General features: G+C 40.5%; 6 protein-coding genes across 11 annotated transcripts in view; 4 read left to right on the forward strand and 2 right to left on the reverse strand.

The window, feature by feature from the left end:
• The window catches only part of bmf1 (BCL2 modifying factor 1), a 68,666-nt gene extending 68,553 nt beyond the window's left edge, over positions 1-113 (reverse strand). Inside the window, exon 1 of one of the 3 annotated variants that reach the window (XM_055006142.1) lies at positions 1-113. This exon is cut by the window's left edge and continues 75 nt beyond it. The gene's annotated coding sequence lies outside the window, so the exon portion shown is untranslated. The other 2 variants (XM_055006143.1, XM_023273339.3) reach the window with 2 other exon arrangements.
• Positions 114-49,750: 49,637 nt separating this feature from the next.
• On the reverse strand, positions 49,751-120,094 carry dnajc17 (DnaJ (Hsp40) homolog, subfamily C, member 17). Of its 3 annotated transcripts, XR_008599974.1 has the most exons (13): positions 119,863-120,094; positions 113,901-113,970; positions 112,287-112,345; positions 112,105-112,192; positions 111,690-111,766; positions 110,937-111,054; positions 110,178-110,227; positions 108,080-108,157; positions 106,059-106,139; positions 105,324-105,443; positions 89,817-89,961; positions 89,576-89,653; positions 49,751-49,766 (listed from the first exon to the last, which is right to left on the reverse strand). XR_008599974.1 is itself a non-coding variant. In XM_035949569.2 (12 exons), exons 1-11 carry the CDS (start codon positions 119,941-119,943, stop codon positions 89,836-89,838), a joined length of 948 nt encoding a protein of 315 aa, XP_035805462.1. In that variant the 5' UTR covers positions 119,944-120,094; the 3' UTR covers positions 87,347-89,653; positions 89,817-89,835. The 3 variants fall into 3 exon arrangements, 2 of the variants coding, with proteins under 2 accessions (XP_035805462.1, XP_023129092.1); XM_035949569.2 differs by lacking the exon at positions 49,751-49,766 and having other exon boundaries at positions 87,347-89,653; XM_023273324.3 differs by lacking the exons at positions 49,751-49,766; positions 89,576-89,653 and having other exon boundaries at positions 89,683-89,961.
• Positions 52,593-55,552, forward strand: LOC111570521 (cytochrome P450 1B1). Its single transcript, XM_023273334.3, has one exon. The coding sequence runs from the start codon at positions 52,815-52,817 to the stop codon at positions 54,393-54,395; it is 1,581 nt and encodes a 526-aa protein (XP_023129102.1). The 5' UTR covers positions 52,593-52,814; the 3' UTR covers positions 54,396-55,552.
• LOC129347269 (cytochrome P450 1B1-like) lies at positions 56,601-59,279 on the forward strand. The gene has a single exon (XM_035949568.2). It carries the CDS (start codon positions 56,867-56,869, stop codon positions 58,439-58,441), a length of 1,575 nt encoding a protein of 524 aa, XP_035805461.2. The 5' UTR covers positions 56,601-56,866; the 3' UTR covers positions 58,442-59,279.
• Positions 83,892-85,926, forward strand: gchfr (GTP cyclohydrolase I feedback regulator). Its single transcript, XM_023273327.3, has 3 exons — positions 83,892-84,051; positions 84,561-84,655; positions 85,337-85,926. The coding sequence occupies exons 1-3, from the start codon at positions 84,016-84,018 to the stop codon at positions 85,464-85,466; spliced, it is 261 nt and encodes an 86-aa protein (XP_023129095.1). The 5' UTR covers positions 83,892-84,015; the 3' UTR covers positions 85,467-85,926.
• Positions 96,904-101,141, forward strand: LOC111570515 (cdc42 effector protein 3). Of its 2 annotated transcripts, none has more exons than XM_023273325.3 (2): positions 96,904-97,272; positions 98,962-101,141. In XM_023273325.3, exon 2 carries the CDS (start codon positions 99,087-99,089, stop codon positions 99,702-99,704), a length of 618 nt encoding a protein of 205 aa, XP_023129093.1. In that variant the 5' UTR covers positions 96,904-97,272; positions 98,962-99,086; the 3' UTR covers positions 99,705-101,141. The 2 variants fall into 2 exon arrangements, with proteins under 2 accessions (XP_023129093.1, XP_035805464.1); XM_035949571.2 differs by lacking the exon at positions 96,904-97,272 and adding an exon at positions 97,370-97,526.
• Positions 120,095-122,704: the final 2,610 nt, after the last annotated feature.

Raw genomic sequence — 122,704 nt, forward strand, 5'->3', positions numbered from 1 at the left:
TCAAGCGAGTTTAGTCCTCTTCACCTCCACGGCTGCTTCCATTCTGGGAGGAAAACTGTTACAAGCCGATTTCATTTCGCCGACGTCAGCTCCACACTGACTCCGCCACCGGGGCGTGGTGCGAGAAATTAGTAAATAAAGCTGCCTTTTAAAGACGTAGCGAGACGTAGAGAGCAGCGTGGACTGTATGGAAAAGAGGCACAGCCAATCGCTTCAAGGCTCATTTGCATCCGGCGGCTGCCGCCAATCAGCGGCTTTGTTGTTGTCCCGCCTTCTCTGTCGTGTATTCAGACACGTGGACGGGAAATTCCCCGGAGCACGGGACCGCTTTACTACTACTGCTCATCTGGAGAGAAGCCTGAGAGCTGCTGTCAGCTGGAGGCTCTGTTCAGCCAGGCTTTACACTCACTCTGTGTTTATATGTTACCAACATGTACAAACACGCATTTGTGTAGTAATTTATATCTTTTGTAATGTTGTTCATACTGTCATTCATCCCTTGCTTTATATTTACACTCCCATACATTGTTGTTTATCTAGTATCTTTCATCATCTACAGTTTCTTCTGTTTACATACTTGTCTAAATACTACATGACTATATAGATTACTGCACATCTTAGATATTCATACATCTTGCATACTTACATGGACTGTTTATACAGTTAAAACTCATACTGTATATATCTTAGCACATTCATCTGACATCGTACTGTACTTTTACTACTTCTGCAATTTTGGTTAGATGCTAAACAAATCCATTCCTTCCTTAAGTACTTGCCCCCTGTGCAATGACAGTAAAGTCGAGTCTAATCTAATCTAATGTTTTATTATTGCCCTTTTGTAATGTTTTACCATCTTTACTGGTGTTTTATTGTTGCTTTTTATTGTTTTGTAAAGCACCTTGTAACTCCAGTTTTGAAAGGAGCTCCAGAAATAGTCTTTTTAAGTATCTTTGCATGCACATCTTTTTTACAACCTTGTCATCCAAGCAGGCCTAATTTAATAATTGAGTCTTAAAAGGGCACTAATAGAGTTACAAATGTGGACCATGTTATCTATGTTATTCAGTCAATGTTTATATGTGAAAGACTGTTTCTATCTATCTATAAACTGATAAACTACTGGTTTTGTTTTAACATTCGCCAAAATATATGCTATTTCATTGTATTTTTCCCATTTAATTGAAAAAAATCATTTTTAAAAAAAACAATCTTATATGTACTGCTATGTGCACTGTTTAAACTGAAACTATTATTAGAGAAACTTTTAGGAGTTTTTGTTGACCTAGATTCAACTAAAGGAGGTGTAGATCTTGATCAGTCTCATTTGGCACCTGTGGCAGATAATACACGTGTTTGTGTCACAAAAACAACACAGGCTTTTGACATCGATCTGGATTGATAAAATAGCTTAGAGCTTTAAAAATGTCAGACTATCAGAGGCTTTATGTCAAACCATTAGAGAAAAAGCACTTGAATGTGTTCCAGACAAATTGCAAAGACAATTATATAAATACTGTGGTGTGTAGATATTAAGATTCAAAAAAAGGTCTGATAAAGCAACCAAATGTTGATGATTACAAATACACAACACATTATCTGTTATGTGCATAGAATGATCAGCATCTAGACACTTTCAATTACGTCAATGGCAGGCAATTTCCAATATACCCACAAGCCTTTTTATGTTTATATATATTAGCATTCATGTTATTTTCTTAATAATTTATTAGAAATTAGTTAGTTCATGGCTGTTGACTGTTGACCGAGCCCATGCTGAGCTGATTGGAGCAGGCATGTTGTTATGGAGGGCAGGGCATGTGCTGCTGATCTGCCCCCTTCTGTCAGGGTTATCACTGATCAATAAAACGTGGGTCAGCTGGAACTGAGGCCGACCCTCTGCATTCTCTCACAGATCATCACCCCGCCCCCAACTCCTTATTCTCTCCCAGTGTCCTTCAGCTGTGAACGTGTCCCACCACTGAGCTGTGTGAGAAGTCACGGGTCCCTGCCTCCTCTGTCCTGCATTAATTAGATGGACCAAAGGTTTGTCCCACCTGCTGCCTCTCAGAAGAGGTTTGGGAAGAGGGGGATTGATTTCCTCACACACCGTGATATCAGAAACTTGATCACGTTTGCATGAGTGGCCACTGTAAACAACAAAAGGCTCAAAGATGTAGGAGCATTAGTTGTAGCTTCCTTTTGTGCTCTCGCCAAACAAAGACGACCCCAAGAGACTTTCAAGAAAACACCTGTGATTACAACAGAGTCCCGCTAAGTACAGGTCATTGTCATGGATACAATATGAAACTTAAAGTCTTACAATGGGCTGTCAGATCAGCTGTGAAAAGAGATTTATATGCATCTAAATATCAGATAACCCTTTCGCTGTTTGTTAAGCATTCAACTTGTTTGTTATTCGAAGGAATCCTGACATAAAATATTAATGAAAAACCTAAGTATACAGTATTGATGGCAGTATATAAATCTTAAGACAACAAACCCAAGTTATTCATTAACATGCATTAGTGTGTAATGTATGAGCTGCAGAGATCATTGAGGCCATAAGGCAACTCTCAGTGGGACACAAAGGCCTCTAAAGCATAAATAATGAATATGGATATATTCACTATAGCTCATACTACTATTTAGGAACATAAATTTTAAACTGAGCAAATTGTTGACAACTAAGCGAGCAGTATCTGTCAGTATGTGGATTATGGCTTTGTGTTGATGAAAGACATTTCTCAAGGTCTTTGAAGTGCACTCCCATGAGTTCTCTCACTGAAATGCCAATATGTTAACAGAATACTGTCAAAATATAATGTTTTATGCCTCTGTTCTTTCTCTAAGTGCTAAAAAATATTCTTATTGACTCGTGTTTTCTTTGTGGAAGCAAATGCTCATAAACAAGTTCCCATAGACGTATGAGAACCCTGAGACAGGAGGCAGGCATCAGTTTATGTTACATCAGAAAGCTGTTTCTGAAGAGCGATGCATGCACACACACACACACACACACACACACACACACACACACACACACTTACAGATGCATGCCTGCACCTTCACGCACACACCAGCGTGCACATACGCACATGGCTGCACAATCACATGCCCTACTTCCTCTGTAACCTCAAAAGCCCATTCTCTATCTTGTTCTCTATATGATTGTGCACACGCATCTATCAGAAACACACACACTGTGACTCCCACCAAAACATTCTCAGCATATGAATCCTGCCTGGAAACTAGAAAGGAGGGATTTCATTTGCTCCAACTGGACATGTTCCATGGCAACTGCATCCTGACTGCAAGCCAGTTAGATGAGACATGTGGGGCACCCTGACCCAATGACAGAGATCACACTGGAGCAGTGACCTGATAGCAAAGGAGGCTTTGCTTCTCTGCCCTCTTCGACACTAAGTAACCTCATATTTAATTTAATTTCAATAATATTTTGAGGGTATTCTGGATGACACGGTCGGATCAGGACCAAAGGACCATTTGTAGCGCCTGAGTTTAGACACGCACACACGCACGCACGCACGCACGCACGCACACAAACACACACACACACACACACATCCATGCATGTGTGTATGAATAGCCTCAGTGTTTTTCTCACCATCAAAGTCATGAGTTGTTTTTTTCTTTTTTGCAGTAAACACTGTACAGTATATTGTACATAGTAGTACCACCAAGATAAAGAAAAAGGATCCCTTTACACAAGTATTAAAGGGTTCATCAATCTATGTAAGTAACACCACAGTCAGAAATGACACCTGAATGAAGAGAAGACAAATAGTAAAAGTAAAGTCTACAGCCCCTCACAGGTCCTCTCAGGTGTAGACACATTGAATAATGTAGCAGACGAGGAGAGGTGGAGTGGGGTAATTTTGTGCTTGAACCCAGCCTCTTTTAGAAATTGTGAAGGTGAGGCTAGTTATGAAGCAATGACACCTGATCTGAGCGCCGTAACTGAGAACGCTGATACAAATGGCCACCTTTTGTAAGGGCTGTCTGGTAATCATACATCCTCGTCTGGGCCACAGACTGCTGGCCAAACCTCACACTGTCAAAGTGACACAGATACAAATGCCTCTGTTATTGTACGCGATTGTTGCACACACATCAAGAAAAAAAAATACGTGTACTAATGAGAAACACAGAAATCTGTAGACCATTCCGACCCCATGACTAGCGTTTAAAAATGCAACATGTTTTAGGTCAGTGAATGAGGTCATCACATCAAAGTAACTAACTGTAAGGAACATCCCACTTCTTCATGTTTCTGGAGTCTGGATGATGGCACCATCATTCCGACATTTCCCATAAACCTTTCAGCAAGTTTCTCTGTATTGGTTTCATTAATGTCAACAAATAAAGATAAAACAAACAACAAAGCCAACAAAAATGTATCCTACTAATCAATATTACTTGCACTGTAAAAAAAAAAAAAAAAATATTGTTTTCACCAGTTTTGAACTGCAATGCCTTGAACAATTTACTATTATTTTACAGATTTTTCCTGTCTTGTTAAATCAAAGATCGTGTCTAGTAAAATTATCTGTGATTTAACAGATCATTTATAAATATTAAAAAAATATTCATTTGCATGTTAACTGTTAAAAAAATGGGCCAAAACCATAAAAAATGTCCACATAAATAATTGAAAGTACAATCTTTTATAAGATTTGATTGTGAAATTACACATAAAATAAATATACATATATACACACTACCAGTCAAAGGTTTGGGATACCTTCTCATTCAATGTTTTTATTTAATTATTTCATACATTGGACATTAATACTGAAGACATCAAAACTATATAAAAAGTACATATGCAATTATGTTAACAAAAAAACAATCTTCAGTATTCATCTACAATGTAGAAAATCATACAAATAAATAAAAAGCATTGAATGAGAAGGTGTGTCCACACTTTTAACTGGTAATATATATATATATATATATATATATATATATATATATATATATATATATATATATATATATATATATATATATATATATATATATATATGAAAAATTTATGAAAAATGGTTAATATCCTTTTAACTGTCATGTAAAAATTTCTGTATTTAAACCAGCTAAAAATAGATTCATTTTAAAGCATCACCATTTTTTACAGTTTTTGAATGTCACAGTATCTGGCTCCCCCATTACCAGATATTTGCAGTCTTTTTTTTTCTTTTTTTTAACAGATTTTTTAAAACATATGTGTAGCCAACACCTGAGCTTATTCTTATCAGCCAATGAATTCATAGCTACAAAAACAAATATATACACATTAATAAACACATAAATAAGGCACACTGTTGCACTGGGTGACATGGTTGTTAATTTTCATGTTTTCATATACTTTTTTATAACAAGAAAAATGTAGACTATCGTCAGTCTGATCTTAAATCCACCAATGTTGATAAAAAAGAGTGTAATTTAACTTTAAGTTAGCTCATGTCACTAAATGTGATCATAACAAATATAACAAATCTTGTTTTTTAAAAGCCCTATTATGAAATTATTCATTGATGATGGATTGACTTTTTAATATTTCAAACCACATCATCTGACCCCTTTAATGACAAATCTCACCACAGAACTATGGCCACCGTATAACTGCACATTCCACCGCCTGCAAATGCTTATTTCAACCCATCTCTGTGGGGGGTAAAAAAAAATGAGACATTATAACATGTGGAACATCTCTACATACTCTGACCCTTTGTTGAACCAGCCACTGTTTGATCTTCACTGCAGGAAACTGTTCGCACATTGCGTATCCCTGCATGACACATAGCAGTTTATATCATAGCTGAAACACACTGAAGTCCAGTAATTCACAGACTGCCGGTGATGCTTTCATGTCAAACCAGAAAAATCAATTGAAACACAGAAACCTGTCTTCACGTTTCTCTCAATATTTTGCCTGTCGGCTACACACAGGCACAAGTGGTCTCAAAAACTCTGGGCTTCAATTAGCGAGACTGACTGGTGTGTCAAGCTGTTCTGTTCACTCTTCAGAGAATATGAGTGTGTGCCTGTGTGTGTGTGTGTGTGTGTGTGTGTGTGTGTGTGTGTGTGTGTGGCAGCAGCAGCAGCCCAACACTCGTGCACAAACACGCACACAGCAGATAAGATTGGATAAGTGTGTGGGAGAGCTGACCAGTTATCCAGCCTTCACAAAGGCACCGAGTTTAATCTGCTCCACACATTAAAGCCACGGCACCTCAAAGCAGACATGTCCTTACAGCTGTGGATATGACTCCGTCTCTGCCTCTGAAGGGAGGCAGCACAGTGGTGTCCACAGCCACGCAGCACAGAAGCCGAGGATGAAGACTTGGAGACGGCTCAGTGCGAATGAGTCAATCTCACACCAGGGATATGACAATCCAAAGAGCCTTCAAAAACCCAACGCAGCCCTTCAAGCGTGCACAAAGGGCTTTTCTCCACCATTAAAGGCGTCACACTGGCCCTTCAACACTTTGAAATGCTGATATTGTTTTCCACAGGATTTTCGTCATGCTTTCAACATAAAATCCCCAGAGGTAATAACACCAAAAAAAAAGATCAAATAAAAGTAACAAATGGCTTAATATTTAATCACCGCTGATTATTAAACAACTTAAATAAAGATGATTACAATCAGTGCTCTGGCTTTTGCAGCAGCACAGTCGCCACAGCTGTATCACCATTTATTTATTTGCGACTTAATTAAGTGTGGATGGCTGAGAGGCAGCGTGCTGCTACGTGGAGGTCCAGCTTAGAGGCCTGCAAGCAGCGTGTGCAAAAGACAACATTAATGGCATCTATCATCAGCTACTAATTATGCTGCCTGTGGGCCCGACTGGATCCGGTTTCAGCTTTGGGCTTCAGCCACCAAACACTTAGCATTCATATTTAATCACACCTCATTATCCACCAACAATGTAGGAAGGAGACAGAGACCTTACCTGATATGCCAGACAGACACGGTCAACATACAGACAGAAAAAAAAAAATCTCTCACACACACACGCACACACACACATTGACACCTGCAAAGACAAAAAAGCAGCAAAACATTAGCACCCCCCAGTCAATGGGCGCATGGAAAGAGGTCTCTGAGCTTGAAGTGACTCAACCTCTTTGATGAGAGGAGGTGCCCCAATTCTGTGCTTTCTCAGCAAGTTGGTCCTTTCATGTGAGATCCTTTTCTTTTCAGTGTTTTCTGGTTCAAAGAGCAGGAAAAGCAAACGGAGGCTAATCCTTTATCCTCACAACAACTGCTGGTTTGTTGCTGGGTTATCAGCTTAGAGTCATCATGATGTCACACTCTTCAGGTGTAAGTAGTCTGATGTTGGACATCAAATATGACTTTAGTCCGCTCAAGCCACCTGTCCTTGTTATTGTCATTCAGGTGAAACTGAATATAGTGAGTCATGATCTTCGGTTACCAAGCAGTTTCATGATAGTGTTTCTTTTGATATTTCTGCATGCGCATGTGGGTTCATGTGTGTTTCTATTATTTGTTTTTGAGGAAACGTTGCGAGAGCGAGTTAGCGGCCAGCAGGGGAGTTACTGTATCTGATGTGCTTCAGCAAGTCCTTTCAAGGGCGGGTCTGTGCAATTTGTACTTAACACTGGTGCGGATAATTATCCAGCACTTGTTCGTCAAGTTCTAGGACTCTAGCCAGCTGAAACGGGAGATGCTCCTGAAAGATGCAGGAGCTATTAAACAAAAAACACTGCAATATCTTCTTTCTTGAAGCTGTGAATCAACACACAAATCTATAGCCTTTAGTCGCTGTTTTCACACTTTGTGATTTGATGTTTCTGGGGGTGAAAAATGTGCTACTATGCAATTTCTATGAAATCAGCTCTGCACTGAGATGTAAACAGTCACTTCAGTTCACATTCTGGTTGATTAGCCCACATTTATTTGGAATTTGTAATGATTATTAGTAGGAATAGATAATATCCATGTATGTCTATGATGTATTTACATGTTTTTGCATCACATTTTCTTCTTTTACATTTTCCTCTTGCCACATTGCATAATAAATTTGCAGTGAAGCCTCACTAACTCTGGAAAATCCAGTGTTCACAGTTTTATGCACTCTTCAGAGTTCGCTGTGCTTGGTTGAAAGCCTTGGCGTGGTTGTAGAAGTGTAAACAAAACATTTAAGAGTCATTTGACCCCATGTGGGGACAAGTAATCAGTGTGTGACCTCAGACACAGCCGTCTCTCATTTCTCATCACAGACAGGAGGGCCAAGAGAGAAAGTCATCAACAGGCACGTAGGCTTGCCTCTCACATCCCCAAAGCATATTCAAATATATATGTACTGTAAATGTACAGTAGAGACGTACACATAAATAGTCATAGTAAAAAAAACGTAGCGAGCAGAGCCGTCAAATGATCTTTCATCAGATCAAAGTCTCGATTTTAGTTTTTTATTTTGCCATTTTCTAATATTATTTTTTTTAAATCAAACAAAACCTTGTGATGAAAAGCATGGAACATAATATGCTTAAGGTGTCACAAGCTATAACCTTGAATTATTCATTCAAGAAAAGCAGCCTGATAGAAAATCAATCATTCAATCCTGATCTGATACAGACTCTGCTGAAATATTAGCTGTGGGGAAACATCATGTATCAGCCCCACGAATGCTCCTTAATGTATATTCCATTAAAAATTTAACGCGCTGAGAGTGTGTCAAGTATGTGCACGTATGTGTGTGTGCAGAGGACAGCGCTTGCCTGTGTGTGTGTTGGAGTTGGGTGGGGTCACCACGTTCACAGTCTAGCCTCGGTCTGGAGAGCTGACGGCCTGTCATTGGGGCAGCCAGTAGACAGGAGGGGTCACATGGGTGGAGTGACCTCCAGGCAGCGTTACGTGAACCCCCTCATGGACTGTGATGAAGTCAGATTGCCTAATCCACGGAAAACAAAAGTGCTGTCAGTCAGGCTGGACATATCATCGACAACAGCCGAACCACCAGCCTGGGAGAATTTCACCAGGCCGGCCCTTATGTAGCGATTCACTTATGCGGATATTGATGATGGAGATGCTGGCTTTTTACACTATCGCTAATGGTCTCTAAGTGTTCACTGGCGAAAATGTATTTTCTGTTCGGTTAAATAGGATATGGTCATTATGGCTGCTCTCCGTATATTGTTGTAAGTGCTTTTGACAATTGGTCTCCGAGTGTCGAATAACAATCAATGCTCGGCCTTTAAAGCAGCTGCAGCTACATATGGGACTTACGTGTAAGAAATGTATTTCGATGGGAGAGTGTCTGATAGAATAAACAAAGGAGTTCTGTGTTTGCCAATATGGATGGATTATACAAATCTCCTGAAATTATAATCCGTCTCCTGTGTAATGGTGTTTATCATCCTCACAGAGCTACTGAGCACTTTCCCCACCGCTCACGTGTGACTAATACACTTTGTCTTCTGGTTATTGTTTGCCTAAGTTGCATGATAATAAGCCAATCCCAGAGCCTCCCAAACTAGCATCTGCTCTTCACTTTGCTTTCATTTAGCAAGAGAAATAGCATGTCTGTTTGATGCACTGCAGCCAGCTGCAATTTACAGTCTAGATACTGTCTGCAGTTGTTTGTTCCTCAGCTGACGATAAGCGTCTACAGTAAACCACAATGAGCATTATGAATGAGATCATCATCCGCTGTAATCTTCAGCCAGAACACGAGACCGAGCAGATAATGGAGAAAAGCCAGTCCACCCAACGCTAACTGTTTCTTTCGGTGGAACCCCCCTTTTTGGCAGCTTGCCCTCCAACTGAACATATCCTCTCCTACCACTTCAGATGATGTCATTTCAACAGCTTTGTTATTCTCTGTGAATATTTAACCCAGATAAGCAGCACACAGACAGACAGGACAAACCAAACGAGAAGCAAAGGGATGCTAAGAGGCGTGATAGTGAGAGTGAGTGAGCTGCACCAGTTCTTGACCACGTTCCAGGAGTATGAGGTGACCGGCTGTTGACTGCCCCACAAGGAATCCCTTTGATAGTGCTCCTATCAGCCCGGCAATCAATACGTAGTACTGTGCTGATAAAAGAACACGGCTCACATCAAAGAGCACAGCGCGATGAGGAGGATAAGTAATAAAATGTCAATTATTAATGGAGGGGAAGGGTCCCCTTTCAAGTGGGAGAGAATTTAGATAATGAAAATCAAACAAAATCCATCGTCCACAAATAACATCCTTGAGGCACTGAAATCCTTTAAAAACACGTTTTTAAAGTCACGTCCTGTGTTAGACAAGAGATTTCGTTTCACAGAGGCAACGCTGCTTGAATCCAGATTGTTTTGAAAGGATGCATTCATGCATCAACAGAAGATGTAACCTTTCTGCAACCTTCCCACTGCATCCTTCCACAGCTGCCATGAGTTTGAACCAACAACCTTCACCCCCACATAACCCCGACATCTGTGCCACCAAACTATAGATGCACAGATCCATATCCATGCACACCTGAACTCTCCACACCTCGCTGTGGATCTAGATCAATATTTTTGCCCCCAGTGTGGCTTTGTTCTTTCATGTTTTGATTCAGGTGGCCAGCAAAGTTTTTTTTTTTAGTTTGGCTTCAGCCCAGCTGACTTTGAAATTCATGTCTTTTGATGCGGCTTGTCAAGTGCGATGATTTATTGATCAGTATGCCTCTGATAATCAAGGGAAAATAGAGGTTGGCACTACACTTAGGACCTTTCTCCTGCGTTTCGACAATGCAAGGTTTCATGTTGTATCACTCTGTGTGGCTGCAATGTTAAATATTTATAGCAAAAGACTCAACATATGGATTAACATGCATATTTTATGTTGGCATTCCCATATGGAAAAGGAATCTACAGTATAGTGCCAATAGGCTTAACAGTAGAGAACATCTTTTGTCTTGTTGCCCTTTCACTTTGCCCCTGGGCATCTGCTTGCGGTCTCCTCCCTGCTGTAGTGGGAAAAAGCAGGCAAATTCACTAATGAACCCGATGTGAGTGTTTCTGGGTCGTTCTTTCCCGTGAAGTTCACATGAAAGCAGTTTTATTGATTTCTCAGACCAGACAAATGTGCTGTGAAGTTTTCTCTCTGCTCCCACCTCAAGCCTTATACCTCCTACCTCTGCTGGCACAGTTGGCGTGAGCTCGATGGAGGGTCATGCTTGTTTTGTTTGCATCCAGCTGGTCAGAGAAATTAGTCTCTGAATATGCCGCTGTTTCATTACTTTTTACTGAAGATTAGTTTCTGAACTGTTTCACCTTTTCCTTTGAATATTAATTAGATTTCAGGGGGATACAAAGTATATTGTAAAGCAGCATCTCTCTCTCTCTCTCTCTCTCTCTCTCTCTCTCTCTCTCTCTCTCTATATATATATATATATATATATATATACATATATATATATATATTATATATGCATACATATATGTGTGTCTATCTATCTATCTATTGATCTCTGTGTGTGTATGTATGTATGTATGTATAAGAAAATACATTAATTTAAAGCTAACGGCCTTTGACAAGTGCCAGAGCAAATAAGGCAATAAGGGAAAGCAAATCCCAGGAGCTTTGAAAAAATCCTATAGCTACCCATTAATGCATAAATGAATCCAGTGGAAATAATGCAGTACAGCACGTTTGAAAAGATATTAGCTGACAAAACAAGCATAAATGTTTGCAGTTGTAAGGCAGTGGAGGTTAGTGGGGGGCAGTAACTCAGGGGGTTTCTCCCTCCAGCTCCCCCTGGTTGCCTAATCTGCTCCTTTTGACAAGCTAATGTGCTGAGTCCGGGATTCTCCAGCACTCAGCAGGGAGCTCCTGACCACCTGCAGCTGAGGGTCAGCCCAGGAATGAACACATCATCTTCCACAAAGGGACCTCTTTAAGGTCAAGCTGGGATGCCTCTTTGTGTCCTCTCTTACATTGCAGCTGCTTGGGGAAGGCTCTTTACAGCAACCCCAGGGAGAGTGCATGGGGAGTGGTGAGGGTTTGTGTGTGAGTGTGTCCTTTCCATCAACACCTCTGGTAAATTTAAAGCGGAAACACTAACAGAAAACTCTTTGCAAAGAAAGAAAGTAGGGCTTATAAAATAAATGCATAATGGTTTGTATTTGCATTTCAAATGACAGCACGAAGTAGGAATTCTTTTGATATTTTAGAACTCTGAGAACAGTAAGTGCTGGTGGGCATAATTTGGCGAGTATGTTTGGACAAAGAGACACATTTTTTAAATCAATGAAGTGCTACATTGGTTTCAGATTTCATGCTGTGCACAGACGAACTGTCCTAAGTGTGTGACAATTTGCAAGTGCTCAAAAATATAATGAGATTTGTTGCTTTGTAGAAATGTGTGATTGCCTTTGTAACATCTTCATAATAATTACAGTGTAGCGACTAAGCCTGCTGTGTGGGGTGCAGCGCCTCAGTGGCCCAGGAGCTGCTAAATGCACAGATTCACTTTACTACTTTCACCTCAGCCACTGTCCTTGCTTTGTTTTGAATTTATGTCACCACTAATCACAGTTTCCGTCAGCTACCTCCTTTATTTCAAAGTGCAGGTTTATGTACAGTAAGTGGATGTTATGGAGCTGCAGCGAGTATATGACAATCTTCCCAGGATACTATCATGAAGAAATAGTTGTGACATTTCGGAAAACTGTCTTGCCATGAGTTACTACACTTAAAAAAATCCATAAAAATCTGTGAAAATATGGCAACAAGTGTGAGAGAAAAAAATCTGTGAAGTGCAACTGTGAAATAACAGCAAATATGTGTTTAAAAACATTTATATACAGTAAAACAGTGTAATTTTCTGGGCACACACAGTCAAAGAATAATTTACTATTTGCAAAAAAGTATTTTTTTGATGTGGACAGTATTTACAGTTTTCACCATCTTTTTTAGTCAACATATAAACTTTTTCTTCTGCGATTTTACTAGATATTATGCAATTTTACAAAACATTGAAAATCTGTAAAATGACTCTTTATGTAGCATTGTTTAATTCCTAAAATAAATACATTTTTCTTTTAAATAATGGCAAATATCTTTAAAACAATACTGTTTGCTGATTTAAAAACAGTAAGAAATAGTTTAATTTTACAGTCAAATGTTGTAAAACAATAAATTGCAAATACTCTGCAAAAATGACAGACTTTCGATTCGGACATAATGCAGAGTTTCCGTTTTGTCCTGTTATTTGTAAATTTGTATGTTTTTGTGTGATTTTAATAGGTATTATCTGTAATTTAACAAAACTACAAATAGATAGATAGATAAATCTATAAAATAAAAAAATATTTAAAAAAACAATTAAAAACTCTTTAAAAATGCTAATGAAGTGGAGATGAGAAGATCTCATATCTGTATAAAAATATGAAGTTAGAGTCGGTATTGCCTTAGTGTACAATCCATCCATCCATTATCTAGTGTAGTAGTGTACAGTGAAGTCTGTCATGTCTTCTTTTGTTAATTCTTACCAAAACAATATGGTGTTTCAGTATGCTAAATACAAAAAGTCAGTGTGTGCCTCTGCTTCCAGCCTTTATGCTAATTAAACCATCTGCCTGCTGTAATGGAGGTTAATATTTACTGTACAGACCTGAGAGTGCCATCAATCTCCTCATCTTACTTTCATCTAGACAACAAATATGCACTTCCAGAAACCCATAACTATTTATTTAACAGGGACTCCATATCCCGCTTAATGACAATCTATTGTGGTTTTTGTCCGCTGGCGCTGTGCCAGGCAGGGATTCCTGACAAACACCAGGCAGACAGACAACTCAGGCTGCTGGCAGCTTTTCAGACACATAGCAGACAGTCACCAAGCCGGTACCTCAACACAAAGAGAATGATGTCATGCCGTCTCCTGCCTGGCAGCGGTGGCACTTCACAGTCAATATTGGTTCTATTAACACAACAGTCTGGAAGAAGTCGGCCATTTGAAAGATGGCAACACACCACAAAGTACTCATAATAAAGGCTTTGTCAGGAAGCACTGGACCACAGAGAATCTATCTATTTCAATCAAATTGCTTTGAAGTATCCTATCAGCCACACATTTGTAACTCTACCCCTGTGTGATGAAACTTTCAATTCATAATGAAAGTGGATCCCTAGGCAGTTCCCAAAGTGAGATCATTCCTCTCTTTTTTGCCCCTGAGACTTACCTAAGGGGGTGTTTTAGAGACAGAGTGAAGGCATGTGGTCAAGTGTGCCTGAGCAAATTAAATTAAAAACTGAGATAAATAGAGTGACCCAGGACATCCATTCGTTTACATAATTTTTTATGCCCAAAGTAGACAATTTCACAAGACGGTGAAACTTCAAGGAACAAACAGTTAACCTCAGGACCCTTTAAATATCTAAATAAAGAGTTGTTTTTTTTACCTCACCCACAAGTTGTTCGTCTTTGTCACCTCCCTACAAATTCAGCAGACCACCCAATGACCCGTCATCAGCAGGTCATCACCTGTATTTCCACATTCCCTTCCTTTTATTCTCCACTTTTTCACACTCCTGTGAGACTCATCTCCTCGTTTACACCTCTATTGTGACACGAATCCAGGGTCTGTAATCTTTGTCCCCTCTGGCTCCCTCCCAGGCCTTTCACACCTCAGTGTGGCCTCCTCGCCCAAAACCCAAAAGCAGATTAGCCGACCGTCACCTCGCCTCCTCCCTCTACTTTAGTCCACACTTCTTTTCACTCCTCACTGTGCTTCAGTGTCTCCTCGCCGCTCCGCCTTACCCCCCTCTGACCAGCCTGCCTCTGTGGCAAAGCCTGAGATCCAGGATAAGGTTACTGTACCGGGGTCGCTGACCCGCAAGAAGAGGCGAGTTATTGGGTCATGAGGAGGAGAGAGACACCCCCCGGCTGGCTGCAGACGCTGATGTCATGGCGAAATGCCTCAGGGATGGGATGCAGACTGGTGATGTCATAGCATGCTTTAAAATCTGGTGTGTGATGGCAGAGAAGGGGGCATGAATGCATTTAAAATTAGGCAGATGATGGCAGCACAGTAATCTCATCTGATGCAATTCACAAAAACAGGAGGGGATTACTGACAGTTGCCCTATATGGCAGTAAATGTGTTTATCTTGTCTCATTTTTGTTGCTCTCATTGCCGTAACCGGTACTGCAACCAAAGGCAGTAAATTTCCTAAATCACAATAGTCTCTCAATGGGCCGAGGTGACCTTGAATGAGCCTACTGTAATTCTAGGATAGTGACAAATGCCTTTCTGTCAGCCACAAAGATGTTCCACGTCCGACAGTCGCAGTGTTGCTCCGTCCATGTTTGTGTTTGTTTATTTCGTTGGGTGTTGGAGGTCTGGAGAAGCACAGCGCTGGCCAGTATAGGTTGACACCTGTGACCTTGTAAAGGAGAAGTGATTAAAAATGAATGGGAGAAATCTGACCACCTGTTTTGTTTTTCTTTTGCTATTTGGAATGTCAGCAGTTCCTGAATTATGCTAAACTTTACATTCCGCCTTCATACTGTAAATGAAACAAACGCACAAAGAGCAAATGTGGGCGCTGAGGTTGGTAAGTAAGCAAAGAATGTGCCAAGCTGCATTAACATGAATTATAGCTGTAGTGTGAAATATTTCAGCCACACGTTGATCTGGTTTTACACTGAGGTCGAGAAGCAATTAGTGAGTTTAGCGCTGAACCACATCAGATATGGTTGTTTAGGGTGACAGACACACAACAAGGTGAATCAAAGGTCAGGCAAAATGACTGACACTACACTATACATTTAAAAATACCACAACAGGGATTAGCTTTGATGTGCTGCTGCCAAATATGTCTGTGAGCGTGTGATTTACTAGAGGAGAAAGTGCACTGTTGACCCCTCTACCCCCTCTCACCCCCTAATGCCTCTGACTGACTAAGCAGGTCAGAAATAACTGAGTAATGTGAGGGTCGTCAGTGATTGTGTGTGTGAGTATACAGGCTCACACATGCAAAAACAACATAAACAGGTGTCTTCAACAAGCGCACACACAACACGCAACCTCTGAAATCCCACAATTCCAGCACGAGGCCAAGCCAGCTCCTCCTTTTCCTCACACCCTTCATCTGAAACTCTTGGACTCCCAAACACTTTGATTACGAGATCCGCTTACACAACAGAGTCAACAGTGAAACATTAGTGGGAGTGACGTTCCTGTCAGATAGTTATGGATTGTGCTGTGTAGAGGATGAGGTCACCGAGCAAATGCATAGCTGCTCCGCCTCACTGTCACTTTTCTAATTGGAACGACAGGCAAGGTCATATCTCTACTAGGTTAAGATCTTAATCTCCTCATCAGGATCGACGCCGACAATGTTTTATACCCTGTGGACATAAATATTGACACACGTATCCAGATGTATGTGGGATGATGTGTAACACGAGACCGACTCTGTGTCATAGATTTCAGGTGATATGCTGACCTTGGCGACAAGTTCATTGACAAGGCATGGGGCTGCATGTGAGGGCTGCCTGGATACACGTGGATCTGGTACGTTGTGTTCCACCAAAGATCATCACTGCCAGTTGTCTGCTTGGCAGCCTTCATAGTGAGTCCGCTAACCGGTGTGACGAAATCAGTGCAGCTGTTGTGTGGCACTGCCAGACAGTCAACCAAATTCACCTGGGAAGTTTTCCAAAATGGATGCCAACCACACAGCTCCACCACAGTCCTTTAGAAGCGAGGGGTGGGAACAACAGAGCTACGGCATGAAGGCTCCATTAAGGGCCATCAAATATTCATCTGCCATACGGCACCGAGCCCTTGGCTCTATCCCCATAGCGTTGTGTAACAAACCACCAAGAAAGCTGCTCCTGAAAACAACAACAGCACAATGAAGAGCCTGCAGACCAGAACGAAGAAACTCCTTTAATTATCTTTGACCTCACACCAGGCAAACACTGACTTATTTATTGATGAAAAGAGGCAGAACTGAAGGCGATACAAGCTCCACTAACTTAATACTTTGCCATGATAAACAAGGCAGATGCCTGTTTAACGGACAGAGAAGCTTGTTTTCTCACCTGCCCACATTATGCAGCGTTAACAGCAACCTAATGGCCACAAAGCCATTAATGAGGATAACAATGACATCACCGGACTGACCACATGGTTCAATAACTTGAGTTAACTCCAAACTGTCAATAAAAACTCCATCAATGAATCCAACCAGGCCTATTCAGACTGTGATCAGGTCTTAAATGTGTTTAGTGCTGCTGGTGGGGCGGTAATTGGCTTAGCAGGCTAGCAGGCTGGCTGTAATGGCATTATCAACCTGTTAACAACCACAGAGGAGCCCGAGTCGTTCCTCTAAAGGCTCTGTCATCTATCAGTTTATGGGCTGTTGCAGTGCAGTTTATGTACATGCTATTCGGCTGGGTCTCTCATGTTTTAGGATGGCATTTTGCTTTATTAATTACATGTCGGTGCAAAATGTACAAAAGGCCAAAAACACTTGAAGCCAGAGATGGTCAAAACAAAAAAGGCCTGTGATACTTAAAACTGTGACCTTAAATGTTATGTTGGTATTTGTTTGCAAATTTTCACTAGGAGGCAGCATTAACATATTTTTACACTCACCTACAGTAATCCACCAGAGCCCTTGGCAGTCCTATGTTGTACTAAGCTTGAAAGGATGGAATAATAAATCATATAAGGACATACAGATGCTGTTCTTTCAATGTATCAAGTCATCAAAATGGTTGAAAGTCATCTTGTCAGAGATGTGCATATCTGCCAACTGTTTGGTGAACTGAATTAAGTGAAAGTTAAGATACACCATAGATTTATATCACCCACCCACAGCAGTTCTTCAGTTTATTCTGCCTCTCTACACCAGAACCACAACATTCCTATGCAGCATCATTTCCACAGTGGACAACAACACTAGGTTCAACTGAAAAGATGCAACGAGTGCAGTAAGAAGGCACGAGATGGACAGGAGGACTCATTTTAAAACAAACAGCAGATGAGATTAAATGCACTTCTTTATGGTTATCTTTATGTTTTCGCACTAGCAGTAGAATGTGGTCTGGTTTAATACAGAAAAAGTCCACAGTGACTTCTGGCACAACATGCTTATTTACAATTAATTAAACCGGAGTACTTTTGTCGGCTAAACCCAACCACAGAAAACAGTCTGAATGTGAAGGGGTATCATGGCTTCATTTTCTCTTGCTTAATTTGGTGATTTTGTATGTTTGATATTGACAGATGGTCTGCACTTAAATAGCACTTCTTTACCTTGGCGCTTTATAAATGTTTACCTCTCACTTCGACACAACAGTCGTGGCAGAACAATGTGCAATTTTGCCATCAACTGGGGTTCAGTGTCTTGCCCGAGGACATTTCAGCATATGGACAGAAAGAGCCTGGGATTGCACTGCCAGCCCCACAATTAGTGGACAACCTGCTTTACCACCTGAGCCACAGCCAGCATGGGACCCAAAAGAAAGTGTAATAATTTGAACACACATTGTGATAAACACCCATGATCTTCAACAATCTCAAACAAATTTTCCTGGTGAATACAATTGTGTGATGATCATCGCGTTGCTATCTGTTGTGTTAGATTACAAAAACTTATGATGACACCTTTTGTTGGCAGCAACTCACTGTTATACTACATTTCAAGGGTGAAACTGGATGGTTGGAACAAAAGCATCTGACACAAGTGATGTAGATATTCTGTTGCCTCTGATGAACTGAAGCACACAGTTATTACTGTTTTGACTGTGCTGCACACAATATACGGTACACAAATCATTTGTTGTAGCCCTTAGGACATAGGTCACTTTTCTGTTTCTCACAGCTTCATTTAAATATATCCAACAAAGCCACGATACGTCTCCATGTCAGGGTTTTTTTCCATGTGCGCAAATGCATGCAGCTTGTAGCTAGATCCGATCTAGTAAGATTGCCACAGATACTTTTGCAAAAAAACAACCAAAGTGTTCATTCAGATATGAAGCCAACATGTTCAGATGCTGTCAGATTATTGGAGAGGAGGGCATGTCTGAGGGGGGATTTAGTCTTGTTGTCACAATTGTGGTTAATCATACAGTCATCGTAATGTATTACACATTTCTCACTTTTATGATAATTTATTCCAATTTATAAAAATCCATAAGATGAGGTTGTAGTAATGCTTTAACATCAGGGTCGCTGTACTCATTTAATAATTCAAAAATTAAAAAGGACTACACTTAGTGTGGTCAATTATATGAAGCCTTTCTCTTCATATTAGCACCAAAATGCAAACACTGCATGGTATCAAAATACAGTGATTTGTTTAGCTGGTTTCAAGCCTTCAGGGCATTAGGCACACTGCATTCTTTCACTAAGTGAATAAACAGACAGGATTTGCATTAGGCTTCAGGGTAGCCACAAAGTTACTTTGTGCTACGACTACAAAAATTAGAACAACACGTGCTGTATAAAAAGAACGAGGGATAACATGTGTTGGGGGTAGACTGCAGAATCATATTGGACACGGATCAACCAACATTCAGACCCAAAGTTACAACGATATCCATAAAACCAAACCTCAGCTGTGTACGAGGATTTTTCTACACCTTTTTTGGCATTGTTACATATATACTGAAACTAAATTACACTTTATTTTTAGTGTATTCATTGAAAAATTCTAATCAAAGAAAAAAAACAGCTTCATTTAAATTAGGAGGTGCACTGGCTGTCTGTGAAAACCTGAGGATGTTGTGATAGTGAGCTACCAGAGTCACATTAATTATGAATTAATTATCTTTACACTAGGCGGATTTGCACCTGCGTTTATGATAAGCCCACTGCTGTGTGATGCCCCACAGACATGAGAGTGATATTGTTCCTATCACTTCAAACATGGGCAAGAAAGCAAATAAAAATATTTTCCACAATGTTGAACAGTTCTTGACTTTTACTGACATTTTGACAGCAGTTATAATCCTGAGATGAAACACTTAAGTCTAAAGAGAGTGAATAGGTGTCTTGCCTGTCTTCTTTCAAGGTGCACAACTTTGCTTTCCTTCTTCAGAAGTGTATTTGTAAGATAACCTATATATATAAATCAGTCAGGTAATTTATACGATAAACAATATCATAGTATCTCAAGCTTAAATGTATGTATTTTTACATATATACAATACAATATAATATTGTAGGGTCTTATCCTTAGAATTTAGTCAAGTAACTTTGTATTATATATGTAATGCTGTACGTTTTTAAATATTTAGACTTACATGACTACATGCCCAAAGCATTCACATAATGTCCAAGTGTGTTTAAAATAAGCCATACACTGTGTTTGGCACCTGTTTGTATCTAATGGCATTTGAGGAGAGGTACATTTAACATGACAAAATCAAATGCACAAGAACAACATGTTCTTCAGTTCTGAGTTCAGTACTGGGGGTAAAATACGACAGGAGCATTTGTGTTCAGTTGTTTACTAAGAAAGAAGTCACGACATGAACCGTGAGAACGGGCCACGCGATATTTGCAAGGTAAATCAAGTAGGAAGAACATTGCTGGTATATTAGTCAGTAATGACTGTAAGGTGGATGCAAGTTTCTGTGAAGACTAATAATGCAGAAAATCGTCTCACTCAGGGAACAGAAGGAAACAGAAAAAAAATGTACATATATTCACAGATTGTGGTCAGATAATTTACTCCAATAATCCACTGCAAGTTGCTATTTGTCCTTAGAATAATGTTGCCACCTGATGTAAATTAAAATTTAAAAAAAAATTAAAAATCAAGTTTAACGAAAAAATAAATTTAAAAAAATTCTTAACACATCTAACGGCTTTATTTGTCTTTTTGTATTTTGAATGAATGACACCTGCAGACTCAAAAATGTTAAAATGTATTCTCTGTCAGTGCCAAAGAATTCAATAGTTTCAACCTAGTTTTCCATCAGGTAAGCTTGAAAATACTACAGAAAAACAACCGTCTTCAACTGAAAATTTAAAGTGAAAAATCAATTATCTTGTTTTGTATCATTTTCCAGATGCTGTCAATCAAGAGGTCAGCGGCAGAAAATTCTCTTTTCACATGGAGCTGAACAAAGCACACAAAGGTTAATTAATAGTTAACCTGCTTTCAGTATGTTGAAAAAGGTGTACAATTATTTTTCTTGGCCATCTGATGAATTGATATTGTGGTTGTATTTCTTTGTACTGTTGTCATATTGAGGATTTCAATTGCAGCAATGCAATAAAGCAATTTAAAGACACTCAACAACAGCCTATTTCCTAACAAAGAGATTGTATAAAAACAAGATATTGTAGCAATGGTGTTGTCAGGTGATGTCTTTTCCCATCAAAAACGTATCACATCAAAGTTCTACAAGAAAACAGGTATCACTGACAACGCCTTTGTTGAAGAAAAGCAGTGAGAGAGTGCCCCCTATTGGTCAGTTCCATTTATTTCATCCACCATACACTAAAAGTTCCTCTTGACCTGGTTTCCCTCTGTTGCAGGCTCCCTTTAAATCAGGGGTCACCAACCTTTTTGAACCTGAGAGCAACTTCAAGGGGACTGAGTAGCACGAAGGGCACCTTGTTTGATACAAACTTCCTCAATAGCAAACTTGCGCCATCATCTTTAAACAATAATAATGAAAATAATATGTAAAAACACTGATCACATTTATGTTAATTATTCCTTACAATAATTAACAACGATTTCCACAACAATGACCATAGGAAACAAACACACACACACACACACACACACACACACACACACACACACACACACACACACACACACACACACACACACACACACACACACATATATGGGAATCTGTTCCAATATTTAAAAGTCAGAGGTATCCCATCTCTGAAACTTTGGTAAATATGTTTCTTGGCAGTTTTGTATGAATCAGCATAATTGCAGCATTTTGTTCAAAATCACACCAGTTACATTTCTGTGCAAATTGTCACTTCTAACATTTTTAGGAAATCATTAACGGTCATCAAATCATGCTTCATTTGTGCAAACCACGACCTTTGTAACATTTTTGAACAATTCATGAACTCTGTCCCATATTTGTACAAATTATCAGTTATTTAAGAAAAAAAATCTACTCTTTCACATTTTGAAATGAATCCTGTCACATTAGTACTAATCACCAGCATTTTTCACCAGCATTGCAACATTTTTAACAGATCATAACAAATCATTACATGTTTTCAACAAATTATTTTTCACATTTTTGTGTAATGGCACGGTGTTGTGAATGACAACATGTTACCTCTTTCTTTGTCTGTAAATGTGTGTTAGTGGGAAGCCTGGCATTGCAGAGCTTATCATGTCTTACCTTTACTTTGCAGCTCACAGTTCAGATGGTTCAGTTTCCCAGTGATGTCCGTTAAAAATGCAAGGGCAAGAATCCATTCAGTGTCCTCCAGCAGCAACGTGTCTTCCCCTTTGGATTGCATCAACTCTTTGATTTCGGACAACAGTGACAACAAACGCTGCAAAACTGGTCCCTTGCTGATCCATGGGGTTTCTGTGTGTAGTAACAGGTCACCATGATCAGCTGATAGCTCCTCCAGCAGCATCTTCAATGTCCTGGTTCTTTGGCTTTGGAGCCATTTATGATCTTTACGACACAAGTCATCACATGATCAAATCCGGCCACTTTTGTACATACATATGTCCTGCTGGTGAATGATGCAGTGGTAATGTAGGAATGTTGGGAAGTCTGGATCACCTCTGCATCCTACAATGAAGCCTGCATGGCGACCCGTCATGGAGGAGCTCCGTCTGTCGTCAGTGAAACGAGCTTTTCTAATGGTACATTTTTCTCCACGAAGACACTTTTCGCCACGTAGTAGATGCCAAAGCTGCCTTTCAGTCCCGTGTTTTTCCTGTCCGTAATGCGCATACAGTCTATGTGCTACCAGGTGGCTAGTTAGCATGGAAGCTTTGTAGCGGCTAAAGTAGCATCTCTCCACATTGTGCCGCTTTGCCGACGCAATAGTCGCCCCGCAAATAGGACACATACATTTATCTTTCACTGTCGTGAAAGTCATCGTGAAAATAGGGTTTTTCTCTTTCACTTCTCTGTCATGTTTTGGGGGTAAAAACCACATCTAGCTTCCCAAAGCGTCTGCACCCGGACGCTTCAGCAGAGTGACGTAGTAGTTGGACATGCGCAGTGAACTTTGACTCGGACACTGTCAAAGTTCATTTACACCGAAGACATTTTTGTTTTTAAAAAAAATTATAATAAATATTGTAATTCAAAATCTGCACTAATGTAAGTATTTTTGATTTAAAAAGAACAGCAACTATAATTTTATATAAAGAATTTCATGGTGACTAGTGTTATTTTTAGAACATGTGTGGCGGGCAACTCACATGGTCTCTGAGGGCAACCAGGCGCCCACGGGCACCGTGTTGGCTACCCCTGCTTTTAAATATTCACAACTTTTGGAATAAATTCACAAATGTACCACAGATATTTAAATATATATATATATATATATATATATATATATATATATATATATATATATATATATATATATATATATATATATATATATATATATATATATATATATATATATATATATATATATATATATATATATATTACAGCACAAATGTGACAGCAATGATGACACCTTTTATAAGTCCAAGTGCTGATGACAGAAAATAATATTTAATTCATATACGTACATTTATATTCCATTGATTTATTTTCTGTTCCTTAATTTCTAACTTTAAATGTAAGTGTAGTTTCTTTTTTTTTTGTTCTGTAATTTTGCTGGTTTGGGTATATTTTGTTTGAAATTAATTTTCTGTGTTTGGACTGACTTATTACAGCATTATTACTACATTATTAGGCCATTGCCAAGCTTTATGTTCTTGCGTGTTTCTGTTTTAATCTGTTTATGTGCATGTAAAGAGAGAAAATTAAAAGTTAAAAACAAAGCGACAGCTAATAATGTAACATTTTGTACATTTAAGGTAACAGTAATATTAAACTGAGCCGAAACAACCTTTGTGAGAAAATTACAGTCAGTGATGAAGAGACATGAAAGTAATTATCATTAATTTAGAAGTCATTACAGAGTATATATAGAATATACATTGCTCGTCCAGAAAAAAAAAGTCACACACTCTAATATTTTGATGGACTCCCTTTAGCTTTGAGTACAGCACACATTCCCCGTGGCATTAGTTCAATAAGCTTCTGCAATGTCACAGAATTTATTTCTCTCCAGAGTTGCATTCATTTTTCCCCAAGATCCTATATTGATGGTGGGAGAGCTGCACCACTGCACAAGGTATTCTCCAGCACATCGTGCTCCCTGATCCACTCATTCTCAATATGAGCTCCATGAATCCTGGCATCATCATCTTGGAATATGCTTGTGTCATCAGAGAAGAAAAACTTCACTGATGGAAAGACCTGGTCATTCAGTGTATTCAGGTAGTCAGCTGACTTAATTCTTTGGGAACATAATGTTGCTGAACCTGACCAACCCCAGATCATAACCTGAACCCCCACAGGCTGGTAGACACTAGCAATGAGTGCAACAATTCATCCGCCTCTCTTCTTACCCTGATGCCCCATCACTTTGGAACAGGGTAAATCTGGACTCACCAGACCACATGATCTTTTTCCATTGCTCTAGAGTCCAATCTTTATGCTCCATAGAAAATTGAAGCCTTTTTTCCCCATTAAGCCTCACTGATGGTGATTTTCTTAGAGCTACACAGCTGTTTAGTTCCAAACCCTGGAGTTCCTTTCTCAGTGTCACTTCTAAACATAGCCATGAGTTCTACTGTTGATTTCCTACGATCATCTAAGAGTTTGTTCCAACCACATTTGTTTCTCGAAGATGATGGTTCACCACTATCCTTCCAGGTTTTAATAATGTGTTGGACGGTTCTTAACTTGATTTTAGTAGTTTCAGAAATCTCCTTGGTTGTTTTCTTTGCTTGATGCAGGCCAATAATTTGACCCTTCTGAGACAGATTAACATCCTTTTCATGACCACAGGATATGTCTTCCAACACGGTTGTTTAAGAAATGAGAAGCTCCTCACTACATCAGCTAGGATTAAATAAGTTGTTGCAGCTGAAACATATTCATCACTGCAGTAATTATCCAATGGAAGGTTCTTTATGATTTGCTTAGTTAAATCCAGGTGGCAACTTTGTTTTTGGACAGCCAGTGTATATAGAAGTTATTAAATTAGACTAAAACATGTCTTGGTAAAGATTCTAACAATAAAAGTGAAAATCTCATGTTCTGCTTGTGTCTGTCCTGGTGCTTTGATACACAAGTTTCACAGGAACAAACTCACAGTGCAAGTCAACTTTAGCCACCAGGAAAAAGGCCAGACACATCTACTACTGTCGTCCTTTGAAACAGGAATAATGCTACCATTTGTTTTTCCACAGCAGAGTTATCATGAAAAATCTCTCGTCCTTAGTGGACCAGATGGGCAGTTCTGGCAGAGCAGCCATCACAAAAGGCAATTATAAAAGAGTGATCACAAAACTCCCCCTCCAAAAATCAAACCAACATGTACTTTGGCACTGCAGCAAGTGGTAATATCATTGTACGCCAGGATACAAGAGTAAAGAACAGTAATAAAAGAGGATAAAACGCCCAAGCTTCTCTGATTGTCTTCTTTGTTTTACATAGATTCTTGAGGAAAACGGTGATTTGGTGACGGGCTTCTCTTGATCAGTGGAAATCCTTAAGGAAGCCAGTGCAAAAGCAGGAAAAATAAATGTCTCAATTGCTGGAATCTTGCTTTTATAAGGAATGCGTCAAGTTTGGATCTAACAATAACGGTGATTTTTTTTGGACAGCTTTAACATAAACAGAATGATTGAACAGAAACTGTATTCCACTGTCAGCAGGATGACCACTTCTCAGTTTCTTTCTGAGCAGTGAAGCTGTGGGATGTGAAGTTGGTGCAAAAACCATCAGTCTCTCACAAACTTCATTCAATACAGTAATTTGAACTTTGGAAAGAATAAGTATACTGATTTTTCTTGTTCATTCTGACATACAACGCGCCTTGTAGGTCATAGGAAAGCAAAAGCAACATAAAAATATAATCCTAATTCTTTAAAGCTTTAGTCAGTAACAAATTAAAAGTCCATTTTGTGTCAGCCGGACTTACTCTGCTCCATCTTTCTCAGCTTTTGAAAGTGTAGTGTCTTTGTATCGCTGCTGCCCACGAGGAGGCGAACTTATGAGGGGCCATCAGGGACTGCCAGAGCTCTCATCTAACATTTTTTGCCATTCTCTTGATAGTTTTAAGTGAATCCACATTTTCAGAGCCACAACTGATATTTCACACATGAACAACAAATGAACTAGAAAAGCTGTCAGAGAGTGCAGTACTCCACCAAGGCTGTTCATTCCCCCACATGGCATTGTCAGAAATGCAGCATTTGTTTTTTTTTTTTTTAGGAAGGCAGCATTTGCTTATTTATCAGTTATTGATGATTAGAAATCACGGCAACATAGAATGTGTTCACTTAATATAGATGTACCCGCAAACAAAATGACCTTGCGCTGAGCACAGGCGTGTGTTATGCATGTAAACATTATGCACAAATACAGAATCTCGTGACCTAAATATGTAGTGGGTGGCGGGAATTGATGGGACTCGGAAACACCCCCACAATTTAATTGTTCCTTGAATAATTTCTGCCGGATAACTCACGATAAGTCCGCAGCGGTTGAGTTGTAGTAGGATTGCAATCATGTGATTGTCAGCAAGTAGCTTGTTGTCATAGTTACAGTGACACCATGCCACTATTTTACAATGACAAAGAAATCTTTAACAAATTTGTATTTCCAGACTATAAGCAGCATCACTGCCAAATCTAATAAGGTGGTCCTTGTGTCAATTCTGACCTTGCCTGAAATTTTAAATGGGTGATGTTTTAGTCCACATTTACAGATGCTGTACTGCTAGTACTGCCATCCATCAGAAGGGTAATGTTGGTTTTTAGACTATAGTGTTCATCCTCACTTTTTGCATTTTAATTGCACAGCAAACTGCTCAGTTTAAGTCTGCAGCTCAAGAGAACAGCTCCACTAGGACAAACTCTTTCTCCATTCTGGGCCCATTTATTCTTCTGGGCTTTTGCCTTCTTCAGCCATAGACCTCTGCCCCTAGTCCTCTACTATATCTTCACTATTCACCAAACATTTCAAGGTAGAATTCAAACAGACATGCAGAATATAAACTTCACTCAACTCTTAGAATTGAAAAAGAAACATCTGTTTTTTTGAAGTGCCTTTCTGTTCATCTACTATTACCATTCCAATAAGATTGTGGAGGGCAGGTGGAAGCCTGGAAGGTGTTTGTGCCAGAATACGTCAGTGCCTCCGTTCTCTCAGATGACACGCTTTTTGGTGTCTGTAGAGAAATTATGTAGATTTTTTACTGTGCAACCATCGAGTCCATACTCAGGTACAGGGTCACCTGCTGGTTTGGGGCTCTCACAGTCTAGTCTAAAACTCAGATCATAACCTGGTGAAGATGGCGAGCAAGATCATGGGTACCTCTGTTCCACTCACGCCACAAGACTTTATACAGGGCACCATCAGGCAAGCAAATAATAGTCTCCCTGATGCATCACATGTCCTGTTCACAGGATACGAGCTGTCGAATTCAGGCACGAGATACAGAGTCCTGCCGTGCAGACTCAACTGTTTTAAAAACTATTTTATGCCTCTCTTAATCAAGCTCATTAATGAGCAGTTAGGTGCAGCTACCAAAGGGAGGCAATTGGGTGTTGTGTACATGGGGACGTGTGACATCTATGTATGGAGGTATGTGTGAATTTTAGTTTTTTCTTTGTATTATTTGAACTTATTTATTATATGTCATGTATTTTTATGTGTCTTTTAGTAGTATGTTTTCTGTTTTATGTGCTGAAGTGCAGCTTGATTTTACCTTTGTCCAAGACAAATTTCTCCCTCGTGAGACAGTAAACTTGACTTGACAGTAGCAGCACGGAGCCATTAACAACACAATATCTCTTTATAGTTAAGATTGTACATGCTTTTTGAAACAGGCACATAAACTATTGTGTTAAAGTATTTTGACACAAGAGGGCAGCATTTTATTTCCTATAGTTATGGGGTAGGCACAAAAAACGCTTCTCATTCTTCACGACTCTCCCTGAATGAAATGGCTTGTGTTTCTGGACTGAATGACTCCCCTGACCTGAAACAACTAATCTGGTTTACCGTCGCTGACACGGATAATCAAACGAGTTAAACTCTGACAGAGGAGATGGAGGGGTCTGCTGGAAGTCATTTAGGAGGATGACTCAGTGTTTTAACAGTAGCCCTTCCTCGTCACTGAGAAACTTGCCGAGAAGGTTCTGATTCACTCACAATCTATTACAGAGCTCCTAAATCAAGGCTGCAGTCATGCACTGGAATGCAGGCTGTACATGTTCAGGAAGACAAACATGATCCATCTATGACTTATGTGGTTGTCACATGGTGTGAAGATGGTAAAAATGCTGAAAAAAACGGTATGAATGGAAGTCTTGTCCCTCACACCCATCCCCTGCACAGTGCTGGGGGCCGAGCTCACCAGTTTAGCGCGTTGCGTGCCTGCAGATAATTACCTTGTGCCTACAGAGAGCAGTATCCACTGTGCAGGGAGCTTAACTGGCTAACAAGAAATGAGCTCATGGCTACCTATAGTGATAAGACGCCTGAGGGTATGCCACTGTGTTTAAACTACTCTCCAGCATTTATAGAGTTCAGTAACTTAAGTGTAACTTGGCACGCTGCGTTGTTTGTCATTGGGAATTGTGTATTCGTGTCTTGTTTTTCATTATTCTTATTTATTACTATTGTTATGTATTTTCTCCAAAGTTGCCATGATGAGTGTTCTGTTTTACACAAGACAAAATTCAAAGCAGATTAAATCTTGGATCATTTTGATGCTTTCTGGATTAAATATCTGCCCTTTTCCATTTTTTGTGTACTTCATTTTATTCTTTCGCCTTCTTATCTTTTACCTGATTGTAAAAGGCCCTATTTTAATAAAACATGGATTTTTTCCCGCCTGTTTTCTCAGGATGAGGTTCAGACAAACTGACTCGAATAAAGTCACGCATTAAAGTTTATGGTACGCTAAGTGGACACCAGAGCAGTCTTTCCTCATGCAGAACTCTGGGCCTGTTGGCTCGAGGAGTGACGTTCAGAGAGGAAGGTCTGTTTATTTATCTATGACTGATTAATCTTCTAAATGACCGCATCGTGCCAGCCAAAAGCTGGGGTAATTACTGCCATACACTTGGGATTTGTGTTGCCCCAAGAAAGGCCTTTCATGCAGAGCACAGCAGGCTTCTATGGTGTACCTGTGTGTGTCCGTACGTTGGAGCTCGCAAGATACGCCGCAGCAGAGACTTCATCTGTAGACTGAGGTTACTGTGCGAGCTGCGATTACAAATCACAGTTCTGTGGGAAATGATGGTGAAACACATACGTCAACAAATAGATAAATTTCAAAAGCTCCCAATTTGACAGGCTAGAAAATGGATTTATTTGAGCCAAACTCTACAACACTGTTTGTATTCGTTAATTTCCAGAATCAAAGATCATTAGAAGCTCCCACACAGATTTGAAGTGTGGTTTTACTGCTTTTCTAATAAGCATAAATCAAGGCATCTCTGAGAAATGTTTGACAGGGAGCCATGGTGTTGAGGCGTCAGGGAAGATTATGTGTCGATGCAGATGATTTCATAATGAGAATGGTGAGGAATGCTCAATTTTCACGCTAGGCCCATAAAAACTGTTACCAGAGTGAAAATGTGGCCACCAGAATAAAATTTTAACATGTGTAGATGTGTTTCCTTTAGAAGAGGGAAACTGAGAAAACACTGTTAATTGCTCTCAGTCTCAAACCACATGTACAGTAGTGGCTTGGAGAAACACACTGGCATGCACTTCCAGATTTTGTAAGACAGATTTCATTACACAACACACTGCTGCTCTAATACTGACATAAAGGTAGAGGAAAACAAAGCAAACAAATCATTTTTCAAAAGTACAAAATCTGCTCCACGGTCGTCCTCCTAACCTCGGTTTCCTTTCGGTGGGAGATGATCATTAATCTTAAGAAGAGTAATTATAAGGTTCCTAATTGCAGCACAGTGTGAAGTGTGAACATGTTTGGATTTATGATTGGCATATTTCATGTGCAGGAAAAGGAGACACTGGCGTTGCATGCCTTTTATTAAATGAAGTCTAGACTGAATCCTGCCTGGTAAAAGCTAAATTGTCCATCTCAAATGACCTATAAAGCCTGAGGTCTTGTTCCTGGAAATTTGTGTGTCAAGAGGAAATATGATTAGTCAAATACAACAAGCAAGTCTTTGGATGTGTCTTATATTTAGTTAATAATAATATTTAGCTACACTATACATACAGGCTAACTTAGAGCTAACATGAAGATCAGACTTTCCAAAGGTTTGACAGTGTAAAATAGCTCTAAATAGACTTAATTTAATGCTTTGCTGTTTCACTGCTTTCACCGGGTCAAGGCAGCACAATAGGACCCCTCTCTCCCTTCTCCTTTTTCATAAATCCTCGAAATGATTTATTTCCTAGTAACTTTGCTCGTGAAATTGATGTGGACCCGGGGCCTTTGTAGCGTCTGGTTTCCCCGCAGGCTGCAGTAAAATCAGGCTGAGGTCCAGGAGTGGGGCAGCGCTTGCGTGACTGCAGAGTGGGGGAGAGCTGGCCATAAGTCTCGGCGGAGGGGCACCTGCGAGCGCCCCCGCCTCCGTGCGTGACACAATGTGGCCCCCAGACAAAGCACTCAGGCTGATAGATTTGAGGGCCCATAGTTAAGTGTGCAGATTTATGACGGGCAGTTGCAGTATGTCAGAGAAACTGTGTTACTTTTGCAGTGAAATGAGGCCTCTTCCTACAGGAAAACATGGAGAGAGAACAGAGGAAGAAAAAAAAAATCCAAGGTGCTTTCAGGTTACTGACCATGATTTGCAAAACTCTCTAAGCAACACAACGCCTTGCTGTGTTTCGGGAGGGGCGGCCAGATGGCTGCAGACACACACACACACACACACACACACACACACACACACACACACACACACACACACACACACACACACACACACACACACACACACACACACACACAGAGAACTTGACTGAGATGAACTGTTGTGCTTGTCTGAGTCCTGGAAGTCGGCTCAAGCTCTGTCTTTGCTGTTCATCAACGTCTTTCATCAGCTGAGGAGATATAGAGAGTGCTGCAAATGGAGGGGTCATAAAAAAGGGAGAGCATAGAGGAAAGGTGGGAGGGAGACTGAGGGCGCAACCTCTTGGAACATTCAGAATGAAAACTTGACCTCTGGATTTGAAGCTTCTCCTCCCTACAGTTTCCTGTCTCCCCTTCTCACGTCATGTGCAGCAGCAGGAAAGATCATTCCCTTTCATGTCACGTAACGGAGTCTCCTCCTTGTCCCCTCATGACCTGAGCGGCTCCTCATCAGCCTCATCACTCACTCACTGCTCTGTGAAGCACATGGCATGATAAGTCACGAGAAGTGGGAAAGCCGAAGAACTCTCACACGTTCAGAGCTGTCCGTCAAACGTCGCCGATTATCACAATCACTCCATCACGCAGTTGACACTTGAAGCATGGGGTGCTGTTGCATATTTTGCAAACAAAAGTGCAAAAGGACTTTTGTGGTAAGGTTTCCTCAGCCATAGGAGCGCACGAAAAGTAATAGAAAACAGATGGGGATTTATTGTTTGTTACTATACACTGCTTGAATAAAACCACAAGAAAACGACCTTCAGGGGCAGCAAGGAAAGTCGTATTTCACAGTTCCCACAGAGCTTTTAGGGGAGGTTAAATAAGAGTTATCACCATTTAATATTACACTCGTCTAATACACCAATATCTGTACAATTTCCACACTGATTTATGTGTAATATTCAAGTATTCCTGTCATTATATTATCCTTCCTTTAAAACAGATGCTGCCGACATCTCACTGTGAAGAAGGATTTAAACAGACCTCATAACCACCAGTTGGGTAGCACACTTTGGGGACATGAAAGCTCATGGTTAACAATCTAAAGCCGTCTGGATTAACTCATAATGCGCCTAGTTTGCTTGCTATTGACTTGACTCCCGTTTGGGCTATTAAAATTCACACTTGGTGAAGCTGTGGTCTTTGCTTCACACAAATGGTTCAGGCTTTCCCACAATGATGAAGCGTTTGTACCAGGGACAGATTCACCCGCTGGTTTAATGCTGCAGAGTTATGAAATCTTCACAGGTGGAAAGCGAACACTTGGCTGGTTTGTTTAACAGTATCAACACTTTCAGGATATTATTTAGCAGTTTCCAGTCTGCCAGCAGCACTGAGAGGGAAATTGTCACTTTTCAATGCTAGGCCAGTCCTGATTCAGAATCTTATGTTGAATCTACAGTGGAATGCCACTTTTCTATCGACATATACCATTTTCCACCTTCATTAGTTGCTTGTTATTGGTTGGTCGCTCTTGCCTAGTGATCAGACTGTCACATCAGTAACACCCAATAAAATATGTACATTTTATGCCAATGACTTGATGACAACTATGAATATGTTATATTTAAACCTTCAAAAGTAGTTTCACGTAAATGAGCTTGAAATAAAAAACATGAAACTATTCTGTTGCTTTCTGTTGCTGATACATGATTTTCAAACATCTGATTGTAAAGTAATATGATATAAGCATCAGTAAACAGTTTACTGTGGGATCTAGAGCGCTATACAGTGGGGAAAACAAGCATTTGATACACTGCAGATTTTGCAAGTTTTCCCACTTACAAAGAATGGAGAGGTCTGTAATTTTTATCGTAGGTACACTTCAACTGTGAGAGACAGAATCTAAACAAAAAAATTCGGAAAATCACATTAATTTGCATTTTATTGTGTGAAATAAGTATATGATCACTTTCCAACCAGCAGATATTCTGTCTCTCACAGACCTGTTAATTTGTCTTTAAGAGCCCTCCTATTCTCAACTCATTACCTGTATTAATTGCTCTTTGAACTCATTACCTGTATAAAAGACACCTTTCCACACACTCAATCAATCAGACTCCAACCTCTCCACCATGTGCAAGACCAAAGAGCTGTCTAAGGACACCGGGGACAAAATTGTAGACCTGCACAAGGCTGGGATGGGCTACAGGACAATAGGAAAGCGGCTTGGTGAGAAGGCAACAACTGTTGGCACAGTTTTTCTAGAATGGAAGAAACTCAAGATGACTGTCAGTCTCCCTCGGTCTGGGGTTCCATGCAAGATCTCGCTTCGTGGAGTATCAATGGTCATGAGAAAGGTGAGGGATCAGGTCAGAACAACACGGGAGGACCTGGTCAATGACCTGAAGAGATTTGGGACCACAGTCTCTAAGGCTACCATTAGTAACACACTACACCGTCATGGATTAAGATCCTGCAACATGTGAAAGGTCCCCCTGCTAAAGCCATCACATGTCCAGGCCTGTCTGAAGTTTGTAAATGACCATCTGGATGATCCAGAGGAGGCATGGGAGAAGATCATGGGGTCAGATGAGACCAAGATAGAACTTTTGGGTTGAAACTCCAGTCACCGTGTTTGGAGGAAGAAGAAGAATGAGTACAATCCCAAGAACACCATCCCAACTCTGAAGCATGGGGTTAGAAACATCATGCTTTGGGGGTGCTATTCTGCAAAGGGGAAAGGATGACTGCACCATATTAAGGGGAGGATGGATGGATGGATGGATGGATGGATGGATGGATGGATGGATGGATGGATGGGGCCATGTATCATGAGATTTTTGGCAACAAACATTCTTCCCTCAGTAAGAGCATTGAAGATGGGTCGTAGCTGGGTTTTCCAGCATGACAATGACCCGAAACACACAGCCAGGGCAGCTAAGGAGTGGCTCCTTAAGAAGCATTTCAGGTCTGGAGTGTTATTAGTATATTTGTGGGTTTACCCTGCTTGAACTGAAAAAATGTGTTACCTGTCTAGCATCAAACAGCAGATGTACAGTACATTTAACCAGTGGCTAGACATATAATTCCAGATTAATGTGTGTCTCAGTTCTGTGCAACAAAGCAACATTTTGCTAAATTCATGGAGAAAATATGTTTACCGTTTGTTTTAACATAACTTAATGCAGACTTACAGTTATGTCTAAAGTTAGGTCAAACTTAAATTATGAGACAAATGTGGAGAAAAATAATCCAGGTTTCTTTTATTTGTCACCTCTCGTCTCAATCAAAAATAAAAAAGCTGTCAGAGATTGTGTTTTGTGTATCAGTGGTACATCTGAATACATGCATACTGTATGTTCAGCACCCTGAGCCCACAGAGATCTGATTTCAGTTAGGTCATATTGTTGCTCAAGCATGATAAATTCTGTCTGTCTGCTCAGTCTCACTCCATAGGGAGTCCTTAATCACCCCACAGTGCTTCTAATTACACATGCAAGTGTGAGAATATATTCTTCTGTGTAAATAAATGAACTGTGATCACATAAAGAGACAAATACGGAAAGCATCCACTCTCATGCCAGCGCTAATCAAATCTTGTTTGTATCTGTGTGTTTGCATTTGGGTTAGTGGCAGTTTAATGTGAAGGACCACCAGAAAAGTTTGTTTCCTGGAACAGCAGAAGACGGTTGTTTTTTCGTCTCCTCCATGGCTCATTTTTAATGTCTCTTGTTTGTCATTTATAGCAGTCCCAGAACATAAGGATGTGGCTCTTCTAAGTATTTCACGTATTGTCCCAATATGTGGTCCAGCTCTTTCACAAAACGCTATTGGACAAACCACACCATTTCGGCTTGATGAGTATTCATTTGGGACAAATAAATCTTTTTAACATGCTGCTTTGAATGTGTCCATTGAACACACGTAATAAAAGATGTGTTGTACCCCTGTGACGCAGCAGTTGGTGAGCAATAGTATGTTTAAAAGTTATCATGTGTAAATTTCACAACACTTTTGTGGGAATACAGACTCAGAGACCAAAGAGTTGTGTTACTCAGTGGGCTCCTTCCTGTTCCACAACTCCTCGTTAGGAGCTGGTGTCTGTGTTTACAGCCTAAGCATGACTTCTAGCGTCTAGAGCCAGACAGCTCCAAGCGATTCCATCCCAGCAGAGGTACTGACTGAAGCGATGGCAGAGGTTAATCGGGAACATACTTGTGACTATGTCGGGCTGTGTTATTCTGCTTTTCTGACATTCTGCTTGATTTATGGGCTTCATCTTGCTGCTGTTCACTGCGGCTCTTCCCTGAATTAAAGGATTAGTGGGAAGTGACGTCGGTTGAAGTTCCCTGCTTCTCCGTGCATGCTCATAATTTTCATAGGGGTGTGCGTGCTTTAACCTACAGTTGGTGGAATCGGATGCAATTACCCTGACGAATTACATCAGACACCCACTTCTAACTATCTTCTGGTGCAGTGTAATTACACTGTTGAGTTGAGCTAATGTTTGTCCACTAAACACTTTGTAGTGTAAAATCAGCACAACCAGTGAAAAGTCTGCATCCACGGAATTTGAACCACGTGTTCACTCTTGGTTTTTTAAGGCTTTCAGTGTCTTTTTAGAGTTACTGAAAAATTAAAATAGTCTATGGCATGTGCATGATGACTGCTCTTCGGCCTACCTGAGATTTGCCACTGAGGGCCAATAGGAGGCAAGTCAACATCATTTAGTCAGGGATGAGACTTTATTTGAGCAAGTCTAGTACCGAATCCACAATAATTACATCAAAAACGTGTTCATATTAATTAACAAAAGTTAATTAAAGTTATGCAGAATTAAAACTTGACTGAGTTGAGCCTGAGGTTTTCACGTTCCACTTCAGCTCCAATCATGCCCTACATCTTTGCTCATTTTTGGATTAGTTGGGCGTCAGAGGGAGGTGTGTCTAAGTTTATTTACACCTTTGTAGGACAGGATAATTAAGAAATTAGTTGTATTTTTTAACTGATGATAAAGGTACATAATTGTCCAACTGTCACAACTTAAAATGATTCACTTTTGTAAATATTTGTAAGGTGCAAAGTGACTTACAAGTAAAAAATCTTTTTCACATTTAGATGGGTCAATATATAATTGAGGGACTTTTGAAGTTCATAAGACATATCTTGCAAACATTTTTATTAAAAGTAAAAAAATGTTTTAATGTTCATTATGATCCTGTCTTTACAATAATTATTTATTATAGAAACAATCACTTATTAATATAAAATTACTAGCTACCACTAAAATGTCAACTAAATAACCACCCAAATTTAATAACCACCTTCTAATCAGCTAAACAATAATAAAATTTGCTTATTCAAAATTTGTTTTGATTGTGTTTTTTAATTAAGTTGAGTTAATCATGACAGATATTTCTTTTTTGGCAATATATCAAATTTTATATGAAAAATAAATTGTATCTCTGTGCGAGAAATCATTTTCAACTAAGTTACCCATTACAAAAACACCTCTCAAGGAAGTGTGTTGATTCCAGATCACATGACCTGCTCCACATGATGTCATTTCCTCCTGAAGAAAAGACTGGCAAGACTTCAAGGCTTTCTGAGTTATTTAATATAAAGTAGTGTGTGAGTCAAGTGTGGATTTATCACGTCAACAGGTTTACTACAATATCTTTATAAATAACTTTCAATTTCAATTTTATTCAATTGTATATATAATATGTAGAAGAATCTTTGTCTAAAAATACCATGTGTTTAGTTAGAAAAAAAGAATTGTTGATTTTAGGTCTGAAAACAGCAAAAATGTCAACTATGATACCTGTCAACTATGTTACAAAAAGTCCTGCAATTATATATTGACCCAGATAAGTTTTGCTTATCCTTGTATAATTATAGCATGCTCAGTATGGGTTTAGCAGCAAGTGCAGCAGAAAGCTCTGAATGCATTCACCTTGCGTGAACCCATTTTTTGCTGATTCGTGTTAGTCCCGGCCCCTGCTCCTATCTATATTTGTATACCCAAGCCGAGTACAATAGGGGAACTTTGGCAGGCGAGAGAATGTGCAGAGACATGAACGTTAGCGTGAGCATTTGCTGGATTACATCAGTGGGAACAAGTGAACTCTCAGCACACTGCCACGATCCTCATGCTCCCTTTTCTCCGGCACTCTCAGTGGACGGCAACTGGGACGGTAAACTCTGAATGACCCGCCTTTGCATGTCATTCCTCAAAAGCAGTTACAGTGGGGCATATTTCCCTTTGACCAAGCAGGGAGGTCACACACTCAGATATACCAGCCACACATCAACGCTCACATGCAAGGCACAGAGTTCTTTCAGTGGTTCATCCTAGCCCCCCAAGCCCTCTCCTAAATTGTCTCCACACACACCACCACCTCTACCAAACACCTCTTCCATTGCTCCACTCCAACATAACCCCTCCCTGAGTGTGGTCAGAATGTGCCTTTCACACGGGCGACTGGCCAAAGCAAATAAACCCGCCACATGCCAGCTAACGAGGGCATGAACGGGGTCAGTGGGGGGGCTTGCTGGGAGGGGCCAGGAGTGACAGAGGGAGGGACATGGTCACGCAAAGAAAACAAGCTCAGCAAGAGTGAGCCAGCCTTCTCACGCAGGGGCCCAAACATGTGTCTTGTCATGCAACAGCCACCCCATCAACCCAAATTAGGACTGACGGAGGTAATAAAGCGAAGGAGCAAAGAAGGAGAGTGTAAAAGTGAAAAGGGAGGATATATTGTTCACCTTTTAGAGAAGTCTTACCAAACAACTTGGATGACCTCATATACCCCAGAGTGGCGGGCTGTCTGCATGGTAAAGCCTCAGCAATCAGATTTGTCTTAGTCACACACACCATGTCCTCAGTTAACTCTCCATGAAAAGCATTTTCTTTTTAAGATCACAAGGGTCTATGACTTCAAATTTGCCAAAGACACTTCAGAAAGAAATAATTTAACATACTTTGGCATTAAGACGAACGCACACATTTTGGAGACATTCAATGTCAATTTTGTCTGGTGATAGGGACGCTTGAAACAATTAAATAATAGTTCGTACGACATGTCAGCCAACCATATGGCCAAGAAACAAGATACAAAAGTGCTTACAGCAGTTCCGAATTGGCTGTACACACGAAAAGTGACAGAAGTTGTTCCATGAAGAAGTCAAGAAGAATGCTTAAGAGAAGCATTCCAACCCTCGCTTTGCCTGGCCAATCGCTATCTGAAGTGGTTGTACTCATTGGCTTGTTGTTTATTAGAAAGTTCTGCTGTCATCAGCGAAGGGTGGGTGGTGCGGGTTTCAAATGCTGTTCAACAGTGTGACAAACACGTAAGCTGAAGTACACTGAAGACTAAGGCCAGTGTTAGGCCAAAACCTTGATTATACGTCCTGACAGATGTACACATGGACAGCTGAGGACACCATAGCTGTTGCTAGTTCTCTGGAAGTCCACAGGGAGGTCCCTGTTCCACACATGCACAACAGGTAGCGACTACTCATTTCACGTAAAAAGGTACATGATCTGCAAGTCTGCAAGGTTCCACTATGGTCTATGTGATGTAAATCTCGTCATCTTCCCAAGGCTAAATTTGTGTCCTCATAACTACACTACCAGGGCAACAGTGTGCAGTTTTGCAGTGGTGTGCCAGCATTGCATACGAAGATATGACCAACTGCACTTGTCTTAGCCAGTCTTTTCAGTGGACTCTAGGCAGACAAGGAAATAGTATGTTTCCAACAACAATGTCTGTATACACATCCCTATTGGAGTTTAATAACAGCTTAAAGAATAGATAAACACAGTGACACATTGACACAGGTGTGGAACTGTAGAGTAGCCTAGAAAGTTTACTCTTCAGCTCACTGTTCTGTGAAGACACCAGAAAAAAACTAAAGAAACTCATTCACACAAGAAGAAAAACCTGAAAAACACTCATAGTAATCATAAAACTACAGTTAATAGATACAAATCATTCTACAAGAGGTAAGAGTATAGTTCTGGTGACATAGTAATTGCGTCCATCTTGCCTGACTATAGATAAACTCATTGCCTCAGTATGTCCTTGGTTCAGAAGCAAGTACAAACATCAGAGCAGGAGGAGATCATTGATGAGGCCGGCCTCCTTCCACTGAGAGGCAGCTAGTCTGATGGTCTGAGGAGGAATATGTCAGCTAGTATAGGTGGTCTGTGCCAGATGTGAGATATTGGGTGCCTCTTGGCCTCAGAGAGAGCATATGGAATACATTGTGCATGGGGGACTCCTCTGACACTCTCTGAAGCTAGTTGGATTGTGAGGCAGCCCCTGCTTTTCCCTACAGAAGCTGGGCGACGTAGAAATGCAGCACATTCGCTGCAGGGTGCAACAAAGACGAGGGGGCAGCAAAACATGTAGGGTGAGAGGGTCAAACTTTAGGGTCTGTTTGTGTCTGGGTCTGCCTCCACGGGAAGCCTGGATATGACGGAACTCATGTCTCAAATGACACCATTCATGAAGTTATCTGAAGTCTGTTATCTGAAATGTCTGTTAAGTATGCAGTTTAGAATTATAAAATAGCTTTATTGCTTGAGGGTGATATGGAACCTTTATTTAGCCATCTTTTAACTTTTCACAAAACATGGCCTTCAGATGTGCTACAATGCTGCTTCACCCTGAGGCTCCTATAATAATGACAAGGAATCAACAAGGCGTATCAAATGATGAGAAAAAGGCATATCATCGTATATGAAACACTGAGACAGCATTGGTCTTCATTGCAGACATCTGTGAAACTGTTCCCAAACAATGACAAAGTGCTGCTCGCTCCAGCTTTGCCTGCAGGGCTCATTTAAAACACCATAAAAACAAAACCAGTGTTCCCCACCAAGTGAATTTATTCGGAGTCTGTTGTGCAAATTAACACAATTCTGACAATCTTTCTCACACTCTTTGCAGATAATTCACTGGCACCTCTTTTCACTCTGTTCATTTCTTTCAAGTAAAATATGAGTGAAATAAGGACATCTGTCCACCTGAAATCCACAGTTGAGAGATTAAAAAAGGTGTAAACCAAGTGATTCATAGTGTTGTACTGCTGGTGTGAAATCAGGACTAGCATGTCACACTAAATAACGGACATTTGATAATATTTGTCTATGTTTAGACATTCTCTCCTTGAACAATAGGACAGCTAATGGCTATTTGTCTGCTAACAGCTGTGTGTTTACATTCCCCGATAAATGACTGTAGCACAGAGAAGAACACGCCTTATATAGGAAAAGTCCAGAGTGTAAGGATTTGAACTTCCCTAAAGAGAGGAGTTAGCCAAAATGTAATCATTGTAAATGCATTTTTTGAGACTCTCGGGCTCACCATACATTAAAGAGACTGCACAATATAATATGAGCGCTTCAGTCATGTTGGCAGACCTTGTAACACAAACTGTATCTGTCTGTGTGCATGTGAGTGACAGCCTGAAAGCATCCTAATTTCTGCTTGCATTGCAAAACTACACATACATGTGTATGCACGCCTCTACAGCTTGACACAGGTAAGCAGGTCAATGGTCCCAGGTTATTTCCACATGGGCCAGAGAGGATAAGGTGGACTCCAGTGCAGCTGGGACTACTGAACCTGCCAGAGTGAAATAACGTCTGGAAACTGAGCAGTGATTTGCATGAAATGATGATACAGGATACATGTGTTACAGAAATTGCATTTAGTAAGTAAACAGTATTCTGTTTTCTATCTAAAACTGTTACTCACTCCAAGGCATTCATAGTCAGATGTCAGTCCTAATTTTTCTTAAAGAGCTGAGCTGAGTGGCAGAAGAATGTCTGTGTGGAGTCGTCCAATTTGAATCTATGAAGTTGACTTTGCTTATGGATTGAGTTTGTCATGCACGCAACAGAGTGTATAAACAACACTACACAAAGAGGGACATGAAAAATATCTGGGATTAATGTGTTATTTGTAAAGTAAAGGATGCTGTCAGTACAAATGGTCTGAAGGGCAGACGAATTTTGAAAAATTAACCGAGAGCCACACCGTGCTGTTCTCTGCAGAACAAACAGAAGGTCTAATCTCTGGAAATGTAAGGTGGTCGTGACTATTTGCTTGTGTGCAGATGCAAGCAGCAGAAATTACTTTCTTCCGAAGGATGGCTAAGCTCAGCCTTAGAGACAGGGTAAGGACTCGGACATGTGAAGGGATTTCAAAGTGCAGTCGCTGCTCTTTTGCATAGAAAGGAATCAGCTGAGGTGTTTCGGGTATCTGATTAGGATGCCTCCTGGGTGCCTTCCATTAAAGATTTGCCGGTTACGTAGAATAGAGAGGAGATCTCAGAGTAGACCCAGACTGGAAGGACTACATATCTTATTTGGCTTGGAAACGCCTGGGGATCACCTCAGGAGCTGCTGGAAAACATTGCTGGGTAGAGGGACATCTGGAATACCCTGCTTAGTCTGCTGCAACTGCAACCGACCATGGATAAGCAAAAGAAAATGGATGAATAGAGTTACTAGTTATTTTTAAGAGGAATATTTTCACAATGGATAACACAACATGCTTTTCAACCTGTGTTTTCCAAACATTGTGGCTTACAAAAAGCAGTGCAGTGTGTAGTCAGGGTCGCATTTCAGATGTCTATTACTTACTAACAGCTCCATCAAATAGTGATGTTTTTCTCTCTAAACCTCTTACATAGTTTAGTTTGACCAACAATCAAAGTTTAGAGGAAAAACCAAAACTTGTAAACAGATTGGTGAACCAGAACTTTGTTTTTTGGTTTTTCCTATTTCATTAATTAACTGACAGTCCCTCAGATTCATCTATTGTCCCTGTATATGAAGAAGTTCAAACTAGCTCCACTTGCAGCAGCTACAACAGTAACATGTTGATGTTTCTTTACTAATAATCTAATGATGTCTGAAGAAATATTGTATCAGTCAGAGGAACCAAACCACTACTTTTCCATTAATCCTTTACCTACTTTTTGTGCTTATTTACGTCCATTTGTGGATTTTTTACATAGGTGTTTTACTTGTAATGGAGTATTTTTACATCATTGTACTGGTACTTTTATCTAAGTAAAGGATCTGAAAACTTCTTTCACCACTAAATACTACAGGGCATGAGGCTGCTGGAGTTGGAGCTGAAATATGGTATAATCTTGTTCTAAAAGCTGTCGTCACTCTCTGTTCTTGTGGACATTAATATAAACATTTCAGCAGCATGCTTGAGAGATTTCTGCTCCTATCGAATGTTTGCATTTCATATGAAAGACTCAGTCTCCCCTTAATAAGTGGGAAGTAAAAAAAGCTACACAAAACTGAAAGGAAAACAGTGAAGCAGCCATCTATTAACAGAGTCGTGTAAAGTTCGAGGTAAAGACAGTTTCTGTCACTAAATCTATTCCAGTCTGAAATTAAAAAATAGATTGAAACACATATAAAGAGGCTTACTTGTTGCAGAAGGAGTTTTAAGCCTTGGGTCAATTGAAATGTTACTCCTGATAAAAAGGACGATACCCTGGAACTGCATTAACAGAAAATTTAAGTGAACTTGTCTTGACAAAGTTGGCCAAACTGGAACTCAGTCTTCAGCAGTCATAATTTAAAGGTAATCAAGTGAATTCACTGGTCTTGGTAACATTTCTGCTCCACAGTAATTGCTTAACAATTTACAATCCCAGACAGAGCCCACAGGGCTGTGGCGTGCAAATGGAGCGGAGTGGTACATAAAGCACAAAAGACTAATGTAAGCCCACCCACACACACTTACGTCACACTTTTGTCTAACAAAGCTATGCTTGCACCAACTTCAGCACAATAACAAACAGCTTTAGGTATTCACTCTAGCAATTATTTTGCACTACTATGTTTACATATTCCTTTCTAGCTTTGTAAATATCTGTATATATTGTGTTATATTTATTTTTATTTCTACTACTTTTTTCCTCTTCTTCTTTCTTTAGGTTTTATTATTCTTTTTCCTTATTCCTTGGGTGACACCAACAGCCGAAACGAAATTCCTTGTACGTTGTATACGTACTTGGCAATTAAAGCTGTATCTGATTCACCCATTTATATATCTCTGTTGTCATTGTAAAGACCATTCTTGGAGTTCTGTCATCACATATTCTATTCTTATCCCTCATACATGTTATAGTTTTAACTATAATTCTAGTATTTATGAATTAAAATGCAAATTATTTTCCTTTCTTAATATATGTGCATCAGTGAAACTACAGCAGGGCTCTTTGGGGTCCAGGACAATGGATGAACTCTGCCCTCTGAGGACTCTGTCCCATTAGGGTGGTGATACCATCAGCTTATCTGCAGAATTGGAGCAGTGGAGGGGGGTAACCTGACCGCTCGCTGACCCGGCTTCATTTTCAGGATACTAAAATGCACCGAACTGCTCAAGCGGAACATATGGAGGTGAAAAAGAGAGGGAATCACGGAACATTATCCGCCCAATTACACAATGAGAAGAGCAATCCGCTGGTAGTATCCAAACTGCACGTAATGTTCAGTGGCTCTGATCAAACCAGCTCAGCTGTCACTACTGCAGACATCCCAGCCAGGGACAGTGTGTCTGAAAGAGGGGCAGGGAATAGAACATTTTCAGAAATATGTGTCAATACAAAGTACAACAAATAAATAGAGAAATACTGTTTTATATCCAAAGATAAAAAGTCTGCTTCATGTCCTATCTCTGCAAACTCTGCAGATGATTTCTATGCAGAATTAAAATCACATTCTAGCTTCTATTTAACCTTTTGCATGGCAGCCTCTTATATTTCCCACCATGTAACATTTATTTTCAATCGATAGGGCTCTGAAGTGCAGTGATATAAGGAAATATGTTCCAAACTTTACACTAAAAAACCTTTACAGAGTATGTTCAGAAAGACCTGTAGAAATTGGAATGATTGTAATTTCTGTGTATTTCTTGATAGATGCTTTTGGAATATGGAATATTCTGGTGAATTACATCAGAATTAGAGTACACATTTGTAGCTACACACTCTATTTTGCCATTTAAAGTGCCTTTAGGATAAACACTACATGTGTTGCATTGAAAATACCTCGGGCAAAGACAGTATCTGAAATGTTCAAGTCCTGGTCGCATTATCAAATTTCCAGAGATGCTTTTAACAAACAAATGTTGATTACATGAACGTAAACTAATTACTTTGACTGCATGTTCTTCCTTGAACTTTTTTTTTCCAACTTCAATTAAAAAAAAAAAAAAAAAAATGTTTAGTACTACCGAAGATACAAATAATTTACATGACCAAGCCTGAAGTGCTGCTGTTGTTCCCAAAATGCTCAATTGTGTTGTCGATGTAGTGTTTCACTGCAGATACAGACATTCAACAACAAAGCTAACACTACATTATATTGCACTCAAAGGGGAAATGCAGGATCCACAAGACACAATACGGAAAAATTATGTAACTATGGATATAAGAGGTGACATAATGCATCATTGTGCTTTAAAAACCTCTGGATAATGACTAATGACAGCTAGAACAAAGTGAAAAGGAGTGTAAAGCCAGACCTTCAGGTAATCGTGCCTCTGGAAAATCACTTTGAGTACTTCTTCCCGGGAAGACTGTAAAAGATCCCAGTAGCTTCCAAATATGTAAGCTTGGCCTTACAAACTAGGAAAACATGATCACACTGCACACAAGATTAAGCTTACCTCAGCCTTACTGCTGCTAGTTTTCACAGGTCTCCCCATTTCAATGGGAAGTTTTGTTCTCTCAGACACTGATGCCCCATCTTCTTTACTCTCATCTCCCTTATTATACTTGATTTGCTCATCTACATATTTTTGAATTTACCACCAGCTATATATGTAGTATATTTAATGCCAGAGCCGTACACCATAGCAGTAAACTATAATTAGTTTCCATGTTAGTTGTACTTTGCATGTATCATCTGTCTTATCATGCATGTATTATACTGTGTGTTTTATGGTCCTTGTGTCCCCCCCTCTCTACCTCTACCCCTCTATCTCTACCTCTCTACCTCTTCTGTCCCTCTCAACCCGCCCGGCCAGCAGGCAGATGGGTCCCCCCACATTAGAGCCGGGTTCTGCTCGAGGTTTTTTTCCCTGTTAAAAGGGTGTTTTCCTTGCCACTGTCGCCTTTTGGCTTGCTCTGGGGGTCAGGCATATGGGTTCTGTAAAGCGTCTCGAGACAATTTGACTGTAATTGGCGCTATATAAATGAAATTGAAAATTGAATTGAAAAAATTCTACCTACTTTTAAGATTATCTTCTGTATTTGTATGCCTCTTTTTGGACTAGATATAAGAACACCAATTTTTGTTGCCTAAATGACAATGCTTTACTGGACTAGCTTTAGAAGACAATCAGCAAGTGTTGTCTAGTTTTTGGCTATGTAAGAATTTCTACATGTGTAGCTGATTATTCAAGGTGGATTTTCACTCCAGTTTTCTTGGTAGTGACGCAAAAGATGATTTTAAGTCATGAGTGCAGAAATGTGAGAAATCTCAAAAGGTAGAATTATTATTAGTATTGATTGTCAATAGGAATTATAATGAGAATTATTTATCTGAAGTTGTTGTGAATGCAGTTCTGCCATGTGTCACACTAAGACTAAACATTGTCTTAGCACTTTAAATCTGAAAAATATGGTGTATATTAAAAGTCTGGTTTACAGATTTGGGAAACTGAGTATTCATCAATGTCACACTCTGGCGATTCTCGGGGCAGACGTTTGCTGTCCATCTCCCCTATCTTTCTCCACAGTAAAGATTATAAAGCATACTATATTACAGGTTGAATTTCATGGTTGATGGGTGACAGATGTAACAATCTGACCTTTACATAAAGGAACAACCAAGAGCCAAATCTTACTATCAGTTTTAACAGCATGCAGGCTGCCAGGTAGACTCTGAACATATGTTGAGATCCATAATTTTATGTCAAAAAGAATCTTATAGCAACACTCGAAGTAAAAAGCTTAACTGATAAGGTCTCCGTACATGCTGTAACAATTTCAAGTCCACATTCTGAGGCTCTGACAGCAACGATGCCACATTTTCCAAAAAGAAAAGTTCGCTTGAACCAAACAAATATTTCTTCCAAAACCAAATCTGAAAGAAATTTGGATAAAAACAGCATAAAATACAAAATGTCATGATACACAGCCCACATCATTTTGCAAAGTTACATGGATGGCTGAGCAGAGGAGAAAGTTCACAGTAAAAAATCTGAATGGCGTGTCTGAAGAAAATTTCAGAAGAATATCCAGATTTATTTACACTTAAATGTCAGTTTAACGCAGTGTCCTCTGATCATAGGATACTGCATTTATTCAATGCCTTTTTCAACTAGAATTCGACAACACTGAACGGCTTTACCATAATCCCTTCATTAGACTGACTGCATTTGCAATATTACTACAGAGGTGTGTACTTTTCTCAAAGTACTACATATGATATTGTAGTTCTTATATGGGACAGGAGGTGGAAAACGCATAACAAGCCGCGTCCTACTGATGTCTCAGCCTGTCTTTGATGGGCTTCGGGTAGTCGGGGTCATCTGGAAGCCATTTCTACTTGTGCTTTCTCCCTCGTCTCATTTTAATCAGTCAGTACAGCCCCACACCTCCCTCCCTACCCCCCGCTCTCCCCGGGGAAGCCGGAGTTCAGTGACCGAGCTCCGTGCACGCCAGGCCGGCATGGCACGCAAGCTCATCCCCGCTCCGCTCCCCTAGCACGCAAAAAACTCTACGGGATTAGAGACAAAAAAAAAAAAAAAAAAGAAAATCCCTGTACTGTACATAATACATGGCTCCTGTCCTGAGTGCCACATTAGGTGAAGATCTATCACGCAGCCTGCACACAGTGAAGAGGGACACAGTCCAGTCTGAGGGGAGTGGAAAAGAAAAAAACATAATATTTTATCCTAATAAGTTGCTTTATTAATAATAAAAGAAATAAAAGAAGTCTGCCTGCAGCACTCTGCATTATGGTTTGTGACCTTACTGAACTTTCTTATGATATAACAGCATTTTTTAGTAACTTTTTCCTGTTGTACTTGTATTTATGGCCCATCGTTAGCCTCAGGATCTTGAACTAAAACTGCTGTGTGGAAAAGCGTTTCATACTAAAACCAAATGTCTGGAAGATCGGATAACATTTTCACCTTAACATCATTCCTTTGATTAAGTCTTAAGTGCCCTGCCATGTTATAAGTGTGAAAAATGAGCAGTGTGGGTGGTCACTGGGTGGAATCAGATCCCTAAACTTGACTTTAATGCTGCTATGTTAAACTACAGGACCACATTAAAGAGCAGCATGTGTAAGAAAATATTGTGCTATAAGGTTAAAAATCAAACTTTTGGAAAGAGTCTAAATCCACGTTTTCATGGTTTAACCGAGGGCCTTAAATCATTCTGGGAAAGTGTTCTCCCAAAGTAGTGGTCTCCTCTCTTATGTGGGTTGTTTGATACAGTGACACATGTTTGGACGCAGCAGAGGGTCTAAACGCAGTGGACATATCGAGATATTCCTGGGAAATTTCTTTCTTTTGTCCCAATTCTAAATGAGCGAAAGGCATCGGAGCCACTGTGGCATTGTCTGAGCTTCACTATCGATTATTTTTATTGTGAAAAAGCCTTTCAGACAAGTAGGGACATTATTGACAAGTATAAAAACAAGGAATAAAGTTCCGAATAATTTCGTCCTGCTTTGTGTGCCTGAGGTTCACTGTGCTGTATGTGGTCGAATGTTTGTAAGACAATACGCACACAATGGTCATGGGGTACAAAAGCCTTGCATTGCTGTTCTCTTTTTGTCTTAAAAAAAACAAACTCAAAAAGTAAACACGAATTTCAGTCATGATGATATCTAAGCATGGATTTAGATTTTTTCTAAAATATCGCCAACACACATTGCACTTTCTGATGCTGGATTAAATCATCTGTGTTCTAGTTTGAATTATATGAATTATTTAATTAAATTCCATAAAAATGCAGTTTAATTCTTTTTCAAATGTAAACTGGCATAAATTGATGTTTTTGTTAATGTAAAGCAGCCTACTTACACTTCACTGACAACATTTTCTCCTAATAAAGTCATTTGGGTGAATATGATAGCAAATACTCGCCTGTTTACACATCCAGCAGACAATGAGCAATATTAGTTTTCTTTTAGAATCATGTTTCTTTCCACCAGAAGATTTTAAACTCATATTCACTCTTTTAGCTCTGCTTTGGGCTCAGTTAAATAGGGGGTATATATATCATTGTAACTAAGCAGAGGGTACCTGGACTTTTCCTTTTGGTTCTTGAATTTTGGTTTGTTGTTTCAAGAACCGAAAAGAGAAGTCCAAGAAGCACTAAGGATCTGGCTCTTTAGTCGCTAAATGTTCCACAGAGTTCAGCAGCTCTTCTCTCACTTTGTGCAAATCAGTAAAATTGCAGTGCCTTAAATCAAAAACAGTGTGCTGAAAAATGCTAGATGCAAAAAAAAAAAAAATGTGGTTATGGCTCACAATATCCACAGTTAACTTTAAGATATCGATTAGTGCAATTTTAAATTAATATTTCGTCATATTTTCAGACTGAGATTGTGCTTTTTCTAAATAAAGGCATCCACAAGCTAAATATGATTCCTTTTCACTTTACCACCAGTCCCCTTTGTATCCCTGCTGAAGTGAATTTTTGCTTTTTCTTCTTTTTTCTCAGGCTTTTTACACACAAACAACAATCAGGTCAGACAGTGACAATTTTTCCAAGTATCTCTCTTTCCTCATATTGTGGCTTGGCAGAAGAAAACACTCTCATTTCAAACATCACCATCTCTAACTAGCAATGTCCGGTGGTTACCTCCCGGCCGCCTGAGATGGCGCTGGCCCAGAGGATGTTTTTGTTGGTCTGTTTACTCGTTTGTCTGGGTTGTTTTTGGCCGCAGCTTTTTTGGTCTTGGCTCACCTTTGTTCTCTCAAGTCTCAAATCTTCTCTCAGATTCCTGCATTCATTCTGCTCTTCCCCTTTTCCTAAGTCCCACCAGCTCCCCAACTGCCTGTTGGACCCCTGGCTTTCCTCTCCCCCAGACTCCCCCCTTCTCCCCCACCTCCTTCCCTCTTCCTTCCTCCCTGTCGGTGCTGTGCGTGACAGTAGCTCACCGAGAAGTGGAAATGAGACTAGTAAACAATGATTAGCTCCAGAGACGGGGCAGCCTGGTCTACCATTGGTCCTGTCTCCACACAGTGAGCGCCCACCCGCCAGCGCATGACATGCAGCGGCGCACACACACCCCATCCCCGCCTCCGCCCCGCAGCCTCCTCCGACAACCGCCCCCCCGGCTTCCCGCCTCAGCCAGAGTCAGCGCAGGGTCAGGGCCAACCTTTCACAGCCAGGTTACAAGGGGTAATCACAGGCAAACACGGCAGCCACACGCAAAACGCACACACGACACCCCGTCCCTCCCACCCGGCCGTCTGCCCCCTCCTCCCCCATACACATACACACAAACTGCAACCCACCCCCTCCCCGCCCTACCACCCAAGCACCCCCTTCCCTCAGCCACAAACCTGGCTCTAATTAGCGTGATGGGGATGCGAGTGGCCACATGTGTGTGAGGAGCAGGCTCAGGCAAAGAGACGGAGGAGGTGGTGTCGGTGGAGGATTCCCCCTATAGGAACGGTGGAGAGAAGAAACAGTCATCCCCAGTGCAGGCAGTGTATTGGAAGACATTGCTATGTCTCTGGTTAACCGAGGAATCATTCTGGAGGCTTTGGTCCTCAGCCACACCGCATTTCTTAAGACAAACAGCTCTCAGGCAGAGATCTGAAAACTACTGACATCTGGTAAAGGCTGCTTAAGGACCATTATTGTGAAACAATGACACATAGCACGTAATTAGTTGCGCTAATAAAAACGATTACTTATATTTGACACCTTTCAAGTGCAAGAACTTGGAGTGGACGAGAGGTGGCGTGAATGTTTACAGGAACAGCCCCCTTATCGCCCTTTCAGCCCTTCTCTTTCCATTGTGGCGTAGGAGTGATGTAATAATTTTGTGACAACTTCAATAGCAACGTCAATTACGAGTGTCCCAAAACAGCGGCAACAACGGAAGGAACTGAGATGGTTGCTACGTTGCTATTTGTTGAGTTGGCCCACGCTGTTGATGGCGAAGTTTGAGAGGAGAAGACTGCTTTTCAAAGAGGAGTTGTGAGGATAGGAATGGTGCTAGCTGTTGTTTTCTCCAAGTTTAACCAATACATGTCAAACCCTGAACAGCAGTTTATCACGGCCACTTAGAGGTTCGTAAACCACTGTTTGTCCCAAAAAAAAGGCCCTGAAAAGGCTCCTACAGGGTTGCACTTCCTGGAGTTGTTTTTTTTTTTTTTAAATTTTAGCAATTTAAGCATGCTGCGCCTTCAGGACCTGTTATAAATGTGTTTACAAAATGAGAAACAGTTATGCATTACAGTTTGTGAGTGGTGGGACTGTTAATGTGTACCAACAAAATACAAAAATCCGACAATCAAAGCAGTAAATGGTTGGCATTGCAGATCCAGTTCTAAACTTTGTGGTGAAATAAACAATAAACGCTCTATATATTATATCTGATTAATGAGATTCAAAATGTGTGCTCCATTATTTATTAACTGTGTATAATAATAAACTCTCTTGTTTTCAGCTCAAAAATAGATCCATAACACCCTGATGTGGAAAATAATGTGCACATCTAATAACTGTTGTAAAACACATATATTTCTTAAAGTCTATTAGATGTCCTGTTCCCTCCCCTCCCTCCCCCTGCTGATAATGACTGATTAAGCCTGTGTGGCAGCGAAGTTTGTGTCCCTCCGACTTAGTGCCTCACTTGGGAAATGTTTTAGTACCTTCAATTAAGGTCATTACCTCCCTGCAAAAATAAACTTCACAGCTGGTGGGAAAACAAGAAACAAAGTTTGTCTTCCACACAGAAAAGGAAAATGTTTTGCCTTGGGAAATAAAACCAGTTTTAACTGGAGAGTTAGTAGAATCAAAGGGATTTCCATAAGTCTTAGTTATGATGAATGGCAAATATACAATATATGTTGTAGAAAGCTTGTGATTTATTTGCAGAAAGATGTATTGCATGCTTTGGTGTTAGGTTTTGCTTTTGCAATCACTGCAAAGAGGGTCACCTGAAGTTTGCCGTGTGGTGACGTAACCCGGAGTTTTGTGCACAACTACAGTTTATGTGTTGGAGAAAACAAGATGTCATAGCAAATCCGGGTATCAATATTTCATGGCTTGTCCACGCTGAGTTACTGTGCTAGTTTGTTGTGTAAACTTTAGAATTATTCTGCCGCTTTATGATGCTAAGGTGAATAATATAGGAATGATGTGAAGCAAGCAAGCAAGAAAAACAGACTGTAGTGTGAATGGGCCTGATATGTATTCATGTGAAATTTTCTAATCTGTTATTATATCTATGGAGGGATTTTGTTTCTTTAAATAATGTGCAAGTGCGATATATTATAGAGCACACATATTTAAAACTGTTTACTAATATATTCATATTATTCAACATTATTACTGGACAAGTAGATCAAATAATCTCTGATTATAGTTAAAAAAATTGAAGACATCATGAAAATTCACGTTTGAGCACATACTAACAAAAAAGATAAATTTAGTGAATTTTTCTGAATCATATGTAATTGTAATTCTAAAATCTGACATTTTTGTATTGCAGCTGAGTAAACATATTAAACTCATTTGACAAGTTTTGTAACTTTTTATCTGTCACAGTAAATACATTTTGCTAAACGCTAGACTTGCAGAACTTCTCGGACAAACAATGAGAAAAACAATACATTGCCAGCTTTTACAATGACGTTAAAATTGCACGTTATAGATTAAATATACATTAAAGCACACTGAGCACATCTGATTCAATTCTGAGACCTTCTTCACAAAGGATGCGTTTAACTTCCATAACATGCAAATTAAGGTAACAATAAAGTCTAATTAGCCGCAAAAAATAATGTTTCGTTCAGGTAAATAAAAATTCATTTACGCCTACTTTTGTTCAGTTATAATAACCTCAGTTTAAAGTCGGACAAACCGTATTGAAACACTTTTTCTCTGGCCAAAGTGCGCCTTCGGGGTCCTGTGCAGCCACAGAGCAAATCATATTAGAAAGACACACTTTGAAATGTGCAAACTCTGCCAGTCCTCCAATTAGTAAAACAAATTGGCTCGACGCGGCTCCAAGTCAATCGGTCACCAGTTGCTAAGTCTTTTTTTTTCTTCCTCTTTTGCAGTGGACGTTCACGCCGCTCGCTCACGGTGTCCCTCGACGCTCTCATGTGCGCGCCTCCAAGTGCGACCGAGAGCAGAGAGATAATATAGCGGGGTCTGCAGGGCTACCACAATGGGAGGAGTATGAAAGTTATCCCGAGCCCTGCCCACCAACTGCAAAACATATAAGACGCTGGAGTGAAGCAAAAAGCAGGCACATAAGCCTTAAATCTTGATGAAGAGACTGACTAATGATTAAAAACAACTTTATTTAGTGTCATAATGACCTCACTGGCATTTGATTTATATATTTAAAATATTTTATATGGATACATGAGATTTTTTTTTTTTTTACGCCAAACATATTCAAGCAGATTTTATTGAAAAGTTAAGTTTTTTTTTTTTCTTTTCTGAGGAACAAGTGCGCGGTCAGCTCCTCATGATGGCTCTGGACACAGAGTTTGGTGTGCAGAGCAGCAGCATCATCAGGGAATGGAGTGGACAGGTCCATCCTGCTCTAGTCGCCTCTTTTGTTTTCCTCTTCTGTCTGGAAGCCTGTCTGTGGGTCAGGAACCTCAGGCTCAAGAGGAGACTGCCGGGACCTTTCGCCTGGCCTGTGGTGGGCAACGCCATGCAGCTGGGCCAGATGCCTCACATCACCTTCGCCAAGCTCGCCAAAAAATATGGGAACGTGTACCAGATTCGGTTGGGCTGCAGTGACATCGTGGTTCTGAATGGAGACAAGGCGATACGTCAGGCTCTGATACAGCACAGCACAGAGTTTGCAGGCAGACCGAATTTTGTCTCGTTCCAGATGATTTCTGGAGGCAGGAGTATGACTTTTACTAATTACAGCAAACAGTGGAAAGCACACAGGAAAATTGCCCAGTCGAGCCTCAGAGCCTTCTCCTCTGCAAACAGTGAGACCAAAAAAGCCTTTGAGCAGCACGTCACGGCCGAGGCCATGGAGCTGGTGCAGGTATTTTTGCGCCAGAGCACTGACGGACGGTATTTTGACCCTTCTTATGAATTCACAGTAGCTGCTGCTAACATCATGTGTGCTCTCTGCTTTGGGAGGAGATACGGACATGATGACCTCGAGTTCAGGACCTTGTTAAAAAGGGTGGAGAAGTTTGGAGAGACAGTCGGGGCAGGTAGCTTGGTAGATGTCATGCCCTGGCTCCAGTCCTTCCCAAACCCAGTCCGCAGTGTCTACGAAGACTTCAAAAACCTCAATGAGGAGTTTTTTGCCTTTGTGAAAGACAAAGTGGTGCAGCACAGGGAGTCCTTTAACCCTGAGGTGACCCGGGACATGAGTGACGCCATCATCAATGTGATTGAGCATGGAGAAGACAGCAGACTGACCAAAGAATTTGTTGAAGCAACTGTCACAGATCTGATTGGAGCGGGTCAAGACACAATGTCAACTGTGATGCAGTGGATTTTCTTGCTCCTGGTCAAATACCCAGACATGCAAGCCAAACTGCAGGAGCTCATAGACAAAGTAGTTGGCCAAGACAGACTGCCATCGATCGAGGACAGAAGCAGCTTGGCTTACCTGGACGCCTTCATCTATGAGACCATGCGCTTCACCAGCTTCGTCCCTGTCACCATCCCTCACTCCACCACCTCAGATGTTACCATCGAAGGTCTCCACATCCCCAAAGACACGGTGGTATTCATCAATCAGTGGTCTGTCAACCACGACCCTCTGAAGTGGAAGGACCCCCACGTGTTTGACCCCACGCGCTTCCTCGATGAAAACGGGGCCCTCGACAAAGACAAAACCAACGGTGTGATGATTTTCTCAACAGGTAAAAGACGCTGCATCGGTGACCAGATCGCCAAAGTGCAGGTGTTTTTATTTACAGCAGTCTTGTTGCACCAGTGCAGCTTTGAGAGCAACCCCTCTGTGCCCCTCACTCTGGACTGCTCATACGGGCTCACGCTGAAGCCCCTCCAATTCAGTGTCAGCACCAAGCTCAGGGGAAAGCTGCTCGGCTTAGTTTCCCCAGCATGAACAACATGTTCCAATACTGTGACTCCAGCAAACACTTTCCCACCAATGACATTTATCAGTGAGTATCGATATGCCTGCACTAAATAATACTGTTGTAATATTATTTTTCATATTTAACAAGGATATTTAATTAATATCTTAACATGGTCTGTGTTTTAATTGCTGTTGGTGCAGGGCTGAGAATATGATTTCAAAGATGTAAAATGCATGTGTGTGGACAGTCAGGATCAGTGGAAAGATATTAAATTTCTGCTTCACTAAATACTCTATACTTGATTAGATTTTGTAAATAATGCTGAGTTGTGTGCTTGTTTTACATCCACTTTTGAGCATGTACCTGTATGGTGTGTGTGTGAGTGTGTGCAGAAATTAGCTACATCCCTTAAAGGTCAATGTAAACTATTATAACTGTATATGAAATGTTTGTGAATGTTATCAAGTCACTTGATGACTTATTGTTTGGATTTATAATATGTAAAAGTATATTTAACCTTTGCTACATAAAGCAGTTACAAAGTGTTGTTTTTTTTTATATAATTTTGTATTTCAGGTATGACAATAAATTTATTTAAATTTAACCTGTTTCACTATCTACTGTACTCAAAGCATATGAACACAATAAACAAAGCATGTTGATCAAAGGGAGACAGAAATGTGCATGTTTACAAAGCTGGGAAGCGAGAAAGAAGTCTTTCATCAAGGAGTGTCCATCACTTTTCAAAGCATGAAGAGGAGACGTTACTGTGGACCATGAACACTTAACAAACTTTATGTATCCAGGGTTCAGTTTTACTGTACTTCAAGCACTGCAGCTACCATGCCAAATACATGTCTCACCAGTACAACAAAACACATGTGCAGTAAATTTCTTTCACTCAAGAGGCATTCTCAAAAACATGTTTGTTTACAAAAACTTTTTCAAAGCTACGTGGATGTCACTGCACTCTCTTTAATTCTCTGAATTCAAAAATTGATGTTATAATGCCCAAGGGATGTGTTTTTCTGTCTGTGTCAGGGTAAAAAGCTTACCTCAGTACACCTTGAATGTAAAAGCATTTAATCTGTGATGTTTTAACATTCAAGGCCTACTGAGGCTTGATATAATGATGAAATAAGCTGTATCTGAAATGAATAAAGTGAATTGTCAATATACAGTGTGTACGGTTTCATTGTCAATTTATTGTTAGAAATTAGGTTGAATTAAAACCTCAAAATGCTCCTTTAAACCTATATCTCTGGCTACAATAATATGCTAATTTCTCAGTCTCAAAGCATTTCATCCACTGTTAGCGCTGTCAGATATGTGCCAGCCCTGTGACATTAGGCACTGCTGTTGTTTAGATGTCTGTCATTGCTCATTGTTCCATAAATAGAAACCACTGCAATATTTGACTTGTGGCTGAATATCACTAAAACCCAAGCTGATGCTTTTTTAAGATCCTTTCTTTGTTGCACAAACACCCACATATCAGATTTATAGCTGTCCTGAATTCTGTTTGAAACTATTTTGATGCAGCCACAACAATAACAGCTACATTATCTCAGGGACCTTTGTTTAAAGGTCTATTCTGCCAACAATATTCCTGGATATATATTTTATGGAGCATATAAATTGTGCTGTTTGTATCTTGAAAACCACAGCTTTCATGGTGATATCCCAGAGCCCTTTCCTTGTATAGTTATAATTAACAGCTTGGTTGTAAATAACAAAAAACAGATCGTGTTTAAAACAGCCTCGTGCAAACAGCAAAGTCATCTATGAAGGAAAAAAACAATCTCCAGCTCACTGTTAATTATTTACCATATATGCTGCCACTTTAAAATTCCATCTTATTGCTGAGCAATATTCAAAAGTAACAAATAAATATTATATATTTTGGAACAAATATCTATTCGGCGACTCCTCATATGTCAAGCTGTTTGTCTTTTAAATATGTTGTTCTAATCTCTGTTACATTCTTTGGCAACAAAACTGTAAATCTGTAGTTTTTGGCAACATGTCCGATTAAGTAGCTGCTCTCCTTTTCCATCATCATCCTTCAAGGGACGCTGCTGGAAGCAGGCCTGAGTGGGAATAAGACTGAGGCCTGCAGGCTGTGGTCAAAATGGGAGGGGAGAGATAATAAAAAACCTGAGTTGCTGACCCCTCCCACCATAGAGATACATATAAGCGAAGTGTTAAGGCTTGAATCCGCATTCCTCTAAAGTGGTCATCTGAAGACGTGCTGCACCACCGCTAACCACTCAATCTGAGCGAGCCCATCTCACCGGCTTCTGAGGAGGAAGGGTGAGACAGCATGTAAGCACTGCTTGGAGACCTTTTTTGGGCTGTTTTAATTACAATTCAGGATTAGAGAATATACTTTGTATTTTAATATTTTGAAGAAAAGAGGAATTGGTGAAATGGTTTCCAATTTTAAGTGAAAGCTGCATTACGTATAGTCAATTTTAGAAAAACTACAGACAACGCAATGGCTCAAATGGACGCAGAGTTTGGTGTGCAGGGCAGCAGCATCATCAGGGAATGGAGTGGACAGGTCCATCCTGCTCTGGTTGCCTCTTTTGTTTTCCTCGTCTGTCTGGAAGCCTGTCTGTGGGTCAGGAACCTCAGGCTCAAGAGGAGACTGCCGGGACCCTTTGCCTGGCCTGTGGTGGGCAACGCCATGCAGCTGGGCCAGATGCCTCACATCACCTTCGCCAAGCTCGCCAAAAAATATGGCGATGTGTATCAGGTACGACTGGGCTGCAGCGATATCGTGGTTCTGAATGGAGACAAGGCGATACGTCAGGCCTTGATACAGCACAGCACAGAGTTCGCAGGCAGACCAAACTTTGTGTCTTTTCAGATTGTCTCAGGGGGGGAAAGCATGACTTTCATGAATTACAGCAAACAGTGGAAGATGCACAGGAAAATTGCTCAAACAACAATTAGAGCATTCTCATCTGCCAACAGCCAGACCAAAAAAGCTTTTGAGCAGCAAATTGTGGCTGAAGCCATGCAGCTTGTCGAGATTTTCCTTAAATTCAGTGCTCAGGGCAAGTATTTCAACCCTGCTCATGAGCTGACGGCAGCTGCTGCTAACGTGATTTGTGCGTTGTGCTTTGGAAAGCGTTATGGACATGATGACACCGAGTTCAGAGCCTTGTTACACAACGTGGATCAGTTTGGACAGACGGTAGGGGCTGGCAGCTTGGTAGACGTGATGCCATGGCTTCAGTCTTTCCCCAATCCAGTCCGTAGTGCCTTCAGGAACTTTAAACACTTGAATGAAGAGTTCTTTCAGTTTGTCAAGAGCAAAGTGGAGGAGCACCGAGAGACCTTTGATCAAGAGGTGACGAGGGACATGAGTGATGCTATTATTGGTGTCGTTAACAATTCTGTCAGTGAACACCAGCTCACCAAAAGCTACACAGAGGCGACAGTGTCAGATCTGCTCGGTGCAGGTTTGGATACTGTCTCCACTTGTCTTCACTGGATTGTCCTTTTGTTGGCCAAACACCCCGAAATACAAACCAAACTCCATGAGGTCATTGACAAGGTGGTGGGGAGAAACAGGCTGCCATCTATCGAGGACAGAGTTCATATGGTTTACCTGGACGCCTTCATCTACGAGGTCATGCGCTTCACCAGCTTTGTCCCCGTCACCATCCCTCACTCCACAACTTCGGATGTAACTGTCGGTGGCCTCCACATCCCCAAAGACACAGTGATCTTCATCAATCAGTGGTCCGTCAATCATGACCCCCTGATGTGGAAGGACCCACATATCTTTGACCCTTCACGCTTCTTGGATGGTAACGGCTCCCTAGACAAGGATCTCACCAACAATGTTATGATCTTCTCAGCAGGGAAGAGAAGATGTATTGGGGACCAGATTGCCAAAGTGGAGATATTTTTGTTCTTTGCAGTTCTGCTCCATCAGTTCAGCATTGAAAAATGCCCAAATGAGGACTTCTCTTTAAACTGCACTTATGGTTTAACACTGAAGCCTTTAGATTACAAGATCACAGCCAAACTCAGGGGAGAATTACTTAAAAGCCAGTAAAAGCTGTTACAGCAATGCAATTTAAGGTATGTGTTCTGAAACAAGTATTCATTCCTTGTATTACAGATATGTTTTTTGTAATTAGCTTTAAATTAACCAAAAATGCAAATAATTAACTTTGTCACTTAGGCTGAGATTAAAAAAACACTCTGGAAATGGCATTAGACAACATGCAAGTTATAAGTGAACTCAAGTCTCAATTCTGAAAAGCTGTGACTTGGTATGAAAAGCCTAAATTTAGAAAAGGATGTAATGAAAACTTTGATGTGATTGCTTAAAAACCACAATTCATAATAAATCTTAAGTATGTATTGTTATTTATATGAGGGTATTTAGTGGGAGTCACACTAAATTGCAATATAAACTGGCGGTGATGAACAAATTTCTGTCAAAGCCTTTTTGCTTTTTTCGCTGACAGGGAGGAATCTTGCCCAAGCTGTGTGGTCTCAAGTGAACAATTATTCAGCCAGACACTCATTTATCTTTGTATGTACTGAACTTTTTCATGTTAGAGCTTCAGTGTGCATGCCGTGTGCATCAGTGTACTCTCAAATCATGCATAACGCTGACGTATTCTGATAACAACCTAATGTAACGTGTAAAAGCCACTAATTTAACTGTCGGTTATACTGTCTTCTTCTTTTATTGCACATAATACATCACTGTACAACATGATTTAAGCATACCACATTATACCACATTGTATAAGTAATGAGCTGTAGCCTATACAGCAGGTCTGATAAATGATGTTTTCATAATGAACATAATCCAACACAATACAGTCTGTGTTCTCCAGTATGAGTAAAGCTTTGAATGTACAATAAACATTTTCTACTGACTTGTATCAGATTCTGTGGGATGTATCAGCAGCGGTGAGAATCACAGGGGCCAGAGAGGTCAAAGAGATAATAATAGATTCTGATGTCTGGTCTCTGTGTTGTTGTAAAAGATTAATATGGGTTACAGGCCCTGCATGTCCTTGTTTTATAAACCTAACATGCAGACTGTGACTCAGTAAATCAGTACAGGCAACAGTGAGCAGTCACAAGCTGCCCTCGTCAATATTTAACATGGACCGCGCTGTACTTTTGACTGGTGTGTCACTTTTTCTAAACGAATGAAGTCAGACTGAAGTCAGTGTTGTTTCCCATTTTCCAGCACACTGAGATGTTTTTTTTTAATCTCTTAGATGTCATCATAGGTAAAACGTTACTTTTTTTAGCTTTAGATAGCAGGTAATATCAGTTTTAAACTTCAGATACTGTTTTATTGAATACATTAAGATTCAAAGAGGTTAAATAATCTGATATTTCATCAGAAAATGCCAAGAATGAATACAAATTTGTGCAGCAGAACTCACACAACTCACAACACCTTACATTTATTCTGCTCCCTCTAGCTTGAGAAGCACTGGATCTACCAAACTATATATGACAGTTAAAAACTTGAAACTGCAACAGTAAAATGCCATATCATTGTCTAAAATCTAATAATGTCCTTCATAATCAGTCATTTTTCTGCAGAACATATAGTCTTGCTTTTTGGTACATTCTGTACTTAAGTAACATTTAGAATGAAGGACTTTCACTTAACATCTTTTATTAACATCAAGTGCTGCTTACTGGCATTAAATCTGACACGACCCATCTGTGTTTATATAATGTCTGACATTTAAATGTTCCATTATTTTCTCCTACGTCTGTTAAGGGATTTAAAGTGACACTCATATGAGATCTGTATCTATTCCACCAAACTCAGTCAACACCCGTCCTGAAATTCTTCTTCCTGAATGACTTTCCTTATTTTGGAAAAACAAGAACCACCCAATGCTCAACATTTATCTTTGCTGTAAGTATGGTACATAAATATTAGTTTAAGTGTGGGCTAGCAGCTTGTAATTTTCATCCCTCTTCTTTTTATCTCCCCTTCCTTATCCCGTGGGAGCATTGCCTCATTGAGCGGTCTTGAGTCTACCTGCGTACTTGCGGGAGCAGCGCTGTGGCTAAACTTGTTTTCACTTGGGTTAATATAGAGCAGGCTGAAGACATTCTGTACTGCTACAGCCGCTCTTTCCCCTCAATCTCTCTCTTTGCTCTGACACCGCAAGGACCCCAGAGGAAGGAATGGGCCGCCTGACCTCCCCTGTTTCCATCACTGCTTCCCAAAACATCCACGAAATGCATCCAGCTGAAAGACTCCCTTTCACCCCAAGTCACCCGCTCCTCGCTGTGCATGCCCCCGCAGCCCTCGACCTGGCGAGTTTCACTACTTAAAGGAAAAAAAAGTGTACAGGCTGACAGTTTTTCAGCTCTGGGCTTATTCACTTTCTGCACGTACACAGAACCACAGAGATACCTCCCACAAGGTTCCCTCTGCTACCACCAGATACAGCTCAGCACTCTTTCCAAACCCCCCCCGCCCCTCCTTTGCTTGAGGTTTGACATGCAAATTACAGTCACTGTTTTGGTAGATGACACACAAGCGAGGTAGAATTACTTGGAAGCAGACAAATGCAGTTCCCCCAGAAAATAAATCCCCTCTCTTGACCATTGCCATCATCATGCTGAAATGCAGCGGAACACTGTCTGAACATTGACTAGGAAAGTCCTCATGTCCTTACTCAGCCAGGCTTTCCTGTAACGCCACTCTCAGCACCAGCACTCTGACCACAGCTACACTCTCAGCCCAAAATGTTGCCGTCAAATAACATGACTGCACTCTGCGTGCTAGTCAACTTGACCCAAAGCATCAAATATCACGGCAGATCATTAATCACAAAAATGGAAGTAAACATTTTTCTTTGAATAACAAGAACAAGAAGCTCATGCGAAGCAACTATGAAGCAACTTTTTCCTTTTTCCTCTGAACAAAAGCTACGTTTAAAACAAGTAAAATAAGCATGATTTCTGAAAGATCAACAAATACTCTGCTTCACCTCTCCCTATTTACAGTAGCATATTTAGACAACACTTTGATGAGAAAATGTGAGCAGTCGGGTTTATAGAAGCACTCTGGCTGCCTGCCACTGGAATAATCCTGATCTCATTCTAAACTGATGCTCAGTGTTTTAAAAGACTCTCATTTTGAATTTATTTGTAAAGAATGTAATTGTGCCCTAAATATCAGGAAATAGGTGTAATTTGCATTTTGCCTCAGTGCAATATATTCCAGAGTTCTTGTTTGATGTTCAATTTGTTTGCTCAAAAACTGTTTCCATTCTTTCGAACCCCCTTGTGGGATTATGTCATAGACATAAACACTGAGCAGGACTTATAATTATGTTCCAGTTGACATTATAATCAAGTCATGTCACCTTAAAGTTCAGTGCCCTGCTACAGACTCTGTATTTGAACACATTACTGACAGAATCAAACAGCTAGTAGTGATCCTTTATTATGTTTTGGAATATAACCTCACACAACCATCATAAAGACACGTGAATTGACCCTTTTCAATAAACACTTACCCAACTCATTATTATAGGGCGGGACAGCTAGTGCTTGTTGTTTTGTTCATGCTAGGATTATGTTTTGGAACTGTGGCAAGGAGGGGACCTTTGACATAAAATAACACAATGTGCAGCTACATTTGCCACATTTCTTTCCATTAAACAAACAATTATTTTCAAGACGAAGTGATCCATGCTGGTCAGTATGAGAACATGGCTAGCATGTGGTTTTCGTTCATGGATGGGAGATCATGTCACAGTCTGACACAGTCACTCATGTTGAAGTGGTCATTTTTGTTCCGTGTGGAAACTGAGCAGCCCCGTCTCCTAAGATTCATGTTAAATGGCTGCACTGGCTGCTAATGAAAGGGGCACTGTAATGTGATCCTCGCACACTGGAGCGAAATGAGAGGGTTAGGAGGAGAGTGTGGTGGCGAAGCTTGCACCTCTTCTCCTTGTAGTCTGCGACATGCTGATGTGGAAGCTGAGGTCAACATTTCCAGTTTTTCTGTGTGTGTTTTCAAGATGATGAGCTGACTGCATTTTCACAGACTGCATTTTCACCATTTTTCTGTATCTAAACAGCAGTACTCCTTTACTTTCTATTAAGGACAATGGGAATTGGCAAGATTTTACTCAAGCCAACACAAAAACTCCCTCTTTGTTTGCCAAACCTAGAAAGCAAATTAGATTACCGTAGTACGTCTCCTACAAATAGCTCATTATCTCATTTATCTCCTGATAAATCAGTTCTGGGGGACCTTCAGAGTAAGTATCTGGTACTTTCCTGTAGGTCCAGCACCTTCAAGAGCCCATCAGTCTTATGCAGTGTCAGAGATAGCGGTGTCTGCTCCGACGATAACAAACCACTGGCACCACTGCTGTGCAACCCAGACTGGAACCTCTTCAAGAGGCACATAGAAGTGTCTCTGAGAAGCAGACATATCTGATTTGTTTTAAAAAGGGAGGAAATAAATCAGATTATTGCTATGTGTATTTTTTCAAGTAACATGAGAACTTTGGAAATGCTCGACAGAGTGATATCCCATGCATGAGCGGGAGACAGACTCGAGGATAAATGGAAGATGTGCAGATAAGTGCTACTTGAACCTCGTTTACAAAGTAATGACTTTGATGAATTTACGTTTTTGTACGGAACAAATGAGATTAGAAGGAAATAATGTTGGATTAGAGAACTAAAACTAAACACATTCTCTCTCCATAGTGTATTTACTCAATTTGTCACACCCAGGCAGAAAAAAGGATGGCCGCGAGATCACAAAAAGGGTCAATAGCATACAGTATGTTGGTTTCTATAGTGATATTTATTTGTATTTCACCAATAAAAGCCAGTTTCTAGTGTGATTGATACTAGTAAGCCAGTCTTGGCTCGTGATCCAACTGTAACATTGGTATGCTAACAGTGTTATTAATTTTTTCAGTGAGTGGTCATAACATTTTGGCTTACTAGGCCTGAAAAGTAAAAATACCTAAGTAATGTTTAATATTGCCAAACAGAACATAGATACTTCTACCTTGTGAATTTTCTCCGCAGATAAAGAAAAAAAGAGAAAGAAGCCATGGCACATGTCAGCCAAAGTTTAACCACGTCCTCTTGGCAAGACACACTCTCTTTAACATGCATCACAGCTCATCATCAAATCAGACCAAGTAGACAAACTGGCATATTACCAGCCTGGTGAAACATAACAACAAAGTAAACACTAAGGAATCAGAGAGAATGCTTCAGCAGAATGAATTATAGTGTGTGCATTTCTTTAAAAAAAGGAAAGAAAGAAACTACATTTCTGTACCAGAGCATTTAACATCCACTGCTTTCCAGACTGCATCTTGGCCAGCAACACTTTGCTGGTTGCTGGCAGCTGCTCAGAGCCAAGAAATAGTTTTGCTCATGTAAAATACTGTAAAACAGCAAGTTGTCTTTTTTTTTCCAAAAACAATTTGACAAATTAAATATATTGTAATAATTAGTGAGTGTAAAAAGTGCTGCAAGGCTGATTTTGTTACATTTGGAAGGAGCCAGGCTTGCTGTTTCTCAGTCTCCAACGTGCATGCTAAGGAAAGCTAACCTCATCTAACTCTTCACCACAAAGTGAATAAGTGTTGTTCTCAAAATGTCAAACTTTTTCTTTAACTGACTTTATTAAAATGAAAACTGTTCTTCAACTTTGCTTGAATCCAAAAAGACATCTTGATTGTGACAGCCAACCACAATTGCAATAACCATCTGTTACAGATTGAAAAGCAGAGTTTTGATGTGGACACCTACATATTACAGAAAGGTTTTCCACAAGATTTTGGAACCTGGCAGCTGATATTGGGGAATGAGACATGGCTCACAGTTGTCATTTCACCCCAAAGTTTTTAGATGGAGTTGAGGTCAGGTCCCCTGTGCAGGCAAGTCAAGTTCTTCAACATCAAATTCAGAAAATGACTTCTTTTTGGACTTTTCTTTATACATTGTCATGTTGGAAAAAGGGAATCGGAAAGAGCTTTCGCCAATCTGTTGCCACAAGCTTGGAAGCATGTTTGTTTCAAATCATTGCATTCTGTACCATTAAGATTTCCATTAATTTAAACTTAGGAACCTTGCCCATAAACAGAAGTAAACAATAGTAACTGAAAAGTGTGTACGTGTGCTTTTAGCTAAATAAAGAATAACAGACAATAATTGGTTAATCTCAAACTGAACAGTCTGAATTGGTGCCAAAGTCTGAGTCTGTGGTCTGAAACAGTGGCCTTGGCACTGTGCAGCCTGAGTAATCATCTGAATCCACAATGAATATGTAAGAGCTTATAATCATTGGTAAAAATGAAAGAGCAGCATTTGCAGAGAAATAACAGAGTGAGGCAGAATTGTCTTCATGTAATTGCCATTTCTCATGGCGAACAATAGTGGATGAAGGAAGAGTAATGACTCTTAATCTGTCATTATCAAAACATTGTACGCTGTCTGCATCAGAAATTCTATCTATTGGACTGGGATTTGAAATAATATTCCAACTATCTCCATGTCACAAGCTTGTGTGTCAAACAGCTACCCATAATTCAGCTCTCAGTTGCAGAACCCCTCTGCTTCCGTCCCTCGCTTTCACGCCATCCCACTTCAAGCCCTCTTCTTGGCAGTGCCTTACGCCAGACCAAAACAATTTAGCAATATGCTATTTTGCGCTCACAGAGATTCATTTTCAGTTGTTTTTACATTCTTCTTTTGTAGTGGGCTCTGACTCCCTGTCAAAGTTTCCCCACTCAGAGAGAATAACAGTTTGCTGGAGCAGACCACTCAACTGAAAATATGTTGCTCTAATAAGACTTGGAACCATCCACACTTGGAACATGCAGGCCTGTTGACAGTTTGAGATGTTATATTTCAGTTTCTGTTATCCTAAACGACAATTTTACACAGTCTAGGTGTTGCGCCAATTTTGAGGGGGGATTCACTTTGGCTGAAAATCAGGAAAATGTGCATTACACAAAGAATTTATAGATATCACACTTGTGATTAAACAAAGTGTATTTTTTGATTTAGGACTCTAGTAAATGCGTGACCAAAAATTTCAACAACTGAAAAATCCTTATGAGCCAGCATGGACATACACGGTGATATGCTAAGACATTGTGTTCCCTGCGCTTTATTTACCATTCATTATCTTCATGACAGCACACAGTGTACCGGCGGGACACAAATATTTCTTCCTGCAAAACACAGCTGAAACTGGAAATTAAGCATGACATTTTCATCAGGGGCAAACAGATTCCAATACTTTAATCGAGCATCTACAGCCCATTTCTTCGGGACACACACAGGCGTCACTAATATTTAGTTAGACACGCATCCAACAATTCCTAGAAAACAGATGTGTGCAGGATGTCACATGTGTGGGCGCTGGTGCCTCTGACTGTGCGAGCTTGCATCATACTATGAACTGGTTTGCAGGACGATGAATCCTGTGGACTTTTGTGTGCAGTAAACAGGCATCTGAGTGGATGCAAGGGGCCACTCCGGTGAGAGGTCCCGGAAGACGCCTTGAGCTGGAGTGGAGGTGCAGCTCATGAAGAATAACATAATGGGGATGAAGGGCGCTTATGGAAATGCTGGGGCTAACACAAGGTTCCGGAGACACCGTTTACACAGCCTGCCAGCATTAGAGGACTTGGCAAGAAGTTCATCTCCTCCTCCAGCGCGAGAAGCCATGTTCAATCCCGTAGAGGGAAGAACTGAGGACACAGAAGCCGTTCGTGTTTGCGCTGTTTAAGCAGTGGCACCGTATAAACTCAGAGAGAAATTAATCTGAAAAGTCACAGAGTGGCAAAGTGTAAAGCCATGTAATGAGACTGATGACAACAAATACGTACTACAGCATTCAATCTGTGCTGGGTGATCTCATAGCGTTATGTAAGACAGCCATGCCCGTGCCAGACCCCGAGACAGAGTGCAGGGGAGGCATTCAGGTGCATGCAGCTGAGCACGCAGCTCCTTTCTTTGCCTGCCATACTTGGAAATAGTTTGGTGCGCTTGCTCAACTTGATTACTCCAATAACAATCCTAAGCCAGCTCCTTCAAAGAGGTGGGGTAATAAAATGTTTTTCTGAAATAATGACAGCTTTCAAGTTTACAACGCAAGAAAATTGTAAACTTAGACAATTTAAACCACTAAACTCTCCCGCTGATTACATAAATCAGTCGAGGCACAGAAGGAGTTAACACATCTGCAGCGAGCTAACTCTGTGTGAACCATAGTGGCTGTGGGGTCTCTCACATGCACACATAAAATTACCACTTGCCTAAACTCTTTCTGGGTAAAATCACTTCATAAATATCTGATCCTGACTCCTTTAGATGAAGATAAATGTCTTGACCTGGAGTCAAAATAATTTGTTGGAGCTTTAATTATGATTTTCCACTCATCGTTCTGGTGGTCAAAGAGTGTTAACTATTGTAGAAAAAGGTCCAGAAAGAAGAAAAGGAGAAAGTATAGAAAACGTTCATGAAAATAACCAGGCATCTGTCTGGTGATAGTGGGAAACCTTACACCAAAGCACACTTAGACAGGAGTCCAAGAAGCTGCTTGATCAAAAGAAAAAACAATTGACCATGAATTTATGATTAAACTGCTTCACTATGTGTATGTGCTCCTGTATATTCGATGACTGGTGTTGCTCTGTGCATCCAGTTGCAAGGGCAGTCTCACTTGAGAGGTGCGTAGCTGAAATCTGTGAAGTGCCATTTGATGACTCAGAGGAAGAGAGAGCTCTGGTATGAATGACAGCTGGTGACTCAGACTGTTGTGCACGCACACAGGTGGGTTTGGTTTTGTCAACTAGTGCCTTTCCTGTGACTACAACTGTGACAAGCATCCAGGAGCCCTCATCTCACACCTCACTATCACCATCCACAAGCCAAGCCCCGCCGCAGTCGGCAGAGCAGACAAGAGTCAGGGTGTCTGCTCCAGTTCTCCGAACTAACGGAGGAGAACGCATTAAGCAAGTCTGGACTTTGGATGACTCCGCCAGTCCCCCCTTCCAATCCTGCTTTCTCTCTTCCTTTTACTCCTCCCACGCACACTCCCACCCCCCGCCAGCTCAACTGCCAGGAACTAAGATGTATAGGCCTCTGCAGAGAACCACCTCCAAGGTAGCACTTCTCTCCACTGCCAGCAAAAATAAGACATTCTGCTCTCTCTCTCTCCTTCTCTCCCTCCTACCTCCCCATCCTGTCTCAGCAACAGTCCCTCCACGTCACAGTGGTCAGAGAGCTGCCAGGAGCTGCAGCCAACAGCTACACTCTGCTTTGGCCCCTTTCCCACCTTTGGCTCTGAGAAAAATTGTACTTTGCCCAAGACAGTTTATGTAGATATAGACCTGCCAGTTAGAGAGGTAATGTGTGCTCTCCGAGATAGGTTGCTATGTACACACTGGTGCAGACCACTTGTTGTGTTTGTTGTTATTAGGCTGGAAATTGGGAATTACATGGGCTGTAGAGTATCTGGACGTGCCAGGCCAGAATTGTACAAAAGAAAAAAGAACCAGAAAATATCTTTATCATAATTCATAGAAAAGGGTAAAGCAAATGCAAGCACTTGTTTGGGAACACACAAGCACTCTCATACACAAACTCGGTAGTAGGGATATGCAATCGGCAGATGCTTATGCTGTAACAGCAGGCACAAATCATACCCGTAAAACTGAAATAGTCTACAGCAATCCTTAACCTAACTTTAAGCCAAGTCTATTTATAACTGTGTTCCAAACCTTTAATCCCTGAGCAGCCTCTTTTCAAAATAATGAAAAGACTTTCTAATTTTAGAGGATATTGGTTGTAGTCTTTTTGGAAAATTTAATCATTGCAAAGACTCAAAAAGAGCACAAACAAGACGTTAATGTCATTATGGCCCAGAGGATTTCCTGGAGAACACTAGATGTCCTGTAGCTTCAACGGTTCATCACTTCTGCTTTAAAATGATCACAACAACCAGGGCTAACCTATAATTAGTTCAGCATCATGTCCTTTAATGTCTGCAAATTTTACAGGCTTCTACAATGAGTAAGTTTCTAATAAAAGATCAAAAAGCACTTACATATCCGAAAACTTCCATGCTGCCAGAACAAACTGCAAATCAAATCGGTACCAGCTAACAGACATGTATGAGTATCTGACATCTGTCTTTGTACTTGTGGTAGGTCACCAATATTAGGGCAGACCAACTTGAATGTATTGAAGCATGAATGTTCGCTGACGTAATGGATACATCTGTATTTTAGGTCCAGTGCAAACATGTGGACATTTGAGTGCAAAGGGATGGCTGACTGCATCCTCTGGAGTGGACCAGCTGAGAAAACACTCGTCGCGACACACTCCACAACATAAAAACTCTCTAAAAAACGAAATTCCATCGCTCACATCCCATGGCACCCATTTAGTCTGGGCCCAGAGCGGACATCACACCTACTACTCATTTCATAACATACTGCGAGGGAACGGTTTAACATGCAGTCCATGAAGACTGATTTATGACAAGTTATGAAAGAGTATACAGATCCTGACCGTCAGGTGTATTTCCCAGGAAAAAGAAACATTTTAGCTCAGGCTTATCCAATTCCATCATGTACAAAGATGACATGGGAATATGCACTTGGGTGTAAAGCACAACCAATATGGTCTTCAGAAACTCAGTAGTACATGGTAGAAGAAACTCTGGGATCCGATACCACCCCATATAATGAAGCCATCATTTCCCAAAGTTGGGGACAGAACCCCACCTTATTTAAGAAAATATTAAATATTAAAAGTTAACATTAAAGCTGCCTATAGGCTCCTTGAGAAGTGTTTTTCAGGTGGACAGGGTCAAGGAAAAACAGAGTACAATATAACTCAGAAGCTCAAATACAAACTCTGCAGCGGAATCAACATATTGCAACCATGCTTAAGAGATATTCATCTCTACTAACATTGATCTCTAGTTTTCATCCCATAATGCATCTGTTTTCCTAATGGCTGTGGTGACTTGTGGATGACCATGTCCCCACTCATAAAGCTTGTGTGGTCACACAGCGGTTTTTATAGCATGACAGTGATGTTAACCATTATCCAGTGGCCTTATTAAAAACCAGGAATAATTGGATGATTTTAGCTTTTATGAAACACCCTATCAAGTAGTCTAGCACATGCAATAAGTCCAAGAAGTGCAGGCTAATTAGCAACAAAGTCAAATAGTTTACTTCAAGATAAATGCAAAACTACAGTGAATTAATGGTTACAATAACAAGCCTATGAACACTCTAGACTATATAGCAACAACAAATATAAAAGAAAACTTACATTTTTTAAAAAAAATAAAGGGTCGCAATTACAGAGCAGAGTATCATTCATAGATTGTTTATTTAAACTTAATCTCAATTTAGTCTATTTTAAAAAAATAAGGTTCTAATTATGAATGTAAATGGAATCTCTGACTCACTCTTGTTATATTCTGACCTTATGTGAACATTAATCAGGGCACTAAGGTCACTGCTTAGTCTGTGTTGCAAAATTGGACACATTTTGGTTAATACCTATGGAACTTCCGTGAGGTGTTAAAGTATTATGGTACAATTACCATACTCTGTGTTACGATTAAATTGTTATATAAAGGTCTGTAAAAAATTAACATGCTTTTACTTTTTTTTGCAGTCAACAAGAAAAAAATTAAGCAAGGAGATCATTTCTACTGAGAATCCACATCTCTCATATTTATGCTTGCCAGGGGAAAAAAATGCCTTTAGAAGCTCTCAGAAAACTTGCCCTTCTAAGAAATCCTCTCATTTTCCCCACACACAGTCCCACAGGGGCTTCTACAAATGGTCATACCGTTTTCCAAGAGAACTGATTAGTCAGTAGACATTTTTTCTGTATACGCTGATCTGTTGTCTGTTCAGCAGGTCAGGAGTGCAACATAAGTTACTATGGTGATGCACCTCAAGAAGTAAACCACTCTAATAACCCTGAAATTCAAAGTTAAACCTAAAGCTACCTCACTAACTTCAAATTTATAGCGGCACCACTGAAGTGCCTGCATAGCCAGCACCATCCTGAGCACCACATGTTTCGGGGAATTGTGTTCATTAATGCCATGATTGGAAATACGGCAGACATTTGTTCAGCACAAGGCGTGTTAATTTGTCAGACTGCTAATTAGATGTAAGCAGACCTTGTTGCTCAGCATGCCAACTTTAACACTCATGAGACATTTGCACACTCATACTGAGGAAATGGTCGAGTTGGAATGATGGAATTCCTCAAAGACCAAGGACATTTATCACTGGATGTAGAAGCAGCTAAACACAACAACAGCTTGATGCCAGTGCAAGACTCCATGCAGCCAAAGCTGCTGATTGAGAAGGCAGGGGTTTGTGGAACAGGACAAGGAAGTAACTCATTGGAAAGTGTGAAGCCAAGAAAAAAAAATCTTGAGGCATATTTGACTTTGGCAGATCCTCACCTTGGTATTATAAAATTGGCAAAACAGCTAGTTAAATATGCATGGTTTTCAAGAATCTGGCAACAAGGCCAACACAGCTTTTGCTGGCATTTTCTTTGCATTTGGGCTGGAATTCAAAATCCCTTGGAGAGTGCTCTTAGCCACAACATGCCATCTGATGTGGTCAAATAGCTTGCGATGAAAATATTGTGTGTCATTATCTAACATTAGTGTTTTAAAGGGAATCTCAAGGGAAAACAAAACACAACCATCTCTTGAGAAAATTACTTTATCTAGATGTCACTGATGTGGGAAGAGGGGCAGCAACTCTTACCCAATTTTCTGGATAAGCTTGTGACATCTCTTTTAGATAAGTGTTGGGAGGAAACAGATAAAGTTTTCCATGTGGCATGCTCTTTTTCTGGCACATTCCTTCGCCTGGTTGCCAAAGACCGCAGTTCAATGGAGTGGTACAAGGAGGACAAGGGGGAGTAAATGGTGAAACTTTAGGGGGAAACACTGAACATGCATGAAGGAAAATAGTCCTCCCAAATGACTGAGATGACCGGGGACAGAATGTGTACTAATCTGGGCGAGTGGCCAAGGCAAACAGCTCAAGGGGGCAAAGGGGAAGCTGTAGCTGGGAAAGGGGGAGTTCAAATGAAGTATATGGAGGGTGGACGAGACAAGGCGAGACAAATGCCATTACAGTGCAGAAATGAAAATCTGAGAAGCCAGGAGGGAACCTGGGAGTTGTAGGAGCGTTTCCTCTAAGGAGGGGATCAGGGTCTGGTTGCACAGGGATATGGAGCCACCTGTTTAATGGTGCTTAACATGCAGCAAAAAAAACAAAACAAAATCACATTCAACACACGAACGCACTCACCCTCATGTGGCAACATACTGTACACCGCATACTTTACACAGTATCTCCACTGCTGCCTTTCACCTCTTTCACACATAGAGACACACTCGATGAACCGATGAACGGTGTGTACTGCCAAGTCACACAGCTTGAGCAGCGGGGAGGTCCAGAAACCCAGAGGGAGAAGGTACGTGACACAGAACAGGCTAAGTATGACTGTGTGTCAGGTTGGAGGAACTAAAGTGGATTTTTTCTGAATGCTCTTGAAAGATTCTGTGAGTTTGCACAAGGGTATACATAGATATGAGTGGCAGTGTGTTTTGATAATTTAGTCTGCAAATATGTTTGTTTTCATGGAGGTGAAAGGATGGAAAAGACAGTACACTGAGAAAGAGGGCACAACATCTGATATCTATATATTCATTTAGCCAAAACCATTTTGATCAAACTTGTGGGTTCATGCAGCCTAAATAGCTGCCTGTAAAATAAAGAATACAACAAGAGGCACATGATATCAAGCCCCTCTGTGTTGGTTTGAGTGCTGTGTGACTGGTTGTATGCACATGTGTATACAAACTAGCTCCACCACAGTGTCAGGAGATGCGTGGAGATGGCATATGAGATTCATGCTGCATCGATTGCTTTCTCCAAACTCTGAAAGTGATTTTCTCACCGTATCTTGCAGGAAATGATTCATTAGGCTGTGGCCCAGTTGGGATCACTCTGACATGGAATAAGAAACAGCTCCTCACCCCAGGCTGGTGCATTTGGAGTGTGCACCGAGACAAAGGGGGAAGATGGGAAGCAGCCTGTGAAGGCAGTGATGGGAGGGGAGCGAATTTTTTAAAATGGCAGGGATGGATACAGGCGGAGGAATGGAAGGCAGGGCTGGAGGAGAGGAAGCATGGAATGAAGGAGGGAGGGGAAGAGATGGGGATGGAGGGACGCAGAGGGGGAAAGGGGAGCCTCTGTGGCTTTGAGTCAACGGTAGAACAGCTCCCAGACAAGCTTGTCTTTCCTGGAACACCACAGAACAACTCAGCACGAAAGAGAATAACGCAATGTACTAATCTTTCTGAGGTCATCTTGAACACATCTTTGTCAACTGTTTCAGTATCCTACCTCAGCACTGCAGCTCATGGGAAATGAATGCCAAGACAGTATGTACAGATGGGTAAATCCTTGCTTGATCCAAAATTAAATCATAAAAGAAATATCAGAAATGCTGAAAATGATTGCAGTAAGATAACCGAACAGGTATATGCTGAATTAATGGCTTTTGTTTTCAGTTCTCTCTGATCATTGAAGCCAGTCAGCTGGTGTTACTTTACATTGTGTATATGAGTAAACTGAGGAAAGCCCACAGTGTGGCCAGATAGCTTAAAGTTGCCAAACAGAATCTCAGAAACCCAACTGCTTAAAGTCAGACATTGGAAGTTCGATGTCAAAATTTCTGACCCCTCACCTCTGGTGATCCCCAGTGTTCGGGCGTGGAAAGAAACACCCTTGTGGCGCTAAACAGCTGCGCTCGCTAACTATGTTATGGTCTAAGTTTGACAAATAACCTATCTATGATTTCATTATTGTACCACAAGATTAACGAAACACTGAGTTTCTACTGTTTAGAGCGAGCAGTTGGTATTATTGCCATTATTCTAGCAATGAATACCTCTAAAAACTATCTTAAAAAAATGCCTCCTTTTCTCTTTCACTCATTCACTACTCCCTAGATAATAGATACCCATTAGTTTAGTCAACAGTGAGCAGAGAATGTGGATTCCCAAAGCTTAAATGTCATCATTCTGTTTAGAACAGCTATAATTTGGGGATCTGGAAACTGCAGCAGAACATAGTGTATGTATCATGTGCATTAACCTTTTCATTCCACCGTGGAACTTTGGATCCGCTGTATAGTGGATGCATTGACTCACCCAGACAGTGAGATAAAACAACGGATGCTTGGAAATCCCAGCATCCTAATGTGAACCTAACATGAGTGCTGGTGGAAGATAAGGAGGATCTGACTTATGTGGAATGCAGCATGGTTTAAACTAAAGAGCAGAGTGTTGACAATAAAACAAACTTTTCCTTGAAGCTGTTAGAAGTGGGATGAAGAGTGAATACGAAGAAGAGAGGAAGCAAGATAAGAAAGAGAGGCCTGGATTACATGTTAAGCTTCATTACTCAACCTCCCACTCAGTTTAATCAAGTAAGAGATAGAGACAGAAACAGAAACAGAGGGAACATGCAAGTACAAATGGCACACACAGTATAATTGCACGTGTGTGGTACGTGGTGTGTCTGTACATGTGTGTTTATGTGTAGTCGTGTGGGTGTCCATGTCTCCCTTGTGACTTTGTGCTTCAGTTAAAACTTGTAATAAAGCAGCAAATTATGAATTAGATAAGTGTCAGTGAGCTATTGGTCTGGGAACACAGCAACCATCCCAACCACACTACATCTGAGAATGTGACTTTCTGCCCTCAGCTTCATCTATCATCTTGTAAAACCATAATAGCCTGTGTGTGAGAGTACATATATGTGCTTTCAAGAATTTCCCCCGGGTTACTGATGATAGTTAGGCCAGTCCCAACGTACCTCAAAACCCAGAAAACGTGTTAAATGGTCAGATTCCGGATGCATTCTCTTAAAGGATTCAGACCCAAGATAGTAATTTACTTGTTATCTGTCACAACAAAACAATAAGATCATACAGTCAGATAGTAATTTATTGTCTTCTTGAGCTGAAGTGGTGTTTTGGTATGATTCTGCTGATGGCTTGTTTCAAATATTCCTTAAACTGATGTGTTGAGGGTCTGCGTTGTATATTATTTTTTGTGTAATATTTTTTGTACATAATTTGTGTTTCACCTGTGCGTCCAATTTATCTCAGTCTGAAAACCCAGTTTCCCATGTGAATGATAAAGGCCATAAGCATAGCAAGGAAACCCCATAAGACATGTGGCCTTGATCAGAGTCAGTAGTACCATGACATCACTGTCACATAATTGACTTTCATCGTCTGTCGCTCTCTTTCCTCCTTTGTTGTCAGGGCAAGTGGAGGCCACTGCTATTTAAGTTTCTCTCTTTTGCGTGATTATAGTGTTGACTGTAGGTTGAAATATTAAAGTCTACTATGCCTCTAGATATTCTATTTATGTAGTTGTTTTCTAGCCAGATTTTTCAATTTTGCCCATCTTTAGTCTAAAAACAAGACATTTATGAGTTCCCTCATTAAGTTCCAGTATGCAGATAACAACAGCATTGCAGCTCTCGTAGAAAACTACCTACAACAGATCCTGACTACCTTCAACTATACATGCACAAAATTGAGATTTTAAATCAACTCCAAGAAGACTGAGATTAACTACCAAACTTCACCATACTGGATAAAACCATCAATTCAATTTAGTGAAAAAAAACTGAAAAACATGGACCACTTCCAATGTCAACCTTAATGACAAGATCTGACATTGTTTTAATCAACATCTTAAAGACTCCCTCTGGTGAAAATCGTTTTGACCTTGTTCACACTGTCAACATGGTATTTTTATATGCTAGAAGATATATCATGAGTAAAATAAACAGTCAACATCATGGCTGGGCATTTTCTCTTTGAAACTGCTGCATACTTTAACCAACCATACATTCAGAATGGCATACCTTTGATATGCATAGAGGAGTTTTTAGGGGTTTAATCAATGACCAGAGAGGGACTTTAAACATGAGCTGGGAAGACACAAGTACCAATATCAGTGTCTTCAATAAAGAAAAAATAAGAAGCACCGTTGCCTACATCATCAAAAACCAACTAAGATGGGGCTGTCATGTTGTTTGGATGAAAGATGATTGTCTGCCCAAACAAATCGTCTACTCACAGTTTAAAGATGGTGAACATAAAGGAGTTGGAGAACAGAAAAGATTCAAAGACATCTAAAGCACAGCATAAAGAATTTACCATCAACAGCTGGGACACCGATGCCAAGCACAGGGAACTGTCTTGCAAATCATCATCCAAGAAGGATAATGAAGCCAACATGTACAGAATTACAAGCAAAGTGAAGAAAGTGGAATCCCATCTGCAATCTGGAAATACCTGTACTGAAAGTGGAAGAACTTTAATGCAAAGACTGTATTTCTAAAAGCACCTGAGAGCCCATAAATAGATCATGGAATGAAGACGACCATCATTGACCTCAAGCAATAGCCACAGTGACAAATATTTCCTTTCACCAATGACAACAAGACCACCAATGACATCAAGTGTTGAAGCGGCTGCTTCCCAGCGCGTCATCATAACACACATCATTACTCACTGGCCATACAGCTGCTGAGACGATGTTTCAGTGTAAACCAGAGAGCGCCCTGTACTATGAAGGGAAACTGCCAGGGCAGCTATTGTGCTGTCTTGCTGTTGTTGTTGTGAATTAAACAAAGTCAAGCTGTCCCTTCACTCCTGCCAAGCTCATTGTCATAGCTGTTTTTCTAAGAAAAGCCGTTCCTTGTGTAGTGAAGCTGCGGTGATACACTGAGCAGATTACCTCTTCCGGATTTGCTCATAAACAACAACCACATGCTGCAACATATAATAAAAAACATGATAATAACCACAGGCTTGATGGAAATTATGATTTGACTCAGTCCTAGTGCTATGTACCCATGCTGTCATCCTCCTCTCTCTGCTCAATTATCTCTCTTGACTTTTTATCCCCCCTGTCCTTATATGCTACTTTCCATAGATATTAACAAGTTATATTGGGAAAACAGCTGACAATCCCATGAATCTCAGAACTTTTTGATATAAACATGTCTTTTCAAGTCATCTCATTACTATTCTGATGCAGATAAGTCATCCACAATTAGGGCCAGATTAGAAGATAAGTACGTTTATCAAACTGTCTGTTGTAAGACTTTAAATTTGAAAATTAAGGAGTAAGAACTGATAGCTATCTAAGGACATTAGGTCATAATTGCAAAAGTTTCATAATATGATGTAGTTCATAATGCAAATGATGCATAGATGCATCTGATTTTTAAATTATAATTTCATAGAGACTGATTTGCATTCCAAAGTATTCTATGTCAGACAGGTGTTTCTGGAACTTTTTGAATCAACTGAGGCAACTCCCAGTCACAATAGCTCACATTTAGCAAAAAGAGTAATTATTTGGTCTATGTAAAGCATCCAGAATTCTCAACTACATGAAGAACTAATAACTAGTCATTCTAATTACTCACTATTGTTGTCAAATACACTAAATGTGACATAGAAAAGTACAGGGAATGCAGACAAGCAAACTAGGCTTCATACACTGCCTGTCCAAAAAAAAAAAAAGTCGCCACTTGGATTTAACTAAGCAAATCATAAAGAGCCTTCCATTGGATAATTACTGAAATGATGAATATGTTTCAGCTGGCAACAACTTATTTAGCCCGTGTCGGAAGACATATCCTGTGGTTGCAGAAATGATGTTAATCTGTTTCAGAAGAGTCAAATTATTGCCCTGCATCAAGCAAAGAAAACAACTGGAGATTTCTGAAACTACTAAAAATCTGGTTAAGAACCGTCCAACACACTGATAAAAATTGAAGGATAGCAGAGAACCATCATCTTCGAGGAACAAATGTGGTCAGAACAAATTCTTATATGATCGTAGGAAATCAACAGTAGAACTCACGGCTATGTTTAATAGTGAAAGTGAGAGCATTTCCACACACACATTGTGAAGGGAACTCAAAGGATTGGGACTAAACAGCTGTAGCTCTAAGAAAACCACTAATCAGTGAGGCTAACCAGAAAAAAAGGCTTCAGTTTTCTAGGTAGCATAAAGATTGGACTCTGGAACAATGAAAGAAGGCCATGTGGTCTGATGAGTTCAGATTTACCCTGTTCCAAAGTGATGGGGGCATCAGGGTAAGAAGGGAGGTAGATGAAGTGATGTACTCATCATGTCTAGTACCTACCCGCCTGTAGAGGTCAGAGTTATGATCTGGGGTTGGTCAGGTTCAGCAACGTTATGCTCCCAAAGAATGAGGTCAGCTGACTACCTGAATATACTGAATGACCAGGTCTTTCAATCAGTGGAGCTTTTCTTCCCTGATGACATGTTCCAAGATGACGATGCAACGATTCATGGAGTTCACATTGTGAATGAGTGGTTCAGGGAGCATGAGACATAGTTTTTCACACATGGATTGGCCTCCACAGCATCCAGACCTCAGCCCCACTGAGAATCTTTGAGATGTGCTGGAGAAGCAGTCTGACTCTCCCATCATCAATATGAGATCTTGGCAAAAAATTAATGCAACTCTGGACAGAAATAAATGCTGTGACATTGCAGAAGCTTATCGAAACGATGCCACGGTGGACGTGTGTCTTTCTCAGAGCTAAAGGTGGTCCAATGAAATATTAGATTGTACGATATTTTTTTTTTGGACGGGCAGTGTATATTTACATTTGCATTACTTTTTCCTGTTTATTATGCATCATGTTGTTTCCTGCTAGTCCAATGAGTCCCATTTGTGGTAATCCATAGAGACATGCTCCTAACACAGAATCCTGGTCTAAATTGAGGTGAGGAGAGAAGAGACACAGTGTGTGAGAAAATGTCATTCCAAATATCTGATGGCATTATTCTTAATCACTGCAAGAAAGTCTCCCTAAACAATCCTCCTTGCCAGTATGCAGAACCACTGAAACCACATCCTGGTGTTTCTCAACAAAATGTTAACCTGGTGACAGCACTTGAAATGTTTCATAGCGATTCATACAGCCATGATGTGTTGTGTAATTCCCAAACCCAGCTGTATCATCTATCAGTGAGCACAGCATGACAAAGGAGGAGGCGAGGTGAGGTAAGGTGAAAAGAGAGGAGGAGGAAAAAGAGAACTGAACCTTGCTAAGGCTGCTGGGTAATATTTCTGCAGCTTGGAGACACTTTATGTAAGCTGCAGGGTGTAATCTGGAAAACAGCAAAAGAAAAGGAGGTCAGTGTTGTATCTCCTTGCAGATGAGGAATTGCGAGGCTCCTCAGAGGGAAACCAGACTGCACAAGCAGACACACACAAGTATAAATTCACACGTATAAAAGTCTAAAGAAGAAATACACAGCTCTACAATACAGTGATTCATCACAATTAAATGAAAGTAAACCTATACACTGTGCAGCCCTAACACCCAGTCTATCAGAGAGCTGCCTATTGTCTCTACGCTCTCACAGTTTAGCTCTCTCGGCTGAATATTGGAATATCACTTCAACACACACCTACAGTAAATCACCAAATACACACACTGCCTGCTGTATAATTCATTGCTATTCAGTTCCCACTCGGTGATTTAAAACGATTGCTTTAGCAGTCCAACCTTTCAGTGCAGGTCCTCACCCACGCATATTCACAGCAAGTAAATCCGTCAAACACATTTATCATAGAAATCCTGATGTTGCGTGTGGGATGTCTGACGCACAGGGAATTAGACATTGCAAGACATAGAGTTTATTTTTTAAGGATTACAAATAGCACATGTTAAATAGGCTGCCATGCATGGAATACACTTAAGTCAGTGGGAGTTTTTTGCTTTTCTTAGTACAGTACTATTTGTAAGGTTACACCTTCAGCTCTATTGTTGCAGGAGGTCTAGTTGGTGCTGCAAAAAATACTTTTACTTTAAAAATACATAATTAATAATTAGGAATAATTGTTTTTTGCAGAGAATAATGCTATGCATTTATCCAGTTTTCAACAGCTGTGCATTGTAGAGTCAGATTAACTACCATTATGTCACTGAATTTATAGGTTATGTGTACTTTTATGAGTAAATTACATGCAATCGTAGGTTGAACTCTTGTTCTTGCAGACTGTTTTATGACACTGCTCTCGTGTTCCTGCATCAGGCTATCACACTTTAGCTGAGAGGGTGAAGGCAAAGGCCTCATCAAAAGATCAAAGTGCTTCCTGTGGACCCACCAGGGATGTGCTCCACTATCACTGCAGGTCACAGGAGACGTGACCCTGGACTCTAATAACCAGCAGCAGATGAGCCAGCGCAGGAAGACACTGCAGGAGCACAGGAAGTGGCTCAGATAAAAACATGCATTGAGAGAGTGTCCTTTTTTTGGCAAGAAGCAGAGGGGGTCTCTGGTTTGTTTTTGGGGCCCCGGCGACAACCCTGCTGCCTTCCTGTTTTCTTTTCTGCAGTAGGTCTCAGGTTAATGGAGACAGACAAAACATGAGAAAAGACACATTCCATAGAAAGTCCTGTTCCTCCTTTCACACCACAAATGACTGAGATGAAAGCTGACTCATCTGATGGACTGCTGAATGTGAAAACATGCAATTTGTCAATCAACAGAAGGGGAAAGCATTCTGACAACCTCTATTAATTTAGAGAGACAAGTGATAGGAGTGACAGGATCAGATGGAGGCCACCTGAATGCTGCAGCTGGCCCACTTGGTGCATAAACTTCAACCGTCACATCCTTCCCGACATCCTTGTCAGTGGTGAATTGCAGCCGCTACTTGCTGTCATACAGATGGGCTGCACCATTCAAGTGGCCTCCATGTGAGACAGTGTCTATAAAAATTATTCACCCTCCTTGAAAGTTTTTCCCCTTTAATTGCTGTTCATCATTGAATCATGGTCAATTTAAGTTTCACAATAGTTTCCAAGAACAGACTCTTTAATGTCAAAGTGAAAACAGATTTCTGCAAAGGAAAGCCAGTTAATTAAAAAAATAAAATGTAAAATAGCAATTGCACGAGTATTCAACAGGTGTAGCCAATTGGTGCTAAAAGCCACACAATTAGTGAAATGAAGATCATCTGAGTTGTGTTGTGATCTACGTCATGAACACATCTCACAGCGTCAGTCATGTGACCTTCATGTCCAACATGCTCTGCCCCTGCAGTATTCTTTACAAGACCAAGCTGCCGTTCATTGTAGTTATGAACAAGACTGATATAATCGAATGAGTCTCAAGTGATTGTAGCATAAAAACACCTGTATCTGGAAGGTCTAATCACTGGTAAACCTGGCTAGAACTACACCCTGAAAACAAAACAACACTCCAAGCAACTCCATAAGTCAGGGGACATACACGAGAAAAAGATTTCAAAATCACTGAAGATGTCTTGGAGAGCAGGTGTTCCTCAAAAGCTGAGTGACTGTGCGAGACAGAGGATAATATGGAGATGTACACACACATAAATATACAGAGTCAACCAAAATAATGTATACACATATCAGGAAAAGAAAAACTTGCATAAATATTTCATTTGTATAAGTGCTTCTACACATATAGATACCTCTTTTGAAGTTTGATCAAATTATGATAACTCTGTGTCCTGTTGTACAATGTTCTCCCAACAGATGGCGCTACCCTCATGAATGCAGCATCAACAAGTGACGTCTACAACACAACAGAAATGTCTGGAAGCCAGTGGCCACCACTTTGAGCACCTCTTGTAATTGTAGAGGCCAAAGGTAACTCGTACTAATCTCGTGATGTCTGAATAAATTTGGTATTGAAATATTTATGCAAGTTTTTCTTTTCCTGATGTGTGTAAACATTATTTTGGCTGACTGTATATAGACGAACGTTCTGGGGCGCAAATACCACCCTTGCCTGACCTTTTTGTGTCCATGCGTTTTTAAGGGCCAATAACAAATTTCATGATTGTGGGAGTTATATTCGTTGTGGGTAAAAATAGAAAACATTCCCAAGTCTGAAAAAATTCCCTAAATAAAGTTAGAGTTTAAGAGTTTAATGTGGGTCCTAAATAAAAGATAAATAAACTCAAACGTGAGACGTGAATAAAAATTTGAGATGGTAGAGCAACATCCTTATCTAAAATGACATGGGTGAGGAGGAAATCATGTAGCCCGCACTTCAGGGACCTTTAAAGGGACAACCCTTTGAGAATATCATCAAACAAAAACTAATTTGCAACCCAGGTAATGACAGTAAAAGATGTGATAGGTCAAAATCCTAACTGAGGCCAGTGTAATTGGTGTCCTTAAGGGCATAGATCCAATACACCTTTCTTTGTTTGAGATGTTTGCCTTTATCTTCACCCCTGGCATCAAAGCTAACTTCAATACCTGACACTTTTAGGGTTAAATCACTCCCTGTTGTGATCCCATGCAGTGTCTGGACGTGGGATAGTTCAAATCCCTTGTATTAATAGCATCCCTGAGTTTTTTGACCAGTGGGAAAGACTTTGAGAGGCTAAGATGGTAGAAAAAACAGAGTGATACTGATCCTGAAAACCAGTAGGTGGCAATCTTCTCAGCAATCCTCACCAAGCACCTGTGTCCCTCTGAATGAAGAAGGGCTGTAAATTACAGGCTGTGGATAATTTCAGAGGGCAGTAATAACACTGTCATGGCAGCCCCATCTAGCAGTCAACAGTACTCACACAGGCTTGCAATACAGACTACTAGAGCTGTGTCAACTTTAAGGGCAATACACGATAAAATCGTAAAACAACATTTTACTTCATGGTAAACCACTTTGGTTAGGATTATGTCTTCAAAATTAATTGCAGTACACGGCATTTCTGCTTGGATTCATGTCTGCCTGCCATCACAATACTAAGCACTGATCAGGCTTTCAATTACCCTTCCCACTGAGTACGACATGCAAAGCCTAGCTGAATGTCCATCGGGCTTTTCTGGCATCCAAAGGACATTACATTCATATTACTGATTTTATCAGCGTCCCCGCCATTGTTGTTTGCCTTTGGTCTATGACTTTCATTTCCCTCTCTGTCACAAGACTGATCCAAAATTATTATTACTGCGCTGAGGAGGAAATTAATAAATCTCTGGGAACGACTGTGTTCCAGATAGTGCAGGCAAATGTAATACATGCACACATATATTCTTTGTTCAGCAAATGTATTAAGTACACTGCATCTTTGTGGACACAATGCCCAAATGGGATGCTAAAGAAAACTTTTCTTCTCTGCACAAATTAGGTAGCCTGGAATAAAAAGAAAATGCATGCTACAGTTGCACTGTAAATCATTTTAAGTTGATTCAGCTTAGAAATGTTAAGTTCACCTGTTGTCTTAATGTGAGTGAACTGCACTTTGGTTGACAGATTAGTTCAAAGTCATCTAATGAGTTGTGAAAGTGTAAAACTATCTCATTTAAATTAGTTAAACTGAAGAAAGAAAGTAACAAAAACTTAAGATATTAAGCTGAATCAATTAGTGACATAGAGAATAGTTACAAACCTGCTTTCATTTTACATTCCCCACGTTTAAAGAGTTTTGTCTTCATTTAACACTGAGAACTTACAGTCTCAGCTATTATTTTTTGACCAGAGTCAGTAGAAGAGACAACCTGTGAGGCTGCTTCCACTTATAATAAAATGTATTATAGGTCTATGGATGTAGGAATTGAATTCATTCCTAACCTTTGTCTCTGTCAGAAATGCTTTGCTTATTATGAAACAACCATAACATCATTTAACAAAGACACACAGCAAGTTTCCACAATGTGTCTTTTCTTAAAACTAGTAACGAACAAGAGTCTGTGGGGAGTTTTACTCTCTAAAATACATCCTGGCAAGTCTGCATTTATATGTTTCTTATAATCTTGATTTAATGAGTTGAACAAAGTCTCAGCTCATTCATCATTTTTTGCCAAAATACCTCATGTTATAAAAACTTGTGTTAAGAGGTATGAAAATAAAAAAACAGACATTTTAGGTTCAGTTAACTGGAAATTTAAAAAACTCATACATTTATATTTATTAGTAAACTAGAAAAGATGTGATTGATTTGACTAAATTCTTGTAATGATGTTTTACAGTGGGGCTACGGATGCAATGTGGCCTCACAAATTTGTGTCTCGCTAAACAAAGTAAATAGGTGAAATCACAGGACAAAATGTTTATGCTTTCCAGTCCACAGAATAATGACAATTTACAATAGACTTTTTGTTTTGAGGAAGTTTTTTCTCTTTTTTTAATGCTTAATTAAACTGGATGACAAACTATGTCTGCCATAAAAACCATTTCCTCTGCTACATGCACATTGGCCAGCATTTTTCCTGTCAACAAACTACTGATGGCGGTTGAGCAAGACTCCGGAGTCGGGCAGCGCTGTTGACAGATGCTGGGAGCGGAGTTGTGATTGGTCCGCCGCGGTGGGTGTTTCCGCATTCCGTGAAGAGCTGTCAGCAGGAGCGCAAGTTGGAGAGGACACTGTAGCGTCTGTGAAGGGACCGCTTCAGTCATTCCCAGGGGAATAAAGGACCGAAAGCCAAGGAGCGGGGATGCCTTACATGCTCATCAGTACGCAGATCCGACTGGTGTGTATCTCGCCTCCGTGAATTTCTCGTGTCATGCTTTTAGGAAGGCGCGTTCGAGTTGCAGAGTCAACGATTTATTTATTTGGCTGCACAACATTGCGCCCACTAGTAATCAATCAAGGCTGCAGATTCTACTTATGCAGTGGCCTGTAATATTCTGCATGCTGGAAAAAACAAACAGTGAAGGCTGCAAACGGAGCAAACAGCGAATGTATGGTTGTGTGCGTGTGTGTCTTGCCATGGTGCACTAAATGAAAAACACATGTTGCCCAGTTGTTGGCCTCCTGTGCATGTTCATTCTGTTGTCTGCGCGACTCCAGCAACCTAATTCTATAGCCTCTGAGTATTGGATCATCTATATTTAGTCTGTCCAGATATTAGAGATTATGATCCGCACCTGCCAGAGGGCTGCAGGTGTAGCCACTGATATGCTGCCAGAGCCGCACAAATAACAGGCAGCCTCTATTGTTTAAGCTGCACAGCTAATGTACTTCATTACCGTGTTTCAGGAGAATGGTCCAACAAATGTGGGAGATGAATTTTCTGATCCAGCAGTCATGAATTACCTGGGAGCAAGAAAAACAACCATGCTGGGAAACAATTTGTAAGTGTTGAAAATGTGAAGGGTCACCTGTTATAGTAAGTGCTTTTGTGGCAGGTAACTAGTCATATTTGACATATGAACATAACATTTGTAGGCGTACTTCAGCATTAATCCATAAAAGCACCACAACTGCAATACCCCTCACAGGATGGGGAAATTCTATCCTGATTGCATCTTTTTTTTATGAAACTATCACCACCATTACTTCACAAACAGGGAAGACTAAACTGCAGTGACACTTTTCCAATGTTGAACTCCTCACATGTGCAGAATCATTTCCCAGATGCACTGTAAATGTACTCACACTGGGGCATATTTCCGTATTTAGGCACTTAAAACCAGTGTTCCTTTCATTTTGGCACTTAACATGTACATATTGAAGACAGAGCTCAGATCAAATCACATGGATGTAAAAAAAAAAAAACTCCAGTGAGGTTGCGGAAGGCTGCTGTTTTGCAGATTGAGAATAAACCATTCAAGGTGATGGAATACAGATCAGGGAAGTGTTGTCATTGGCAATCTGATTCAAATGCTGCTGGGAAATGAACCAAGGTGTGGAAGGAAGTGAACAAGCACTCTAACAATTAACGGCATTCTACTTTCCAAGCAAAGTTTACCAAAAGACAGCGAAATCCCACATCTGTGGAAAGCACAATTACTTTGTGTTTATTCTCATTTTAGCTCTGAATACCATGTGGACGACCCACCTCGCCTGGTGCTCGACAAGCTGGAGAAGATCGGCTTCCGCGTGCTGACGATGACGGGCGTGGGACAGACACTGGTGTGGTGTCTCCACAAGGAGACAGAGTGATCGATCACGAAGAGACAGCTGACTGTATCAGAATATCTCCATAAGCCTTTAAAAGGATGAATGATTTGTCTTCAAAAGCTTTGTCATTTGTTTTTGTTTTTTTAATATACTTTACCTGCTCTGTATTCAACATTTGCAGCTATAAAATCAGCTCTTTGTGGAAGTGCAAGTAAAGTTTAAAAGTTGAGATTATCCCTTACATAAGGTTTCAGATTACCTGCAATGGGTCATAGGTTACCAATTTCAAGAGGAAAACAAAACTACATTTTGGGGATTTTATAAGATCCTTTGCCAATATTGTTGCTGTTTACTACTGATGTCCAAGAGCAGGAAGTGAAGTAGGTTTAATGTATCATATAGCTTCTAAGTAAACAGTACTGTGCTTTATAGATTTGTACATACATCAATGTGTAAAAATTCTTTTTTTAATATGATTAAATGAAGTGATGATCTCGAATAATTGTGTACTTTTTTAATCAATGCATGCATATAATCATATAAGCCACCAAACTGATATTTATAAAACTCAAAGCATAAAATATGACAACCACGCTTGCATTGTGTGCCCTTATATTTCCATGGCACCTTACAGAGATGCTGCGTGCTTCAAGATGAGGACCAAAAATTGCAAGCACACAGAGAGCAGGAGTCTGCCTGCGAGAGCCAAAAAACACTGGGTGGTTTCATTACAGCCCCAGGTCTGCCAGCACATGTCTGGGGCCAGCCCGGATCACTAACCCACAAACCAGAAACTTTGCCAGCAAGCTCACAGCCAAACTCTTACCAGACCTGCTGCCTCACACATGACCGAGCTTCCACCTCCGCACTTCAGATCAAAAGGTGATGGTGCTTCCCATTTCTATGACCTCAGAGAGTCCAGTTACTGTTTGCATACACCGACATGACGGCTGTGATACGTGCAATGTGAGAAAAATCGGGAAGAAGACACTATGAAGCTTCCAAGGCAACAACAGGGCCATCCTCTTCTCCTGGTTTGCATGCAGCACAAGCCACTGTGGGCTTAGGGCAGGCTTGGTGGTAAATGTGTTTCCTGTAATTGTATTTCCTCTGTTGTCATTTGGACAGAGTCTGTGTGTTTCTGAGGTTTTTTTTCACATTGCTGGGATATTGAAAAAGGCTACGCATAAACAAAACCATGTGATGAGGGGATTTTGCAGGAGGAGGAGAGCAGATGTCTCCCACCACACCGCTCTGCTCTACAGCTGGACATTGTGTAACAGAGCCACGGTGAGGCAGCGCAGGAGTGGCAGGGAGATGGATGACTGGATTGGATGCTGCAAAGCTGCCATGTGGCTCCTAAATAACACTGACAGGAGAAAGCGCTGCCACACAGACCTGCAAGTACAGACACACAATTATGCCACAGTTCCCCAAGCGACAGGAAAAACAGACTATCTGGATGGATGAATGTTCCACAGGCAGAGGACCTTGTTACAAAACTCATGGTGACCGCAACAGTCTGGCACTGTGAAGTCTGACTTAATGTGGGTCACAGAGCGGTAGCGTGTCACTTCAGAAAACATAAGCAATACAGAGTCTACAGAATATTCTAGATATCTGTTACATAAGCCTATTGTGAAACAGCTCAGAACAACATTAGCTTAAGTTTTACTAAATGTATTGAGATCAGCATTGCAACAGAAGACAGATTTCATGGTCTTTGATTTAAACTGGTCCATGGCCTGTGACATGATCGATCAGAACCAGGGGTGGAGTGAAGTGTATGAAATGGAAACAGTGAGGTGGATATGTTGTCCCAAAATAAGCACGCCCATTGCTACACAGTCCTCACTTTACTCACTTCTAAAATATATTTTAAAAAAAAAAAAAAAAAAAAAAAAAAAGGAAGACGGATGTTTATGCGCTACTTGGTACAGACCTGACCACAAGGTATTAGTCTTTCAGAAATAATGACTCCTGAAATACAAGCCTTTCGGTTGGTGATTTAAGTAATAGCTTTGGCACAGAAAAAAAATATTTTCTTTCTTGCTCAGAGTTAGGTCAGAATGATGAAAGTTTTGAGTCAGTGTATTCAATTGTAAGTCAGAGTCAGATGATGTATGGGAGGTTATGCTCCAGATTATTTCTTAGCCAGGAGCAATGACTCCATAGAGACTCCTTTGGTTGCCTAGCAACGTCACGATGACAAGACTCCAAAAGTCACCTCTCCCTGCCAAGGTACAACATCTAACCCCCTGTTGAACTACAACTTACTGTGTTTGTGGCTTCGTTGTTAATTAAAATGAACAAACTATAGAAATGTGTTTGTTCCTTCATAATGATTATGAAGTCCCCGTCTGCCACTGCCCTCTGCCACTTGTTGCAGCCTGAGCACACCAGCTCACCTGCAACGTTGTAAATCTGCTCTACGCTACACAATGTCAAGCTGTAATATTGGAAAAATGTAGCCATACATGTTGGAACTAAAAAACAATTCTGAACAGGAGTAATAACATGAAAAGCCCCATTCTGCAAGTTGACAGAATTGGTTCTTCAGGTTTGAAGTCCTGGATATCTAAAGCCATTCTTCTGAGGTTGTCTTTGGTACACTTAAGTTTAAGGGCAAAGATGTCACTGAATGCTATTTTGCTCATGATGTCTGCTTCTAGCATTTAAAAAATAAACTTAATTTTCGTTACAGGAGGGTCTTTAAAGCTGCCCATCTTACCATGGGCAGTTAGAGCACTAGTATACCTGTGTTTCCGTGAAAGTGGTATCAATCTTCCCAGCAAACACCCCTCACCCAAGTAAATAAGAATATTTTCCAAAAAGCTTAACTGTTGAATTGATAGGGTTACCAACAAATATTCAAGTAATATATCTACCACAGTACAAAAGCTCAGAGCTCAATGAACAGCATTGTGTAGCTTTTAAATTGTACAGTCCACAAGGCCTCTTCAGTCTGGAGTAGCTTTAGATATATTGTATACAAACCCAGGGAACAATCATCTAAACCACCAGATCTGTAATGGAGAGCTTCCAGAGTATGTTCACTTTTCATCACACGAGGCCACAGGAATTCCATAACAGCCTACCTAGTGTTCCAATCGCAGCCTAATTACTGGTTTTACATGAGGGAGAAATGATTTCCACGTAGTCACATCGAAGGGTTTGTGGTTTGAATTACTAACATCATTCAGCTAATTTCACAGATTTTCTGAATGAATGTGCAGAAAACAGACAAGAGTGATTTTTAACTTAAACTTGTTTGGCTAGAAGGAGGTAACGAGTTGTCACATTTAACGAGACAATGGCTGACAGATGCAAATTACATCATTACTGTATTTGATAAGGTGTGGTGTTGCACCGCCAATCTCAATTGGCTCTTTTACATCAAAATAAATAGAGACTAAATACTTACGGGATGCTTCAAATGTCAAATTTTTATGGGAAATATTTTACATACAAATGTGATAGTGATCCGGGACGTTGTATTGATCAGTGTTTAACCACTAAAGGCTCCTCATTACATTTCTGTGATTTATAAAGATCTGTGACACACTGAGTACTATGACAAGATAAACTGAAATTATATGCGATTTCATATTACAATGTATATCTGCCAAACTAGTCAGAGAAACCATTAAGGCGATGAAGAAATATTATCGAGAACAAGGTGGTCCAATAAAAGACTAAAAGATGCTTAAAAAAAAGCTAAATATCTTAAATTTGTAGGCATTTTCAACAGATGTGCATAACGGACAACTCAACTAAAATACAGAGCTAGATTGCAGCTGGACTTCTGTTCAGCCCATACCTTGTGTTGTTAAAACAATACATTATAAAGTGTAAAATTTTCTATTTTGAAATCAATTTGCTATAGATCAATACATTTGTTAGTAATGTTGAATACACAGTGTAGCTACAGATTATTCACAGCGATCTAGTTCTCAGATGAATGTGGTTTTAATGTGACTTATTTCCCTAACATTGATCAAATGTTGCACTAAACTTATAATTGAGTTGATTAAATGTTATTTGGTGACCTCTGACCTTGGATATACATTGCATGCATTGTTCCAGTATGGCGTCACAACATACTGTGCAGCACAAATTCACCCCTACATGCTGTGTATTGGCTCTCCTACCTCTGGGATCACACAGCTTAACACTGAATCCTGTAGCGGCACTCACTTCTTCTCTACTCTGTTTCTCCTTTGGTCATCCTGCATTTTCAATAAAAGCGAGACCAAAATGGCATTGATTAAAAACAGAAGGGTTTATTTTGCCACACAGTATATTACATACAAAAGAATAATAAAACATATCAGAGGCTTTATGAAACTAAAGCCTGAAACAGGTTTTCATCTAAAAGTCACAGGCTAGTACCAAGCTGGTTGATGCAGTGCTAAGACCTGGCATCTTCCTCCTCGTCCTCTCTCTGCATCTGTTCTATGAGCTTCTGACGCTCAGCAGCCTGCCTCATCCTCATCATCACTACGCTCTCGTAGTCGCGTTCATTTGACAGGGAGCCCTATAGGAGAGACAGAGGGATAATGTCAAACAAAGTAATGGAAGAAGGGTTAATACAACTGTTTACCATGTCAAAAAAGTGTCATCACATCAGGCTTTTCTTGAGAGGCTACTGATAAACTGTACCTCCATAAAGCTGGAAGACTCGGCAGAGACAGCTTTTGTTTTCCTTATGGTCAAAATCTAAGAGATAGACATATCCTAACTTTAAATTTTTACTCTAAGTGAAACTCCAAACCGCCTACATCCTACACTTCCCATAATGCAACACGTAATTTTTAATTAATCACGTCGTGCCTCTATCTGACTCCATTCATCAAATCTGTAATGTAGCCTTTCTATTAGAAATGTGTGTCCTCCAGACCTAAATAATCATCATCATGTCAAGTTTTATTTTTCTCAGACTTGACAAAGTTATACCACAAGCTGTGTAGTGTTCTCCAGGAATAAACTGATATTGATGTGTAAAACTAATGAAGTGGCCCTTAAATCACTATTTAAGGATGATTTCTACAGAGCCCCTACATAGAACAGCACAGAGTATCTGTGTTTTATATCATGACAACTGCGACTCAATGCAGACAGAGCGAAAGAACCACTGTCAGTGTCCAATGTCTGTTTGCTTTCACAACCGGGCCTGTGGGTGTAGAGCAGAGGAGGGACAGATTCATACAGATGCGCTCATCTCTGTTGCCATTAGCATGATGACAGAGTGAACATGCATGAGACAGCAGCCCACAGAGAAACTGTGACAGGGTAATTCCACTGCCTGAGCTCATTAAACCCCAAAATGTGGCCTGGAATTAGGCCTGGCAGCAGCCTGGCCTCTCACTGTGTGTATGTGATTTCTTTGAAGGGCTTCAGCTTGGACGACGATGGTGGCAGATTCTCTTGACTGTAGGGGGAATCAGAGAGGGCAGCCACTGGCTAATGGCTAATCAAGCAACGTGGAACACAGGCCAGACGTCTTGTACACAGATCTGCGCAGTGACAAATGCCACACACAGGCCAACTTGCAAATCCAGGCTCAAGAAGAGGGACTCTAATGACTGCAGTGCTGATTCAAAATATGCAGCAAAGATTTTGCTTATGCTGTATGCACATATTTATAAGCATTAAACACACACATATGCACTCGCAGACAGTCATTTCATTTTGAGGGGGGAGGAAGGCCATGTGTCCACACAGCAAGCCATTGTTTTAAAGGATTATATCAAGGAAGTGTGCTGAGCCAAGGAAGTGTCTCTTTAACAAGACAGTAAGCGGCAGGAGAGAGTGAGAGTGTGCATTAAGGACTAGGAGAGAGCGAGTGCGAGCAATTTGAAGAGGAGAGGTAGGTTTTTGTCAATGCACTCGCTGAGCTAAGGCATCTGGAAAACATCACAGGGACTCCAGCATCCATGTGCTGAGAGAAAGAGGGTAAAGTGTGGAGGAAGAGGAGAGGAGAGGGTCAGTGAAGGGGAAGTTACCCTCCTACTCCCCCACAGCCCCCACCCCGGGATTGAGGAAAGCTGCTATTATCATTCCAATAACGTGAGCTCAAGCCCTCGTCTGACACGTAACTATGAAATATCACGCGAACACCATTAGGTAAATAAACAAGTCTGGCATCTTCAAATTAAATAAAACACAAGCAAGTATACAAGCGATGGTGGAAATGCTGCCTCCTCACAGGAAATATAATCCTGCTCTGCCACGCCCTCTACTGGTCACAAAACCAAAGTGCACCTTAAAAAAAAAAAAATCTCAAGTCAGAATCAGTCTGACTTTTTCTCAACCTGGCGTGGTCATGGGCAGCAGAGTGTACCAGGCTAATGATGTAGGGGAATTCTGAGCATTAACAGGTGCTTTATGGGCAGTGTGACGCATTTCTTCTCAGGATGAGGGATGTTTCCCTGCCTGGGGTATTAACTTCCAATGTACACGTTTGGCCAGTTCATCACTCTGTAACTAAACACTCGGCGTGTACATATGCATGTGTCTGTGCGTGTGTGTTTGGTTCCATAACACTGGGGCCCAGGGTGAGTAGGAAACCACAGAACACAAACAACGGGCCCCTGCTCAAAGCCAAGGGAGGAGGATGCAGGGCCACCGCAGAGGTAGGATGGTAGTAAAACACACACACGCATGCATACATACAAACAAGCTGGGGATAAGCTGTGTGACATCAGCAAATGCCCAGGCATCCAAACAGCACGCCCCAGTCTGACCCCAGGCCAGTAATGACATCATGAATACCACCAGTGCTGTGAGTCAGGCAGTGTAACACACACACGCTCTGACACTTCTTCCCACACACAGCAGGAGGCATCTCGGAGTGCAGGTGGCTGCTGTGTTCCCCCAGCACAAGCTGTCAGATCAGCTACACATTACACCATTCTTTTATGTGTGTTTGTGTGAGTCTGTAAGCACTGGAGCACAAGCGAGTGAGAAAGTAAGTGTGTGTATATGCAAGGAAGATACTGAGTGTGAACCTGAGTAAGATGAGACTTCAGCTATCTACAAAATGACTTTAAAATTTATGCCACTCCAATCTTTCAAGGCTCTTCACTGGCAGCCTTGCAGGTTACCATTTCACATTTAATAAATGGATTACTCAATAACACCATCAGATATCACGTATCTCAAACTAGACGATCACTGTGCCAAGAAGTGACTTTATAGACTCCTGAGAGTAGAATGGGTTTTTCTTAACAAGCGTGCTCTGTGGTCCAGGCTAACATTTCTGCCTCTAATGCACTGTGGTAAAGTTAATCAAGAAACTATTTATCTGGAGTGTGTGGTAGCACAATGTATGTTTCTGTGTGTGTCACTGAACTATGGAGTATGTGATTTATGACAGGCAAATACTTCATTCATTTGTGTGTGTGCGTGTGTGTGTGTGTGCGTGTGTGCGTGTGTGCGTGCGTGTGTGTGTGTGCGTGCGTGCGTGTGTGTGTGTAGGTGCCCAAGCACTCGTGCTAACTCAAACAAACAGGCAGAAGTAGTGCACATGCACCACTGGAGCCAAGGTGAAATTCCTGTGCAGACAAAATTTAAACTTCATAAATGGTAGAGAACTAATCATCATTCATTACAAGATTCGGCAGACATAAAACCCCAAAGTTCTGGTCTATTATACTGTTTTTGTTAGCGAAGAACAAACACTTCATAGAGATTAAGACCCAAATCTACTTCCTGTATTTAACCCTTTACGTGCACATGTCCTCCAAACATCTGGTTTCCGAGAGAAACTCCAACACAAGACCTCCTTTATAACTGACAGCAAAAAGCCATGTGTCTGCACCGAACACACTCTGAATCTACAGACCACTGATTATGACAGCCACAATGATAGAGGTCAGTTATTTCATATCAAAGCTGCATTACAGACATCCTTGAAGAAACAGTGGGATATTTACAGTACATAAAGTACAGCTATTTTAAAAATCACAAAGCCAGGCTGCAAGATTAAAAATCTCATTTAGTTGTATTTATATATCACCACTTTGCAACTAAAGTCATCTCAAGTCACTTTAAGTTGTAAAGTCAAGACCATACAATATTATGTCAGAGAGAGAAAACCAGCAAATTAATTTTTAACTGGAAGAATCCTCCAGCAGATCCAGTAAAGTCATGCAGTATCTAAGACTATTTCCCAGTTAAATTCATCAATGTTTGTATACAGTAATGACAGTAACCAAGAAAAGCCGCGATGCTGATTTCACAATAGCAGCTAAATAAAATATACAGATCTTACAAATTATGAGGTGCAAAAGTACTGCACTACTTGAACAAACACAATGTCCAGGTATTAATAGTTGTGAGTGGACTGCTAATTCAAATGTAATAAACAGGGACAGGCAGCAGCGAGGTGCCATGTAAGTAGAGGTGTGTACATGTGGTTGTGTAAGCATGTGGTTGTAGGTGGTCATGGTATTCGACAGAGTGGAAGCCTGTTGGGTGGAGACGGAGAGTGCCTTTGGAATCTGTAAAAGTAAAGGAAATAAACAGTGAAAAGAGAAATGGCAGCAAAAACCTGAACTCCTAGTGCCCTCTTTATGATGGATGAGCTCAGGGATACTAGAATAAGGAAATGTGGGAGTTTGGCCTCTTTAATATCCAACAATACATTGCTGTAAAAGCAAAATCATGTCTTTCACATGCTAGCCTCCCGGGAAATGCCCTCTGATTGCAACAGACTTGCCTTTTTTTTCTTTTTTTTTTAAAAATTAAGCCAAGGGACTGGTAAGAAAACAGTCTGAACCTTGGAGATGTCAAAAAAGGGTTTAGGCTTTATGAAGGGAGGGTAAAGAGAATTAAATCAAGGTTCTGAAAACAAAAAAAATTTAATTTCTGTCTGTACATATGTGTTCCCACGTTAATGTTGTTATGCACAGTATTAAATGAGCAGAACAAACAAAGCCAATGAAATGTATCTCACTAAATGTTGTTTACATCAGCTCTACGGTCAGCACAGTAATCTAAATATCACAGCCATGATTTAATAATTACTAATGAGTCAGTGCCAGGAGACACATTCCCCTGTTTCACTGACCGCCCACATTGACTGCAAAAAAAAAGTATGAGTCCCATGTATGTACAAGACAGTTTTTCAACTAAATACTGAAAAAGCTACATAACTCTAAAGCAAAGAGTCAAAAACAAGTTTTAAAAAAGTGGTATTTTGCCCTTACTGGACAGCTGACTCTTTAAGACAGTACAGCTCCATTCTGTGTTTTTACACATCTAGCCCACCAGAATTCCCTAAAAATTAATAACTCTTACAGATAAACAGATGTTGTGATTTCTTGCTTTAAGTCCATTGTAGGACAAAGTCCTTACTTCACTGGTAAATTTAAGATGCTGCCAGAAAGAAAAAAAAAAACCCAAAAAAAACCTGGCATCACAACATATTTTTTAAACATATAAATAATTAGGCTGTTTTATATTGTAATAAAATTTGGCATCATTATAAATTACCTCATCACAATTTTTGCTTTGATCTAGCCCAGTCACCTCCTCACTGTGTTCGACGTGACGTAGCCTCACTATGTTGGTTAGAAGCTACTGCTAGTTTTGTCATGTGTTGATGAGTTGGCACTTGGTATTCAGTAACGCAACACCTGGACTTTGGTGTCAGGTCTTTGTCATGTTGCAATCACGCAACAGAGTGTCTGCGTTTCGACCTAGCAGTCAGACTGCCAAGTTTCGGTTGGAGCACCTCCAAAAAGCTCTTCATTGAGTCATAACTTTAAAGACAAAGGAGACAACAACAGTTAGGATGATGACAAAGACAAACTTAAAAATTGTCAGAAGAGCTGACGAAAGGGCAGCCAGCAGCAACTGTTTAACTGACAGAGCAATGGATTGCTCAGTTTCAACTGTCTATCCAGTCTTGCACTTTTCATAATTGACGGATATACCACAAGCTGAATTTGATCATAATACAATCCCATGTCCTATGTTTGCCATCATCAAACAATGTTTTTCATATGAAAGAATAAGACAATGCTTGCAGTAAATCTAGTCTAAATGCTGAATGTCTAAGGGCTTGATACAGCGGAAGCTGGAGAACACACAACAAAGGCCCAGAAGAATATCCAGCAAAGCCTCAGTTTGGGCTTCTGGTGCCAGTCAAAGCAATATCTGGAAACACTTTTTATCCTGCAACAACAAAAACATGCAGCATCCCAGATTTCAGACCCAGCATAGCTGCATCAAACCACACTGCCCGCTATGGTCAGGCCTTAGAAAAGAGGCTTAAACAGAAATCGAGCTCAGGCTAAATGCACCAGCCCAGAGGCTGCATAGCATGAGAGCAAAACTAACAGAGTGAGTCCAACCTTGGTTAGACAGCAGGTCTTGTGAGGTCATACCCAAATACCGCAGATAACACTAGCTCTTCACCCTGATTGTCTTCTAGCATGAAAGCAGTTTTGTGGTTGTAGGTGGAAGAAAGTGGGGGTTTCTCAGCAGAGAAATGTTCAGAAATGTTCTGTTTCAGTCTTGGGTAAATGTTATGATAATTTCATTTGCGTGAGTAATTGTGTCTGGTCCTACAGACTGTTCTGGCACTGGAGCGGAGAGTGAGAGAAGACGAGAGGATGAGGCAGCACGCCTGTTGTTTATTGGATCAGTTTGAAGGAAGTACTGAAAAATATAATTTGTCCTTCACACCCTGCATGTTAAGTTCAGTGAACAAGACAAAATACTCAAACTCACAGGCTTCTACTAGTTTCTGATGGAACACATCTGAACGTTACGGCATATTGGTGATTATAATATACTCTCTTTAAAACATGGGGACACTTTGTAGAATGTAAAATAAGAATATTTCTAAACTAAAAGGGCATGATTAATTCAAGCAACAATTACTGTTTGAGAGAGCACAACAAGATAATATAACCTACTCATTTTGAACACAGATTTCATTGACAAGAAAAAAAATTGTTGTTCTGACACAGTTTCCAGCTCTTTATTGCAGCTGCATTCCATAGCATATACAGCATGCTGTAGGCGTGAGAATTGGAAATGCAACAAGTTATCTCTCTTGTGAAACCCAGTGTGCCTGTTCATACATGTCTGTGTGCGATACTGTGCTTTGATTACATAGAGAAGCTATAGGCCTCCAGTCAGGCAGAAGAGCCGGTAGAGTGGGCTGGACTCTGGGGCTTTAGACAAGCCAACAACAAGCAGGAAATCAGGAAATCAGCAGAGCAGAGGGACAATGACCCCCTCCTCTGGGTGGCTGACCTGTTGGCACACCATGGCTTCCTTTTTTTTTTTAGATAAACACAATCCATGTAACACACACACACAAGCCTTATCTGTTGTACACTCCAACCTATTCACGCTCAATCCCTCTCACCCTTCCCCTCGCTCAAACACGTTCACACACCATTTAGCTCTTGAAATACGTTGTGCACCATAGTTTATGTCTTCCTCAATATCACAGAGATTAAATAAGTCGCTCCTGCTTTGTGCCCACTCACCCGCAGGTGATGAGCGCAGCCAAACAACCAGTAGGACTTAACATCTACAATTACAAGGCCAACTCACTCCGCAGACAGGATGATATCATCTGACGACTGCCGAACGTTCTGAATTGGGATGACATCAAATAAAACTGAGGAAAAGCCTCCACCTGGAAGTCTTAGCACTCCTGTACTCTGGCCTCACCTGGCTTATCAGTAAGGCAGAAGACTTTCACCAGCAACACACCTAAGGAGTGTTCTGCAATACAAGTGGGAGTTACACTGAAAGGATTAGCAAAAAAAAGGACTGAATCTTCACAGACTAAACACTCACTGAAGCAGCAGTATAGACGAAGGTAAGCAACGGTCTCTCAATAGTCTCTCTGCAGTTATAAAGCTACAATTTAATGGTAAATTTCCCATTTTTTATGACATAGAGGACAACACAATCTTAGGCTGTGCAATGAGGTCGTCTCTGTAACAGCTGACAAGCCCCATCATGTCAAGAAAGAGTTTGTCAAGGTGCGCAAGTAGACACAGCCTAGTTTCCTGACAGACACGGGTGTGCATGTGTGAGATTAACTTATCCTGTATTTTTTCAGTAAGACAGGTAAGAACTAAATTATCAATCTTTCTCTATTTTGGAGTTACTAATCCTACTAAACTAACTGCACTGGAAAGAGACAAAACTTCAAATCACTTGCATTTAACCCATGGTTTAACTTTTCATTAGACAGATCTCTTATCTGTCTCAAAGGTGTATCATTAATGGCCACATTTAGAAAGACAATTTAAAATACGTTTCTTGGCCAATCTGTTTTAATGGGCTTCTTTAGTTTTTACTTGGCCATGAAGTGTTTCCTGAGCATGATACTCATGGCTGAAATCCTAAGACTCCTCCTTGGCCAAACTGACATGTTTGGAAAGGAATGCTGTTATGTCCACGCTCTCCAATCTCCCGCTGCTACTAAAGTGCCGATAAAACCTTTACAGGCCAACAAAACCTGTTTGCAGAAGTGGCTTACAAATTTACAGAGTGAGTGTTTCAAGTCACGAACACAGATCTAATGTGGGCAAAGCTGTTGGGAGGCTGTAAAATCACAGACACTAAGCAGATTATTTAATCGACATGCTTGCATTGATGAACTGAGCTCTGTTTTACTTAATAAAATGATTGCAGGTCACGAAAAGCAGAAGGTTTTCTCTTTTATTTTTCATGAAGTTTGACTTTCATTGTAAGTGTTACTTTATTGTTTCATTTCGACCAAGATGTTTCAAGTTTTGTTGGTGGAAATGAAATTTCACTTTCATATAGTTCACCAAAGTACTTCAAAAAACTGTTAACTTATTTTGAAATATAATGCCTAGAGTGTGATATTATTTATGGAAGAGAAATATAACTTCCACAGCCAGAATCACTACATATCTCTGCCTGCATTCCAGTTATTTGTATTTCTTCAAAAATCATAAACATGTGTTCAAAAGTGGAATTGTTATCATGATATCTGACAGAAGTTAGGGTGGGAAAAAAAATCGCGCTTTCCCGAAACAAAATCGAAAGAGATACCATGTACTGAATACAGGATGACGATTACTGTTTGGGGATTTGCCTTTGTTACTGGAAGTCTTAAGTAGAATAATAGACTTCCTTTGGAGGATATGCAGCAGACCACACCTGCATTTATGGGAAAAAACAGGGCTCTGAAAAGTAAATATTTATAAATGAAGACTTCAAAGCATTGCTGGAACATCCCTCTGCTGCCAAATAGTGTTGAATTTCATTAAACTGAAATCAAGTGGAGCAGGTGCAATCTCTAAACAATGGCTGCCGATTCTCATTAAGCTGACAGAGAGAGTCCAATACTTGGATCTGGTGTTAAATTACAAGACAAATGCAAGCACAGACCTGCTCAATATTCTGGCCGGATGAGAGGAACACCTGGATAATGTGCTGTAATGGTTTCAAATTTACAGTCACAGGAAATTTGGGAGCAAACTACTATTTGTGAAATTATAAATCTCTCTTTTCTTGTGTTTTGTTGCAGATCGCATTATGCTTTTAAGCTTCACCAGCTCCTGAGGATCAACCAAGAGAGAAGACAATAAAAAGACTTTTGAGGATTTATGAAAAGAACAAATAAAAACATTTAGGTCAAGCAGATTTGCCAAGATGCCACTTAGAACATCGTTGTATCGAAAGCAATCCTCTGGTCGCTGGTCCAGCAGGAACTCCAAGCGGAGGGAGGTGCTCTCTGTCAACATGATAAGCCTACCATTGGCTGATTTCCGCCATATCTCCCATATTGGAAATGCTCATACAGACAGCTTTGGAGATCTGTCCTTTCTACAGATGGGCCACAGCTTGCTTCTACAAAGTTCCCAGAGTGAGCAGAACCTCTTCATGTCCTGCTCACCACCTCCAAAGCCCCCTCGTCTAAATCTGGATGAGAATGAGGGTTCAGAAAGCCCTGATTGGTCCGTGGATCATCACAACACCTACCAGAAGAGGAAGAAATGTAGCTCTATGCCACTGCTGGACAGTGAGGAAGAAGAAAAAGAGATGGAAAAGGTGGATGGGTGCCAAAGAGGGATTAATGTTGCTTCCAATCAGATTCACAGTCGTGGATGGGGCAGCGTGACTTCAGACAAGGATGGAGAGTTTACAGAGTCTTGTGACAAAACTGATGGACAGCAGAAAGATGAGGACAGTGGCTTTTCATTCAGCCTTGACCTGGGCCCTTCAATCCTGGACGATGTTCTCCAGGTGATGGACAAACTACACAATTAGATGAGATAGTAGCCCAAAGTTCCATTGAGGTTTAACTAAAGGTTTCGAATATGGAGACGAGATCCAACAGTCACTCCTGCTGGGGACAAACCCATGATTTTATGGACAAACTACTGATGTGATGGTTAACATTAAAATAAATCTGGGGATATTTATGATCCCAGTGTACTACACAGGAAGAAATAACATTTTACTCCTTTAAAGAGCACAATATATTGTGCTTAGTGAACATTGTTGTCCATAGTATTTGTTAAAAAGTAAGTGTAGTTCTGTTAAAAGGCGAAAACGGACAACCACACAAGGATAATGTTCTTCTCATATTCACCCCTTGCAGGGGTAGAGACAATGTTTAAGTTAATCATTGAACTCTGTCTGATGTCGAACTCCGAGCTGGACATTTTCATTTTATTTCATTTCTGCTTTGCTTTTGTAATCCTTCAAACCACGCAGCACAGCACTGAAGACGGCTGTTAAGACTTAAGAGTGTTGTGTTTAAGAAAAGAAAAGCTACGGCTGGAATCCAAGGTCCTCGAGCTGTGATGTCTTGGCTCTTGGTGTGCTCGCCAATCTATTGTGTGCACAGGGCAATTTTTACTCCGCACGCATCTCAGAGGCCCCACTCAAAGGTAGACCAAGGTACCCCCCATCTCTCATTCCCAACAATGTAGTGAAAACAAACACTTAGCTCTGCTTCCAATAAAAGCCAGCCAGTGGTGGCAGGTTGGGCCGCAGACCAAGCAAGGCCACAGGTCCAAGACCTCAGAGGAAGAAAAAAATAGCAGAGCAGGCTGTTTTCTTAGCTGCAAATCAGAGTCCAATGCTCTGGTGGCGCACGAGAAGGAAAAGTGGAAAAGGGTAACATGATACTTCCACATATGTAGGGGGTGTCAAGGGAGGAGGACCAGAGACATCCATTACGGCAGCAAAAGTCCTGATGAGGGTTTAAACACTACCTTCTGACCAAACAGACATCTGACATGCAAAAAATACATGCTGCATCTCACATACAGGGGCACACAAGGAAAGAAAAGCATTGATATTTGTGTGGACAATCTAGACACATTGTCCTTAAGTTTAGAGAGGAGAGAGTCACGTCAGAGTCTCAGTCCATGACTTTGTAGGGGGTTGCCACGATACACTGTGGGACAAACCCAGAACAAGTCAAATTCCTGAGAGCCCCACGGGTCATGCTGCAAAATATACGAACCACAAGTTTCCCGCTTCAAGCAATAGATTTAGAATTCCATGTATGTGCAAACAGAAACAGCAACGTTTGTGGGTACATCTGCACTGTATATCTGTTTTGGCATCAAAGTGGGTATCACTGCCCCTGTTTCTTGCATATGTTATGACAATAAGACATTATGAAGCATTTTCTTTGCATTGAAAAATGTACCATTTTGTATTTTGGGTAAGTAAAGAAAATTATCACTTGAATTCCAAGATGTGTGGTTTTGTGGATAGAAGTGTTCGTGTCAACAGTTTACAGGAGCTTGTGTAAGACTGTTTACACATCATGATGGACTGACACGTACTTGGCTCTTTAACTGTCAAAAGCCACTGTGGAGGCAGTAAGTCTTGTCTGTCACTTATATCTACCATTTTCTAGATAAAATTACAGCCTTGGACAAGCCAACACAATAAGCAGCACAATATTATTTCAAGGTGGGGAAGCACATAGGCCTAAATTAGATGGGCATGTCAGGAAGGATTTCATGTAGAGTCACAAATACTGTACTACAGTAAAGAGGACTTTGAAGCAACTGCTGGGTGATTAGGTTTGCTCTGTTCTGAGGCACATCTGAATCCCAAAGGAGTGAAACTCACCAGCTAACCAGGGTGTGTCAGCAATTTGTAGGATCAGGGAAGGACTGTGTTCCCGTGTTTGCCACTATGACCCATAACAATCAAAGCCTTATTTGGTCTCATGAGAGAGAAGAGTTGCGCACTCTGGGACAGACATTGTGAAAACACATTATTGAGCTGCTAAACGAGGGCACAAAACTTTAACCCCTAAAACCAACATTAAACAAAGATACACAGAACATAAAGTCCTGGTATCTCACGTGTCACCCAGATCGGAAAAAAAAAGTAAATAAAAATACTGATGCATTTTATGAAAATGTATGTTTCATTTTATCCTCCGAATTCATTTGCTGCCTGCTTTTTCTGGAAACAGTGTTCCAGCAGACAAAAGTCCTTGACTTCTGTGACTCCGTCATTCCCAAAAGAGCTCCACGTGAAGACTCATAAACTTAAGCTCAACAAGTGTTCAGCCACATGACTGATGTGAGAAGAAAGAGCCTGTAATTGAAGACAAATTATCTTGTCTGCACTGTGAAAACTGGCCGAACTGCGAAGTATCCCAATCACATCTGGTACCACTTCAGTCTCTCCAAAAATCTAAACTTGCTGTCATACAGAATACCAAGAAACCTTGTCGTCTTAGTAAAGAGTAGCTCTTATGAGTTATTTTTTGTCAGTTACTAACTAAAACACTAAAAATATTGTTTTGGCAAATAAGAGATGTGTCCTTCTGCTGTAATTGTGTTTCACAACACAATCTAATGCTACTGAAATATGCTGCAAGGTTATACATGCATTTAAACACAAAAGGGGACTTTGTGAAACTGATATTGTTTATGCTGTCTGTATCATGTATCTGTGTCACGTCAGAACATAGTATAAAGCTCTAAATGTTTAGGGTCAAGTAAATCCACCACAGCTATCCCCTCTCATGATATGCATGATGAATTGGATTTTGGGCATAACAAAATAAATTTGAAATTCTGACCACACCATAATCATAGCACACAAGTCTTTCTGTGTCGAAAGAGAAAATGTAAACAGATCAATACATCATCTATATATTTCAACTGATTCTAAACCAGAGTATCTTTTTTATCCTAACAAATGACCACAGCACCTCAAATCCTGTATATCTTCACTCTACTCTACTAGATTCTGTCCAAGCTTGCAACATAATTTTAATTAAACACTAAGCAGTAATAATATCAAACAGAGAGCAAATAATTCCTCCTTTTGTAACTGGTCATTGGAAAATACTGAAGGCTGCCGGTATCCCTCCTAGACAGTCATTATCTCCATTCAGAGAGGGGTTCAGACCAGGGTTGAACATGCCAACAGCACGGCCACATACAGTGCATCTCTTCCAGACACACGGGCTATTTTAGGTGAGAGTACACTTTTCAAGCACTAGCAAGCCAGCAGCCTGGAAAAACAATCCCAGAATAGCCAATCTGCTGCATCTGGTTTGTGTCGTGACAACCCTGCGATGACTCTAGATGGAAAAGGCAGGCACAGAGAGCTCAAATTTAAATTCTATAAGATAGATTCGCTTTAAATAATACGTTACGCTTAACTACGCAAGAAACCATGAATCAATACATGGTGATTAATGATGGCATCATATCTCCGAAAGCGCAAACATGGTGTCTGGCAGGGAGAAAGCAAATTGCTAGATAGTCATTCCATATCCATGACAGTCTCGAGTCAAGATGAATTATTAGTCAGACCCTGGTATCCATATAGTTGGCTACAAATGTGAAATTCTCTGTTTGATGTTGCAGCTACTTAGAAGAACTCTCAGAAGACTATGGCCAGGATCTGTGCTCCAAACTGTTTCTGATACCAAACAGGCAACAATTAAAAAATATGATTATAAAACACTATTATAAAATGTTTATTATTTTACGGCACATTCTTTCAGGAACCACAATTTCTTCAAGATTCACTGAGATTTGCAAACTGTGTACAATACAATGCTAAAACAAATAGGTGCACCACAACTAAAAGCTACTCCCCTAAACCTCCCCATGTAGAAGTCTCTCACAATAACAGCTCATTATGTTAAGAGGTAAAGACACAACAACAGACAAACTCGAGATTAAACTAAATCCCTTCCCAAAAGAAGGGTCTGACTTGAGTCAGGAGCATGAGGAGCATGAACACGCTCCCCATGCAAAGCACATGGCCCTTCCTTATTTTGAAATTTTTAATATCCGTGGTGAGACAAAATGTGTGAAAGCAGTAGGGCCAGTTATAAATCATGTCATATCTGCTTTCTGGACAAGCAGAACAAAAACAAATCCAGCAGTTCAACAGGGGTCTCTATGAGAGCAGTGAAAATTGAACACACCACGGGATAGTTAGCCACGTTCAAGGTCACTGGACCCTGAAGGGGTCTTCATGGGGAATTTGTGGCAGCCCCACTCCATTAGAGTCCTCACATTGGCCCCAGATTCATTTAATAAGCCCAGCAGAGATGGAACTGAGGTTGAGGCTGAAGTCATCTGTGTCTCTGAGCTCCCTGTAGTGAGACCCTGACGCTTTCTAAATGCTGTGTTTGGATTAAAGAGGTTAAAGAAGCAAGGCCTCATCCAGCATGCTTCTATGTGATTGCAGCTGGCTGATGTTGGGGCACCAGGGATGTATAGACAACAAGAGAGGGATCAGATTTTCAGATCCCAGATAAAGCCAGAAAAGAAGGACCTCAATGGCTTGTCTTCTCATCAATGCTATGTCTCTTTCTGAAATACCCCCCATGTCCATCGACCCCAGGCCAGCTGTGGATGAGCACTACTAATATCTACACTATGTCATGCAGGGCCTCTTTAGAAAGAAGTATTCACACTGAGGGCTAATATGAAAATTACTCAGCCACAGCAATGTTTTCATTCTATGTTGCAGGAAAAAGAAGATGAAGCAATCAGTTTTGGATATCTGTAAAGCAAACCAGGTTACCATAATAACATTTAAAGAGATTAGCGTGACATTTCCCAGTGAGCAGGCTCAATCTCAGATGCTGGCCTGAGCAGGAGGTCTAAGACCCCACACTGGGTTGAGGGATGAAACATAGTTCAGCAACAGTTTTGGTGACACTGATTAGTTGAGGAAGTAAATTCCCACAAACTGCCTACTGTACAGGTAAAAAAGTAAAATGTAAAATTTAAAACGGAAATGTAAAGAAGTGAAGATTGCAGTATAGACTACTGTGAATTTTCTCAAAAAATGATTGTAGATTTGTGCACAAACTTTGGCCCTCCTTCAAATCCAAAATTAGGAACTATCACAGGTATTAAAACATCAAAGAAGAAAAAAAGACCACAATTTTACAAACATATTCATTATGAATAGCAATATTGATGAAGAGACTCACTTGGCACCAAAACAGGCATTTTGTTAGTCTCACGTGCCAGGCTACCATTACTACAAACTGCTTCTCCAGGGCTGCTCTGTGAAAGGCCGCATTCCTGGGGTCTTCCAGGTCATTTCCGTTAATGAGTGGCCAACCAGAGGTTTTGGACCAGTGCCAGGCCAGCACCTCACTACTCCAAAACAAATAAACTGAGGCTTATTTAACCAAACACATTGTTCTGGGCCAGACGAAAGGAGTGCAAGCACTGGGGCAATATTTGCACCACTGATGTGAAAATAAAAGCTCAGAACGTCTACATACCTCCCTTTGTGGGGCAGTGTTTAAGCAAGAGTATTTGTGTTGGAAGAAGTGTAAATGGGAAGATTTTGTAACATAGGGCTGACATGCTTTATGAGAGGGGCGGAATTACAGCAATGCATTTTTCATGTTATACCAAGTACCTGTGAAGACATGAACGGGCCAGACTGAGATGCTGTGGCAACAACCTCAGGCTGTCCTTCAAGCCAGGAAATCTTCAAGGGGTTTCCACTCAGCCCACTTTCATTCTTAACAGCCAGCTCCTGAAAGAAAAAAAAAATTGTATCTCTATCTAGCAGTATTCTATAGACAAAACTTTTTTCTTGTCCTGACTTCTGTAGAAGCTGTAATGTATTTATCTTAAACCTGGGTGTTTGTGCAGTTGGTATAAAACATATATGGAAAACACATGGGGAAAGGTGAATTGTAACTGGGGCTGCTCCAATGCTGGAACCCGGAGATGGGCAAGAAGAGACCACAAAACCTGTGCCCAGACTGGCAGACATGTTTTCTAGAGAGAAAGCACATGTCGTGGTGAGGAAACCACAACAAAAAAAGTACACCATCATGACAAAGGGCCTGAGGAGCCAGACAGTTGGGAACAATGAGACGGCTGAAGTCCTTCCGTCTAATTGTTCCCATCAGCATGGAGATCTCTACAGCATAACATCAGTTGAGGTCAAAGAGACTTTCCTGAGGCCTGGAAGTCTCTGACAGGTGTCAGTCTTGGTAACAATCAAACTCAGCAGGTGATGTGAGACCTTGAGGAAAATGAGCAGTAAACAAATGTGGTTCTATGCAAATAACTACTTAGGAGAAGATTTTCATTGCTGAGCAAACAAAATGAGGCATTGACTGGGGATGAGTTAGGTACTTACAGCTGCTCTCACAGTTGCAAATTCAACCACAGCACTTCCTTTCTTCTTATTCGAAACAATCACATTCAAAACATCCCCGTACTAGAAGTAAGAACAAAACAAAGTCAAGCAGAGGAAAAGGAAAGATGCAGAACATTCGAATTAGTATTTCCTTTCAGAGCACAATCCATAACCATGAAAACAAAAAGCACATGCACTGAGAAATTCAAAACACTGGTGAATATAGCAGACTTCTGGGATACAAGTTAGGATTCAATATGTGCTTGGTTATTAGAACTAATGACAGGGTGCATATGTTTGGGCTTGAGCCAGTATTATTACAAAAAAAAACCATTCATAAAGCATCTTGTGAAAAACTGACACTTCTGTGACATCTCAAAAGAGCGAAGCCAAACTGAATGCTTGTAGAGCGACAAAATTTGCTAAACATTGCTTTTAGCATGAAGGCTGAAATGAGATGTTTCTCTTATCCAACTCCATTACAAATCCAAACAGAAGGAAAAGGATGGCCAAAAAGGAGCATAGTGAAGACCGTCAGAGCCTATCCCCAATCTCTGTTCAAGACATATGACAAGAAGAAGACGAACGCAATAAACACACCTTAGCGGGACGGACGGAAACCTGTTCCCCATCGAAGGTAGCAATGAGCAGAGCAAAATGGTTTCTAATCTATTGTGGTTACATTGGGTGTGTTAGCAATAACCAAGGTCTCTTGTCATCAACTTCTTCTCAAGTAAAGCTGAGCTTGGGAGCACAGACGGACGTGGCCTTCGAGAACCTTGTTCTGAAAAAAAAAAGTAGCTTTCTGGGAATGGGAAAGTCCAGGAATGCTATGCTTACTAAGGACACTGTGGAGCAAGCCAACAGTGACAAAGGAGACTCTCAAAAGGCCTCTGTTTCATAAAATATAAATATCTTAACATATTTTTCCCCCTTTAACAAATATGTATCATTATGAGCAGCCAAAGTACACAAGCCCACACACGTACGCATGCACATATACACATAACCATACTTGTTTTCCCACACAGCAGTGGCTATTTCGACTTGCCCAAACAACTAACTGTCACTCATTGGAGCTTGCCATGTCAAACAACATTTTCTCCTAAAATATATTCCCTTTGCTTATGAATTTAAAAAGTAACAACACTTTTTTTCCACAGTTTTTACTCCCTCCTGCCGGGGACCATATTGATTGCGTGCGTGCAGAAGAGAAATTGAGATGCCTTTTTCCGGCCGATTTGACGTCACTGACACTTGCCCTATCCTCATTTCAGGCCAACCTATGCTCCACCAAAAGCCCTTGTGACGGATTATGGCATAAGGTAGTACTGGGTTGCATGAGAAAAGCACATTTCCTAATGCTTCCCTTGGCACTGCTTAATCACCTGGTAAGAGGGGCACAAACAATGGCGTGCGTGGCTTTAAAAGGGCACTACAACATTGCCCTCAGCACTTTCACTGCAACAAAACTTAATGGGCCTTGTTTAAGGAGAAGAATAAAACAATCTGCAGCACTGATGTCATGCAGACCTCAGATATAGCCGGACTCTGCATGCAGGTTTGTTACTATGAAGCTCTGCCTAGAAACAGTGAGGATAAAGCTTCAATTCTATGCTTATAAATTTAATTTCACCCTGTGATGACAATATATTTCACTAATTTCCGGAAATGTAATAATGAAAAACCGGTATAGATTGGAATGTTTGTTTTTGGTTAATCCATCCAATTAAATACTTCAAATATTAAAAGTATTTCACCACGGTGATGCAAAATTCCCATAAACAAGGCCTGCTTCTTAATTTACAACTGCACTGGTAATACAACTAGTTATATTAAAGGGATAGCTATTTTAATGGTCTCAAGGTACACATTATTATATCGCCCAACCCAAAATGGCACCTTACTGTACTCTTGTTAAAAAATAGCAGAAGTCCTACAAGCAAGTTAAGTGTTCTGCTGTATAAACGATTAGTTGTGTAGCACTGCGGGTCTACTTATTTGATTTTCAGGACGCCCACCTTTTGTAGAAGTTTAAAAAGAATGTCTTGAGAGTAGCCTCCATTCATGTCGTCATCTTTTTTACACTTCCACTTTAACTGGAAGAAAGAAAGAGACAGAAGACAGAAAAGAAAGGCCAGTATTAGTCACGAAGACTTTCAAGAACCAAGGACGTGCATAACAATGTCTAATCATTAGATTTATTAAAGTCAGCTGATGAGGAGGAAAAGCTTGCCAGGCAGGCTTGGCACTGATGACACACAGATTACTAAAACCATCGGGGCAGGCTGGAGCTATAGGAGAAAGACATTGTTAAACTCTTGGAACTTCACCATCGCACCACCTGCAAGACCTGCAGTCAATTTCCATTCCTACTGAGGGTGCCGGACAAATGAATGAAACTTTACACATGGACTCTTACACTAAAGACTACATGGTGACTCACCTGTTTAACCATCATTCCCTAAAATAAAGACCAACACCAGACAAAGTAATCACGAAAACAATCTAAGACAAGTCGATTCCCAGAGCTCAGAAATATAGGTAGTCCTCCCCTGCTGTGCACTGTGTTTTTGTTTGAAGTGCAGTTAATTTATCTGCTGTTGTAATAATGTTTATGTGCCTATTTACTTAAAAATTGATACTTGCAATATCATATTGTTGTAGAAGTTACTGTGTAACTATTTTCTGCACAAGAGCTGCTTCTTAAAAAAGTCAACAAAATAATATATTGCATTTTGTAACTTGCTTGGAGTCCTGTCACTAAATGCTGATGTGAGTTCCTGTACTCCTGAAAACAGACATCATGTAACTTCTCATGTCAAAGTACAAAGCAAAGCAGAATCTATCCCATATCACGGCAGTTCCTCAAAATTGTATGATAAATGGCAAGCACTAAGCGTTGATTCAGCTCCAGCATTTTGTTCACTGTCAGGAAAACAACATTTCTGGGAATATCAAAGGCTACATAGCGTCTTTTACCAACAATTACGGTCGAAAATGTGCATTCTCCTTCCAAGAACAGTCTCCTCTACCCACTGATAACCTTCTTACCCATTAATCTTCCAGCAAGATGTTAAAGTATTTGTATGATGTGATGTCTGTGGTTTCAGCCCGCAAAACTGACACACTGCTGTTTGCTCATAGTTTACAGGAAAGGCATTAGTGGAAACAACCCAAATGGCTCTTTCTGCATTCAATATTAACTTACCTAATGAAAATTAAAGAGCTGTCAGAATATCATGTCATATTAAAGGCCCGACTGACTACAATAAAAAACAATATTTTACAGTTTGCTTGAGTAAATCATTCTAACATTCCTAGACACTTCTTAAAATCTGAGAATCAAATTGAATGTTAATTACTAAGAGCAAATTATAGAATACTTAGGACTCCCAAGGAGAAAGCCTGGTTTCAGCTTTCAGTTTCGATATTTTTTTTACCACATTTATTTTTTAAAAGAAATTCAAATGCTGATATCTGATTTGAAATTCTTTACAAACATGTAAAAGCAGATTTTTTTAATAAATCAAGTATGATATTTGATTGTACACAGAACTCAACAGCTTCTGAGACAGATCTATACATAAACATTCCCATGTCCATGAACATGATTTGTGATACTGTCAGTCTGACGGCTGTTTGTTTTTCTAACTGAACACAGAATCATCAGGGAATACACTGCTGCACTCGACAGTGATCAAATTTTAAAACCAGATTTAATGTCTAAACACATTAGCTAACATCCCCAGTGTCCGTTAATGCACACAGACTCGGCCGTTTCCAGGAGGAAATATAATAAGCCGTCTCTTGGCGTAGATATTGGTCTCCTGACGACGTCGTGCCTACTCTGGAGGAATGGGTGTTAGAACAGCATGTGTGCTCAGTGGTGAGACAGCGTATGTGGTCTCCAAATAATGAACTGCAAATGGCTAAAAGTTCTATTAAACTCTCCACTGAGGTTCTGTCTGTATTTTCACATAGAGGGAGCAGTTCCTCCTTAGCATACTGGGACACCCCTTCTCTTTTCCATCTTCCTGCACAACAACTGCAACCCCAACCCTGACCTCTCTTCAAAGTCTAGTTCCCTGACTAAAATCTCATAGTTGAAAGCCTTACCTTCAGTTTGGGGGTTACATTGCTCTTGGAACATCTCTCCGCTCCAAGGTCTGAAAAAAAAGCATTAGGGGATGATGAGACGGTGTAAGACAGAGAAAAGACAAAGAAACAACTGTTTGGTCGAAATATGGCCCTAAAGATAGCAGTCAGGGGACTGCTGCAGATGGACAGCAATTTTTAAAATGGCTGTCACATGTAAAATGCATAGCTCTTGCAGACAGAGCTCTGATCCAGGAGAGGGCTGCGTGCGTGCAAATGGAAGAGACGTGCAGACTATGCATGAGTAATTGTTCACCCACAAAAAGGGGTCCAGTTTAAGGCCAAGACTCAGTACTTGCCTTAACTATACACACACCCATAGCCTTTTGATGCAAAAACATTATCAAAAGGTTAAAAATCTGATGGACTGCTATGTGTGTGTGTGTGATGCTTGGCATTTCTATGCTGCCTTGCCAAGTTGTATTACTATCAAGAAACTAAAATAGACCTCTTGAAATATAAGTTCAGTTATTGTTATTGTCTATTATGTGAATAATATTTGGTGAGCCACAGGGTGCCTGGTGGCTGCTGTGGTTGGACTGGCAGTATGACAGCTGGGAAACATGGGGGTTCACTCAACTGAGGTTTTTCAGATAATAAAAAAAAAACTTTAGTGGATTAAACTGAATTATTTAAGGAAGCATAGGACTACAGTAAATTGGTCTGGTTAACCTGGTCTGGCACAGATTGGTCTGGGTTAAATCTTGGAGGCAGACATACTTCTGTGAGTGTAGTCTCCTGTGCTTTGCTGTGCTTCTCTTTCTCTCTGGATCTGCTCTCTGATGAGCCTCTGTTCCTCTTCAAGCTGTCTGGATCCCTCCTCCCTTAAGCGTGCAATCTTGTGGAAAGAGGCACAGATAAAATACAGTAATATGTTCAAATATACACTTGACAATAGACATGACCCTAATAGTCTATCAGCTTTTGCGTTTTTTAAGATCATGCCCTATGTTGTGTTTCAATGAGAGTGTGTACAAACCACTTTATTTCATTACTGAGGGCAAAACACCTTCGTGAGGACAGAAAATGGAACAGTGCAACCTATTGGCTACATCCTCTGTCCAAAGCACACTGCCCTGCATTTACATGCATTAAGCACATGCCATGACTCACCTTGGAAGCATGCATTTTTATTTTTCACTGGCGTTCTGAACAAAGTGCATCAAGTCATGCAATATCACCTAATGGGCTTACTGATAATTATGACATGTCAGTAAGAAAAAATCTCTCGTGGAGTCTTTGTTCTTGAGTCGCTGGAAGATTTTAACTCAATTAGGAGGGAGCATTTGATGAAAAACAGAATAAAAGCACCTGGGTGTGTTTCAGAGTTTCCTGGATGCCCTGAAATACCTTGTTCCCAGTAAACAATTTGTGCCTGTAGTGTGCTTGAATTTGTACTGTTAATTTTCTGCATCCTCTCTAGGCAGTATGTGCTTCTTTATCATCTCATATGGTTGTTATAAATTCTCTTACCTCTTCTTCAAGTGTTCTTGTGATCTGAACCTCTTCCTGGCTCTGAGCTTCTGCTTGTCGCTCTCTGGCTTCCAAGTCTATCATAACAACACAAACACACAGAAGTCTGTACCTCCTTCATACTATATATTTATAGTGAATCTATTTTCCACAAGGAAGCAGACAATAAAGCGATAAATAAAGTGATTATTTTCTAAATTTTCTAACTGTTCGTATCCATTTTCACAGTGACAACCCATGCCACTTTCCCAGTACTTTACAGATTACTAGATACAAGCCATTGCTGCGTTACTTCTGGAACATGTTCAGCAAAAACTAATTTCAATATAAACCTTCAAACTACTAACACAAAAAAAATCACAATGCAAGTAAATCAAGAGCCCCAAGATGACGTAGGATTTGGAAAATGACTCACCAAGCTTAATTTTCTTTCTCTTATCATCTAGTTTCTTGTTTCTTTCTTCTGCTTGTTTCTTGGCAGCACAAATCTTGTCATAGGCAGCCTGAAAACAGCATTAGACACAAAGTTGAACTGTGTTTCAGTTTAAGTGTGAACTAGTAGTTTTGATACATGCTGAGAGGCATCAGTGGTCTTACCCTGGCAGCAGCATCAGCTAGCACCTCAAGAGCCTGGGATAACTGGTGGAAGAGCTCCGCTAAATGAAAGGGATGAGAATCACAATCCTCAGCATTCTGCAACTGAATACGCACAGTAACACTTTTTCATTTTATATTATCGCTTCAGGAGCCAATTTTCACAGTTCATCCAGTACATTCCATCCTGGAATATGATCTTTTAAAACAATCAGGCAAGTAAAATTTCACAGACATGTAATATTGGTAATCTTGTCAATTTAAAAGATAGAGAAGAAAGTGATGTTAACATAAGGAGACTGAAAAGAAGAAGGGAGCACAACATCTACAGAGCATTTATTACAAAAGAGGTATCATGTGCCTGAACTCCCCAAGCTGATGCTGGGACATGGGGCTGAGACATTTCATGCCTTAAAATTTGCCAGCGGTCTCACGAAAACCTGTTTCCTCCAATGATACAGCCGTGCATTCCCCTGGCCTCTCCCCATCCATCTTCCATTAAGGGCCACTGCCACAAACACCACTACCCCAGTTGTCATCTAACACACACACACAGTCAAATGTACACTGGGAGACCACAATCCCCCAAGCTCGTCCTACAAAGCAGCACACTACTGCACTATCCTAGCCAGGCTTAATCATTCGCTTATGGGAGGCCTAACAGACCGATACTGTTACTCCCTTTGGGGACTGGCAGTGCACACTAACAGAAGGCTCTGGAGATCACGCTGCCAGCAGAGGCGGTCAGGTTACCTACACGCATATAATGGACTGGAATGAAATCCAACTGAGGGGAGACCTGCCATGCCTACTGGGCAGCTCAGAGTGTCACAACATGGGGGGTTGGGGAAAATGAGGGATAGTGGGGGGTATCTTCAGTCAGTGAAGAATCATGACCTGTGTGTCACCTCTTACATGCACACAACCTTCCCCTGAGGGGCAGCAAGTCTCAGGACTTGCTCCATTCTCGTGCAATAGAGACCAAGTCTGTCCATGTGCGGGTTCAAGTTCTGAGGCCCTCCAAACCACTTCTTTTCCATTTCTGGGAAACCGACCCCCTGCTTTTGTATTATCCCTCTCAACCTCCCAACCCCACCAATTTCCCAGTTTTTTTCCTGACATAATCAGGAATTGTCAGAACCATCCAGCAACCACATAAACCTCACTTGAAAACATACCTCATGACCAGTCTTTTGTGACCAGGTGCCTTTTTTTTCCTCCTATTGACAAAAAGCTACATTGAGATTTTCCTGGTCTAATTGCTGACATATTGGTTGGCAAAAGGGTGCAGAAGGATTCAAGGAAAATGCAGTGTGGAATACTGGTGGTGATAGTGGTGCTGGCAGTATTTGGCAGGTTCTGTCCGGCTAGAATGCCAGCGGGAGGAACATGCGCTGTTTAGCGTTACGATTGAAAACTGTGGCTAGGCTGTCTGGCAATGTTTACCTCGCTGAGATTGTTATTCTGAACCATTGTTTTTAGTTCTTGAGTTCGATGGCCACTCAGTTAGAGGATTAAAACGTATTTCTTAGAAAACAATGACAAAGGTCTGTGGTTTGGAACACAGAAAAGGTGAAGAGAAAGAAACATACAAACACGACAAGCTGGCTCACTCACCTGCTTTTGGGTTGTCTGGGTTCTTATCTGGATGGCATGTCAAGGCTTTCTGTCGATAAGCTTTCTTTATCTGGAAGAGAAAAATAAGAACCCAAAATGTTATGCAGAACGGAAAGTGCTGATTAGAACAGAGAGAACGAATCATCCACTTAGGCACAAATTTTGGCAACCACGTACAAGTTAAATTCCTACTCTCAGTATCAGCTATCTTTATCCTATCGTCCTTGGCCCAGAGAGCCATGGTCTGATTAAAAAACGATGGTCAAAATTGAAATAATGGCAAAGATGGCAGCAGTCTGACATGAAAACACTTGGGGGGAAATGTGGTCTCCATATGAATAAAAATCTGGGACTGTACTGTTTGGATCGAATCAACACCTGAGCTGATCCTCTGCTTCAATTCCTTCTGACATGTTGTTAATGGCTCCTAACCACTGTGGCACACACTGCACAGTGAATTATCCACAGCAGAATTCCAAACTATTCTCAGGCCCATTGCCAGTTTGCAAGATAAATGTGCCCTGATTTGCAACCTAGTATTAGTCCATTCTTATTCAAAGAATATTGAATGTAGATTTAAGTAAATGTTACAATATCACACACAAACAGACAGCCATCATTAATATCTTGGCTGGGAGTCAAAAATGCAAGGGGTTCAGAGAACCAAAGTGGAAAAGCTAAACAATGCTTTGGTGTATTGTAATGTCATATGAGGTTTTAGTTATAGCTGATTTTTTAACTCTGGGTCACTGCTTCGAATGTTAACCATTCATTGGTCCTTCTAGGGACCAGTTAATGACAAGATGGTTTTCATTAGATGTCTGCTTCTTTGGCAAAAGAAGGGAAGCAGGAAAACTTTCCGTGGAGACCAGAGGGGGCTGTAGAGCGCAACGCAGAAGCTTTCTGCACACAACCTTAAAAACACATGCTGATATTTATATATGTGCATTGCATGCTAAGGACTGGGCCCAGACATACCCGATAGATTCAAGCACAGACGAAACACATACACTGACAAACACTTTTTCAACAGTCTAAATCAGCCATGCCAATGCTCTGCGTGCTTTCACATACCCCCCTTAGAACAAATCAATCTTTTGCCAATATGCTACAGGCCACAAAAAACTGAGAGCTCCTTTTTTCATGTCTGGGAAACGTTTGCATTGGACGCTTTGTCCTCTGGCATATGCAGTGCTTCCCTGTAAGTTGTTTTGAGCAATTTTATCTTTAGAATGCAAGCCAAAGCATACAGAGCAACTTTTATGGAGGGGGGAGACAAAACTCAGCTCTAAGGGAAGGAAGGAGAATGGTGTAATCCATCAGTGTTTAGCACTTTTAACAGAAACTCCAACGAGTCTCCATGACAGTCAACTTAGACACATCAGGCTCGATGCCCACTGTCCAAGGTAAAAGGGCCATGCCTCGGCACGATTACATGAATCCAACAAGCTTCCATTGAACCCTCTGGAGATTACTGTGGACTCAGGCAGCTCCTAAATGTCACAAGTCCTTTCTTCTATCTTAACTGGATTTTTTTCATTGTAGTTCCAATAGTAAATGAGAACCTGGTTCACTGAGAGGGCTTCGAGAGACTAGACATCATTAAGGGATATTTAGTTTTGCTGCTTGGCACACAGAACCTTCCTAGAGATTCAAACTGACACGCAGGGCTGTGGACTGGAGCCAGACGCATATGCTCACTGCTGGCCTGAGTATACTTCCCCTTTTTAGCCTCCCGCTGTCTAGTTTTCCCATTTCTTTTCTATGTCCTTCTCATCACTGCTTTTTCCAAACCTCTGTAAAGCTTTTCAGTAAGTTAGAAGAAAGTAAAAACTCAGCCTGTGGTTGAGAATTATTGTCATTCATTTATATAGAGTTAAAGAAAAATGAGTCTCCTTTTTCCCTGGATCAAAAGCAACAATGCAAGAAAACTCATTATTGGGTATTATTGTGCCTTGAATAACAGGTATGCAATAGAAACAACTCACACCGTCAGTCAGCTCAGTGGAGAAAAATTGTCCACTTTTAAAGACCAGTTATTGCACTTTGACTACAATCTGCATACATTCTGACTGACAATTTCCAAATTTATTCCTGAAAGCTCAAGACTCTTCCATGTTTCTTTTCTACCAATCCAATAAATTCATTTCCATGAATTTCCACACAATATGGAAATAGCTTATGATAAAAATTCTAACAATTTTCTTAAGCTGTGTAGCTCTTCATTGTGAAGTAGTCGCAATACTTTTGTATTCATTGTTACATGCAATTTAAGTGCAGATTGAACATTTTTTCAAACTGTATTATTGTAACTGTGGCAAAACAAACGGACATTAATTCTCCATACAATGCACAACACAAGTTTCTAAAGGGTGTAAAATTGTTTTACACCACAGAGAAATGTGTATGTCAGTGTATATCCTAATAGTGAAAAAATACATTAAGGTCAAGGGAACAGGGTTCATAATAAAGGTAAGTATGTTTCACATGAAATAAAGGCAGCTAAAACACTCAGAATTACTAATATTTTTCTTTATTTTTCATACCATGTCCTCAAATGACATTCAGTCCATCTCTCATGTTCTTCATCACCTGTGTCCAGCTGACAAGATAAACATGTCTCCATGTCTGTACACAGCAGATGTTTGCCATTGTTGGGACAAAAAATTGGACAGCTGAGCTATTTGACAAGTACAACCTGTCATCAGTGAAGTTGTTCTGGTGGAGAATAGCCACATTGCACTTGATCATCATTGACTCTTTAGGTTAAGTTTAAGTCACACACACTTCTCTGCATTTCAGTTAATTACCACCTCATTTTCTCTCTATCCCTTTCTTTTCACTTTCACTCCCTCTACTATTTTCATGATATCTTGTCTCTACTGTGCCGCCAGTGCAGTTTTGTTAAATAATGCATGATTATTTCCATCAATGCCATAACACGCAAGCTTTAATTGATGCTGGAGGACCCTGAAGCCTTTTGGTCCGATAAACTAGATCCATAGCCGCCCAACATTTGAGGAGGTTAGCACATGTGTGGATAAGAGCTCTCCGATCAAGTGGCATCTTCTTACGGAACTAATCCAGTAAATTATTGCAGCAATTATCTTTGTGCAGTTAACCATGACCTTATAGGACTGGCTCTTGATTCAATTATGTGTGTGTGTGTGTGTGTGTGTGTGTGTGTGTGTGTGTGTGTGTGTGTGTGTGTGTGTGTGTGTGTATGTGTATGTGTGTGTGTGTGTGTGTGAGGGGGTGGTGGGTTGGGGGGGGGGTTTAGAGAAAATCACGAGAACTCCTTAAACCAACTGCTGGTCCTTGTGCTAATGGACAATCAAATTGTAAGTGTTTAATTCTAATACATCTTCTGTCTCTTGCAATTTAAATTACTCCACATTGCCTCATGCCATTTTTCCTTGTGTTATATATGAGACAAATTGAAAGGAAGAAATCTCCAGTATTTCCCACTCAGTTTGTGGAGGGATGAACCGCAAAATCAAGTAAAGACAATGATCAACAGCAGGAAGCCTACAGTAGCCTCATGGTTAATACCTGGCAAAAAAGAGACTCTCTATGTCGCCCTGATCCCTGCTTGCCACAGTCTCAACTGCATTGCCCACATCTTGTCCTCATTACACCAGTCTTTGGTGCCAATTATAGCTGACAAACTGGTCCTGGTGTAGCTGCACCATATCCCCGGTAAGGCCTCTAGCCTGTGTAGCTGATTAGCTGCCTGATCTGCCATGGGGCCATCCTCCTTAATTACAATGTTCTACTATTTACAGGACATTATAAGCCGAGGGAAAATAATAACAGGCACAACAGGGAGAAGGAAGGAAAGGGGCATGGACGGGGCAAAGACACAATGAAGCGAAACAGTTAGACACTGTGACTGACTTTCCATGTGCTCATATGCCTGCAAACCTCACCAAACATTCAGTCACACATGCCATTAATTCAGTATTTGTGCATTAACTTGCAATGAAACTGTATCAAGACGAGGTGTGAAAGCATTTCACAAAATTCTGTTGACCAAATACATAATTCCATGCTGACTTTAACTGAACCAACAAATTTGTTGTTTGTGTTCCTTTTCATTGAATCATTTTTCAGTGACATACCTAATGTAATATGACTGTGGAACACATATTAGTGCGATAATAATCATCACTGATGATGTTCCCCTGGGAACTGTGTGGTACAATAACAATCTTAATCCTCTTGCTTTTACCAAGCAAACACTCACAGAAGTAGCTCATCACTGAGGGCAAAAAGTTCACAATGAGAGCTTTTATAATGTAAATGCAATCACCAGCTTAAAAGCTCTGTCTGGAAGTAAATCATCCAGTCATGTGTGTTTGTGACTGCATACACTGCAACACATTAGGTAAGAGGTACATTAAAATTTAAGTAGCTGAATGGACCACACAAAATTTTGTGTGGTCTTGGCTGTTGACATTGTTTTACCAAGCAATCTGCGGTAGGTACAACTCTTTAAATGGTGGCTAGCCTTCAGCAAAATGCTTCTTTAGCTGTAGAAGCACAAAGCAAACCCCAGTCATCCATAGTCATTAAATCATAAGCTCTGACCTGCCAGTTTCTCCAACATTTATCAGGCAGCCAAGCACAGAGGAAGGTCAACATCAGTGATAATAGAAATAGATACTAAATAGAACCAGGAGGGAATGCTGAATGCAAATCTCCTACGTCAAGGCAATGTTTTACAAGCTGTGGCTAGGCCCACATAAATAGACTCTGGGATGAACTTATTCCCCTCTCTATGATAAATAACATGCTTTACAGTGATAATCTGGAAGCAGGCCAAACAACTGGGATAAGCAGCCTATCTGATGACATCTGCCGTCACACACTTGATAGATTTTTGAGCCCTCCCAGACTCAATGCACTATACACACAAACCCATTATCTCTCTCGACCATCAACAGACCTCACAGAACCAGCATTCTCCATTCTGGAGTCTCAATTCTGCCCAAGCCACAACCGCTAACTTCCTCAAGGATAATCCTCTTGGGAAGACAGAACTTTGAAATCCAATTAAGAAATTAACTGCTTCCCTCGTTTTGGCAGTGATTTTAATTTCCCTTCAGGCCTGTGGATTCTGGATGGTGGAAACTGTGAGGAGAGGTGGTTGTAGGGGAAACGCCTTATTCAGGACATCACAACGAACCGCTATAGGTTTGGAAAGGATATATGGGAGTGCGGCAGGGAACTTTGCCAGAGTTGACTGAAAGTCTATGCAGGCATCCTTTGGGAAAATCCTGCTTCTTGTATGTGGAGAATAGCAGACCTGTAATATTTTGAAAATAATCCATCCACAGTATTACAACAGTTTCTTCTGATGTAATCACAGTACCACTTCCAGCTTTAATGAGTTCAGTTGTTGGTTTAACTTTTCATAAAGAAAATACATGGAGATGACTAACTCAAACCACAAACTCACAATTAGGATTTCATGAAATATTCATGAACTCTTTCTAAGGCATTTAATGTCACTCTTGTGTTCTAGACATTGACACCATAGAGTATCACTGATGCAACGGCTCCACTCAGTGGCCTTTTAGGTGTATCACAGCTGTGTGATTTAGCCATTAGCCGGTTTATCTGTTCACTGTTTTACGTTTGACTGAGTTTTGCTCGACCTAAAATTTCCTCACTTAACCTACCTGGCGTTTATATTAACCGAAGAATGACTCCTTGTTTTACGTCATTTCATAAGTAAAAAAGAAATAGACACTAATAGAAGCTCCATGGTAGCAAGCTATCACAGCCTCCTGCTAGCTACCAAAAAGTCGTGCCAAAACAGTTTTAAAGGTGTAACAGGTGAAAATGAAGCGTCTGTCGCGACAATATCCTCCAGTCTGTACTGCGCCACTAACAACCAACGTAAGGTTAACGGCTAAGTTAACGAAGGTTAGTTAAGATTGCTAGCTCACTTACACACCTCCTTCGATGTAGCAGTGTTTTCAATGCCGAGCAGACCATATAGGTCCAGCTGGAGGATATCTTTGGCCTTCCCGGACATTTCTGCCGACAAAAAATTACAATACTAACACAGAAAAAAAATAGATAAATGTAACACTCTTTCCTAAATGATAACGTTTGGCTAATTTAACAGTTTGTTGTTGCAGGTTGCAGGTTGCAGGCAGCATGAGTTTGACGTTGTCGACCTTTCAACCAGGATGTGCATTGCAACCTGGGAAATGTAGTTTTTGCTATGCCATGTCTCTTCAGGCGCATAGGCCATCGTCTGAGCAACAAGGAAATTACATCAAAAAAATGTTTTTTTCATATTTTCACTTTTTAAAAAACTATTTTAGCGAATCTGTGGGTTATTTAAGGACCGCCAATCCGTGATTAAACTGCAATTTCATGTTGCATTGCATCTGACAACAGCTGAGGTATATTTACTGCATCGGCCTAGTTGAATACACTGATATGTGTGTATATATAGTCAAAAATATACTTGCATCATTATGATACTGTCTAAGTTTATATATTGTTATAAACTTTGATAACTGAAGACTAAAAAGAAGACATGGATGTGTTGCATGAGGATAAGTATATATTGGTGCTGATTTTCAAAAAAATTATTCTTTTTTTCTTTTTTTTTTTTTTTTTTTTTTTACATAAATATGCACATTAACAAAGGTGTGCTACAGCTCCCTTAAAGTCTTATGCTTGAATAATTAAAAAAGCTCATTAGATTTTTGCAACAAGACTTGAGTGCTCTCTGGTGGACAAGTTATGTAAATTGACTGTATTGAATTTAGCTTTTGCACATCTGTCAACATAAACAATGGATTGTTTACATCTTTCTGTGTGCATCATAAGTCAATGTCAGCTTTCAACATGAGCATCCCAAGGAATCATTTGGGTTTCCTGGAAATTATTGCAACAGTTAACAGCTCCTGTTTATATAATGGGCAGCCAGGCTCTACTGCTGTTTACATTCAGCTCATTGGTGAAGTCTTTGGTTTTACTTCTTCAAACTTGCCAACACTCTGTAAGGTGCTGTCTATAAAATGTAAACAGAAAGCGCAGTGCTATTGTTTACATGTTTTTATCACATACCAGTTTATTTGTGGGGTTTTTTTTGTTTTTTTTTTTTAGTTGCATCCTCTCTGGGGTAGTTTCAGGCTGTGTGCTTGCATGGTGGCCAAACTGGGATACATGGTCCCATGAGAGGTCTTTCATAGATATTTGGTGATCACCAGTATGACTGGTAATACTTCTGTTGAAGAACAATAGTACTGCTTTAATTTTAAGAGAGGATCATAAACAAACAAAAGAAACAGCTCTGATCACTACAAAGTGGAAGTGAACAAACAGACCAAAGTTGGGTTTTTCCGGATATGCCTGTGGCTTCATGATAATCCAATTTTGGGTTGTTTCTTTTTTTTACCAAGATAATGTGCTGCTTCACCATATCCTGCTCGCTGCTGTTGCACCATCAGGAATATGCCCTAACATGTCTAGGAATACTCTCCTTTTGTAAACTCTTGTTGGAAAATTAAAGGTTATGAAAAAGATACTTGCAAACTGGAATACTTTGATCACTCTGTCATCTCAGGCTGTTCAAGAAGACTGGCCTCTCTGTCAGGCTGTGTTCCTGTCGTGTTCATCCATTCATGTCACTTGTATGACCTTTCCTTCCGTTCGTCCAGGATAACTATAATAAACACAAGAGAGCTAAATCCTGTAATCACAAACAAGACACACCCAGGTGGAGGGTTTTGCAGCAGAACTTATAGGTTAAAGGTCGGTTTCTACCTAAAATCATGTCTGAAATTCACATGCTGCATAGACAAATAACAGAACAATAAATGGAAACAATGATGTTGAGTTGGACTTTGAAGATTAGGTGTTTCATTCCAGTTGATACGTTTCATGATCCTATTCAATAAGCTCAGCTATTGGACTATTCATGGCGAGGTCACAATATTCCTTCAAAAGCTTTTGTTTAAACAAAGCAGTCTCAGGTGTGACCATTATTTCCATCATGACAAGCTGGAAATGCAGCTATCCTGCTTCTTCTCTGGTGTTGTAACATGACGCTGCCTGTTTCTCAGTGGCATCCCAGATAGAAGCCCCATTCACCTCTAGATTAGTAAAAATATATATACACTATGGCTAAGAGGACCCGAAACAGCACTACAATACAATTATCATATAGCCACCTCTCTCAGAGGCAGTGAAATTCTAAGCTCCAATAAGTCACAGAGGGAATGATAGTGGCTTCTCTGTGGTTGCCATTCTGACAGTAAAGGCTGTATGAGTTGCATGCTAAATGGAAAAGTTCTTTGAAGATTTCTGCACAAACCAGGGTATGTTAGAAGAATTTTAAAAAAGCTGAATTAAAAAAGCCACTATTTCCTACAAGTTGGGTTATGTCTGTTTATCCTGTACTTTTATCAGTGAAGTGAAACAGAGGATCAAAATATGAAGATTTTGGCCAGACATTCATGAAACCCTGAAGCCACGTAAACAAACCCTAGTGGAAAGATTATATCCAGGTGACTCCAGATGATGTTTGGATCCTGGGTTCTCATCTAAATCATTTTTGATCAGTTCTGGATTAGATAAAGGGGAGATGTGTGCCATTCCACTGAGGGAAAAAATAGGCTCAACATTTCATATTTTTGCAAAGTCTAACACCATGTAAAGAAGTGTTGGAACATGTTTTACTCAAGGCACTTCAGAGCAGCCAGGCCATCTGAAGTGAGGTTGTTGTGTCTTCAGCTATCAGTTACCTTAACAGCATAATAGTGTACAAGTCTGTTAAT

The sequence above is a fragment of the Amphiprion ocellaris genome, chromosome 20 (assembly GCF_022539595.1).
Source record: "Amphiprion ocellaris isolate individual 3 ecotype Okinawa chromosome 20, ASM2253959v1, whole genome shotgun sequence".
NCBI classification, from domain to species: Eukaryota; Metazoa; Chordata; class Actinopteri; family Pomacentridae; genus Amphiprion; species Amphiprion ocellaris.

What these genes read in the sequence shown, in the direction of transcription:
- LOC129347269 (XM_035949568.2), top strand. Translation starts at nt 56,867, where the DNA reads ATGGCTCAAATGGACGCAGAGTTTGGTGTGCAGGGCAGCAGCATCATC.
- dnajc17 (XM_035949569.2), bottom strand. Translation starts at nt 119,943, where the DNA reads ATGTCCGGGAAGGCCAAAGATATCCTCCAGCTGGACCTATATGGTCTG. An exon ending in CCCAGACAACCCAAAAGCAG is followed by an intron (nt 112,346 to 113,900) that starts GTGAGTGAGCCA and finishes CCTTTCATTTAG; the next exon opens with CGGAGCTCTTCCACCAGTTA. An exon ending in CAAGAACACTTGAAGAAGAG is followed by an intron (nt 111,055 to 111,689) that starts GTAAGAGAATTT and finishes TCTTTCCACAAG; the next exon opens with ATTGCACGCTTAAGGGAGGA.
- gchfr (XM_023273327.3), top strand. Translation starts at nt 84,016, where the DNA reads ATGCCTTACATGCTCATCAGTACGCAGATCCGACTG. An exon ending in TCAGTACGCAGATCCGACTG is followed by an intron (nt 84,052 to 84,560) that starts GTGTGTATCTCG and finishes ACCGTGTTTCAG; the next exon opens with GAGAATGGTCCAACAAATGT. An exon ending in ACCATGCTGGGAAACAATTT is followed by an intron (nt 84,656 to 85,336) that starts GTAAGTGTTGAA and finishes TTCTCATTTTAG; the next exon opens with CTCTGAATACCATGTGGACG.
- LOC111570521 (XM_023273334.3), top strand. Translation starts at nt 52,815, where the DNA reads ATGATGGCTCTGGACACAGAGTTTGGTGTGCAGAGCAGCAGCATCATC.
- LOC111570515 (XM_023273325.3), top strand. Translation starts at nt 99,087, where the DNA reads ATGCCACTTAGAACATCGTTGTATCGAAAGCAATCCTCTGGTCGCTGG.